This window comes from Blennius ocellaris (assembly GCF_963422515.1).
Source record: "Blennius ocellaris genome assembly, chromosome: 15".
NCBI classification, from domain to species: domain Eukaryota; kingdom Metazoa; phylum Chordata; class Actinopteri; order Blenniiformes; family Blenniidae; genus Blennius; species Blennius ocellaris.
Window position 1 is genome coordinate 26,352,012 of NC_137664.1, and position 144,179 is coordinate 26,496,190.

The 144,179-nt window shown below is 43.8% G+C and overlaps 1 protein-coding gene across 4 annotated transcripts; it reads left to right on the forward strand.

Moving 5' to 3' along the window:
- Positions 1-9,226: 9,226 nt before the first annotated feature.
- On the forward strand, positions 9,227-97,919 carry dennd1a (DENN/MADD domain containing 1A). Of its 4 annotated transcripts, none has more exons than XR_013936962.1 (24): positions 9,227-9,356; positions 29,772-29,836; positions 30,250-30,293; positions 30,574-30,623; positions 46,299-46,418; positions 46,732-46,801; positions 47,313-47,393; positions 52,188-52,241; positions 56,455-56,565; positions 58,217-58,317; positions 69,852-69,897; positions 69,990-70,091; positions 72,191-72,316; positions 72,744-72,845; positions 72,931-73,018; positions 76,056-76,096; positions 78,470-78,541; positions 78,814-78,870; positions 86,060-86,200; positions 88,970-89,028; positions 92,402-92,539; positions 93,275-93,518; positions 95,028-97,152; positions 97,225-97,919. XR_013936962.1 is itself a non-coding variant. In XM_080510602.1 (23 exons), the coding sequence occupies exons 1-23, from the start codon at positions 9,340-9,342 to the stop codon at positions 95,952-95,954; spliced, it is 2,856 nt and encodes a 951-aa protein (XP_080366728.1). In that variant the 5' UTR covers positions 9,227-9,339; the 3' UTR covers positions 95,955-97,919. The 4 variants fall into 4 exon arrangements, 2 of the variants coding, with proteins under 2 accessions (XP_080366728.1, XP_080366729.1); XR_013936963.1 differs by having other exon boundaries at positions 95,028-96,253; positions 97,801-97,919; XM_080510602.1 differs by having other exon boundaries at positions 95,028-97,919.
- The last annotated feature ends 46,260 nt before the right edge of the window (positions 97,920-144,179 follow it).

Sequence of the window (144,179 nt, forward strand, 5' to 3'; positions counted from 1 at the left end):
CAGTGAAGAGGAGTGGACCAACATCCCACATCTCACAGGCAACAATCAACAACCTGATCAACTCTATACCAAGGAGATGTGTTGCACTGCGTGAGGCAAACGGTGGCTACAACAGAGCATACCACCACTGGTGGGACTGGTGTGAATGAATAAAGGTTCTGTACGCGCTTTGAGTCAGCCTGAAAAAAGCGTTATGTTAATCCAAGCCATTATTATCATTACTACTAATTTGGTCGGAGTTTACAGATTTTATCATTTTTGGTGACTTGTAGCTTAGTTTGCATGTAAACAAAAGGCCCAAATGCATTGAAATATATTGAAATTGATCAGACCCAGCCTGGCCTAACTTGTCATGAATATCTTAAGGCAGGCCACTGGAATGTATCAGGGGTTGAGTACAGCTCTTTGTTTGTGTGGGGGTTGAATGTGAATCTGTGTTTGTGTGAAGCTCACTGGTGGGACAGTGGCCCCCCTCCCCTCAAACAGCCCCCTTCTGAGTTCATGAGAAGGAGGGGACATGGGGGAGAAAGCATATAGGAGCATGTTCGGAGCTTGGGCGTTCTCTCTCCTTCTGACTCTGCTCTCTCTGCTGAGGTGGTTCTGAAGCAGAACCCATACGGGGTGAATGGCTTCAGGACCCAGGAATATTCTTGTAAAGGCCGGTACTTTTTCTGTCTTTTGTAATAAACTCCTGTGTTAATCCATTCTCAAGGTTTGTAGGTTTATAACTCACTGTGTATCCTTTTCTCTCTTCTCGGGGAGAAAGATTGTCACTCCCTGTCTGTGCGGATTCAAAGGACCCAGACTTAGACAAATATCACCCATTTTTCTACGTGTAAACGGGCCATCAGAGTTTGCATAGCTCAAACTGGAACGATCCCGTAACGCTGTGAAAATATAATGTATATATTTGCTATCAGCTGTTTGTTTATGAATTTATTTAATTTTCTTTGCCTTGATATACAATACTGAACATGTTAGTGTAATTTAAAGATGTAATAAAGTGACAAAGACCCTGAAGTATTGCACCATAATTCACATGGGGCGTTTTTCCACCGGAAAGAACCAGGGCCAGGGGTAGCACTAGTTCTTTGTCTTTCCACCACCAAAACTTGGGATAAACAGGAGCTAACCAGGGCTACTCTGGCTCCACTTCTTTGCTGGGCCAGAGAGGGAGCAGGCTGGGGCCAGACGCATCATCAGGTGGGGGCGGAGTTACCGCTACTTACCAGGGGGAAGAGACGCCAACCAGCTTTCTGAAATCTACAGTGAACACGGAGCCCTGGAGTGGTTATAGAGGAAACAAATAGAAATAACGGGTGGGAACGATATAAGTTGCTCCCTGAAGTTAAGAATATGAAGGAAGGAGAATTTAATCCATGTTTGCAGAGCGGGGGGCTCTCAAGACTGCAGCAAGCTGCAGCGCTGCACTGTCAGCTGCGTGAGATATAATTTAGAAGCAGCTTTCCGTTGTTTTCATGCTTTTAATTGTAACAACATTCTAAATAACCACTTTCATGTCTTGTATCACGTTATGACCGCAGGCTGACGTCTGCATGACACTCAGCTACGAGACGCTCTATTAATATTTTCTGACCCCCAGAACTTTATAATAATGATGCCATACTTGGTTATCAGCAACTAAAAACCAAACTACATACTATTTTAATGAAAGCTTGGATTTTTTTAAACTATAAAACGAGCCTTTTAATGGCTTCATGAGAAAGAGAACTTTAATCAGTGTGTTTACGTAGGTTTCCATTATAAACGGCTGTAGAGCTGCGTTCTATCATTCTACACCTCCATTCCTCCTGATGTTGAAGCATTTGATTCAGACAATCCAGAAATAAAGTGAAAGGAGCAGAAATTCACTATGTAATGTCCAAATGTTGAAAAACAAGCTCCAAGCTCATTCACGCTGTTTTTTTCCCCTCTGGCCACTCCGGAGCTCCGGACTAAAACAAGACGGACGTGAAAAAACAACAATAGAGATACGAAGAGACTCAATGTTTTCTGTCTCTTAGGTCTGAATCCGAGGTTCAGGCCAGACTGGATGGAGCGACTCGGACCAAACCAATGAATACAGTACGTCTCCTCGTTCTTCTACGAGCCCGGTCAGTGCCAAATTTGTGAAATCTGTGTGTGTGTCTGTTAGAATATTGTTACATAAAGTTACCATATTTATGCTTAATTCACCTTCATGCCAAATCATTTGAAACGTTGCAATAAGCACGGCGTCTTTGCCGTTTAATCTTGTATTTTGAATACTTGCAGGAACACGCTGTCCGAGACTGATAAAACTGCCACACACATACTGAATGTTCCGACTTGTGCTTGTCTAGTGATTTTCCACTACGGTGCTTTCCTTTCACCTTTCTTCCACTCCCCACCTTCGAACCCCTAATAAAAGAGAGGAAGTGGGAGAGAGTCTTCAGAATGGGTTGGAGGTTGTGGCTGAAGCACTCCCTATCCATTCTCCTCGCGAGTAATAAGAAAGTTACCCTTGTCTTATTCTTTCTTGCAGATTTAAGAAATGTCTATAGCCTAAACCTGACAGTGTCACGTTTTGGAGTGACGCACTGACGTGGCTCTCACTTGGCTCCGTTAACTGTGGAAAAAGACCTGGTTCTTTGGTGTGTTGGGGGCCATTATGTAGCACAGACACGAGCTGCATCATTATGTAGGGATTTACTACCTCATATGGATCACTATTTATGTTTTGGTTGGCTATCGATAATGATTAATAATTATCAAAGATAGTTAATAATGTTATTGAAATGTAATCTGATCTGTATCAGAACACCACCTGTCTAAATAGGAAATGATAGCCAATTCAGTTCTATCAGTCTCATAAGATATACTAAACAGTTAATCAGGAATTTGAATTAATAGTTAAATTAATTACAATTACCAGAATTAACAGTAAAGCTTGAAGGATTTTGGAGTTCTTGACACAGAAGAGGTCGACATTTCATTCATCTTTGTGCTCATTAATAAAACAGCAAGTATGATTCCAAACATTATATTTATTAACAATGAAAACAAAACACAGATTCTAACTACCTATATACAGCTGGGTGTGTGTAGGTGCATGTGTGTGAGACGTGTGATGGAACTACAAAACAAGATGGCGGATCACAAGAAACTACATTCCAAATGGAGGTTGTCAGAGAACAGGAAGTCTGTCCTGGGTCTCCACCATGTGCTGATAGCAATGGAACAATAGAAGCTAGCCGTAGCATCTGCTTCCTGTGTGTCTCTGCTAAAGGACCATTTCTAGAATGAGTTGATGTGAAAGAGACTTGTTTTATTAAACGTCAGGAGTCATCAGATGGTGTGATGTTGTCTTTGACGTGATATGTGTAGGATTGTGAGTTAACAAGTTAGTAAAGCAGATTAGCATGCAGACCCTGTGTCTGTGGCAGAGTTAATGTTGGTTTACAAGTTGATAACTGCTCCTAATATCATTATCAAAAGAACGCAATCGACACATCTTCATGAAAGTTAAACAGTTCTATCATAGCATCAGGTTTAACTAATCTCAGGTAAAGCCCAGTTGTTGTTACGACTTCCTTGAAGGAGTTCAGTTGTTGTCCTGCTGGAGGGAAGCTGGTGTCTTCTCCTGTAGTTAGCACCTCCTGCTAACTGTGGTTGCTGGTTCTGCAGGCTGAGGAGAAGAAGATGAAGTTGATGTTTCAGGAGTCCTTCTTTGCAGCTCCTGGTTGTTCCTTTTGTCCAGACTGAGGAGCTGGTCGCTCAGGTCTGTGATAGTTTTCCTGCTTGTTCAGGAAAAACACAAAGAAGTTTTGTGAGGGTCCCTGGTCCCGTCCTGGAGAAACCGGTTGGTTTCCCTGGAGAGCAGACTCTGGGTGCTGCTCTCTGGATCAGGGGAAGGTCTGACCCTCGTGGTTGGGTCAGTCGAAGAGTTGAGGAGTGAAGGCCTCTGGTTGCAAGAGCGTCTGGTGTTAGCTGTGTGCTAACGCTGGGTGAGTTGAGCTGCTGGGAGCAGCTCGTCAGCAACCCACCTCCTTGGAGTTTGCAAGAGAGCCTGGAGGCTGGCTGAAAGCCTTTTGTTGAACGTGTGACTTCAGAGGTGTCAAAGCCTGAGAGCTTCAACCAATCAGCGACTGGCTGATTGCATGGGGGAAGAGTCTTGTGAGCAGAAAGGGGGGGAGGAAGATCCTGCAGAAGGCCCTCCACCCCCACTGGGTGTGATGGTCAATCACAGTCCTGGGTCAGAATTCATGTCATGACTGCGTCTCATGACAAATTCATATTGTCTCTAATCAAAAATTAACCAACTTTCTGTGGTCCTTTGAAATCCCAACAGGTGGTGCTCATTTAAGAACTGGCCCTGGCACCTTGAACTAGCTCCTGGTTCTTTCTGGTGGAAAAACACTAATTGTTTAAAGACGGGTAAATGTTCAAGGATCATGGCAAACCCACAAGTAGACTGACGTAACAAGAGACTCTCGTACCAGATCCACTTGCACACAGATGCCGAGTCAGTGTCAATTTCTGAGTTCTTTTTAGTTTAACCACAACAATGCATGTTTCCTTTCCAGGCTCCTCCTCCTGGAGCGTCTCCTTCTTTTAAAGCCTTCCCAGCCACTACTGTCAGGGAGGAGAGACAATTGATGGGCATCAGGTGTGTCATCTCCCCTCGAGCCACCTCCCACTCTCTGCTGCTTCACCGCTGGGCCACTCCACTGCAGACGTTTAAAGCATTTACTATAAAGTCTGGATGCACAAGTGTCCAAAAGCAAGAGATGTCGGTGGAGAATCAAAAATGGCGGTGTTGCGAGCGCCGCCATACTTATTTACCGATCGCCGCCATTTTGAAATTGGGCGTACCGGAAGTGACGTTTACAGAAGCGACATACAGGAAGTGACGTATCAGACCCCGAGGAACGTCGGGAATTACGTTTTCGGAGGCCCACCCACCGGAAGTGACGTTGGAGGACCCACTCGCCGGAAAAAAACTGTGCGCCGCGCTGTTCAAGCGCACATTTGTTCCCATTGCATTGTTTTCTTCACACGTGTACTCGAAGCTCAACAGAGTAAAGGATTGTCTTCTGCTAAGGTAAATAATTGCATTTTTTTCTATGTGTAAAATATCAGCCTGCACTAATAAGAACGAAATGGTAGGTGGCGTTCTACCAGTATTTAGAGACTATGTTTATACTCGCACTGGAAGACCGGAGCCAGATCAGCTTCACAACCTTCCATGAGGGAACAGATATGTTCATCTCTCCCCAACTGTGTCAGTCTGTCCACATATCTGCTGCTTTATTTCTCCGTCCAGACAACTCACAGTTTACTGTGTGCCTTCACTTATCACTCCTGCTAACTGCAGTTTCATCACAACATTTAGTTGCGATTACGTCCTAAATGGCTGAATTTTGTCACGTGGGTGAAAAGCCTCAAAACGGTGTGCATCAGCCTGCACTAATAAGTAGGACATGGTTGATAGGTGTCATTATATCAGTATTAGTGAGAGGAAGAGTTGTTGTATAGTTATGTTGGGAGCAATTCAGGTAAGATCAGCTCAAAGTTTATGTTGCTCTTTTTTTATCTTTGTTCCATGTGTTGGTTTATTGAGACCCCTACTGGTGTTTTTTATCATACTGCATTACTGGATTTTTGCAACCTGACTGGGATTTCTGTGTTATTATCAGAGCATCCAAATTAGAGAAAGTTTAATGGTTGTGAGGGAGATTGAATATCTTATATATAACATACTGCAATGAATCACTTGGATGCTTGTCAGTTTGCATTCATCAATGAGAGATCAGTACATTTGAACAAATACTAATGATTCTGATTTAAATATTTTTTCAGACGCAGTGTTCAATCAGAATGTCACGTCATCGTAGCAGCGAATGCGTGGGCATGGAGCATTCATATGCACACCCAACAATGCACACAGCATCTGTGCTGACCACGGATCCAGAGACCGTAAAGGAATTGAGTGTCGCATGTCTGCATGCAGAACACTCCTATGACTCATCAATCAAGTTTGAGATTTTTTATGTAACATAAGCTCAATTTGTTTATTTTTATTCGTCTGTATTGCAACAGATCTTCGAGATGCTGAAAGAGATCGAGGTGGTCACGGAAATCAAGAAGGGGGACCTGAGACTCACCGATTACATTTTTGATGTTATGCTTCCAGAATTAAGATGATCAATCAATGGAGGACATCATAGAAGTAGTGGTCAATATTTTGTGTCTTTTGAAACCTATCTGCATGCACCTTGTCCATCTTTTTCAGATCATCATCAACATCCTGATGGCTGAAGGTCACACAAGGCTTCAAGCAGAGGTCATCATAGCCAGTGGGAGAAAGTTCTAGCAAGCTCCTGTGGTCTGTGCTCTCATCCTCCCTGTCGGATGTCTAACAATATAGTGGTTTGAAGTCTCCTGTCCCAATTTTCAGAGTGTATCTTTTATCTATCTGTCTGTCCTCTCCTCTATCCTCTCACCCCAACCGGCCAGCAGAATGCCGCCACCCTGAGTCTGGTTTCTGCAAAGATTTCTTCCTGTTAGAGGGACTTTTTCCCTTTCCACAGTCGCTCACGCTTGCTCATGTGGATTTGTTGGGTTTTCTCTTTAAAAGTGCTTGTAAATATAATAAAGAACAATGACGTGATTCATGGATGGTTTTATTCTTTTAAAGTTGTCAGAGGTACTTTTTGAAGGTTTGTCATGGACATTTACTCTGAAGTAACTACAGTTACTCTCCATTTTTGTAGTTAGTTTTGCTTAATGCACCACACATTGTCACTGCATGAATGAAGAAGGCAGATCAGTTTAGTAGCTGAACTCTACAGATGTGGTTCCAGCTGCAGTGTCTTGCTGAAATAGGTTCAGAGAGATATTGAATATGGAATATGATGGGGGGGGATTCTCCCTCTTCAATCCACTTAGCTCTGGACCTTATAAACACTCTGAGCTCTATTCACATAATATCTACTGGATGTTTCTCCAGTGTTCTTGTGCTTCTTCAAACTGAACATGATCCATGAAACCGTGACGTAACTGAAGCAGTGACATCAGTTGTCCTTTTAAATATGGCGGCGACCACAAACACGCATGGCGGCGGCCAAAAACAAGTATGTCGGTGCCCATAAGCCACCATTGTGATACCGCACTGGCGAGGTTTGCGTTTTGAGAGTAGTATGGCGCTGACCGTGAGCAATAATGGCGGCCTCCACAAACACGTATGGTGGCGTCCACAAACAAGCATGTCAGCGGCCGTACACCGCCATTTTTATACCGCACTGGCGAGGTTTCAAGTCTGGAGGAGCGCGGTTGCATTGCGGATCATGTTCTCTTGCCTCCCACCGACAGTGACGCTGTAATTGTGCGTCGGAACAAAACATTGCATGTAGTACTGCCTCCCACCAACAGTGGCGCTGGGGTGGTGATTCGGATCAAAATGGCCGAACAAGATGGCGGCGGTGGATTCCCCACCGACGGCTTCTCTCCAAAAGGGGTCTCGTGAAAGAGAATCCTAAAAACAGGCAAAACCCAGGAAGAGGTCAGAACACAAGGACACAGGAAGAGTAGTGGGGCGAACTGGTGCAGACAAACAAGGGAAAGAAGTTTATGTATACAGGGGAGGGGAAGACAAGTGAAACGCACTGACAATCAGACGCACAAAGGCAAAGGCGACAGAAAAAACACGTGTGCAGTGATACAGACAAGACAGGCGAGTACCAGTGATATCAGGGTAGGCAGTTTCTACCCTTGGCCAAACTGAAATGAATGAAAAATTTAATCTGTTCATTTTAATTATAATATAATGCATATTTGCCTTAATGCGTGCCTATAGGTTTGAAAGTGTCAGCATTTTATGCACTCCTGTGCTGTTACCGTGATGACCACACCCCCGAGTCACCGTGATGACCACACCCCCCCCCCATGCTCAGTCAGTTTCCCCTTATCAAATCATTTACACAAAAAGGCAGATCCTTACGCTGCCTTTGGCCATAACTGACATTAACACTGTACATACGTTCACAGTGCATTAGTACAGAGCTGCTATGCTCTTTCGCAAGTTGGCGGGATAACAGCACTCAAGTCGATAAGTTTTTTCTCAAGTTTCTTTTGAGGGAAAACACCAGATTTTAAAAGATGGGAGACCAACACCTGAGCTACCATACCTACCAAGTAGTCTGAGGTAGAGAAAGATCAGAAAATTGAGCATACTTTCCAGTGTGAATGGTGCCAGGGTCCGAGGACAACCCAGAAGCTTGAAGTTCGCAGGGTTTTTTTTTTCCACAGAGGAGGAGGCAAACGGGTTACAATCGGCATTCACAAAGAGAGTCCAGGTCCAGGCAGAAGTCAATATGCAGGTGAAATCGAAAACACAGGGAGAGGGCTGGGGGTCATGAAGACAGGCAACAATGACAATCGAGCACTGGGATATGAAGGAGTGGAGTTTAAATACATGAGGAGAGGGAAGTCACAGGTGAGACAAATCAAGCTGATTGCACAAGCACTCAGAGGAGGAGGACACAGGAAGGGTGAGTGACACAGACGCAGCGAGGCGGAGGATTACGCAACAAAACAGGAAGTAAACACAGAGTAGAAACGCTGACTTGACGCACACACACAAGTAACAGACAGACCCTTACTGAATGGTACACAAGGAAGGATCGGCTTCATTGAACCGGCTTTTCTGCTTTCCATGTCTGCTGAATGGCATTTGTGTTCATATTTGGCAATGTACTATATTTTTGCCCTGTCTTTTGTTTTAATCCAAAGTAAAATACAAAAGAACTGGAGTGCAATAACAACAACTCATCCATGTCGAGTCATTTTTGTGCTTTGCAATGTATTAATATATGTGGACATGGTTGCACCCACGTAAATCATATCTACTACAGGAAGAAACTTTTCCATTCCTGACATATTGCCTAACCTAGAATGATAAAGCGGTTATCACAAAATTGACAGGACTAATTCAATATTCCCATGTACAAAAGTGCTCCCATAGGCAGCAGCAGTCCACCAGACGTCTCCGTGTATTCTGACTAGACACTGTACAGCGAGAGCCAGGTTTTCATCTGGGCCTCGACTCGCGCGCATCATCACGAGACGGAACCGTCCTCACCACGTGGGTTGTGGGGGACGTAGTTTTTAGCAGGACTCCGCTCCGAGACGCAGACCTGAGCAACAACTACAATACCCAGAGTTCAGTGCGGCGCTGAGCGTGACCCGGCCGTAGCGTGGCGTATGAAGGATCCGTGAAACATCAGGCTAGCATCGGAACGACCGAACCGCACCGCAGCGCCGGCGCGCTCCTCTCCTGCCGTCAACCACACGTCAACGATGGGGTCTAGAATCAGGTAGGACCTTCTTGGGCTCTAGTGACCTCCGCTGCGGCCGAGCCCCCAGCTCCGGGGCTCCGCTTCCTGTCCGTTACTCGGTCAGGCCCGGACTTGTTGCGATGCGGCTATGAGCGGTGGAAGTGTGCGGAAAACACCGTGTTCTGAGGGGAAGTCTGGTCCGAGAAGTCCCCGGAGACCTGCTCCTGCTGACGGGTCCGGGTCCACCGACACGTCCTCCTGCTGCTGACGGGTCCGGGTCCAGTGCTGCTTCTGGACCAGGAGGAAAGTTGGTACTCAGCTGAGACGTTTGTTCAGGCTGCTTGAGAGAGTTTGAGTTATTATGGTGTGTGGACGCTTGTCATCACAACAAAGCAGCTGGATAGAGTCGTTCTCATCGGGAAACCGCTATCACTTTAGCTTTTTCCCATCAGAAGAACATTTTGTTCACTCGAGTAGTCAGAGCAGAACAGCTGTGACATGAAGATCAGGAACCAGAGGTTTGTTTTCAGTAGGTTACTGTTGGTGGGCCACTCATTACAATACTTGAATACACTCGGGCCGTTTACACCACAAGGTTGACATGTGACAACAGCTACAGCAGTGGACACACAATGTAGTTAGTCTGCCAGGCCACGGGTGGCACTGTTGCTTGTTTTTGTATTGAAACCTCACAGACTTGTGTGCAGAGAACAGTACGCTATAAACGTGAACAAAATCAAGAGAATCGGACTGATGACGAATTGGATGCTACCAGAAGTGAGTCTGGACTATAAAACTCCTGCTATGGACTCAAAGTAAAATACCGACGCATGAGCAGAGGAAACTCTTTTCATTGGACAGGGATGTGGAGATATGCAAATGTGCAGTTGGAGCACTCTGTGGCTTCTGGCAATGTTTACAGGAGGGAATCATAACCGTGAAAGACTCTTTCCACCTTACAGCCATTGTAAAAACTTTGCGGATACAGTGGATCCACACACCAGTGTCTTGTAAACAGACCCCTTAATAGTGAAGAAAGTTTTGCAGATACACTCGCATTTGTTGTCGTGTAATCTGCGCTTAGAACTCTTCCATGTGCTTGACTTCTGACATCTTCTCAAATTCGAATTGTGACATGTTCCTGAATTACACAGTCACTTTATATCTAGAACTCGGACTCTGACAGTTTAGACACGTCATCGAGCTGACGATTGTTGATCCCAGGAACTCGGCCTCTGTCACGTTCTTAAACTCGCCCTGACGCAGCCTCCGTTGAGCTGGAAGATTTGGTGTACACTGTACGCAGTGGGCCTGTTGGAGGAGTGATGCACAGATGTGAACGGGGAGCATCTGCAGAGGTTCCTGATGATGGTTCTTATCACAGTTCCTGACCATGGTACCTGATGACCGTTCTTTATCACAGTTCCTGACCATGGTACCTGATGACCGTTCTTTATCACAGTTCCTGACCATGGTACCTGATGACCGTTCTTTATCACAGTTCCTGACCATGGTACCATATGACCGGTCTTTATCACAGTTCCTGACCATGGTACCTGATGACCGGTCTTTATCACAGTTCCTGACCATGGTACCTGATGACCGGTCTTTATCACAGTTCCTGACCATGGTACCTGATGACCGGTCTTTATCACAGTTTCTGACCATGGTACCTGATGATGGTTCTTATCACAGTTCCTGACCATGGTACCTGATGATGGTTCTTGATGGCTTCCCGAGGCTTTGGCAGCAGAATCAAAGAGGAAATCTTTAGAATGTCAATTCCAAGCTCCTGCATCAGCTGTCTTGTTTCTTTTTAAAGGTGCCATATTTAGGGCTGCGACAACAAATCGATTAAATTTGATTATTCAAAGTGTTAACAACAAATTTCATTATCAATTCGCTGTGTTGCGCAATTTATGTGCCACTTGCCATGTTGCAGAGCCATTTACTTCACCTTCAGAGCTTTGTCAATGCTAGCTGACTGAAATACAGTTTAAATAAACAAAGCAGAGTGAGCGGGCGGAGGCGGTACAATAAACCTGGTAAGAGTGACACCCTGTACTGGGCAACACGTTGCTATGCACAGACACATTTTTAACTGTTCAGACACTGTGATGTGCTTCAACATACCTGACGAGGACAACAGGTTTTCCTGGCAAATTTCAAGCTGAGTGAAATATTCAGACATTGTGGTGTCAGGAGATGAGTTTTGAGATGTGAATTGTTGCCGCCTCCCTGTAGCACAATGCTGCTCTGTGAAGCTCCTCTCCTTTAGTTTGACTTTCACTCAACAGCAGAGAACATCAAGCCCGGGGGCCAAAACTGACCATAAGAGTCTCCAATCTGGTCCCACCAAGCAAGGATGTTCGAGGATTTATACAAGTTTGGTTGTCTTACATTTCATTGTATTTTGCACCAGAATGTTTCATTAAAAATGACTTCATTTTGAGATTGTAATAATTTTAAGTACTAACTGTTTGATCTTGCAAAAATATAGACAATTTCATTCCAGACACTGTGACCAACAAAGAAAAACATTAAAGTGTAAATTTAAAGGTTAATATTTGACCAGTCTGGTCCACTCGAGATGAAACTGGACTGTGTGGTCCCTGAAGTAGGGCTGGGCAATATGGACCAAACACAGCAGCACTTGAGCGAAGCGGCAGCTCCGATGCGGGAAGACATGACCGGGGCTTGCTGCTTACCGGCTCGCCGCCGGAGCACGCTCAGATGTGGGGAGACGAAACCAAACAACCAGTGCAAAGCAGAGGATGTAAACAACACAGAGGATTCCTAAAATTACTGGAACAACATCACATATCTGTGGAGCTGTGAAGTGTAAATGTAAAGGTTATTACAACTATATTTGACCAGTCTGGTCACTCAGGATGAAACTGGACTGTTTGTGGTCCCTGAAGTTCATTAAATCTTATTTAATAATGATCTTGTATAAATCTTATATACATGTGTATTTATATGGTATACATCTTGTATTGGTTGAGTTATGAGCTTATAAATAATCATATCGTGTTTGGGTCCTTCAATATCAACTGGTCCTACAATTTGAAAACCTTTAGTTTTTTTAAACGATTCATCGATTAATCCCCCCAAAAAATAGACTGAATAAGCGATTTTAAAAATAATCATTGGTTGCAGCCCTAAAATAATGTAAATGAAAACAGAGCAGACACAGAACAAAAATAACTCCTTGCTCTTAAAAATACATTTTCCACATACATTTTCTTAACTTGTGTGCAGCCCTGTACAAACGTTTGTGTTTTGTGTAACTAACATGTAAACAGAACAGAAACAAAAACAGCACATGTGCATCTGTAACTGTTTTGGTGCAAATTTCAAGTAACAACAGAAAGCAGAAATGTAAACACAACAAACTGACAGCAGGTCAGGCCTAATACTTTAGATATTAGAGGTTCTGTGCCAGGAAAACTATCCTGTCAACACATTCTGGCTTCAGTGATGCTCTGTTGCAGGTTACGATGTTGCCAGTGCAACTGGATATCCTTTCAGAAGGGGAGCTGGTTGCTGACACAAATATTTCTTTGCCAGGCGACTCCATGCTGGAAAGGCAACTTTATGCCCCTTCCACCGTTTCAGATGGTCCATCTCACTTTCTACACAAACAAACCTGTAACTAGAAAGTTCTTTCTCTATTGCCTATTGGCAGTAAACCATAAAGTATGGATGGCAGAACAAATATATAACACAGTGATCAACACAGTGATCAACATTGCTGATATCTGAGAACATATAACCACATTAATCATGCAACAGTACTAGTACTTTATGGTCAATTAAAGTAATGTGGTTGAATTAATTGGTTATCGTGTAAAGTGAGAGAGCATTGCTCCTGAATAATTATTTAAATCATGATGTGGGAATCAAAGAATTTTAAAATCGACTGTTTTTCTGACAGTGGCAATAAAATATTTCAATTCAAATCAATTTACTTTTACTACCTTTTTTCCGGGGGACAATATTTTCTGGTGGAACCAAATGATGGACGAAAGAGGACAAACACAATGTTATGACAATTTCAACACAGTGATCAACATTGCTGATATCTGAAAACACATAATTAATTGTGCAACAGTACTTTACTTACGTCTCATTAAACTCCTTAATGTAAGAAACTGTTATCTCTCCGGTCCCAAGTCCGTCAGAAAATATGGTCCCCCGGAAACAGCGACTGTGCTCCAACCGCTGCACCCTTACATTGTGGCGTTTTGTTGTGGTGTTGTGGTTTTGTTGTTGTGTTGTGGCTCTTTGTTGTTGTGTTGCGGCTTTTGCTGGTGTGTTGTGTTGTGGTCTTTGTTGTTGTGTTGTGGCTTTTGTTGTTGTGTTGTTGGCCCTTCTTGGCCACCGTAGGAATGTCCATACTGTGCACTGCACACTGTTTTGTTTTGCAGTACAACTTTTTAAAACTAGTTATTGGTACTGTAAAAGAGTAAACACTGAGGCCTTCCATTTTGTATAACACTGCTTTTATTTTGTGTTAAGCAGATGTTTGGCCTTTGAAAACCATTGTATAATAAAATCAATTTATTTAAAAAAAATTTTTTTATTATTTGAGATTATATGATTTTTATTAATCGTGCAACAGAAAAATAATCGTGAGATTAATCGTCTAATTAGTCTTTAGAATAGTCAACTATTTGATAGAATAATCGCCCGTATAATAATTTTAAAAGTACCGTATTTTCCGCCCTATAAGGCGCACCAAAATACCTCAAATTTTCTCAAAAGCTGCCAGTGCGCCTTATAGCCCGGTGCGCCTTATATATGGTCGATTGTTCTACTCAAGACTGCTATTTGACAGCTGAACAACCAGAAGCTTTTATTTTGTAGTAGTTATAGAAGAACATTTTGTTCACTCGAGTAGTCAGAGCAGAACAGCTGTGACATGAAGATCAGGAACCAGAGGTTTGTTTTCAGTAGGTTACTGTTGGTGGGCCACTCATTACAATACTTGAATACACTCGGGCCGTTTACACCACAAGGTTGACATGTGACAACAGCTACAGCAGTGGACACACAATGTAGTTAGTCTGCCAGGCCACGGGTGGCACTGTTGCTTGTTTTTGTATTGAAACCTCACAGACTTGTGTGCAGAGAACAGTACGCTATAAACGTGAACAAAATCAAGAGAATCGGACTGATGACGAATTGGATGCTACCAGAAGTGAGTCTGGACTATAAAACTCCTGCTATGGACTCAAAGTAAAATACCGACGCATGAGCAGAGGAAACTCTTTTCATTGGACAGGGATGTGGAGATATGCAAATGTGCAGTTGGAGCACTCTGTGGCTTCTGGCAATGTTTACAGGAGGGAATCATAACCGTGAAAGACTCTTTCCACCTTACAGCCATTGTAAAAACTTTGCGGATACAGTGGATCCACACACCAGTGTCTTGTAAACAGACCCCTTAATAGTGAAGAAAGTTTTGCAGATACACTCGCATTTGTTGTCGTGTAATCTGCGCTTAGAACTCTTCCATGTGCTTGACTTCTGACATCTTCTCAAATTCGAATTGTGACATGTTCCTGAATTACACAGTCACTTTATATCTAGAACTCGGACTCTGACAGTTTAGACACGTCATCGAGCTGACGATTGTTGATCCCAGGAACTCGGCCTCTGTCACGTTCTTAAACTCGCCCTGACGCAGCCTCCGTTGAGCTGGAAGATTTGGTGTACACTGTACGCAGTGGGCCTGTTGGAGGAGTGATGCACAGATGTGAACGGGGAGCATCTGCAGAGGTTCCTGATGATGGTTCTTATCACAGTTCCTGACCATGGTACCTGATGACCGTTCTTTATCACAGTTCCTGACCATGGTACCTGATGACCGTTCTTTATCACAGTTCCTGACCATGGTACCTGATGACCGTTCTTTATCACAGTTCCTGACCATGGTACCATATGACCGGTCTTTATCACAGTTCCTGACCATGGTACCTGATGACCGGTCTTTATCACAGTTCCTGACCATGGTACCTGATGACCGGTCTTTATCACAGTTTCTGACCATGGTACCTGATGATGGTTCTTATCACAGTTCCTGACCATGGTACCTGATGATGGTTCTTGATGGCTTCCCGAGGCTTTGGCAGCAGAATCAAAGAGGAAATCTTTAGAATGTCAATTCCAAGCTCCTGCATCAGCTGTCTTGTTTCTTTTTAAAGGTGCCATATTTAGGGCTGCGACAACAAATCGATTAAATTTGATTATTCAAAGTGTTAACAACAAATTTCATTATCAATTCGCTGTGTTGCGCAATTTATGTGCCACTTGCCATGTTGCAGAGCCATTTACTTCACCTTCAGAGCTTTGTCAATGCTAGCTGACTGAAATACAGTTTAAATAAACAAAGCAGAGTGAGCGGGCGGAGGCGGTACAATAAACCTGGTAAGAGTGACACCCTGTACTGGGCAACACGTTGCTATGCACAGACACATTTTTAACTTATAGCCCGGTGCGCCTTATATATGGTCGATTGTTCTACTCAAGACTGCTATTTGACAGCTGAACAACCAGAAGCTTTTATTTTGACAACTCTAACTTCGCAACCGGATCTCCAGAGCGGACGACACTCCACACAACACCTTAATCACTCATGGTTGCACACCAACATTCTAACAAACCAAAATAAACTAGATGAAATAATGACTCCCTAAACTGGGGAACAAAAACACAGCATAAACACAATCAACACAACACCAAGCCCAACAACAACCCACAATAACCTCCAACAACACAAAACATGAATTTGTCGCTGCAAGGCATGATGGGACATCATGCCTTGCAGCGACAAATTCAACCTGAGCTCCTCAGTGCAGCCGATAGAAACTCCCATAATTCATTGCAGCTGTTTGTGGTGTTTTAAATGCAATTATTGGGGGTTATATTTGGTTTGTGGTGTCGGTAATAATTGTGTTGTGTTGTGTTTTTGTTGCTTAGTTCATGTAGTTTAGTTTATTATTATTATTATTATTACCGGTAGTTGTAAGTTGTCAACCAGTAGTGAAGAAGGTTTTGTGTGTAGTGTCGTCCTGGCATAGGCTGCAGGTAGGACTATCAAAATAAAGCGTGTGCACCACTCTGGGTGTTAGAATCAGTGGAAAATGTAACCTAATGGCTTTGAGCTATAATTGTTGCTGACCACTGGTCTATTCCATGCGCCTTATAGGGCGGTGCGCCTTATATATGAATGAAGTTGTATATTATGTCAATCAATGTAGGTGCGCCTTATAACCCGGTGCGCCTTATAGGGCAGAAAATACGGTAATCGTTTACCCCAACCCTAGTATCACCTTGTCAGTTACGAGGAGACTTGAGTTTAGCAAGTGTAGCACGGGTCTGACGTATGAGAGGGTGACGTAGTCCTCACCTGAAAGAGCGTCAGTGAAGTCTTGAAGGGGCTTTGGAGCTTTCTGAACTGCCTCTGGAACCGTCTACGTCCTGTCTGAACTGCCTCTGGAACCTCTATGTCCTGTCTGAACTGCCTCTGGAACCTCTACGTCCTGTCTGAACTGCCTCTGGAACCTCTATGTCCTGTCTGAACTGCCTCTGGAACCTCTATGTCCTGTCTGAACTGCCTCTGGAACCGTCTACGTCCTGTCTGAACTGCCTCTGGAACCTCTACGTCCTGTCTGAACTGCCTCTGGAACCTCTACGTCCTGTCTGAACTGCCTCTGGAACCTCTATGTCCTGTCTGAACTGCCTCTGGAACCGTCTACGTCCTGTCTGAACTGCCTCTGGAACCTCTATGTCCTGTCTGAACTGCCTCTGGAACCTCTATGTCCTGTCTGAACTGCCTCTGGAACCTCTATGTCCTGTCTGAACTGCCTCTGGAACCTCTATGTCCTGTCTGAACTGCCTCTGGAACCTCTATGTCCTGTCTGAACTGCCTCTGGAACCTCTATGTCCTGTCTGAACTGCCTCTGGAACCTCTATGTCCTGTCTGAACTGCCTCTGGAACCTCTATGTCCTGTCTGAACTGCCTCTGGAACCTCTATGTCCTGTCTGAACTGCCTCTGGAACCTCTATGTCCTGTCTGAACTGCCTCTGGAACCTCTACGTCCTGTCTGAACTGCCTCTGGAACCTCTACGTCCTGTCTGAACTGCCTCTGGAACCTCTACGTCCTGTCTGAACTGCCTCTGGAACCTCTACGTCCTGTCTGAACTGCCTCTGGAACCTCTACGTCCTGTCTGAACTGCCTCTGGAACCTCTACGTCCTGTCTGAACTGCCTCTGGAACCTCTACGTCCTGTCTGAACTGCCTCTGGAACCTCTACGTCCTGTCTGAACTGCCTCTGGAACCTCTATGTCCTGCCAGGTGGGGACAACAGTTCTGCTTTCCTTGTCAGCAGACAGGACTTTAGCGATTGTTCTTTCCTGCGCCAGAACCCTCTCAACCATTTGTACCCTTCATCCCCATCGTGTGGCTGCTTCTATGATGAGTTGGTGACCAGGAACATTTAGCTGCTTCTGTGATGAGTTGGTGACCAGGAACATTTAGCTGCTTCTGTGATGAGTTGGTGACCAGGAACATTTAGCTGCTTCTGTGATGAGTTGGTGACCAGGAACATTTAGCTGCTTCTGTGCTTCAGCCAGCGGTCTCCTCTTCCTCCAACTGTAGAGAAGCTGCTGACCACTCTTGTACAGAGAAATTGCCCAGGTGATGCGGGAGTCATCCATACTATGTCCTGTAATACACAAATTGGTCAAATATATTTTAAAACCACTTTAATTGTTTTATATGAAGATGCAAATCATATAAAAGCAAATACACTTTAATCTGTGTTTAAGAATGTAGCCTATGGGTCATTCCATGTGATCTCACAGATGGGGGTTGCATGACCATCTTCAATTTGCTTGAGCAAATTTGTGGTGGAAGATAGTAACAAAATCACATTGCACACAAAATTTCAGAGCTTTAGCTCAAATAGTTTTTGAGTATTAGTATTTTAGAGAAATCATATTTTGCCCCTAAAATGGTCAAGAAAATCCTCGGAGGTATTTTTTGAGTTTTTAAATGCATCTGAATCAGCCTACAGACCCCACAGCGGCACCAAACTTGCTCCAGAGAGAGGACTCATGTTTGTGATGTTATAGCACAACTCCCAGCTTTATATCTTCTCTCAAAACTTAATGACAGCGTGTCAAAAATGCCTAAAATGAAGAAAATCCTACTCGCGAGTAGGGTTTGAGGCCTTAATTTGACTAGAAATGAAACAATTTAAGGTTTAGGAACACTTGGCCCCTATTCTAAACAACCTTGTGCACATATGGGATGAACAGGAACTTTTTGGAGACAATAACTGAGGAGATATTCAATGTGGAATTTTGAACCCCACAAAAAGTGATCGATTTTCAAGAAGCCAGAATGAAATGATGCACAGGTTGTAGAGGCCTGTGGCTTTGCATAGGAACTCATCTATCCTTTATCTAAAAGCACACAATCAACCATCTTCCTTCCATGAGGGGATCATGCTTAGTTTTGGATGCAAAATAAGGGCTCGGTCACTATTTGCAAATTTGAAGATTACACATAATTATTGCACAAAAAGTAAGGTTGATCCATCATAAAAGAACATTAAAATATTCCTCCAGTTTTCAGTTGCTCAGCAGCAACAACTCATGTATTCTGGTCTTTGAACTGTGTGAATGCATTTATAATTTTGGCTTTGATTTTAGCATCCAGTTTGTACTGCCTTCCTCTCCTGCCTGTGATTGGAGCTGGGATTACACACAAGATGTGCTGGAGAGGCACCCAGCATCTGTCTTCTTTACTGGGCCACCTGAAGGAAGCTGCTGGTCCACTTGGATGCATGAATATGACAAACACATCCTCATGTTCTTCAGACTTTTCTTCAATCATTCCTACCCACCATTTGCCATCATAGACACATGCAACATACTGGCCCACTTTCAGGTCATTTGGCTGGACAGCGGCCTGACTTCCTTGCCTTGCCACAAAGTACTGCTCATCCCCAGAGACTCTGCTCACTTTCACTTCCTGCTTTGACAAAGGGATGAAACAGTGGTTATCACGAGTACCAGGTATTGTGCTGGCTGATGCAAATCGCTGTTGCAGAGGTTGCTGGTTAGCGTCGACATCTTCTTGTGATACAAAGAAGAACTTTATATTGTGAATGTTCTGTTCACACCAGTCAAACAACTGCTGAGCTGTCAGAATCTGTCCATCAACTGGCGCTTGTAGACTTGCCCTGGCTGCAAGCCTCTTTACTGTGCCTCCAATGCCATCACAAGTGTTCTTACCATGACTCGTGGCAAAGAAGTGCCACTCAGCTGCCAGACCAAAGTCATCTTTGTGGTGACAGATGTTCGAGAAATTCTTGTAGTTCTTATACTGGGCAGCTGAGCCATCACTGAAGTAGATAATCTTGTGAACCTGTGGCAGTTTCTTCTTGATGTAGTTATAGATCACTGCCTTCTGGAAGGCATAGACTGCAACTGTGTTATGCTGTAGACAGTCACTTATACAACTCATTTTCGCCCCCTTATTTACAAATTACAGGGTGAAAGTAAGTTCCAGCAAAATGTGTTACCACTACAAATATGTAGTGCCATCTTAGTAGAAAATTAGTTCCAGGAAAAATTTGAACACACTAAAAATGTGCTAAAGGGTGAGAATTAGATCCAGGCAAAAATATTTTTTTTCACGGTAAGCTAGTGACACGTATATTCATGATACATTGTACAGTGATGTCACTAGCTTTTATAATAGGGGGTTATCTCGGGGAAAGTAGGAGGCTATTTTGAGATTTCATTAAATATAATGCTGTATTATTTGCTGTGAAAGTTATAGGCAGCAATTAGGCCTTGAGTAGGAGGTCAAAAATAGCTTCCAGCTGCCCTCCAGCAATGAACCTGTAATATAGTAAAACATGATTGCGCACATGTATACAAATTAGCAAGTTGCTAATACATGTATCTGTATTTTTCCTCAAATATACATGATATACAAATGTTATAATTAAAGAATGTAAATATCATTTTAATGCACCTTAATGCACACAGATTAACAGTACTACATACTAAATGTATCTAAGCACTAGAATCGCGAATGTACTATAATTGGTCACTTTGGCTCTAAAACTAAGCATGATCCCCTCATGGAAGGAAGATGGCTGATTGTGTGCTTTTAGATAAAGCATAGATGAGTTCCTATGCAAAGCCACAGTCCTCTACAACCTGTGCATCAGTTCATTCTGGCTTCTTGAAAATCGGTCACTTTTTGTGGGGTTCAAAATTCCACCTTGGATATCTCCTTTTCAGGAATACTGACCCCTATATAATTAAACTATTGCTAAGATTGCTACACCTGTAGTTCCATTAGAGCCAGGACTGGGATTGTAAGATGGTTGCAAGATGGCGGATGGAGTGGACGCAGCAACAGCAGCAGCAGCAGTGTGCGCTGCTCCTACTTTGTGTTGCCCAAGGCTTAGACCTGTAATCGACAAGACCGTGGATGGTAAAATGATTGTGGAGGATGAGCTCCTAAACCTTCTTGCTGTGAAACTGAAAACCTGAACCCAGGATGAGATTGTGTTACTGGCAGTAAATACCTTTAACTCTGAATTGATTGAGGTTTCCAAGTATTGGTGTCCAAAAGTATTGTTTTACTTGGAGGATTTGCCACCGGTGACATTCTCTAGCATGGATGTCTGTGCCCTGCTCAAAAAATGGAACAGCTCACTGTGACATTGGTGCCATGTGGCGTGTGCTTCAACTCGAGGGGGAAGTGTGTGTGGATCTACGTGTGATCACCGCGGATGTGAACTCCCGGGTGTGTAGCCTGGAGTGTGCAGGAGACGAAGCCCGGAAAAGTGAAGGCTTGTTTGGCCGGGAGCCCCGGGTTAGGGTTAGGCTAGGCGTGCGTCATAGAAGTGGGACAAGGGATTGGATTTGGAGGCTGGTCCAGTGACCATGGTGGTGACGGAGGCTACCAGCAGCGTTGCTCTCCGTGAAGAGGGCAGGAGCTGTGCACACAGCAGTGGTGAGGTGACTGCAGACGGAGGAACAATACAAGTGCCTGGATCCCCAAAGTGGACCACAGTTTTAAAAAGGGGAAAGCCCCATCCTGGTGGCAAAACGAGAACCCGACCTTCCTCGGCACCTGGATTGAGGAAGCCAGGTAAAAGCATCGCTCTTGTGGGTACAGGAGCAGTTGGCCGCCACATAAAGACCGTGACGACGAAGCTGGTGAGTGTGTTCGCCTCCAAATGCTCGCCTGACCTGGATGTAAAGACATCGTCTGACTATCTTCAGGAACAGCTTGGCCGTGAAGTGATGGGTCAGGAAATAGCTACAGCTAACAGTAGATCTTCTGCTGAGTGCAGTGATGTGGTGGAGATGTATAAACCCCAAATCTGGCCTGTTGGTGCCTATGTAAGGCGCTTTTATGAGCCACGCAGCAGCAGGGCTGGTGTTTCTGGCTCATATGATGCTGGTATGGGTGGACAACATAGTGTGTCTGTCGGCCCAGGGCACTGACTGATTAAAACAGGCTCTGGGTGTGAAGGTCCCATCATACAACTGTCGCGGTCTACGCTTGGGCCAGAGCATAGAAGATAGGGCTCGTTTAATTGTTGTTGACTACCTGTTGGAGCGGTGCGATGCGCTTTGCTTCCAGGAGACATTTCTCACCAAGCCGGACTTGGAAGGCTTAAATGCCTTAATCGATAACTTTAACGGGCTGGAGAGTCCACCGTTGGTATCAGTGGTGGAATCATACGTGGCTCTGGCCTGGAGGAGGAGCGAGCCTTTGGAGCAGGGGTGTCAAACGTACGGCCCGTGGGCCAGATCCGGCCCGCAAGTGGGTTTGATCTGGCCCGCGAGATGTTTATGTGAAGTATAAAAATGAGCTGCAATTTTTCAATAAACTGCTGTTCTAATTGCGTCCATTGGGTGGCGCACTGGCAATTGTATTAAGGAAACACCCCTGGTTTATTCCGGGGCAGAGCAAGCAAGCAAGGTCAAGCAAGGTCAAGCAAGTGCAGCCAATCAGGATGAGCTACGTTGTGTTTTGCCCGCCCTAATTTTTACGGCTTCTACTTTAGCTTTATATGCTTTGTCACCCCCCTTGCCCCAATAAGTCACTGTCAAAAAAGATTAAAGTGGACAGAGTGCAGAGCGTTCCTAGAAAAATGGTCATCCTCCTATTTTTTCCCAGAAGTGAAGGGAAAGCAGTATGTTGTGTGTGTCCACATGTTGCAGTGCTGAAAGAATACAACCTTCGTCGCCACTACGTGAGTCTTCATGCCGACAAATATGACAACTTCCCAGGACAGCGGAGAAAAGAGAAGGTGGATGAACTGTTGTCAGGTCTGAAGAAACAGCAGTGTGTTTTTACTCACAGCCGAGACGTCAGTGACGCTGCGGTGGAAGCTAGCTACATCATTGCTAACGAAATGGCAGTTGCTTCAAAACCATTGAGTGAGGGTGAATTCATTAAAAATGCATGGTGAAGGCAGCGGAGGTCTTGAGCCCTGAAAAGTGACAGACTTTTGCAAATATCAGCCTGAAAAGAAACACCATTGCAGACAGGATTTCCCATCTTTCCGTGGATTTGGACAGCCAGTTAACCCTCTGGGGCCGACGGACGCACTGGTGCGTCCTCGTCACATGACCGTTTGAAAAGGCAGTAGCGTCACAGCACAGCGTCATCTGGTCCAGTGTTTCAATCCGTGTCGAAAGTGCAGATATAAAACTACAAGCTCGTTTTTAAATGATGTTGATAGCCCAAATAAAAGCGGAGATATGAGGAAACCTGTGTCCGTGTTTTTCCGCGACATTTTAGTGCGTCAGGTGCAGAAGAGCGGTCAGGAGTGAAAGTGAAAGTAACTGAGCAGCAAAAAAAAACATGTGCCAGTATACTTTTCATTCATTGGTTGAGAAGAAGAGCCCATGTCCAATCAAAAGTTTCCATAGTGGGAGGTGTCATTCTGTTGAGTTCACCCGTGAAAAAGTAAACAGAGAGATGGAGACAGCGAGAGTGAGTTGAGATTTATATCAGAGAAAAAGCGATTCTTATCATGATTTGACCATGTAGTTAGTCAGATCAGAGTGTTTTTTAGTTTCAAGTGAACTCTTTTTCTTTTTCTATCAAAACAATGGTGCCTGATTGACCTTATGAACGTCAATCAGGCGCGCCAACTTTTTTTTAAAAATGTTTTTGAAGGAGAAGGGCATCGAGTCTGACATTGAGTTTGAGAGTGATTCAGATGATAATATTGAAGACCTCAGCTTATTTTTGTTAGAGGGGAGACAGGTGTCCCCCAGACCAGGACAGGTGTCCCCCAGACCAGGACAGCTGTCCCCCACCCCTGTCCCCATCATTCCAGCTCCACCACAACAGCCAAAGGCTCAAATGTAAACATTGCCTGCAGGAACAAAAGAAAAGGAAAAACACTCCATGGAAATGCCATGTGTGATGTGTCCCTCTGTGTTGTGTTGTACAGAGTCTGTTGTTTTGAGTGGCACAAATAATTTGTCTTCACCTGATATTATATGTGTGACCTTTTGTAAATGGTTTTATAAAAACGCCTGAGGCAGTGCTTCTATTTCACTGTAAATATCTGTATAGAACTGTTTTTTTCAGTCCTGTTTTGATACATTTTAGTTAATTATAGTTTAGATTTACTTTACAAGTAAACAAAATGATTCGTTAACCATGTCTGTGAATTTTATAGTCAATAAATCTATGTTTTTACCACCCGAATTTGTAATTTTATGGTGTTTTTAGATCCACTGTTTTAATACAGTATGCCAAAGTGATGAAAATACTTCAGAAATGCATTTATGAGGTTGTCCTGAACAAAATGACACCAAAAAAGGCAAGGTTTAAGAATTTTATATCTGAGATATAAAGGAAAAATCAATTGTAGTGAAAAACGGCACAAAATGCTTCAGGCCCCAGAGGGTTAAAGAACAAAGTAAATGCCTTTATTGCCTTTTCAGTTGCAATCGATGAAAGCACGAACATTACAGATGTTGCACAACTGGCCGTTTTCATCCGCGGAGTAGATGATACATTGATCGTCACCGAAGAGTTGTGGAGATGGTACCAATGTCACAACGACAGCCGCTGATATTTTCAGCGTCGGCGCCCTGGACCGGGTCGGAGTGGACTCTGGCCAGGTTCCCCAACTTGACAGCCTCGCTGCAAAGCTGTGGTCCATGTTTGGAACCACATATCTTTGTGAGCAGGTTTTCTCTGTAATGAGCATTAATAAAACAAAGCTGCGCTCAAGTCTCACACAGTCACTGAATCACATTCTGAAGTTGTCTGTCACTCAGAATGTGACGCCTGATATTGATGGTAAAAGCTAAAAGAAGCAGGTATCGGGAGTCAAATAATCAATGTAATCCCACTCAAAGTGCTGCATGAGACACCTTCATATAGTGTTGTGATCTATGAAACCGTTCTGTGAATCACTGTGTTTGTGTTCTTTGTCGTCAGAATTTTCAAAAAACTTGAAGGGATTTATGATCAATAGTATTGTTGTTTGCACTATTTTGGACACACTGTCCTCAGGCTCCAGCTTTGTGTTTATATGTATTTCTGTTGATGTGTATTGTTTTTAATTTAATTTATTTTGTTTTATTTGTATATTTAACCTATTCTTGATTTGTGACTGGTTCTTGCACTTGTTGGATGCAACAGGACTTTATTATTTTTATCTACATTGCTGCCTGAGGAATGACCCCCTGATGTAGTTCTGTGATACTGTTCTGGTTCTGTGAACCACTGAGGCATTGTGTGATCTTTGTCCTCAGAATTCTGTTAACAGTGTTTTATGATTTATAGTGATGATGTGTTTGCACTATTTTGGACAGTATTAAAACAAAGAAAGCCATCTGAAGTTGTTGTTTTTAAGTTATATACCATGATTTTACTGGTCCGGCCCGCTTGGGAACAGATTGTCCTCCATGTGGCCCCTGAGCTCAAATGAGTTTGACACCCCTGCTTTGGAGTAAAAGACTGGACTCATGCGTCACTGTTATTTGGTTTGAAATGGACTGGTGTATCGCAATACGCTTAACACACAACTGCAAGGAATGTGTTATTTTGAATGTGTACATTCCATATAAATGCCATCTTAATGAAACCGAATATCTTAATAGACTTGCTTTTATCAACTCCTTTATTCAGGATAACACGTTTTCTAATGTGTTGGTTATTGGAGATTTTAATGCACATATTACTGATGGGAAGTCTATTTTTGCTAATCACTTAACCAGTTTTGTGGGGATAATGGGGTAATTCTGTCTTCCAAAGTCCATTTGCCTGCTGACAGTTGTACATATGCAGGTGAGGCTCACAACCTCTTGGTTGGATCACTGTCTTGCTACAGCAGATGCACATGTCTCACTGACAGACATGAACATTTTTTATGAGCTATCTGCAAACCTTTTGGGATGGAAATTACTTTTCAGGCTTTGCCTTTGACAGTAAATAATGACAATCAAAGTAGTTATTACTTGGACTGCAGCTCCCTCACACCAGAGGAAATCGTATCCTATTGTGTGCATACAGAGTCTATTGGTAACATCTTCATGCCTGGAGAAGCAGCCATGTGTAGAGATAGTATGTGCCAGAACTCTGAACATATTTCAGGTATTTGTTCTATGTATGATGACATCATGAAAGCACTAATTGATTCCAGTAAAGCTATTCCCAAATTCAAAGTTAAAAAGAAAGTAAAACCTGTATTGAATGCTCATGTTGCTGAATTTCATACAGAGGCACGTGAGGCATCCGTTGAGTGGTTATTGGCAGGTAGACCAAGATTTGGGCCGGTTTTTGAGCACCAATATCAATATGCTCTTTGTTACATCAAAAAAGTCAGGGCCATGAAAACTAAGGTCTCTTTGCCGTGTGTGGTTGATAGCATCTCTGGCATTGATAATACGTTGGAACTGCATTGGCAACATTACACTATGTTATTTAGTTGTGTTCAGAGTGACACTTATAGTGTTGATGAAGTTGATAGCTCAGATTCTATCCTGTGTCATGAAGTAATCAAAGCGATCTCTAATTTATCAAACAATAAAGTCACTGAGTCAGATGGTATCTCAGCTGAGCACTTCAAGTTTGTGAGTGCAAGGTTAGCTCCTTTGCTCTCCATCTGCTTTACAGCTTTTTTCTTCCATGGGTTTTTGTCTGATTCTATGCTGGCTGTTTTGTTAGTCCCGTTTTAAAAGATAAATCTGGAAAGGTTGGCTGTTTAGACAGTTATAGACCAATAGCATTGGCCAGTATTGTGTCTAAAATTGTTGAAACAATACTGCTGGATAAATAGTTTATTTTGTCTTCAGATAGTCAGTTTGGTTTTAAAGCTAAGCTGGACACAGACGTGTATATATACTCTCAAAGAAATTATTGCTAAATACAAGTATCAAAACTCCTCAGTTTGTCTGTGTTTTTTAGATGCCTCTAAGGCCTTTGACAGAGTGAATCACAGGAAATGATTGATTAAACTAACTCAGAAAGGTGTTCCCGAATCCATTGTGTGGATCTTGGCCTGCTCATGAAAAGATGCAGGTTAAGTGGGGGAACAGTGTGTCCGCTCCATTTAAGGGTGGGATACTACCCCCCATTCTTTTTCATTTGTATCTGGATGAACTGTCAACAACACTTGAGGCTTGTAATAGTGGATGTGCAGCTGGTAGCATTGTGTTCAATCATTTGATGTCTGCAGACGATCTAGTGGTCTTCAGTCCGAGCACTGCTGGGCTGCAACAGCTGCTTAACATTTGTTCTCACTGGGGGCTTTTCATCATAACATCGTTGTAACTCACTTCACTTCCATGTCTTGTTTGGCGTTCTGACTGCAGGCTGAGGTCCTGAGGTCCTGAGGCCCTGAGGTCCTGAGGCCCTGAGGCCCTGAGGCCCTGCAGCCGATGCGCAATGACACGCTCTACTATTATTTTGTAACCCACGGAAATGTATAATGAAGTGACACTTTTGGTTCATCAGCAACTAAAAAACAAACTACGTACTACTGTAAATGAAAGCTTGGATTTTTTTAACCATAAATGTAACCTTTTAATGGCTTCATGTGAAAGAGAACTTTAATCAGTGTGTTTCCATAGGTTTCCATGATAAACTGCTTTAGAGCTGCGTTCTATCATTCTACACCTCCATTCCTCCTGATGTTGAAGCATTTGATTCAGACAATCCAGAAATAAAGTGAAAGGAGCAGAAATTCACTATGTAATGTCCAAATGTTGAAAAATAAGACCCAAGCTCATTCACAAGTCTGTCTCTCGCTCGCTCTTGCTCGCTCTCGCTCGCTCTTGCTCGCTCTCGCTCTCTCTCTCTCGCTCTCTCTCTCGCTCTCTCGTGCTCTCGCTCTCTCTCGCTGCTCCATTAACGGTGGGAAAAGAGCCAGTTCTTTGGTGGTTCTCATTTAAGAACTGGCCCTGAACTACAACCTAGTTCTTTCTGGTGGAAAAGCCCTAACTATGACATCAAATATAATGCAGTGAAAAGTTTGGTTCTGATCTGTAGAACCAAGGAGGATAAAAGTACAGCATTTCCTGATTTTTATTGGTTTAATACAATGCTTAACATTACAAACAAAACCAAATATCTTGGGCATATGTTCACAGAGGACTTGTCTGATGATGCTGACATGAACAGACAATGTAGATTGTATGCTCAGGCAGGCCAACACACTGGTATGTAAATTTGGATTTTGTACAGACAAAGTGAAAATAATGTTGTTCAAATCATGCACACCTCTGTGCACAGCATAAAAAAGTAAGAGGAAGGGGCATACTGACTTTTTATGTTGTGTGAATTATATCGATATTACACTATAGTTCTAGGCTATATCGCCTAAAAAAATCTATCAACATTTATTAAAAAACTCGATATATCGCCCAGTATTATATTAAATCTTATTTAGTAATTATTTAGTATAAATCTGGTATACATGTGTATTAAAGGTGTAACAATGTACATACTGGTACTTGTACTGTTGGGTCCAGGCAGGTTTGGTCTCAACATTAAGGCTTTCCTGAACGTCCGGGGCTAGTAAAAGCTTTGCTCGGGCAACTGAATCTCCCACCCAATTTGCCCGAATGGGCTCGTGGTTTTTTGGTTATATTTTGAAAAAATTGTCAGCACAAATCACTTGGAATCGCCATGGAATCATGTGATTGTCGCGTGACTGCGACCGATCGTGGCCGCTATTTTCTTCCCAATTTATGTTCCCTATTCTGGTCAGTGACTCGCTGCCTTTTACCTGGAAAACATGCATTCTGATTGGATAGAGTCGCGTAATTGCTCGGGAATCTGTCGAATTACGTAGTCTGGGAAACTCCTCGACTTCCACCATTTTGAATTTTTTACTTCCGTCAACATTCAGATCGTCACTGGAACATATTAAAAACTCACTCAAATTCATCACATAAAAACAACTTCAATTAAAACTGCATATTTTTGATTATTTTGACTTTTTAATACCAAAGTCTCATCACTTTTTATGGTTCCAAAAAAAAGTTGACTGAGCAGGAAGAGGAGGAGGAACAGAGACAGAGTTTGATTTGTTAATATAATAAAAATGCATGACACACATTTAACATGTTTAAAGTATAGATATAGTAGATGTTGTATACATCTTTGTATTTGGTTCAGTTATGTGTTTTTATTTTCAACTGGTGCTACAATCTGAAATCTTTTTTTGTTTTTCTTTTTTTAACCGATTCATTGAAAAAATAATCAACTGATTAATCGATTATTAAAATAATCGTTAGTTGCAGCCCGAGCCATATTATACAGCTTTTCAACAATTTCACATGGGTTGTTGGTCCAGAAACTTGTATTCAAGGTTTATTGCCCCAAATCCAGCTTTCCCCTGTTTTTCATTCATTTGAATATTTGATCATCAGTGGTGCCATGTGCCAGAGCAGAGCTGCCTAATTGTGTAAGTCCAAAGGGAGGGTCTACCTGATTGGGACTGGCTAAACCTCCAATGACACTATATGGGCTTGGTTTCTGATTAGCTCCTTGGAGCACACACTTTTTAATCATTTAACAAGCCAGTGAGAGAGAGGACAGACTTTCTTCACTTCTGCTCCATCATTCCCAGGTTTTGGGGACACGCATTACTGCTGGAAAACCATTAGAAGGGGAATTTTGCCTAATTTGCTTTTAAATGAGAGACTTTAAAAGTAATTCTTGCTGGTCTAGTTCCAAATCAGCCACGTGTTTCAGGGTCTTTTACTTTCCTGGTTAAGTAAAGGTTAATGAAAAGGGTCGTACGGTCTTCTGTTCATCAAATAGCTCTAGAGATCTTCATTAGAGTCTCAGCTGTGGAATCTTTCTCCATATTTTGCCAACAGCAGCCATTGCCCTGAAAACAGCTGGTGTCTTGTGTGTTCTTGTTCCAGGGAGAACCCGGAGTCGACTTTCGAAGTGTTTGTGGAAGTGTACCATTCAGGCCAACACAGCTCAGGTAAGTGGAGCAGACTGCAGCTCCTGGTTCCATGAGGGACATGGTGTCAGGGAGAACATGGTCTTTACTCCTTTCACTGCACACTGGAAATGTTCACAAATACACAACTGTGCCTTGGAAATGGTGTTTTGGTTATTTTTTCAACTTCAAAGAATTTCCCTTTGGGATGAATAAATTCTATTCTATTCTGCACGGTGGAGCCGTGTTTGGCCCTCTCGCCTTACAGCGGTAATATCATGACTTTGGATTAAACATTAAAGGCTGTGTATCTGTACGTGATGGCTTTTATCACTGACTCTTCTCACTGCAGATTTGCTCAATCTCACCCAAAGTCCATTTTTTCACTTTATAGGAGCTACTTTGTGTTGAGTCATTGTCTGATCAGTGTATTTTCCTGTGTGTGTTTGTCACAGGGCCGGAAGTACTCAGGAAGTACCCTATGGATTACACCGAGCAGGTCCGGAGCACACTACCTTTTCTTTATTTATCTATTTCTTCTCATATTCAGTGTTTTTTCATATATTTACAGTTTTTTTTCCTTTAATGTTGTTGTTCCATTTAGATTTTTGCACAGACTTCAACTTTAGTGGACAATATTTTATTGACATCACTTTGATAAATCGGATCAAACAACAGTAATTAGAATTTTGTCACTGGCTCGTCCGTCCTCTCTTGTAAGATGAATTCAGTGTCACATGACCTAACTGAACTTCATATTCTCTCATCTGTTTCCTCAGGAGACCATTCAGACTGTGCCCAAGTTCTGCTTCCCATTTAGCATGGACAGGTACACACACACACACACACACACACACACACACCGAAAGGTGTTGTCATGGTTTTCAGCTTGTGTTTGGGTCTGACTAAACAAGACTCAAACTGTATAAATACAAATCCATCCATCCATCATCCATGTATGTTGTTGAGTGTTGCCATGACTGTATGTATGTGTATAAATCAACTAATGCATAAAGTGTGCTCGGTAATTAATTTGCCATAAAAGACAACAGTGAAAGGCACATTTGTCTTCATTAGACGTGCTTCAATTTTGACATTCACCCTGTTTGACAATTAAGGCTTGCCCGAACATCCGGGGCGAGTAAAAAAGCTTTGCTCAGGCAAGTGAATAATCTACCCCGAACAATCTTGGGTATTTTTCAAGGTTCAAGGTATTTTTGTGATATTTTGACGTTTATTTGGCAAAAATGACTTGGTATCGGGTATTTACATGCACAGAGCTGTGTGGTGACACAGCTCTGTGCATGGGCAGAAGTGATGAAGGGCGGGGATCTTGCTGGCTTGCTGATCTTGCTGCCCACTGTATGCTTTTTGGGACTGGGAGGAAACCGGAGGATCCAGAGGAAAACCACAAAGACTACCAAAGTAATTCCAAACAACGCAGTGCTGTCTCTTTTAGCCGGGAGTTCTTCTTCACCTGCACATTTCCTCCTCCAGCCCTCCCCTCTCACCTCTGTCCCTTCAGTCACCACAAAGATAATGGAGCTCTGTGTCCACATGCTGAGCACCCTCAACCACACATGGGGGAGCATAGAGCAGCATGACTCCGTCTCATTGGCTAGATATAGTTTGACATGCAGGCTGCCATACATTTGCGATGCATTGTGCAGCCTACAGCCAATAGCAGCTCACTATGGGCGAGGGCAGCATACTCCTGAGGCCTGTACGACACACTGTCATCAACATATCCAGGATCTCTCTGTTTCCTGGCTTGACTGATCGAGATGCGCCATCCTGATGGCCGTTATTACGAAGCAAGTTATCAACTCCCTCGTTCAACGCAGACCTACGTGTGTGTTCACATGTAAAGGGCGGAGTTTGCAGCATCTGACCAATCACACACTGAGAACCCTGCAGATTAGTTTACGGATTACTGAAGTAGAAATGATTCTCTGAGAAAATGAAGAAACATCCAGCAGCTAAAAGCAACACTGGTACTGCATCCAAAGCCAGAACGTTCCTACTTGATAATGCGCAATTTCGTGTTGTTATATGATATTAATTCATGGACGAGCTAAATAGACTGCACTGCATGCTGATCACTCAGTTTCACTTTCTAACAGGAGAAATGTGTTGGGCTGAACTTCCTCACTGCTCCTCTTTTAGTTTATATTTTCCATGCACTTGTTTTGAGGTTGAGTTTCTCTTGTGTGACTTTTTTTTTTTTTTTACTTTCTTTTTATTTAATTTTTGAACAATTGCAGAACACAAGAACAAACATATCAAAGCAAATACAACAACAACAAAAAAAATATATAATTAAATTAAATTACAGGGGAAAATATTTCAAAACTCACAGGGTCACAAGTGTCTTTGTCAACATGTCTCTTCTCACTCAGTTGCATTTACATTGTCGCTGTTCTTATATATTGTCCATTTCTCCCATTTCTCCTCAAACTGGGATCTTTGTAATCTCAGCATGTGAGTCAAATTTTCCATTAACTGGATCTGCTCAACAGTCTGGGTCCATTGCTCCATCGTTGGAGGATCAGCTTGGTACCACTTCCTTGTTATAGTTTTTTTACAAGCCACTGTTAAAATTTTCAACAGGTACTTATCTTTACAGTGTACAGACTCAACTGAAAAATTGCACAGGTACAGTATATTGACATCCAACGGTATCTTATAGCCCAACATTTTTATTATTTCTGTGTTTATTATTTTCCAATACTCAGTTATTTTGAACACTTCCAGAATATATGGCTATGATTAACATTTACTGATCCACAGTTTCTCCAACATGGAAGAGGCTGCTTTAGATATTTACTTTTAACCCTAGGGGTAATAAAAAAACGGATGAGGTTTCTCCATGAGAACTCCCTCCATTTCTGAGAACAAGTGGTTGTTTGGTGGTTCTTCCACATATGGTGCCAATCATTACTTGATATTTCAGTAGTCAGTTCTGTTTCCCATTTAGTTTTTATATGTTCTGTTGAGTTTTTAGTATTCTCTAGAAGTGAATGGTAGAATTTGGATATGAGTCTCATCAACTTTCCTTTGTATGCTTCGTTTATCATTTTGATCATTGTGCTCTCATCCATGGAAGGAGTTTCCCTGATTTCTTTATTGTAATCTTCTCGCGCTTGTAAATATCGAAAAAAGTCACATCTGTCAAGACAAAATTCGTCCTTCATCTCTTCAAAACTCTTAAACGTCCCCTCCTTTTCTAAAACTTTCCATGTTGTGATTCCTTTTGATAGCCATTGTTTAAATCCCAGCTCCTGTTGAGCAGGTTTGAAACTGGTGTCATATGCGATCCATTTAAAAGTATTAATACCTTTTTGTAGTTTGAATTTTTTAATAACTTTGTACCATATGTCCAGTGTGAAGCTTGTTGTCGGGTCCATTTCATTTTTCAGCTTATTGTATTGTTCTCTATCTCCAATCAGAGTTTGTATTGGAATATTATTTATGGTTTTTTCTGTGTCTTTCCACTTTGCTGCATATATGGGATTACACCAGCAGTAAATATACCTCAGTTGAGCTGATATGTAATAATACTCTAGATTTGGGAGGGCCAATCCCCCCCTATCTTTCGGAAGTTGGAGGATTGTGTATTTAACTCTGGGCCTTTTCCCTCCCCATATAAATCTAGATATTTTCCTGTCCCATGTTAAAAATTGTATTCGGGGTATCTTCACTGGTAATGATTGGAATAAATAAAGTAACCTTGGCAAGACGTTCATTCTTACAATCTCTATTTTTGAACTAAAATCTAAAGGCAGTGTGTTCCATCTTTCAAGGTCTTTTTGGATTTCTATAGTGACGTCACAATAGTTTTTTACACATAATGTGTTTAAATTTTCTGTAACCATCACTCCTAAGTACTTTATTGCCTTCAGATTCCAATTAAATTTGTATCTATTCTGCATAGTCTTTGTTGGTAAATAGTTAAGTGCCAGTATTTGTGTTTTTTTGACATTTATTTTATATCCTGAGAAATTTCCATAAAGCTCCATAAGTTCCATTAGTGCAGGAATTGATTGGTTCGGCCGTTGAAGAAAACAGATAATGTCGTCTGCAAACAGTCCTATTTTATGATTTGTGTTTTTAATTTCTATTCCCTTGATTTCTTGTTTTTGTCGAATTGCCTGTGCTAAAGGTTCTATATATAGGGCAAACAATGTGGGGGACAAACAACAGCCTTGTCTAGTTGATCTCTCTAACAGGAATTTATCTGACAGATTACCATTTATTTAGATTCTTGCACTGGGGTTTTGGTACAATGTCTTTATACAATCCACTGACTTTGGATTAAAACCAAACCGTTTTAAAACTTGATATAAAAACTTCCAGTTAACGCAGTCAAACGCTTTCTCTGCATCGACACTTATTAATACTGGACTCATTTTTTGTTGTTTTGCTTCTTCTATCACATGTAGAGTTCTCCTAATATTATCCTGCGTCTGTCGCCCCTTTATAAACCCAGTTTCATCCTCGTCAACTAGATCGGCTATCAAATTATTAAGTCTCTTTGAAATAATAGATGTGTATAGTTTATAATCTATATTCAATATTGATATAGGATGGTAATTTTCACACAAGCTCCCATCTTTTCCTGGTTTCAATATGACTGATATGATAGCCTCTGCCCATGATAGTGGCATTTTATTATTTTTTAGTGTCCAATTAAATGAGGACTGGATGAGAGGTACCAATTCTTCCTTGAATGTCTTGTAAAACTCAGCAGGGTATCCGTCACTTCCTGGGCACTTATTGTTCTTCAATGATTTTTGGCCTCATTTATTTCTTCTCTAGTTATGATTGCAGTAAAAATATCATTTTGGGTTGTGCCAATTGAAGGCAAGTCCAGATCTTTTAGGAAAGTTTCTGTTTCATCTTCATTATCTAATGTGGGTTGAGTGTATAGCTCTTTATAATATTTTTTGAATACTCTTTCTATTTCCTCTGGTTTGTGTAGAATCTCTTTTGTTTGTGGGTCCCTCATCTTAAATATTGTTTGTTCCGTTTGCTGTTTTCGTATTCTTCTTGCTAGACATTTTGTTGCCCTCGGTCCTATTTCGTAGTATTTCTGTTTTAAAAATTTATTTTTCTTCTCAATCTCTTCCAATAGTAGTTCATTTATTCGTTTTCGTATATTTATTATATCCACTAATATATTTGGGTCATTTGTAGCCAGATGTTTCCTCTCCAGTTCTTTCAGATAATCAATTTGTGTTTTAAATTCCTTGGTTTTCCTTTTTTTTTATTGCTGAAGTGTAAGATATCAATTTACCTCTCAAAACTGTTTTCATTGCATCCCATAGAATAGCTGGGTTCACTTCTCCATTGTCGTTTTCTTCTAGATAGTTCTGTATTTCATGTTTTATCCAATCAGTTGTTTTTATATTGTTTAATATTCCTACATTTAGTCTCCACACCGTATTCCTTTTATTGTTTCCTATCTGTATTGTCAAATGTAAAGAGTTATGGTCAGATACGTCCGCTGTGCCAATTCTGCACTCCCTTATTTTGTGTATATCTTGTATGTTAACAAAGAAATAGTCAATCCTTGAATATATTTTGTGGCGTGCTGAGTAGAATGTGAATTCCTTTTCTTTTGGGTGTAGGTATCTCCAAATATCTATCATTCCCATTTCTTTTAGAACAACTTTAGTAAATCTTGATAGATGTGTGTTACTCCTCTTTTGGCTCGTTGTATCCAATTTTTGTTTAAGAATTATATTCAAATCTCCACCACAGATTAAGGTTCCTTCTGTTTCTACTGCTATTTTATTTAAAATAGCTTGCATAAAATCTGTTTTGCTATTGGGGGGTGAGTCTATGTTGACCAGTGTAACAATCTGGTCTTCAAGTTTTCCTTTAATTAACACATATCGACCTTTATTATCTCTTATCTCGTTAATCAGTTCAAATTTAACAGTATTCGATATCAGTATAATAACACCTCTTATTTTTTTATTAGCATAGGAACTATAATAAGCATTTTTGTAACCAAATGTCTTTAGCTTTTCATGTTCACTTCTGTCCAGATGGGTTTCTTGTAGGAATACTACATGGGCTTTTTCTTTCTTTATTCTTCTCATGACCTTTTCCCTTTTAACTGGTGTGTTTAGACCGTTCACATTCAGCGACATTAATGTGACATTATTGTATGCCAACTAGAAAAAAACATTTCCCCTGATATAAAACAACTTCAAAACATTTAACAAATAATAACAATGAACTTAGAACTTGCTTCCAATGGGGGAGAGTAAACCTTACCCTCCCATGGTCCCTGTTGGTGGGTGAAGAGTAAAACCCCACACGGGGTGGGGGCCCTTCCCTAGACTTGTAGGTACAGTGAGCTACACTAAGTCTGGATATGTCCAACATTAAAGAACGTGCTCTCATAGCCGGAGCAAAACACTTTAAACCACAAACATAATTTTTATCAGTATTTTTCTCCGTGATCATTTTAGATTTGTGGTCTTTATAACTCACTCATTGATCCTAGAAGGTGTGTGGAGTCTGTTTGGCCTTCAGCAGGAGTCAGTTAACCAGCTGGTAGTCCTGTAGTATTTCCCTCGCTCTCAGTGCGGTGCTCTGGCTGGAACGCTGCCGCGCCGCGCGGCTCCATCCCGGGGTCGTCCTCACATCAGTGCCGGTGGACTCGCTTCGGACGTCGACTTCGTATCCGCGTTCCTTCATGTCCACCGCTGCCTCTCTGGCTGACTCGTACGTACGAACTCCGCTGCTCCAGTGGATCCTCATCTTTGTTAGCGGTGTTTGGAAGCGGATGCCGTTTTCCTTTAACTTCTTTTTGATGTCGATGTATGATTTTCTCTTCAGGACAGTTTCAGTGGGGTAATCATGGTCAAACCACATACGTTTTTCACTGACTGTCACCTTCTTTTGCCAGGCTTTTTTAATAATAATTTCCTTTGTTTCATATTGTAAGAAGTTTATAACTACGGATCTCGGAGCATTACCTGGAGGAGGTTTCCTGCCGAGGGCTCGGTGAGCTCTTTGTACCTGTAGGGGCGTCCCCTCCGGCAGCTGGAGCTCAGTTGTCAACAGGTGGATGATGTATTTCGTCATGTCACTGCCTTCAACATCCTCAGGCAGGTTGAAGATTCTCATGTTATTTCTACGTGACCTTGTTTCTAGGTCAGTGACTTTCTCTCCCAACCTGCGGGAGAGCTTCTCCAGCTCCGTTAGCTTGTCCCCAGCCTCAGCGCTCCACTCCTCCAGCTCCGTCAGCTTGTCCCCAGCCTCAGCGCTCCACTCCTCCAGCTCCGTCAGCTTGTCCCCAGCCTCAGCGCTCCACTCCTCCAGCTCCGTCAGCTTGTCCCCAGCCTCAGCGCTCCACTCCTCCAGCTCCGTCAGCTTGTCCCCAGCCTCAGCGCTCCACTCCTCCAGCCCCTGATTGGCTCGTCTTTTGTGACTGCATCTCCGTTTTACTTTCATCCAGTTTTTTGTCCATTTCTTGTCAAAGCAGCCATCTCTTGCTTCAGCTCTTGCTTGAACGTGTTGAAGTTCTCCTGAAAGTCGTTTTTGAGGCTTTGTATGTCGCTGCGTATATTAGCCAGTCCTGCTAGCAGCGCTTCCTCGCCGTGTAAGGCCGCAGGTGTGGTTTTCTCCGGTCCGTCATTGTCGTTTTCTTCCATCGTGTCCGGTCTGATAGCTGATTCTTTCCCCTTCTGTTTGTGTTTGCCACCTTTCATGGCAAAGTTGTGTCGTCCAAATGTTGAGTTATAAAGGTAATAGTTTAGTTTCCCGACCGAGAGAGCTCTTAATTATGCGCCTGGTTGCATCAGCGTCTTACCGGAAGTCCTCTTGTGTGACTTTTTTGTGTTGGAAGATTCATTCATCGCTGTGATGGCATGAGTAGTTCTGCGTTCCATAAATTCATATTTGTGCAGTTCTGTCATTAACCTCATTATTACAGATCAACCCTCCTAGAGATAGACAGACTAGGAACAAGTCAAGTATAAAAACATTCTTGAAAGTCTCAGTGACCAGGATTTATTTTATCACGTCCAAAAGTTTGCTGTACATTTATTTCTCATCTCTCCGCTGCAGCTCCGTGCTGAACCTGCTCACCAATCACCATCAGTTAAGAATGGGCAGGTCATTTTCCAAGAGATCTGATTGGTCTGGAGGCGGAGCTCTGACTGTTTATCAAGAACATGTCCTGGTGTGTAGCAGGGTCGACAGTCAAGTTACCGGGGTGAGAAGTCAGTGAGCGTCATAGTACGGAAAACCCAGCGTTAATCCTTCAAGTTATCTCAGTAAGGCAAGTTTATTTACAGAGCACCATTCAAACACAGGGCAATTCACTGCTTTACAAAGAAATGAATTAAAGCTTTAGAAGAAATGAAAGAATTGAATTAAAACAAATTCCGAAGAAAAGTATAGCAAATAAGGTAAGAGTGTAAGATACATTTAATAAAGTAAGTAGAATAATTTTTTTTATTCAAAAGCCTGTGAAAATCGGAATGATTTAAGTCGTGATGTAAAAGAAGTGAGAGTGTCGGCAGTCTTCAGGTGTTCAGGACGTTTGTTCTCCAGGTGAGGAGGGAGGAACTAAAAACTGCTTCACCTTGTTTCTTCTGACGAGGAACACTGAGGGAACCTCTTCCTGAGGACCTCAGAGGTCTGGAGGGTCTACATTCTACAAGTCAATCTGAGGTTATTTAGGCCCAAGATTAACCCTTTCAAAGCTTTATAGACCAGAAGGAAGATTTTGACGTCAATCCATTGACACACAGGCAGCCAGTGGAGCGGGTGGAGCACAGAGGTAATGTGCTCCACCCGCTGTATGGTGGTGTAATGTGCTCCACCCTCAGTGTGTTGGTGTAATGTGCCCCACCCTCAGTGTGTTGGTGTAATGTGCTCCACCCTCAGTGTGTTGGTGTAATGTGCCCCACCCTCAGTGTGTTGGTGTAATGTGCCCCACCCTCAGTGTGTTGGTGTAATGTGCTCCACCCTCAGTGTGTTGGTGTAATGTGCTCCACCCTCAGTGTGTTGGTGTAATGTGCCCCACCCTCAGTGTGTTGGTGTAATGTGCCCCACCCTCAGTGTGTTGGTGTAATGTGCCCCACCCTCAGCGTGTTGGTGTAATGTGCTCCATCCTCAGTGTGTTGGTGTAATGTGCTCCACCCTCAGTGTGTTGGTGTAATGTGCCCCACCCTCAGCGTGTTGGTGTAATGTGCTCCACCCTCAGTGTGTTGGTGTAATGTGCTCCACCCTCAGTGTGTTGGTGTAATGTGCCCCACCCTCAGTGTGTTGGTGTAATGTGCTCCACCCTCAGTGTGTTGGTGTAATGTGCTCCACCCTCAGTGTGTTGGTGTAATGTGCTCCATCCTCAGTGTGTTGGTGTCGTGTGCTCCACCCTCAGTGTGTTGGTGTAATGTGCCCCACCCTCAGTGTGTTGGTGTAATGTGCCCCACCCTCAGTGTGTTGGTGTAATGTGCTCCATCCTCAGTGTGTTGGTGTAATGTGCTCCACCCTCAGTGTGTTGGTGTAATGTGCCCCACCCTCAGTGTGTTGGTAAGGACTGAGCATTCTGGAAGAGCTGCAGCTGTCTGACAGATTTTTTTACTGTGACCTGTAAACACAGGTTACAATAATTCAACCCAAAAAGGGGGCGTGGTCATTCACTGACACTAACATATAGAGCTGTGTGTCGTCTGCGTAATTATGATAAGAGATGTTGTAAGGTTCCTGATCTGAGCCAGTGCGAGCATGTAGATGATAAATAAAAGGGTCCAAGGATTGAACCTGGAGGCACCCCACCAATGATTTAATCTGCTCAGATTCAGAATTAGCTATTGACAGAACAGTCGCCATCTTGCAGTAGGATTTAAACCAACTTAATGCAGTGGCAGAAATTCCCAGCCATTGTTCCAGTGGGTCCAGCAGGATGTTGTGGTCAACCGTGTCCAAAGCAGCACTAAGTAACAGTAAAAAGAGCTGTTTCACTGGTTTGACCTCAATTCAGATGGAAAACATTGATCTCATTGTTTCGTGCCATCCAAGCATTCAGTTGGCTGGTCCGTGTTCTCACCATTTCACTCACATGTCATGATGAGCATGGACCTTCGATTTTCTTCACCTGTGCCTTAACCAGTCTATTATTTCTCCATGGGGCTTTTCTCCTAGGACATACTACATACAGGGATTTCTTACATAAATAAGGATTACTAGGTACCATTTATGCTGTGGTTGGCAGCTTGGCTATCAATAATGATGAATAATTCTCGAAGATAGTTATCAATTATGTTATTGAAATCTGATCTGTATCAGATTACCTCGGAGCACCACCTGTCTTAACAGAAAATTATATCATGGCTTATGACCAATCAAGATGATTACAAAAATGACACAAAGTAGCTTTATATAGCACATTCAATGACAATATTAACTGTTTTTCAGATTCTAAATAAAAAGAAAATTGGGATTGGGTGATATGGCCTCAAATCAATATAAGTGTTGGGATTTTCATACCTCATAAGGATGACTCGGTAGCATTTATGTTGTGCGGTTCACCCATGGGGTACCATCTATGTTGCATTTGGCTATCAATAATGATTAAGAATTCTCAAAGATAGTTATTAATTATGTTGTTGAAATGTAACCTGATCTGTATCAGATACCTCGGAGCTCCACCTGTCTTAACAGGAAATGATAGCCAATTCAGTTTTATCAGTCATAAGATTTACTAAACAGTTCATCAGGAATTTGAATTAATAGTTAAATTAATTACAATTACCCGAGAAATGAACAAACTTTGTGTGGTCTTGTGAGATCCCCACAGTAGCAATGATGTTTATAACTTTAGAGCTAAAGCTTTACAAGGTGGTTGATAGAAGCTGCAGGCAGAGCTGCATGCTCGTGAATGTCTGGGTGAAGACTTGCCGTGTGTTTTCATCAATGTGACATTTTATGTTTAAAAACTCAGAATCGCTTCATTGATTCCTGGAGAAATTCTTTATCAATGCAGCACCGACGGAATGTTTCCAGTTCTATCACAACACAAATGATTGGGACTATTTTCAGGGAGTTTAGCGTGGAGTAGGAAGCAGCTTCACAGAGGTGTGAATCTCCGTGACCGTGGAGGACCAAGCTGTTTTGATGCCGCAGTCTCAGGACGACTGCTCTCCTCAGCGAGCTGACTTTTTAAAATGGTGACGTCTGGCGGCAGAGCGTCCGCCTCGCTATACAACGGCGTTGCAAACATCCACGTTGATGTGTTGCTTTGTGGTGTTTTGAGCGTAAAATACGTTCAAACAGCGACGTGTTGTCATGAAAATTTGGTTAGCTGCAATGCTACTTCGCTAGTAGATCAGCCTGCAGAGAAACACTGGTGTCGTCATTGCAGTAACGGTGAAGCACAGAAGAGGCTTCATGGATCAGAAATCTGCGCAGGTTGAATTGGAAAGTCTGGCCACGGACTGGCCATCGGAAATATGTACTGGTCTGTAGAAATATGTACTGGTCTGTAGAAATATGTACTTGTCTCGGACTGGCGTTAAGATTGACCCCTGTATACATACAGCAGACAGCAGTTTGCTAACGTCATGAAAAACGTTTGCATTGTATTTGTGTGGTCTGTAGATGGTTCCTAATATTACCCCACAGGGTCTGGAGATGGTTCCTAATATTACCCCACAGGGTCTGTAGGTTCCTAATTACCCCGGTTCCACCGCACACAAGTGCCGGGACGGAGCGGTACGGAGCGGTACGGAATAGAGACCCCGACCGAAATTTTGGGTCGCGTTTCCACTGCAGAGAGGGGCTTAAAAAGTGGGCGGGGCTTAAGAGCTCCACAAAAATGTGACATTATAACGGAAAATAAAGTCGTCAGAACTAGATCTTGTGAATCCTCTGTTTTTGTTTAAATTCTCCACTTTGCACTGTTATTTTTTGCAGCGGAAAAAAAAAAGTTACTTTTTGCAGCAGTCATTTTTTGCAGCGGAGAGCTGCAGCGCAACTTCCGTGTTTGTTGTGAGAGAGCGAGCGCTCGGCCACTTGCCGGCGACTTGGAGCGACGTGCCCCGCACTCCAGTGCTCGGGTGCGGGGCAAGTGACCGGAGCGTTCCTCCCGGTTGTCTGAGGCACAGACACCGGAGTCTGAGCTTTCTGCTCAAACGCAGGAGCAGCCGCTCCACTCCGGCAGCTCAGTGTTGGAACACGGCGGCTCCGAGCTCCGAGCTCCTTTTCATCGCTGCCGCGGTGCGTCCCCGCGATATAGCGCCATTGACCGCGATAAAGCGCCACTGACCGCAGCTGAACAGAACGCTGACCGCCTCTGGGAAGCGGAGCTGCCGAAGCGCGGTCAGCGCCGGAGACGAAAGCTCCAGACTCCCGTGTCTCGGACGTACATCCACGCCACGGCGAGCGCTATGCTGCAAACAGGAAACTCCAACGTGATACAAAGTCCCTCCCCCCGGTCTCCCCCTGCCTCAAGTCGCTGTTTCACCACAAACACTAAAGTTGAGCAGCAAAGAAAAGAAAAGGAAAATAAAAACAACCAGAGCAAAGTGACCACACTGACAGAGGCTTCGTCCAGCCGACACATTAAAATATTGAGGGCGTGTCGTAAATCACTGACCACTCAGCAGACAGCAGCTCAAACTCGGACCCGTTCCATGGTCCTGGTACCCCAACGGAAGGGGAGCGGAAAAGCGGTCGCCTTTGGAGCGGTCTGGAGCGGTTTAGACCGCATTCCTGTCGTGACACGCGAACCGGAGTGGTTTAGACCGGTCTAGGCCGGCACTTTTTGTGCGGTGGAAACGGGGCTAAAATTGGCCCACAGGGTCTGGAGATGGTTCCTAATATTGCCCCACAGGAAGAGTCACCTGACGCTCAACATGTTCAAAAGAGTCAAACTTTCCATTCGACAGCTATACAGCAGTATTGGTACGTATCATTATACAAAGAAGCTCCTCCACCTCCTTTCTTCAACGCTCTGACCTCACTGATAAACCTGAAGGGTGGAGGAGCTGATTGAATGACACTGTTGTTTTCATTTAACCAAGTTTCTATTAAAAACATGAAATCTATTTTTTCCTCAGTAATAAGATCATTAACCTCCAAGGACCTTGCGTCCACATATGTGGACTTCACATTTTCACTTGTCTAGACCACAATACTACATTTTGCCTACAAGGTCCTGGTGTCCACTTCTCTGGACATCACACTGCCACTTGATGGTGGAATAAGAGTAGAACACATTATAGGTTAGATTCAAGATGGTTGACAACACACCTAGAAGTTTAGCCGGCCACTCCCGATACAAAAGTTGACCAGGTAAAAAATTTAAAGAAATGTCATGGCTGATTCTTGTTCAGATGTATTTGTAAGTGTTCAATGTCCGTTATTGAAGTGAAATTTGACAAAAGTTTGTAACTATAACAACTCACCATGCTGTTAAACTTGATGTACACGTATGTGGACAGGAGGACTTAGTTCTGATAGTTTGGTTGAACATGTCCACAAATGTGGACAAAGGGATTGAGTTTTGAAATCGTATTTTGGGATGATTTGGGTAGAAATAAATAGTTTACTACAGTACAAGCAGATATGGTATGCTTTATTAATACATTTACATTGATTTTTATTAGATTTTTGATTGCTCCAATGCTATATCACTGGCCAGAAGTTGAGACTCAATCAACACGTCAACTAATGAAATCTAGAATTTTTTTGGTGCTTCTATTTTGATGTCTTGTGTCCAGTGTCCTGCAGTCAGGATGTATTGGTCCAGTGCTTTGAGAATTCCTGCCATCACAGAAAAGTTCACACATGACAGATTTTTCAGACTGAGGAAATCACTAAAAGTGGTCATTGATGATGATGTTCCAGATGTTCTGAAAGGGTGTGATAAATTCTGGAAAGTGAGGCCTTTTCTGAACTGCATCCTGAAAGGTTGCAGTTCAGGCTCCCCACCATGTGTTTCTATTGACGAGCAGATGATTCCATTCACAGGAGCTTGTCCATGGTGACAATATCTGCCAATGATGGGACAAGAAACTGAAAAGATATGTGACCATCTCGTGACCAAGAATTATCCATGAATACAACTCCAGATGGGTGGAGTTGACCTTGTCGATAGAATGATGAGCGATGATGAAGAGCACCGCCACCAAGTCAGCCTGGGGCGAGGGAGGGGGAGGGAGAGGGAGAGAGGGGGAGAGAGGGAGAGAGAGAGACGCGAAGCATCACCATCTGACCAGTCAGCGGTCAGATGGGCCGGCAGGCAGTTGTTTACAGGTAGAGAGTAGAGAGAGAGAGATGGCATTTAAACGCCAATACAATAATAATAGTAATAATTATTATTATTATTATGCTATTGGAAGGGGGCCCCCAAAATAGAATCCTGCTTAGGGCCCCCACTTGTCCAGGGTGTTATGAATCCCACTGGGTTCACACTGAGGCTGACACACAACTGTGGTCATGTTAGAGAGTGGAACCGTATGTCTGTTCTTACTGATATGGCTTTGGACCACGCCGCCCGCTACTTGAGATCACTGGTCTGTTAAAAAAAGCAGCAGGGGGTCTCTCTCATACAGATGTGATTGGGGAAAGCAAGGGGGGTTGGTGGGTCCTGGACTGTGGCAGAGAGGCAGGTTGATCTGGGTCACAGAAACAGTGGATCCTGAGTCACTGTTGGCGCCAGTGTCCTTGATGGTTCTGGTCATGCCCCCGTTTGAAGGTGTTATCCCAAGGGCCTGACGTATGTTGGCGCCCAGCAGGCTGGATCCAGTGATACTGGGATGAACCCATCCGGTTTGAAGTGGTCCTTACAGTTCCAGAACAGGTTGAAGTTGTCGATGAACATCATCCCACTGCATGTTGTACTCATGTTGAAGTCAGCCATGTATTCAGGGCTGAAAGGTGAGAGAAAGATTCAATTCCTGTTCCCAGGGTTGGAATGGGGCCTGAAACGGCAACATGTTTGGGCTCGAACTCCTTCAGAGTCTCCATTAGCAGTGAAAAGTCATGTTTCAGGACCTGAGAACCAGTCTTGCTCTGCAGTATGTGGAAGGAGCGAGCATGGATGAGGATGTTCATGTGGCTGGGATGTGCAGACCAAACAGTGGCTCAAATCGCTGTCAGCTCCTGCATTGTTGTGGGCCACACTGACATTTTCAGTCTTTTCCATTATGACTTGCCTGGTGACGGAGTCTCCAATCAATAGAGTGTCCAGCTGGTCCAGACTTGACAGGTTTCTTTAGGTTTCTCGCCCTTGGTTTAGCTGTGGTTTTGGGGTTATTTCTGCGAACCTGTTTGTGTTTCCTGCTTGTTGTGTGATGATCCTGGCTGGTCCGTGTTATCACACATTTCACTCAGAGCCAGGGGACCATACCTGTTCTGCAGAGCAATTTTAGCTGGAGGGATGAGTGTCGGAGGCCTCTTGGTTGTTTTCTTACTGGGCTTGCCTCTGTACAACATCAAGCACAACATCAGACCAGGTCTGGGCTGGGCTTGGCTGGAGCCTTAGGTCTAACTCCGATGCGGGTCCAGTAAGAAATGTTGAAATTGTTCGACTTTGGAGCCTCAGCAGCTGTTTCGGTCACATTAGGACAAATCAGCATCAGATGTATTCCCATGCAGAACAATGTGTGACTGTTCAGAGACATTTCCTCCAGGTACAATAGCTACGAGCAGTTATAACAGAGTTTGAACCGATTTAATAAAGTACTCACTTTCACATATTTCACGCAGCAATTCAATCTTCTGTTCAAGCCTCTTCACCTTATCAGCAGGTTTCTCACAGGCCTTCAGCTGGATGACATTGTTTTGCTGGACTGTTTGTAGGATTCCTCTGGATGCTGGTTGAGAGAAAAAAGTTTTGTTTCTCTTATCAGCTTTTGGAACAAGTAAACACAAAAGTATTTCTTTAAAATTCTGTCGTGTGTAAAAGAAGGGAGAAAGAAAAGAAGAAGAAAAAAGATTAGGGGGAAAAAAGGACAACAGCAAAGCGTGTCTGGGAAAGCCAAGAGGACACGTCTGCACAGTAGTGAGGCCGGAAGAAAATCAGAGAAAACCCAGCGTCAGTCATCACAGCCCATTGATTATATTGAAGATAAACACAGGTTTTATCTCTATATATGATAAGTATTTTCAGTACCAGAGACCTGTTTTTTGTTTTGTGATGTCTAAAAAAAATAAAATCCATAATTGTTAAACATTTAGAAGTTTGCAGAATTTATAGCAAAGTATTGTGAACATTGTTCTTGAAATAAAATGCTTGTATTCAGATCCATTTGAAGACTTTAACGGCTATATTGGTTTTTAAAGGCTGCTGAAGTCGAGTCTTTTTGTACAAGAATAAAACAAGTGAATGTCAGGTGGCAAACATTGAACTCTCCAACTCGTCTCTAATGCTAACCCACTTTGATTAGATTTCTGAACTAAATATCATTTGTTTTGTTGCTTCCATTATGCGCTTTCTGTGAATGTGTTATAGAGCTGAACTTCTCTTACCCTGCAGCCTCACAGTCAACCAGGTTGGGCAGAATTTCACGTTTGTGTTGACTGACATTCAAAGTAAACAGCGATTTGGCTTCTGCCGCCTCTCGTCAGGGGCTCACACCTGTTACTGCATCCTCAGGTGAGTCTCATTCATTTCCTCTGCAATTCTTACATGTAGAGCAGGGGTGTCCAACCTTGGTCCTCCAGAGTCCTGCATGTTTTTGCTCTCTCCCATTTGGAACACACCCGATTGCAATGAGGGGCTCGTTTGCGTTATTGGGCTTTTCCACAGCCTTCGTGATGACATCATTAGATTCAGGTATGCTGAAGCAGAGACGGAGCTAAAACATGCAGGACAGGGGCCCTCGAGGGACAAAAGTGAATATCTGGGTCTGCAAATATACACAATGGATGTTAAATATGTAATACATGGAAGTTGTTAATTGTTTCAGCTACCTGCCCTGGTTTGAAGTCTTCTACAAGCTGCTGAATATCCTGGCAGATTACAGAGTTAAAGGCCAGGTAAACCCTCATCCTACCTTCACATTTTCTGCTTCTCGAGTTTTTTTCAACGCTTTGTGTCTCATCTACATGAGCCAAGACAATCTTTTTTCTCCCCAGGGTTGTCAAAACAAATTGTGTCCACACGTCACTATGAACACGGCTCAGCATGAGCCTTCAGGGCCTGTAGTACACCTGCCAGGCCTTTAGGGTTCATCATCACGGACTGCCGTGGGGGGTGATGGCATAATTTTTCCACAGATGATCGTCTTTGTCGTGTGCACCTCACAGCCGAGCCAGACTGTTAGAATTTCCCCGCTCTGGGAGCCGTGTTCAAAAACCCCAGTTTTCAGGCTTCAAAGACATCGCCTTGTGTGGATGATGGGTCAAAAACGGCTCTTTTACATGAACCGCCATTGGCATGTGGAGTTGTATCACCACAGTTTCACATGTGGAGATTGTAGAGATTTTTCCCACACAGCAGCAGCCTCCTTACAATAAACCTGGGTTTGGATGTTGTGGTTGTTTTCAGGAGAGCCAGTGGGAGGAGCTCCTGGTGTCCCTGCATACTCTCCCCATCCCTGATCCTGGACTCCCGGTTCACCTCGGTGTGGTCAGTTTCCAGTCTTCATATCATATTTGACACACTACATGTATATTATTTTGATTTGTCTTGAGACAGAATTTATAATATATGGCACATACCATCTGTGACCACTGGATGTCACTGTATGACACCAGAAAGCTGCTACTGTACCACAGAAAAGCCATCATCATTACAAAGCAAGAAAACTTTCCAAAAATAAAAATCTACGCAGTAGAATTAAAAACAAGAGTTTGAAAAAATGCAGGGGGAAAAATCAAGAATTTACTGGATTCAATTAATTGAGCTGCTGTTCTTGAGGCATAATTTTAGCATTTCCAGATGACACAATAAAGAGAAAATGTGGCTACTGTTTGGGTACAAAAATAAACAACCTTATCTTCATTTTGTTTTAAAAGATAAAAGCATCAAAGGACAACCCGTGTATAGGCCTGTCACGACAGCTGGACGATAAATTGTTCCTGAAATGATTGCGATAAATGATAATATTGCCATTTTTATACCATTTTTCCACTAATATAATAATAATCATGGTATAATAATGCAAGTTCACCTTTTTAAAGATAAATAAACTTTTATTTCTTAAGAATATTTAAAATTGGAATTCTATCATGAAAAAAGACATTGTAAATATCCCAAATAAATAATCAAAACAACCAAAAACCATCAATATAATGAACGGTCAGTCTCTGTAACAAAAATTGCACTTGAATAAAAACCACACCCAACTGAAACAATTAATAAAGGATAAAGTCTCTGTCAACAAAATTGCACTTCAATATATATTAAACATTAGGCTTATGCATTAAGATATTTTAACAAGTAAAACTCTCAATCCAGTGAGGACATTTGTAAACGGAAAGTGCACTTGAATCAAAACTGTTCTATCTTTAAAACCTCAGAATCACTTAATTAATTCCTGGGGAAATTATTTAGCAACGCAGCACAAACAGCAAATTTTCCAGCTCGAGTGCTTGACAAATGGTGGAGCCTATTTTCAGTGAGTTTAGAGTGGAGCAGCTTCACAGAGGAGTGAATCTCCTGCTTCAGCGCGGAGGAGCTGCAATTCATTGTTTTGACGTCGGAGCCGTTCTCCTTGGCGAGCTGGAGTTTTAAAACGGTGGCGTCGAGTGGCAGAGCGCCTCGCTGTACAACGGCTTTGTGAATATCCACATCGATACGTTGCCGTGTTTTGAGTGTAAAATACGTCCAAACAGCGACATGTTGTCATGAAAAGTCAGATGGCTGCAGTGCTAGCTTCCCTCGCATCCTTGCTGCGAACTGTGGAACGGATTTCCTGACTCATTGCTCCACGAAATAAATGAAAAATGTGTACATGAGACCAGTTGTAAGAGGATATTAACCGGACCAAGGGCATTGGCATCGGTAATGACCAAGTGTGTTTGGCGATCACTGCTCTCCTCACGGGACTCTCATGCTGCACTCCAGGTGTGCCAGGTGCCTCACCTCCCCACACCAGAGTGAGTGACAGAGGGTTCCCTCCTCATGACGCCAAGGAACTGACAGGAGTCAGTGGAGACGGATGCAGTGACGTTCACTCATGACCTTTGGTCCATGAAAAAGTCTTGAGCCTGGCAAACTTATCTAGCCCATTTTTATTTCTCGTACAATTCATTGATTTATTGATTTTCACGACAGGCCTCCTCGTGTATGTTTCTTCTCCACTACATGATGTATATATTGGTGAGCCACAACATTATGACCAACTGCTGTATATGGTGCAGTTCTGTCAATTGGCTGCTTATCCTGAAACCTCACGAGTTCTATGGCACCTTAAAAGGTCTGCTGTTGTGTCTGGACCAGACATTGAGAGACGTTGGCAGCAGATTCTCTAAGTCTCAGCATGAAGGTGATCTCTACGGATCACCACAGGAATGTGGAAGTGTGGCTCGATGTTTTCCAACCTTCTTTGAGCCACGGCACAGTTTTCAGATTTTAAATATCATGGCTTATGACCAATCAAGATGATTACAAAAATGACACAAAGTAGCTTTATATAGCACATTCAATGACAATATTAACTGTTTTTCAGATTCTAAATAAAAAGAAAATTGGGATTGGGTGATATGGCCTCAAATCAATATAAGTGTTGGGATTTTCATACCTCATAAGGATGACTCGGTAGCATTGATGTTGTGCGGTTCACCCATGGGGTACCATCTATGTTGCATTTGGCTATCAATAATGATTAAGAATTCTCAAAGATAGTTATTAATTATGTTGTTGAAATGTAACCTGATCTGTATCAGATACCTCGGAGCTCCACCTGTCTTAACAGGAAATGATAGCCAATTCAGTTCTATCAGTCATAAGATTTACTAAACAGTTAATTAGGAATTCAAATTATTATTTTAATAAATTAGAATGACCACATTTAACAGTAAAGCTTGAAGCATTTTGAAGGACATGTCATACACCTTTGTGCACCAGCAAGGATGATTCCAAATATTATATTAATTTACAATGAAAGCAGATAATACAGATTCTAACTGTGTGTGTGTGTGTGTGTGTGTGTGTGTGTGTGTGTGTGTGTGTGTGTGTGTGTGTGTGTGTGTGTGTGTGTGTGTGTGTGTGTGTGTGAGTGTGAGTGTGAGTGTGAGTGTGATTGTGTGTGATTGTGAGTTACCAAGTTAGTAAAGCAAAGATTAGCATGCAGACCCTGTGTCTGTGGCAGAGCTAACGTTGGTTTACAGGTTAACTGCTCCTAATATCATTCTCTATAGAACTCAATCAGTGTAACAGAATCAACACATCTTCATAAAGTTAAACAGTTCTATCATAGCATCAGGTTTAACTAATCTCAGGTAAAGCCCAGTTGTTCCCACTTCCTTGAAGGAGTTCAGTTGTTGTCCTGCTGGAGGGAAGCTGGTGTCTTCTCCTGTAGTTAGCACCTCCTGCTAACTGTGGTTGCTGGTTCTGCAGGCTGAGGAGAAGAAGATGAAGTTGATGTTTCAGGAGTCCTTCTTTGCAGCTCCTGGTTGTTCCTTTTGTCCAGACTGAGGAGCTGGTCGCTCAGGTCTGTGATGGTTTTCCTGGTTGATGGGAGATCAGACTCTGGGTGCTGGTCTCTGGATCAGGGGAAGGTCTGAACCTCGTGGTGGGTCAGCAGAGGAGTTAAGGAGTTGAGGCCTTTGGTTGCAGGTCTCTGGTGTTAGCTGGATGCTAACGCTGGGTGAGTTGCTGCCGGGCAGGAGCAAAGCTTTTTGAGAGAATCTCTCCAAATGCCTTTGATGAAGGTTAGGGGATTGGAAGGTGTGGAGCCCGGGGGCCTCACCCAGTTGGTGACTGGCTGAGTGCATGAAGGAAGGAGGGTTTCCATAGGACTGCAGTGTCTGCAGGACCCCCTACGGTGAGATGCTTAGGGACAAATGAAGATTGTTTTTCATTAGGAATGAACCAACTTACTGGCTTGTGAGAGCCCAACAACTTTTGTTAGCTTGTGGGTTTAATATTAGCATGAATGTATCATGTGACCGAGACAAGCGTGAGTCATAGATGGATGTAATGCAGAGATTTGTGTAATTTTTCAAAATAATTTGGATAATAAATACAATGGAAATAACCTAAGTTAGTTGTTCTTTCTGTGCTAAATGACCTGGGGATTGGGGGGGCTGCTCTATACAGCACACTGCAACAATCATGAGAACCCTGGCAATCAGTGTCGACTGGTCAAGAGGGAGCAAGAGGAATTGTAGCTGTATTTGCTTCATTTTATACAGACAATCCTCAATAAAAGAGAGGATTTCTTGATTCCTCTCTCTCTAGTTGTGTGTGTGTGTGTGTGTGTGTGTGTGTGTGTGTGTGTGTGTGTGTGTGTGTGTGTGTGTGTGTGTGTGTGTGTGTGTGTGTGTGTGTGTGTGTGTGTGTGTGTGTGTGTGTGTGTGTGTGAGCAGCTTGGGGCGATGAGGAAAGTCGCCCTCTGGAGGCGGGGCTTAGTCGTGACCTCACCAATTACTGATCAACTCCAAAGCGAGTGACAGAAAATGAAAGTGACCAGCATCATTTCCTGTGTGAGACCTGGGGCCTGTCCAGACCTGTCCAGGCTTAAAGTCTGTTCCTGTCTGTTCTTGCGTGTTTCTATGAGATGTTGCAGACAACAGGCGGTGAGTGTCTCATCATTGACTCTGCCACATCTCTTCTTATTTACCGGTTTGAAAGAAGAAATTTGGCTGAAAACTTTCTCCACCATAGTTATTTTTTTTGTTGAGGTCTTTTTCAAGAGAGAGAAATTGATGTGTTGTTTGAAAATATACCCGATATACCTTTTGATTTTCCTAAACTTAGACGAACTGCCATTTCCAGTAAACCAACCCCAAAACACTTATTTTCTAACAGGGATTAATGACACTTCTGTTTCTAATTGTTTACAAGTATGTTAATAAAGAGTTTTAATAAGTGCTCTGGTCAATATCCATTTCAATATTTCATTGGGGGGATAATGAAGAGCCCCACCTAAGGAATGTATCACCAGCGTCGATATCTTGGTCGTGGCTCTGAATCAGTGATCCCAGGTTGCACTGTGGGACGGTTCACTGACGGTTGTTGTTCCGGTCTTGCAGCCAAAGACGACCGGCAACAGGATTATTCTGGGTGATGGTGACTGTTGCTGTGACCTACGTCATCTAACTACCCAATAGAACTACAGTATGAAAGGATGTACTGAAAAAAAGATTTTTCGTAAGAATGTATTGTAGTTCACTTCTGTGGGTTCATTATTTTAATCAACAGGAATTGAGTTGATTCCGTAGTTTCGATCTTTTTCTTGTTTTTTTGTTTCTCCAGCATTCCTTCTTCACTGTGCCCGACCCAAGAGAACTGCCCAGCATCCCTGAAAATGTGAGTCCTCTTGTCTCCTCCAGATGAAAGGCATCCAAGTTATTTTCCCAATAAGGAGTTCAAGCTTTGTTAAACTCATTTTGTCTCCAATAGTGGTTGTTAATGACAGACTATAGATTAAGCAACTCCATGCTCCTACTTCGTTACTTAAAGTTCAAACTTAAAAATCCAAAGGCGGAATTTCTAAAGTAAGCTTTCTTTTCTTTTTAAACTTCCTAACAGTTCCTGAAAACTTCACTTTGTCTGAACAGGAAACAAAAAAGAACATTTAAACTGGATGTATGTAAAATCAGGTTGCTTTGGTGAGTCACCAATGTGCCACAGTACTCGGTGAGTTACTATCAGTGATGGTGTTTCCACCATGTTCAGATCCATGGATATTATGACAGAAGATGGAGTTGGGCAGGAAGCTTCCCTAAAAACTGATCATCTTCCAAATAACACATCACATGTTGGAAAAGGATGATATCTCACTTCATTATTGCAACATACACTATTGCCAAAATCATTTGCTCAGCGATCCAAATGATTAGATGAAGGTGTTCCAATCACTTCCATGACCATAGGGTGTATAAAATCAAGCACCTCTGCATGCAAACTATTTGTGCGAACATTAGTGGACCAATTTGTAACTATGGAGCTCAGTGACCTCCAGCGTGCTACTGCCCTCTGTCATCAGTCAGTCCAGCCGGGAAACCTCCTTGTGCCGTCATGTTCCTCAACCCACTGTTAGTAGAACCATAATAAGTGATCTTGAACGTCAGTTACTCATCCATCACAGAAATACGGTCAGCAGATGCTGAGCTGTGTAATGAACAAGAGGCCCTCTGTTTTCTGCAAAGTCATCAGACCCCCAAACCGTCATGTGACCTCCAGGTTAGCTCCAGAACTTAGCGTAGAGTCTTCATGGAGGGTTTCAATGTTCCAGCTGCGTCCAAACTTCAACATCACCACTGGACTCTAGAACACTGTGGTGTATGGACACCGCCACTGGACTCTAGAACACCACTGGACTCTAGAACACTGTGGTGTAAGGACACCGCCACTGGACTCTAGAACACCACTGGACTCTAGAACACTGTGGTGTAAGGACACCGCCACTGGACTCTAGAACACCACTGGACTCTAGAACACTGTGGTGTAAGGACACTGCCACTGGACTCTAGAACACTGTGGTGTAAGGACACCGCCACTGGACTCTAGAACACTGTGGTGTATGGACACCGCCACTGGACTCTAGAACACCACTGGACTCTAGAATACTGTGGTGTAAGGACACTGCCACTGGACTCTAGAACACTGTGGTGTAAGGACACCGCCACTGGACTCTAGAACACCACTGGACTCTAGAACACTGTGGTGTAAGGACACTGCCACTGGACTCTAGAACACTGTGGTGTAAGGACACCGCCACTGGACTCTAGAACACCACTGGACTCTAGAACACTGTGGTGTAAGGACACTGCCACTGGACTCTAGAACACTGTGGTGTAAGGACACTGCCACTGGACTCTAGAACACTGTGGTGTAAGGACACTGCCACTGGACTCTAGAACACTGTGGTGTAAGGACACCGCCACTGGACTCTAGAATACTGTGGTGTAGGGCACTGCCACTGGACTCTAGAACACCACTGGACTCTAGAACACTGTGGTGTAAGGACACCGCCACTGGACTCTAGAACACCACTGGACTCTAGAACACTGTGGTGTAAGGACACCGCCACTGGACTCTAGACCACCACTGGACTCTAGAACACCACTGGACTCTAGAACACTGTGGTGTAAGGACACTGCCACTGGACTCTAGAGCTGCACTGGACTCTAGAACACCACTGGACTCTAGAACACTGTGGTGTAAGGACACCGCCACTGGACTCTAGACCACCACTGGACTCTAGAACACCACTGGACTCTAGAACACTGTGGTGTAAGGACACTGCCACTGGACTCTAGAGCTGCACTGGACTCTAGAACACCACTGGACTCTAGAACACTGGTGTAAGGACACTGCCACTGGACTCTAGAACTGCACTGGACTCCAGAACACCACTGGACTCTAGAACACCACCGGACTCTAGAACACTGTGGTGTAAGGACACCACCACTGGACTCTAGAACACTGTGGTGTCTATCATGCTTCTCTGTCTGCCAATCTGATGGACAGCCTAGGTTTGGCAGCTGTCAGGTGAACAGTACTTGTCTGACTGAACTGTACCAAGCAAAGTTTAGTGGAGGGGGGTTATGGTGTTTCTCGGGTGTTGGGCTTAACTTCCACTGAGAGGAACTTGGAAAGCTTTCACATGCCAAGACTTTTTAGACTATTTAATCCCCCTAACTTTGTGGAAGCAGTGTGTAGACAGCCCCTTCCTGTTCCAAAGTGACTGCGCACCGGTGTACAAGGCAAAGTCAATAAATATATGGATATCCTGACCTCAACACCTTTGGGATGAATTAGAGCATACATCTCCATTGGTCGGGCCAAGTCAAGAACGCAGGTGTTCCCCAAGGATCTGTCCTCTTTCCTCTTCATTCTATACATGCTTCCTCCTGGTCAAATGATAACCTACTACAAAATGTGCTTCCACTAATGCACCCACAACACTCAACTTTACATAAAAACGGACCGCCCCTCATCCTCATCTGCTTCAGCATCGGCCTCACACCCACCGTCAGCCTCCACACTCACCCCTCTGCCTGGAGGAGATAAAGGCATGGATAAAACACAATTTCCTCCAACTGAATAGCTCCAAAGCCACGGCCATACTAGTTGGTACATCCCATCAGCTTCAGTCATTCACAGTCACATCAATAAACGTTCTGGTCAGGACGTTCCTCTCTCCTCCACTCCTCCTTGGTGTGCTGTTTGACTTCCACCTCTGTTTTGACATGCACATCCAACATCGATGTAAAAATATCATTTTACCATCAAAGAAATATTGCAACCCTCTGCCCATTACTCGCCCTGCCTGACGTTGAGAAGCTCGTCCATATCTTTGTCACCTCCAGGTTAGGGTTACTGTATCTCACTCCTCTATGGCCTCACCAACAAAATCCTGCAGAAACTCCAATACTTTCCAAAGAGCCAGGTTCCTCACCAAAACCCCAAAACATGACTCCATCACACCAGTACTGAAATCCCTCCATTGGCTCCCCGTCTCCCCCAGAATACACTTCAAGATCTGCATTCATGGCAACACACCCCCTACTTCAAGGAACTGCTCAGCCCTCCAATCAAAGCGCGCTCCCTCCGCTTCAGTAACTCCTCACATTCCTTTTCCCAAGGACCAAACTGAACCAGGGGTGACCCTGCTCCGCCGTGGAATTCAATTCCTGACCATCTGAGGGCTCCACAGATTGCATTTAGAAAAACCCAAAAGAACTAAAAACACCCCTGCACAGCTGTTATTGACTGTAATTGCTGTTTTGACAGTGTTTTATATTTGCTTCTATTGATTTGTATTGCTGGGATTTGAAGTGTTCTATATTGTTGCCTGAGCTCGCATTGTTTTGAACACTTTGAGATTTCCTAATGTAAAGTGCCATAGAAATAAATTGCATTATTAGTATTATTATTAGAGCGGAGACTGTAAGCCAGGCCTTCTGGTCCCATATCAGTGTCGAACCTCACAGATGCCCTTCTGGAAGAAACACACTCCTAGGCCTTGTGGAAAGACTTCCTCGGAGAGTTGAAGTTTTTGTAGCTGCAAAGCATGGACCCACGTTTTGTTCTAAATGATGGGATAAGAATAGGATGTCATTCATGTTCTTATGTATGTGAATACAAAATGGTGTACCTGGTGGCCAGCGGGCGGAAATCAAAATCATAACAATCAAGGAAAATGACCTAAAATTGAAACAAACTGTTCTGCTTCTGAAACGCATGTTACAACAGTCACATGACCATCGGTGTGTGCAGTGTATGAAGATATTGTTTTTTATTGCACCAAATAAATTGCTGAGATTCTCATATATTCATTGTTTTGAAACATTTTCGTTTGACGTGACTAAATGAAATTGTTGCATCTGTTCAATCACTTAACACACAAGTATTTTGTCATTCAGTAAATGATGCCATTTGAACCAAACACTGTGTACCAAGTGATGCTTTAAATAGTGGATTTTTCTATGGAAAAGTAAACATTTTTGATTTTGATTTTGATCTTTGCTGTCACAAATAAATGTTTTTGTTTTCTTCTGTGTGACTCTTTCAGAGAAACCTAACGGAGTACTTTGTAGCAGTAGATGTCAATAACATGCTTCATCTCTATGCTAGTATGCTTTATGAACGTCGAATCCTCATCTGCTGTAGCAAACTAAGCACTGTAAGTAAACTCTACCGCCTCTCTGCATGTGGAAACACTAATCTTCAAGCAGGATAGAAGTTAAGCCTTTTTCAAAATAAAGCTCAATGCAGACTAATAGAAATCTAAATGTAGCATTTGAAAATAAAACTTTAATTCTCTTTGTGGCCTGCTACCAAATGATCCACCGGCTGGTACCGACGGGTCTGTAGACTGATGTTGGGGATCTTGTCTTCCAGGATAACTGCAGTGATTTACTGCCTTGTTTTCTATAATAACTACAATTGTTGAGTTTTGTAATTAACTAACCAACCAACCTGTCTCGATCTTGTGTGGAAGCAGTACATCATTTTTCTTCTTTTATTCATTTAGTTTGATTAAACGGACCAAAGACCTGCTCTTTTCACTGTGTATATTGTTGACTACATTATATGACAAGTGATTTCTTTTCCAGTATTTCCTCTCAGAAAACTGCAGTTCTGGATTTTGTGCACTCACTTATTGTTGCTGGAATGTGCATAGGCATTATGGAAGAATGTAAGGAAAATATCACCAATATGATTTTGTAGTCTAGTCTCAGTGCCTCCTTTTCCCGGACTCATGCAGCCTTTATCCACATCAGAAGCAAACTAAGAGAAAACACAAGACAAGACTGTAGGTTGTGATGGTCAGATGTTTCACCGTGACAGCCAAACCTTGTGTTCCAGTGCTCTGTTCACTGGGGCAGTTAAAACCACCCAGGGTGTTCCCCTGGGCACATCTCTGGGCCCAGTCACAGTCTCCCATTGGTGTTTTTCCCATGAAGAAAAACTTCTCTGGAGTTTGGAACATTTTGTGAAATTTCTAGAATTGCATTTCTGATAAACTCTTGTTAGCTTCAGATTACAGAAGTGCTCGTCAGTAAAATGAAGAAAATACGACTGACTTTTAAATCTCGGTTTAAACCGGGGGTCTGCAATCTTTATGATCAAAAGTACAGTTTTCACAATATTCTACCGCAAAAAATGTGTGTAGCTACAAAACATGTCAATTCTCTCATTTTAAAACAAAATAAACATCTTTAAATGGTGATACAAATAAACATTTAAGTGTCATGGGTACAATTTTGCTATATCTTTTTAAATTTTTAGAGCTTTTTCCTCTTTCTTGTCATGGATTTTCCTGCTTTAGCGATTGAACTGTTTGTAGTTGCAGTGTGTTTCCTCATGGTTACAGTTTTAGCTCTACAACACACCATTTCCCTCCTTTTCCCCTTCATTTGTCCTTTTCTCCTTTGCTTTCCTTTTTTCCTTCACCAATTTGCCTTTATTCATTTTTTTTCTTTTCCTAAATGAAATGTATGAGGATTTTACATTTTTTTATTTGCTTTTTTAACCATTTTTACTATATATCTTTTATTAGTATCGGTATTAGTATTATTAGAGTACTTTTAGCCTTTTTATCCATTTGTTAGCTGTTATATCCTGGAGATTAGACCATTTTCAAAAATCAGTGTGTTATGCAAATAAAAATATAAGCAAAATGTTTCTTGACAAGATATTTTGTGAACACGTCAGGGAGCCACATGTGGCTCCACAGCTGCAGGTTGCAGACCTCTGGTTTAAACAGATGTTACAATAAAGGCACAGACCCAGTAATGATGAGATGGTGTTTTTCTGTGGTTTGTCTCCAGTTAACCGCTTGTGTCCATGGGTCTGCAGCTATGTTGTATCCAATGCACTGGCAACATGTTTACATTCCTGTTCTGCCTCAGCATCTGTTGGACTACTGCTGGTGAGTGGAGACTCATGATCACGCTACACACACACACACACACACACACACATACACACACACACACACACACCAATCCATCCATATCCACTTAAAATGTCATATTCACCCAATTAAATCATGCACTGGCTGCATAAATGTGTTAACATGTTCCATTTGGGTGTCCATCCATATATCTATATACTCTCTGCATCACTTTCTCCAGGTCAGATCACAGCATGCTGGAATTGTTTCTTGAAGAGGTTGAATTTCTATTCAGGAAAGCTGCAGGTTGTTAAAGTCTGCACAAGAACTGGCACAATTCCCAGAAAGTGATCTGTAACAAGTAAAGTTTAGCAAATAAAAGGCTTTACAATACATTATGTATATACAGTACATGTACAGTAACATTTACAAAGAACTACATTGCATGGGTTCCAATTTTTTATTGGAACTAATCACACAATTCCATGATCAGAAAAGTGCTGTGATATGAACTGAGTCAGGTTTGAACTGTGATGGTGGTCGTATCGAGGAGATGCACTTTGTTTGAATTCATTTGTGTATCCTGCTGGCAGTCAAATGCGTGAATAGTAGTGCTGTCAATTGATTCAAAAAACTAATTAATGGCACAATTTTCTGGAATGAACATTTTCTCACATTTCTCTCTTGTGTAAACACTTCCAAAGTTCAAACCTTGGTAGATTTTAAAACATGAACATACCACTGCCTCTTGGCAGGCAGGACTTTGTCTGTGCACAAGGGTTTGTTGACACTGTGGGGTTTGTCGGGAACACAAATTGCAAACATGCAGCACTTCAGAGTCTCACTGCTATCGATCAGACAGGGATGTATGTTTGGCAAGTCGAAAGCATTTGCGTACATAAGACACGGCACAGAGATTGATTGACAAAGGTCTAAGTCCCTTAGCCAATCAGGACGCAGAATACAATGTGCAGGTTCTCCCTTAGCCAATCATGATTGAACACGTCACGTTCATACGCTGTAAAAAGAAAAAGCATGTAAAATCCGCGAAAGGTGAACTGCGTTATAGTGAAGGACAACTGTAATAGATCTTTATGTATTCAGGGAAAACCACAGTATTAATGTCGGCTCAACACAGACTATTTAAATTAAGACTATTTTTATAACGTGCTTTTAGCTTTTGGTGAAACTGTTTCCCTCCAAGATCAGCAAAATAATAAAAACATGAATAAATTAATTAATAAACGTCTAACATAAGTCTGGGTTTTGTTAGTGCAGGATCACCACTTTGACCATTTGAATATTTCTAGAAACAAAGTTGTATTCAAGTTATTACATGAACAAAGTGTCTGGGGGGAGCTGTTAAAGACCCGAAAACATTTCAAATCAATTAATTAAATCTACGTGTTATTTTTGACTGTACTAGTTTGTACATCAAATGAATTCATATTTTATTTAATTAATGAAACATTTAATGACATTTATATATTTAGTTCTAATTTTCATTAATCAATGATTATTTAATGGTGTATTTATTTATTTAATTTTGGCACATTTAAGTAATGAAATAATCAATTAAGTAGTGAAATAATTCTATGTGTGTGACACCGCAGCCTAAGAGCTACTGGAGCGCAACATAGAATTGCCACAAACTACTTCTCAGTGCAATAGTGAATTTATTTACCATGTGCTCTTCTGTACAACAAGCAAATCAGGAATCCTTAACAAAGTAATCCAAGAGTGAGCTCTACTATAAAAAAAACAACAAACCAAAAATCACCTCATTCTGTCAGGGGTCAAACTTACCTAACAAACAAAAGAAACAAGAAAAAGTTACAGCTCACTGAGGCCCCGTTTACACGACAACGATTACAAGTGTATTTGCTAAATAGAGAGCGAGAGAGTCAGTCGTCGGGCAACTAGGTATTGTGCCACTCTGTAGTTACGGTGCTGCACATACTGCTGTAAGAGAGTAAAAAAAACGGAAGTAAACAAGACTACGTTAATAAATTTATGAATTAAGTGTTTAAAATCAATTAACTAAATTAACGTGTCATTTTTGAAAGCACATGTGAATAGTTGTTTTATTACAGGTTTTTTAATTGTATATCTTAGACTGATCAAAATGATATTCCTAATTTGAGCCTTTTAGAAGGGGTCTTTATTGTATATAAATCAGGGGGACGGCGACTGTGTGCCTTAGGAACTGGCATTTATTAACACGACTACATTACCCAGGATTCCCTGGTAGCGTGGGCTTTCGTCTACGGACAACAGTAACACTTTACATTGATATTAAGGATTTTCGGGCAAGTGCTTGCCACTTTTTACTTGCCCAAAGTTCAATAGAAATGTATAAGTTTGTGCAATATATGAATTCGACCAACATAACCTTTTTATGTAAAAAAAACTTGTAGTCTCTTTAATAATCAAGATATCGCAGTGAAACTCAGGGAAGGCGTATCTCTTTGTACTCTTAAATCTGAAAGAATAATAATCTATATTTTAAGTTTGTTCTTCACAGCAAAAAGCCCAGAGTTGATTTAACGCCCACTGTGTTTAGTTTAGGTCAACCGGCCTCAGACGTATAATATGTATAGTATAATAATAATAAATTTGATAGTTTTAAGATTAGAGCGGTCACACCCTACTACCATACTACTACATACTGTCACACCTTATTTATTGTATTAGTCACTTTTTATCCATATGCATTGTTTTAATAACGTGGTAAATGTGTCATGTATTTTTATTATAAATGTTAATAACCAATCAAATCCTGTCCCTGTTCCTCCTCCTCTTCCTGTTCAGTCAACTTTGTTTCTGAACCATAAAAAATTATGAAACTTCGGGATTAGAAAGTGAAAATAATCAAAAATATGTTGTTTTCATTGAAGTTGTATTTGCGTGGAATTCGAGTGAATTTGTAATAAGCTTTGGTGACTATCTAAATGTTGATGGAACTGAAAAGTTCAAAATAGCGGACGACGAGGAGTTTCCCCGACTGCGTAATTTGACGGATTCCAATCAAAACGCATGTTTTCCAGGGTAGACTGTCCAGAATGCGGAATAGGAATCGGGAAGAAAATGGCGGTCGCGATCATTTTCCAACGCTATCATCTCGTTTGCACAAGAATCACGTGATCGTGGTCTCAGGGTGAGAAATGGCCGCGCCCTGCAGTGGTGTGATCAGTTGTGATCAAATCCATCCATCCATCCATTGGCTACCGCTTTATCCAGGCCGGGTCGCGGAGGCAGCAGTCCAAGCAGAGTTGCCCAGACTTCCCTCACCCCAGACTCTTCCTCCAGCTCCTCCGGTGGCACCCCAAGGCGTTCCCAGGCCAGCCGAGAGACATAGTCTCTCCAGCGTGTCCTGGGTCTGCCCCGAGGCCTCCTACCGGAGGGACATGCCCGGAACACCTCCCTCGGGAGGCGTCCGGGGGGCATCCGAAATAGATGCCCGAGCCACCTCAGCTGGCTCCTCTCGATGTGGAGGAGCAGCGGCTCTACTCCGAGCTCCTCCCTGGTGACTGAGCTCCTCACCCTATCTCTAAGGGTACGCCCAGCCACCCTACGGAGGAAGCTCATTTCAGCCGCTTGTATCCGGGATCTCGTTCTTTCGGTCATGACCCATAGTTCATGACCATAGGTGAGGGTAGGAACGAAGATCGACCGGTAAATCGAGAGCTTCACTTTTTGGCTCAGCTCCTTCTTCACCACGACGGACCGATACAACGTCCGCATAACTGCAGACGCTGCACCGATCCGCCTGTCGATCTCACGCTCCATCTTTCCCCCACTCGTGAACAAGACCCCAAGATACTTGAACTCCTCCACTTGGGACAAGGGCACTCCACCGACCTGGAGGGGGCAAGACACCTTTTTCCGGTCGAGAACCATGGCCTCGGATTTAGAGGTGCTGATCCTCATCCCAGCTGCTTCACACTCGGCTGAGAACCGTGTCAGTGCACGCTGGAGATCCAGGCTTGATGGGGCCAACAGAACCACATCATCCGCAAATAGCAGAGATGAGATTCTGTGGTCCCCAAGCCGGACCCCCTCCGGCCCCCGGCTGTGCCTAGAAATTCTGTCCATATATATGATGAACAGAACCGGTGATAAAGGACACCCCTGCCGGAGGCCAACGTGCACAGGGAACAGGTCCGACTTACTGCCGGCAATGCGAACCAGACTCCTGCTCCGGGAATACAAAGACCGAACAGCCCTCAACAAGGGACCCCGGACTCCGTACTCCCGGAGCACCCCCCACAGGACATCTCGGGGGACGTGGTCGAACGCCTTCTCCAGATCCACAAAACACATGTGGACTGGTTGGGCGAACTCCCACGAACCCTCAAGCACCTGGTGGAGGGTATAGAGCTGGTCCAGTGTTCCACGACCAGGACGAAAACCGCATTGTTCCTCTTGAATCCGAGAGGAACGGCCGGACCCTCCTCTCCAGTACCCTGGAATAGACTTTCCCGGGGAGGCTGAGGAGTGTGATCCCTCTGTAGTTGGAACACACCCTCCGATCCCCCTTCTTAAAGAGAGGGACCACCACCCCGGTCTGCCAGTCCAGAGGTACTGTCCCCGCCCGCCACGCGATGTTGCAGAGACGAGTCAGCCACGACAGTCCCTGCACATCCAGAGACTTAAGGAACTCTGGGTGAATCTCATCCACTCCCGGTGCCTTGCCACCGAGGAGCTTCACAACAACCTCGGTGACTTCAGCTTGGGAAATGGATGAGTCCACCTCTGAGAACCCAGTCTCTGCTTCCTCAATGGAAGACGTGGTGGTGGGATTGAGGAGGTCCTCGAAGTATTCCTTCCACCGCCCAACGATATCCCCAGTTGAGGTCAACAGCTCCCCACTTCCACTGTAAACAGTGTTGGTGGAGAACTGCTTCCCCCGCCTGAGGCGCCGGACGGTTTGCCAGAATTTCCTCGAGGCCGACCGAAAGTCCTCCTCCATGGCCTCTCCGAACTCCTCCCAGACCCGAGTTTTTGCCTCCACCACAGCCCGGGCTGCGGCTCGCTTGGCCTGCCGGTACCTGTCGATTGCCTCGGGAGTCCTATGAGCTAACAGTGCCCGGTAGGACTCCTTCTTCAGCTTGAGGGCATCCCTTACTTCCGGTGTCCACCACCGGGTTCGGGGATTGCCGCCACGACAGGCGCCAGAGACCCTGCGGCCACAGCTCCGAGCAGCAGCTTCGACAATGGAAGTGGAGAACATGGTCCACTCGGACTCAATGTCTCCAACCTCCCTCGGGATCTGTGAGAAGCTCTCCCGGAGGTGGGAGTTGAAGGCTGCGCGGACGGAGGGCTCGGCCAGATGTTCCCAGCAGACCCTCACAACACGTTTGGGCCTGCCGAGTCTATCCGGCCTCCTCCCAGTCCAGCGCATCCAACTCACCACCAGGTGGTGATCAGTTGACAGCTCTGCCCCTCTCTTTACCCGAGTGTCCAAGACACGCGGCCAGAGATCAGATGACACGACCACAAAGTCTATCATTGACCTCCGGCCTAGGGTGTCCTGGTGCCATGTGCACTTATGGACACCTCTGTGCTCGAACATGGTGTTCGTTATCGTCAAACTGTGACTAGCACAGAAGTCCAATAACAGAACACCACTCGGGTTCAGATCGGGGAGGCCGTTCCTCCCAATCACCCCCTTCCAAGTCTCGCTGTCATTGCCCACGTGGGCGTTGAAGTCCCCCAGGAGAACAATGGAGTCCCCAGTTGGGGCACTATCCAGCACCCCTCCCAGGGACTCCAAGAAGGTTGGGTCCTCTGAACTGCTCTTTGGTGCATAGGCCGAGACAACAGTCAGAGACCTGTCCCCTACTTGTAGGCGTAGGGACGCAACCCTCTCGTTCACCGGGGTGAACTCCAACACATGGCGGCTGAGCTGTGGGGCAATAAGCAAGCCCACTCCAGCCCGCCGCCTTACACCGCGGGCAACTCCAGAGAAGTGGAGTATCCAGCCCCTGTCGAGGAGCTGGGTTCCAGAGTCCAAGCTGTGAGTGGAGGTGAGCCCGACTATATCTAGACGGTATCTCCCAGCCTCCCTCACAAGCTCGGGCTCCTTCCCCCCCAGCGAGGTCACATTCCATGTCCCAAAAGCCAGAGTCCGTGTCCGGGGATCGGGTCGTCGAGGCCCCTGCCGTCGACTGCCACCCAATCCACAGTGCACCCGACCCCTACGGCAGCCTCTGTGGGTGGTGGGTCCACAGGAGGATGAGGAGGAGGGGCCCGCGTCGTCCCTTTGGGCTGAGCCCGGCCGAGTCCCGCGGGCAAGAACGCGGCCACCAGGCGCTCGCGTGCAAGCCTCCACCCCGGGCCTGGCTCCAGGGTGTGGCCCCGGCTGCGCCAAACCGGGCGACGTCACCTTGTTCCTCGTGAGTGTGTCCATGGGGTCTTGTGAACTGCTTTTAGTCTGACCCGTCGCCTCAGACCTGTTTGCCTTGGGAGACCCTACTGGTGGGGCAAGCCCCCCGGCAACATAGCTCCGAGGGTCATTCGGGTGCTCAAACTCCCCCACCACGATAAGGTTGCAGTTCAAGGGGGAGAATACCAAATGATTTTTGAAAAAAAAAAAATAAAAAAAAAATAAATACCAAATGATTTTTGCCGAAAAAACGTCAAAATATCGCCCAAAAACGTCAAAATGTCGCCCAAAAATGTCAATATATCGCCAAAAAACCACTTGCCCATTCGGGCAAGCTGGGTAGATGATTCACTTGCCTGAGCAAAGCTTTTGCTAGCCCCGGACGGTTGGGCAAGCCTTAATGTCGAGCCCTGACATGGTAGTGAAGCACACACACGTACACAAGTCACTGTGATATGAAACATTTACCTTCCCTTTAATACCTGAACAATGGTCATAAGCCAAGAACTCCCAAGTGTACGAAAATAACATTGAAGCCCGAACAGCCAACCAGCGAGATCAACCTGGTAGATTGCAGTTTTACCCACATGGCCTTGTGGAGTATTCTGGGCTTTATGCCCGTCACATGGCATCTGGTCCAGGGGGACGTCGAGCCGTGGTCTCCACCCCTATGTCTGTCCCATTGTGTGACCTGGATCAGCTGCGGTTTCGTGGGGTGACGCAAGAGGTGGCCTCACCCGTCGGAGGCGGCTGACATGCCAGCGTGAGCCATCGGTCACACGGAAGGCGGCCGGCCCCAGTTGTGCAGTGATCTGCGTTGGTGCCGACCAGAAAGAGAGCAGCTTGTGAGAAGGAGTGGTTCGCCAGATTCAGACCCAGTGAGAATACAGTGAGTTCAGGCAGTTTCACACAGTGTTTCCTGTCAGACTGCTGCTTCATGTTATGTTGTTGCTGTGCCTCTCTGTAGCTTGGGCAGGGCGTTGCTGCTTGAGTGCCTCTCATTGGGGGGCATAGACCAGGAGTGGGAAATCCTGGATGTTTCCCTGCTCAAACACACCTGAGTTCTCATGATGAGGCTCTGCAGAAAGCTTGCTAATGAGCCAATAATTGCTGTCAGCTGTGTTAATGTGAGGACACATTGAAAACAGGCAGGGCTGTGGCCCTCGAGGACCAGGATTTCCCACCCCTGGCATAGACAGTCCAAGGGGAGTTGCAGCTCGTGCCCTAGCATCAGTAGGGCTGGAGAGCTGCCAGTGGCAGTGTGGGGTGTGGCTCTGTGGTGCAGTAAGGTGCTCTGCAGTGATGTGGAGAACGCTGAGCCCATCCTTAAGGGTGTGATTAAACCTCTCCATGCCTCTGTTAACATGTGGGAAACGGCAGTCTTAATGTGTTTTATCCCCCTCTCCTCTGTAAAAGCCACAAAGTCAGATGAACTGGGGCCCGTTATCAGTGGTAGTGGTGGCAGGCACCCCCAGCAAGTGAACAAGGAGGAGAGGAAGTGTATGACCACCGCAGTGGTGACAGGCCTGGCAGGAAGCACCTCCGGCCATTTGGAGTGGAGCTCATCAGCCACCAGGAGGAATTATTATTTTGGACGAAACGAGAACCCCGCCACATTCCCTGATAGACGTAAACTGAGAGGAGAAGTTGTACCCCTACAGCCTCTCAGACCCCCGATAAAGATGCAGTGGTTTGTGACCCAATCCAGTTGTGACCAGGGGTGCTGTGAGGGCCTGGTGGTTGTTCCGCAGTGTAAAGTGTCAACTGTAGCGGTCCAGGCATCACAGGTCACAAATGTGAGGCTCTCCAGGTCAAAGTGAGTAAGTACAGGAGGGGTGGTTGGTTGAGATTTGAGCTGGCGAACTGCAGGAGACCAAGCCCAGGGTGCATCTTGCTTCAGGAGGTCACACAGTGGTGCAGTATTGTCATAGTAAAGGGGAAGGACGCACAGGTAATGCACGGTCATGTAGCTGCGCTGGGCAGGAGGGTGCAGGCAGGCGCAGGATTGCATCAACATTAGAGTACAGTGGGCACACGTTCAGCAGTCAGACGTAACCCCACAAATTCATTAACAGGAGCTTCTCAGATGCACTTCTATTCAGCATGAGGTGGTGACCGGCGAACACAACCAGCACCCTGGAGAGGCGGTCGTCATGCAGGGGGGACATTGTTCCATGTACCACAATGTCATTCAGGTACACAACTACCCCAGGAATGCCCACAATGATAGTGGCCATAATTTTCTGGAAGCAGCTTGTAGCAGAGTAACGGTTATGTTTTTGACTGCTTAAACCAAACAGCTAAAGATAGATGTATTGGTTCTTGGTCATTTCACTTCATATTATTGACTGTGTTGTTAACATTGTATGACACTAATAAAATTATCTACTATCTACGGAGGTGAGTCCAAAGGGAATGTGTGTGTAGTGAAAGACACCCATGTGGATCACAACGGCGGAGAGGTTGTGGCTGTCAGGTTGTGGGGGAACCTGCTGGTAGCCCTGGTGAAGGCCAAGCTTTGAGAAGACCATTGAGCCTCCACTGTGGGGAGTGGGTTTCTGTCTGCAACCACCGTCTTCTTCTTTGCCACCAACAGCTTGGAGATGCAGGGCGGGGCATCGACTCACTCAATGATGCCACCATCCAGCAGTTTCTGCAGCTCTGCTGTGACATCATCATGCATGATGAGGGGTAGCCTACACAGAGGTTGGATGACTGTTTTCAAAGCTGGGTCAATAAGTGGCTGGTGGTTGCAGACAGTGAGGCAGCCCAGCCCAGTGAAAACCGTTGGCCAGTGCTGCTGCCATGTCAGGATGGTGACACCCAGGTTATTGGTAATGGAGAAGCCCAGGGCACAGAACAGGTCCAATCCTTGGAGGTTGGCGTCATGGTGAGACACCTGCAACGTGAATGCTGGGAAACTCTCAAGTCGTCACAAACAGAAAGGTAGCAGTGCCGATCAATGTTAATTTTAGTGTGTCCATAGCGGTACAGCTCCTCTGCTCCTGCTTTGACTGACTGTCTGGGAAAGAGCCACCGGACCGTGGCTTCTGAGTGAGTACTCAGAAGAGACCTGTCAGCGGCCATGTCCAGTAGCAGTGGTAAACGCACATCATCTATCAGTACCGTGCAGCAGTTAGAAGGTTTGCTGTTGGCGCCCACAGAGTGAATGGTGGTCAGGCTTAATGGGCGGGATGAGCGACGTTGGGTTCTTGTGGAAGCGGGCGCTGAGTGGCACAATTTTGAAAAGTGATTGAGCTTATCACAGTGCTGGTACAGTACATCTGTCCTGTGGCTGGGCAGACCGGTGGATGTGTGGTGTTTAAGAGCGAGCCACAGTTCCCGCAGAGTCGGCGTGCTGAGGCATCCTGGTGTCCCGTAGCGTTAACCTTGAGCTCGTTGTGAGGATAAGTGGAGCTGGGAGCCTGAGCTGCTGGGGCCACTGTCTGTGCCAGCTGAGCAGAGTATGAAGGAGCTGCGTCTTTCGCCGCCAGCCGCGATGCTAACTGTTCAGCCGACTCGAGCTAAAGAGCCACGGCCACTGCCTAAGACAGTTGTACCACCCATAAGCAGTCTCTCACATAGTTTGTGATCAACTGTGTGCTCCGCTAGCTGATCTCAAATGAACTCATCTTCGAAGTATCCAAATTTGCAGACTCTAGCCAAGCATCAGTGGTCCATGATGTATTGTGGATGGGTTCACCGGGTCTCCGTCGGTGCTGTCTGAAGATGATCCGCCAAACCATAATGTCCAGCCAGTAAGGCAACAGAGTCCCAAAACTTATTTGTGGTTTTCAGCATGCGGAAAATAAATTTTCCCTCGTTTCCCAGGTTGTGAATGAGCAGAGCCTTTCCCCTAGCAGAGCCTTTAGCCTAGTGTCGCTCACGTCAGCTAACCCGACGGTGGCGATAAACATATCAGAAGAGTCAAACCAGCGGGGCCATGGGAAGGGCCACTCGCTCCGCAAAGCAAAGAATGAAGACGGGGATGAAAGCAGAAAAAACTCCATCCTCGTCGCCAATTATGTGTATAAATCAGGGGGACGGCGACTCTGTGCCTTTGGAACCAGCTTTTATTAAGATGTCTACATTAGCCAGGATTCCCTGGTAGCGCAGGCTTTTGCCTACGAACAACAGGAACATTTTATGAGAGTTAAACATCACACTGTTGTGACACACATACACAGATCACTGTGGTATGCAACAGTCTTACTGTATTAAACTGTTCTCAACTCTTTTCTGGTTCAGCTGAACTCTGCAGAAGTCTGACACTCCTGTACTGGTTAACACCCACTGCAGTCAGAAAGTGTTTTCAGACTGGATGGGTGTTGCGCAGTCTCTCTAAAGCCCAGTTTCCACCGCATAAAAAGTGCCGGGCTAGACTGGTTTAAACCGTTCCGGTTTGCGTTGCCACCGAGGAATGCGGAAACAACCGCTCCAAAGGTGGTCACTTTTCCGCTCCCCCTCCATCACGGTACCAGGACCACGGAACGGGTGCGGGTCCCACAGAGCGGGTCTGTGTTTTCTGTTCAAACGCGAGGCAGAGGCGGTCAGTGTTCTATTCAACCGCGTTCAGTGCTGCTGCATCGCAGGGACGCACCGCGGACGCGATGCAGAGAAGCTCGGAGCCTCCGTGTTCCGACGCTGAGCTGCCGGAGCGTGGTCAGCGCCGGAGTGGAGTGGCTGCTCCTGCGTTTGAGCAGAAAGCTAAAGGCTCCCGTGTCCCAGAGGCGCACACCACTGCAGCTCTGTGCCGCAGCCAGCCTGGACGCTCGGGTGCGGGGCAAATCGCTGGAGCGTTCGCTCTCTCAGGACCTTTGCCGTACCGCTCCGTACCGCCTCCGCACTTTTGTGCGGTGGGAACGTGACTTTTGGGTGCCTATAAGTAATTTCCTTCAGATTTAATGTCATAGAGGAACTGAACCACTTAATTTAAGTCTGTAGGGTTGCCCAACAGTCGTTCAAAGCTAACAGTGGTTTTAGTTAAATCATCTGTTACTTATCTTGTTTTGTATTTTGATTCTGGTTGTGTTGTACAACATCAGAAGCCCAAACAACAACATATTCCTGCCCAAAACATTTCCACATGACTAATAGAAGTGAAGCACACAGCAGTGAAGTGTGTCTACAGTCTAGAACCCCGTAGTGTTTCACCTGGTAAGAGTGATTGTGTTGTTTGCAGCGCCCCGATGCCCTACCTCATTGGAGTACATTCCAGCCTGATGGAGGTAGATATTCACAGCTGGCAATCACAATGATTTTAACAATGAAATGCCTCTCCTGCTGATTATTTGCTGTGTTTTCTCGCCGTTGCTTGAAGAAAGTCCGTGGGATGGCTCTGGATGATGTAGTGATCCTCAACGTGGACACCAACATGTTAGAAAGCCCCTACGACGACCTCCAAAGTTTGCCCAACGATGTGGTGAGTGACTGTTGCACGGCTGCTGGAATAGAAACAGGAAATCCTTTTTGTAAAAGGAAAAACTATACAAATGAATCATTATGGGTTGGGAATGCAATAGTGGACATAAGATATTACTCATATTACCCCTTTTCTTCCCCTTAACAGTAAAAATTAACCCAGGGCCCTCATAAGGGTGCCAAACAGCAAGAACAATAGAACATTTTCTCTTTCAGCGTTAGTAATAAAATACTATGAAACTTTAAATAAACAAACGTAATAACAGAATAAGAATAAAAGCCAACCAAAAAAATGATGATATAACGAGCATAAACAGAAGTATATACCGAAACAGACTGATACAAGTATGAAACAAATATAAGTAAATAGAATAAACCTGAAATAAGTTTAAGTACAGACGATTAGCGGTGAAATACGGTACAAGTAATCTGCCTTTTACGAATATTAGCTTGTCTATTTTAACAAAAGATGAGTTGTCAGCAGGCAATCAATGGATTTTTGGGGATTTCCACAGAAACAAAATACACTTTTGCTAACAGAGATGATAAGGCCATAGATGATAAGTGACTGTAGAGGGTTTATGCTATGAGTGGAATCAACAAAGAGCCCAACTGTTGCCCAAAAACAACTCGTGTTCATGTTCTTGCCTGAAACCTTTGATATGATAGTAGAATTGTCACTCGAAAAATTTCTAAAATGAAAAAGAACATATGGCTTGAATTACAAGTGGAAGCTTTGCATTTATCACATTGATCTCCAACAGTAACATATATTTGGGATAGTTGAGATTTTGATAAATGGAGTCAATGCAACAGTTTGAATTGCATTTGTCGTAGCAGAACACAAGGTTTGCTTGAATGTATACTGTTGCGGCCTGGTCTCACAACCAATCGGTAAACTTCAAACCCAAGAACTGTGAGGTTTCGTAATCAAGCGACCATCAAAGAAAATATATACTTACGTTTTCTGTGACAAAAAATGAGGTTAACAAGACAAACACAAAATATCTAATAAACGGGTGTTAACACAAAAAACTGGCCGAAGAAAATGAGCCACGAGGGAGTATATATAGTAACTGGGTAAAAGCAACTAAGATACAAATGATAATGCGCAAACTAATGATGGGGAAAACTACCTAAACTCAAAGAAAAGCCCTCTGCCATGGCAATAGATAGTAGGGCTTCGGCACAAGACTTTCTGGTCTGGTGCCCGCCTTCTGCCACTGCAAGATGACTCCGCCCACCAGCATGGTCAGTCAAGATAAAACAACACTTTATATAACAGAGATGTGGCAACGATTGCCTTTCACTGTGAAAATGTGCACTTCATTTAAACAGTGTAAGACAAGAAGAAAGCAATTCTAAATCAAGGGAATAACTCAAATGTGTGGCGTGGATACAACATTTTTGGGGTGTGGCTGCCTGCAAAACGAGGAGGTGAGATGAGTGAATGCATGGCCTTCAGCCTTTACTTTGTGGACTTGTCCAGCACAAGGTGAGTGTGTTGAATCATGTAAAGTGCTTTGAGGCTGCTCACAGTGACAAGGTGCTATACAGTGAAGTCAATTTCCAATCCGCTCCTGAGCATAAAGTTGGATAAGCATTTTGCCATATGGGATTGAGTCATGGTGTACAGATTTGAGTGGTCCAAGGAATGATTAACAACCCAATTTAAATCACCACCCAACACCAAAAGTTATTTGTTTAAGAAACGGATAATGTGTAAACATTTGGGTCATCAAAATTCTGAGAATGTTCCCGAACAATGATGGATTATGGTATCGAGGTCCTGCAGTAATTGTCACCTATTTTTATTATTTATAGTCTTTGAAGTGAGAAAGTTTGCAACAGGCCGTTGATTCGGCTCAGAGTTGTTTTCCGCTCTATTGACCTTTGGTTGTATTTTCATAGTAGAACATTACACATACAAGTCAGAAAAGGGTGTGTGTCAGATATAAGCTTTGAAAAAATGTGAAACATGCCCATCTACAACTGAAATAATTTCACGCTGCAGGACCTCCCCTACGAGTGTCGCAGACCACCTTTCTTAAGCTGGAACCAGGAATTCATTCTCTGACAGACTGCAACTCTGTCCTCTAGGTTTCGTCTTTGAAGAGTCGCTTGAAGAAGGTTTCAACAACAACAGGCGACGGCGTGGCTCAAGCCTTCCTCAAAAGTCAGGCGACGTTGTTCGGCAGCTACAGGAACGCTCTGCACATTGAGTCGGTCAGTCAAGATGGAAACAGGAAGTTCTCACACCCGATAAGGCGATGTGTGGTCCCACCAAAGTCCTACTCTGTTCATTTCACAGTTTTACACAGTGTCATTGAGCTTTCTACAATTTCTACTGCAACATATAAAACAAGCTGAGCTGAGGAAGAAACCATCAATCGTGGGTCAGAAGGCAGAAAGACAACCCAATGCACCACATGTGGAATGAAGTCATTTTAATGACATTTGTTGGAATAAATTGTCCTGTGCAGAAATGGAAGGAAATGATTACAATTAGAGAGTGAACCAAGATGATAGATCCAGGATCAAAAGTTTATATGATCGAGATCCTTTAGGGTATGTCATAATACCATGAGGAGGAGCAGTTTGAAGGGAGAAAAAGATTTTACCTCTATCTTCTTCTTGTTTCTTTCCATTTCAGGGAGAACCGATCACATTTAGTGAGGAAACCTTCATAAATCATCGCTCTAGTGCAATGAGGCACTTCCTTCGGAATGCCATTCAGCTTCAGCTCTTCAAACAGGTGAACACACTTCTGTCCTCATCGTGGTCCATTTAAGCTTTCAGAGTGCCTTCAGTCCAAAGCTTACACACTATTTTCCCTGCAGTTCATCGATGGTCGGTTGGACCTGCTCAACTCAGGAGAAGGTTTCAGTGACATCTTTGAGGAGGAGATCAACCTGGGGGAATACGCAGGTGAGCGCATGTTTCTGTCTCAGCAGTCACTCACATCATAACCGCTGCAAACTGCGATTATGACAACCTTATAAGTAGAGATGGGAATCCAAAACTGGTTCTTATTGAGAAACGGTTCTCAGTGTTTCAATTCCTTGCAATCATTTGCCAAATTTGCAAATATTTCCCTTATCGATTCCAGTGAGCACAAGCTACACAACATGCGTGGTGATGTCTTTCACCAGTGCAGTCACCAGGAAACATGGCATCCAACGGTTTGGTTCCATTTCAGGAGACAAAATAACAGCGCAATGCAGGAACATTTGTGCACACAGCAGCGATAACTGAATGAATGTTTTGTTTTTGATCCGCTCCGGAGTGAATCTCTACTCAGCAGCACCGGCAACGTTGGCACGTACTCTGCTGTTCATACTGCAGGTTTCATTTCCAATGAGAATCAATAAAGAATTGAATCGTTAAACAGACTCAAAAATGCAGTCTGCGTCGTAAAAATCTTATCAATTCCTATCCGTAGTGCACAGCTAGCCACACTGTAAAACATGAATCCAAAGGAAATTTGGGCAGAAAGTTTGCTGTGTGCAGATTGCATGATAAAACACTGATGCTGAATTACAGCCAACGATATACAGACCCTTTCCAAAAAATTAGAATACGATGGAAAAGTTTATTTATTTCCATAATTCCATTCAAAAAGTTAAACTTTCATAGATTATAGATTCAGGGCCCACAATTCAAATGATTTCAAGTATTTATTTGTTCATTTTTACATAATTTGGGCTTCCAGCTCATAAAACCCATGAAAACAAACTTATCCATCGTATTCTAATTTTGTGGAAAGGGTCTGTATGTGCGTCAACATGATTGCACAAGAATGAAATGTCATAAGCACATGCCTTCCATTCAAGATAAAGAAACCAAGAAAACATGAACGGAGCCCTTGCTGTTGGGACATTTATGTGTTTGGAGAGAAAGCCCCCAGAAGTTTTGGTTTTCATCCCACGTACTCTTTTCACTTGTTGTCATCATCGCCGCAAAGCATCTATTTAAGCCCCGTTTCCACCGCACAAAAGTGCAGGGACGGAACAGCGGTACGTCAAAGCGTAACCGGGGCCAAATCCGGTTCTCGTTTTCACTGCAGACAGGAGGTTAAAAAGTGGGCGGGGCTTAGAGCTCCTCAGATATGTGACGTTATAACAGGCGTCTCAGCATGGAGGCAGATCTGGATCTTATGAATCCTTGGTTGTTGTTTACATCCTCCACTTTGCACTAGTTGTTTTGTTTACTATATTTTTTGCAGCAGCAGAGCTGCAGCTACAACTTCCGTGTTGGTCCTGAGAGAGCGAATGCTCTAGTGACTTGCCCTGCACCCAGCTCCCCGGCTGGCTGCGGCACAGAGCTGCGCCGGTGCGCTGTTCAGGGACATGGGAGCGTTTTGCTTTCTGCTCAAATGCAGGAGCAGCCACTCTGGCGCTGATCGCGCTCCTGCAGCCCCGCGTCTCGTTGCATCGCATCTGCAGTCCGTCCCCGCGGCGACGCAGCGGCGACGCAGCGGCGCTGACCGCGATTGAACAGAACGCTGACCACCGCTGCATCGCGTTAGAACAGAAACCACAGACGCGATGCAAAGACAGACCCGGCGCCCTGCAAACAGAAAGCTCCAACGCGATGCAAAGTCCAGAACCCCGGTCTCCCCCTGCCTCACATCTGCTCTTTCACGACCAGCATGAAAGTTGAGCAGCAAAGAAAAGAAAAGGAAAGAAAAAAAAACCAACCAGATCAAAGCTGACCACGCTAACAGCAGAGGATTCATCCAGCTGACATAAAAAAAATTGAGGGCGTGTAGTGAATCACAGACCAATCAGGTCCTCAAGTAGTTCCGTGGTCCTGGTCCCCTGACAGAAGGGTAGTGGAAAAGCAACCACCTTTGGAGCGGTTGTTTCCGGAAACTCATAAATTCCTGCGGTGGAAACACAAACTGTAACGGACTATACCGCTCCATTCCTGCACTTTTTGTGCGGTGGAAACGGGGCTTTAGGTTTGGCACCAGTGTCGCAGTGATCAGTAGGTCATTTCACACTGTATTTCTATTGGTTAGTTCACTGACGTAGGTAAAGCTTGTCTTTGGTCAAAGACCATGACTACAGCCGTCCTTCAACCGACCTCACAGTGTGACATAGGAACACTGATTTAGAGCCAAGATCAAAGATATCTACACGATTCTTATCTTTTCTGGGATGACCGAAACTCACATGGTGTGTAAAGGGAAGAAGCAGACTAAACTAAAATCACCTTCATAAGACAATAGAATCGAAGCTCGTTAACCCTCAAATGTCCACTGCTGGAGAAAAATTTCTGTTCAGATTTAGTTAAAGTTTTATAGACATCATTGCAATGCTTTTTCAATCAAATGTTTTTTTTACAAGATGTCTTTGCTTTGTATGCAGCTTCACCTGTTTTGATGTCTTTATTTATTGTTTCATTTAGGAACACAATATCTCATGTGTAATTGTGTTCTGTGTCCCAAGCATAAAGAAAACTAGATTTTGTTTATTGGTTATTATAACAGGCCCTTTTAAACGCATTAAATTAATTGTTTTTAAAATGTTTCTTTTGGTGTTTCTTAAATGAGTTTAAAAAAATTTATTTCACAGTTGTGGTTCAGTGCTGGTGTAAATTAAGAGAAAGACCATAGTTATTGGAACTGCAAATTTCAAAGCAGAAAGACATTGCAGTAATAACGCAATAAGTGATCAATACAAACACTGAAGAAGACATTCATCACTTATTGCGTTATTACTGCAACGGTCAGCAACATTGCCACATGTTGACCTGATTCTGTGCAGCTCTAAAAGTAAATGAACCTGCTCAGACTCAGTATTTGATGACCACCCAGCTTCCGCTGCTGTGTTAACATGACAAGAGTTTTAAAGTGACTGGACCTTGCTGTTAAGGTTATCTTGTTGAAATAATGGCCCTGGGTTTGCTCTCAGTGTGTCCTCAAGGTAATGCACATCTTTTCTTTTTACTCTCATTACAGGCAGTGACAAGACCTACCACCAGTGGTTGTTCACTGTTAAGGTGAGGTTATGTTGATCCATCCATCCAAACATTATCTGCACACAGAGAAATGAGCCGACGATGCTCATTTCTCCTCCTCGGTTTATAATTCAGAAGAATTTCTCAGCGGCAAACAGACCAAACAGCAGCAGAGATGAAATGAGACTACAAAGGCAGGAGAGCGTGAACGTGAAGGCATTTCTTGCTCAGGCAGGCCACAGTGAAGCCACATGCCCCATCTGTGCTGACTCTTGAGGGTGGACACAAAGACCATGTCTGTCCTGGCATGGGCTTGACTGTATGCCTACTGTTCTTTTTGAGGGGTCTGGCTGGAGGCCATACGTTCCATCTCCCAGCAATACATCAGAGAATTCCTCTGGGGATAAGACATGATACAACATGTCATCATTGTCAAAACGTCAGGAATAGTGTGACATTCCTGACCGAGTCGTGATGTTAGAAGTTATGATTAACACAGCTTGTGATCGGCGCTGATACATTGCAGAGGTCTGAAGGACTTGGGAGTCCTGAACCAAGCCAACCAGTTTGTCACAACAATGTTGTTTCAAAGTGGCCTGGTCCACCTGAGGGGGGGGTTACATTTTGATGTGGGTGCTGTCCAGTTCATCACTGGCATGTGAGAAACCTATAACACAAAGCAAGGACTATCCTAAGACTGTTGACACTTTCCTGTAATTTGTAATTTCCTGCAGTCTTATGAAAATGCGCTTTAATGTCAAGAGTCTTAAAACATTCTGAAAGCACTTCAAAATCCACAGAAAACATGACAAAATGTGTTGGTAAAAACACTGTGCTTCTGTCCAGTTAGCAATGAGCGTGTCATTGGAACTGCATCAAATCAGTGACAGCCCTGCTGTCAACAGGTACCTACTTTTTCTATTGTGTCAGAATTTTGTAGTGCTTTCTGGATTTTGTACCATTTCTGAATTTTGTTTTAGTGTTTTGCACTTCCAAGCCACTGTAGTTTCAGTTCATAGTGGCCTCACTAATGGCGCGTTTCCACCGCACAAAAAGTGCAGGGATGGAGCTTTATGGGGCTTTATGACAAAGTGTAACTGGAGCCACATCTGGTGCCTGTTTCTACTGCAGAAAGGAGGTTAAAAAGTAGGCGGATCTGCAGATATGTGACGTTATAACAGGCGTCTCAGCATGGAGGCAGATCTGGACCTGAATCCTCTGTTGTTGTTTACATCCTCTACTTTGCACTAGTTGTTTAGTTAACTGTTATTTTTTGCAGCCACAGAGCTGCGGCTGTAACGTCTGTGTTGGTCCCAAGAGAGCGAATGCTCTGGCGACTTGCCCCGCACCTGAGCACCCCGGCTGGCTGCGGCACAGAGCCCGGGGACACGGGAGCCTTTAGCTTTCTGCTCAAATGCCGGAGCAGCCACTCCGGCGTTGACCACGTTGCCGGTCGCACTGTGGCAACTCCGCACCGGAACACGGGGGCTGCTCCGAGCATCTGTCTTTGCATCGTGTCCATCCGTCCCCCCACCGCACATTCTGCCCGACCACTGGAGTGGCAGAGACCCACCCCAACCTCTGCGCCTGAGCAGAAAGCTCAGCGCACTGGAGCACGACCGGCAGCGCGGACACTATGCTGCCAACAGAAAGCTTGGATGCGATGCAACGTCCTGAGCCCCGGTCTCCCCTGCATCACATCTGCTCTTTCACGACCAACATGAAAGTCGAGCAGCAAAGGAAAAAAAACAAAACAAACAACCAGATCAAAGCTGACCACGCTAACAGCAGAGGATTCATCCAGCTGACATTAAAATATTGAAGGTGTAGTGAATCACTGACCAATCAGCTCCTCAAGCTCAGACCTGTTCCATGGTCCTGGTACCCTGACGGAGGAGGGGGTGGAAAAACAACCACCTTTGGAGCGGTTGTTTCTGGAAAATCACAAATTCTTGCAGTGGAAACCTGAACCATAATGGACTACACCGGTCCATTCCCGCACTTTTTGTGCGGTGGAAACGGGGCGTGATGGTCTGACATGTACAGTGTACCACAATGCTTCTCACATTCCGGTAGGTGATGATGGTCGTCAAAACACTGCATTTATAAGTTTTCCTAAATAAACAAGGAGAAACAGGTCATCATGTAAACAGAAATTAAAGTAACAAGGATGTGCTATGTGAGTGACATTGAATTATTATTATTCAACTTAGTTTTGCAGGTGAGTCTGAGATTATTTTGTTTGAGCCACACACAAGCCTCTTATTACAGATCCGGAAAAACTTTTGATGGCTTGTGAAGGTTCTGTTGGGATGAAGAGCTCTAAGGCTCCATGACATTACTTCACAGATTCAAGCTGTGTTTCCCATCTTTTAAGTGGATGATAAAGATGTGTCTGTGTCTGTTTTCTGACAGAAAGGGGGTGGTGCTATCTTCAACACAGTCAAAACCAAGGCAAATCCTGCCATGAAGACGGTTTACAAATTTGTAAGCATTTCTTTCTGTTGGTCTTCTACATATGAAATTGTACCGATAATTCTCCTACAGGTAAATCGTAAGGAGTATTGCAGTTACTGCAGTTTACATTGTTGGTAGGGTTAGCCCTTCTTCTAGTAAATGAGTTGCAGGCAGCAGTATTGCTGCCACTTCTGTCTTTATCATGATAATAAATATGTTCATCTCACCATAGAGCATAGAGCATGAGTCCTCCAACATGAAGGCAATCAGATAATCTTACTGTCCTTGTGTTGTTTCGTCAGGCCAAAGACCATGCAAGAATGCGAATCAAGGAAGTGAAGAGCCGGCTGAAGCAGAAGGTGTGTAAATGATCTCACGGACTCTACAGTGTTTAAGATAAATAATTATGCATTTTATTTTATACACTATAAATAGGCAGGACAAGATAAATACCATAAAAACAGCCAGTATAAAATCAGGGACAGTAAATTCTCAATATATGGTGATATGAGGGGAAATAATTCAGATTTAATATATAGGACTGTCTCAGAAAATTTGAATATTGTGATAAAGTCCTTTATTTTCTGTAATGCAACTAAAAACATGAAAATGTCATACATTCTGGATTCATTACACATCAACTGAAATATTGCAAGCCTTTTATCATTTTAATATTTCTGATTATGGCATACAGCTTAAGAAAACTCAAATATCCTATCTCAAAATATTAGAATATCATGAAAAAGTATAGTAGCAGGCCATTTAACTAATCACTTGAATCGTCTAATTAACTGGAAACACCTGCAAGGGTTTCCCTGAGCCTTTAAAAACACTCAGCTTGGTTCAGTAAACTAAATCACAAGTATGGGGAAGACTGCTGACCTGACTGCTGTCCAGAGGACCATCAGTGACACCCTCCATCAGGAGGGTAAGACACAAAAAGACATTTCTAAAACAGCAGGCTGTTCACAGAGGGCAGTTTCAAAGCACATTCACAAAAAGTGTGTTGGAAGGAGGAAATGTGGCAGGAAGCCAAGAGAGAGGACCGCAGCCTTAACAGCATTGTGAAGAAGAGCCGCTTCCAGAATGTGGGGGAGCTTCAGAGACAGTGGACTGAAGCTGGAGTCCAGGTATCAAAAGCCACCGTTCACAGGCGTGTCCGGGAAATGGGCTACAATAGCCATATTCCCATGTTCATGTCACTCCTGAACGCAGGACAACGGAAGAATCGTCTGACTTGGGCTATGGAAAAGAAGCACTGGACAGTTGCAGAGTGGTGCAGAGTCCTGCTTTCAGACCAAAGCAAGTTTTGTATTTCATGTGGAAGTCAAGGTGCTAGAGTCTGGAGGAAGGCTGGAGAGGAGCTTGAAATCCAGTGTGACGTTCCCACAGTCAGCAATGTTTGGGAGCCATGTCAGTGCTGGTGTTGGTCCACTGGGTTTCATCAAGTCCAGAGTCAATGCAGCTGTGTACCAAGAGATTTTAGAGCACTACATGCTTCCATCTGTTGAAAAGCTCTATGGAGATGATGATTTCATTTTCAGCATGATCTGGCACCTGCCCACAGTGCCTGGTGTACTGACCATGGCATTACTGTCCTCCATTGGCCTGCCAACTCCCCTGACCTGAACCCCAGAGAGAATGTGTGGGGTATTGTGAAGAAGAAGCTGAAAGACACCAGACCCAATAATGCAAATGAGCTAAAGGCCGCTATTGAAGCATCCTGGGCATCAGAGCACCTCAGCAAGGCCACAGGCTGATTGCTTCCATGCCACGCCGCATTGATGCAGTCATCCGTGCAAAAGGATTCCCAACCAAGTACTGAGTGCATTAATTGACATTTTCAAATGTTTGATTTTGTTTTGCTGTTATATATCTTTTCTTTTTTACTTCTTCTGAACCAGAAGAAGAAGGCTTTCAAAGATGGTGACACACAGGAGCTCAAGCGGATACAGAAGGAACTCAGGGTCCAGCTCAGGGAAGCGAAGGAGCAATACAGAAGGAAAATAGAACAAAGGATGCAGAACAACAGCATGAGGGAGGTGTGGGAGGGGATGAAGACCATGACCGGCTGCAACACAAAGAGAAGGGCCCCCCCTGAGGGGGGTGTGGGAAGGGCAAACCAGCTGAACCAGTTCTTCAACAGGTTTGACCACTCCAGCCCATTCACACCTCCAAGCACAGCAACCCCCACCCACCCACCCCCACAAGCCACCACCAGTACAGAGGAAGACACCCTCCCTTCCCCCTTCGCACCACTCACGATCACCACAGCTCAGGTATGCGGAGAGCTGAGGAGGCTGCGCCCCAGTAAAGCTGCAGGTCCAGATGGAGTATCCCTAAGACTACTGAAGGCCTGTGCGCAGGAGCTGGGACACTCACTACAGCGCATCTTCAACCTGAGCTTGGGACTGGGGAGGGTTCCCCAGCTGTGGAAAACATCCTGCATCATTCCAGTCCCAAAGAAACCACATCCTGGTGAGCTGAACGACTTCAGGCCGGTCGCCCTGACGTCCCACGTGATGAAGACTATGGAGCGGCTGCTGCTCCATCACCTAAGGCCACAGACCCACCACGCTCTCGACCCCCTGCAGTTTGCCTACGGGGAAAAGGTGGGTGTGGAGGATGCCATCATCTTCCTGCTCAACCGATCTCTCGCCCATCTGGACAGTGGCAGTGCTGCTGTGAGGATTACATTTTTGGACTTCTCCAGCGCATTCTACACCATCCAGCCTCTGCTCCTCAGGGACAAACTGACAGAGATGGGAGTGACGTGGATTACAGACTACCTGACTGGCAGACCTCAGTACGTTCCACTGGGGGACTGCAGGTCCGACACTGTGATCAGCAACACCGGAGCACCACAGGGAACTGTACTCTCTCCGGTCCTTTTCACCCTGTACACCACGGACTTCCAATACAACTCTGACCTCTGCCATGTGCAGAAGTTGGCGGACGACACGGCCATAGTGGGTTGTATCAAGGGGGGACAGGAGGATGAGTACAGAGAGCTGATCCAGGACTCTCTATAATCCACAGCTTCCACTGCACAACACCATCTCTATAATCCACAGCTTCCACTGCACAACACCATCTCTATAATCCACAGCTTCCACTGCACAACACCATCTCTATAATCCACAGCTTCCACTGCACAACACCATCTCTATAATCCACAGCAGCCACTGCACAACACCATCTCTATAATCCACAGCTTCCACTGCACAACACCATCTCTAGAATCCACAGCTTCAAATGCACAACACCATCTCTATAATCCACAGCATCCACTGCACAACACCATCTCTATAATCCACAGCATCCACTGCACAACACCATCTCTATAATCCACAGCATCCACTGCACAACACCATCTCTATAATCCACAGCTTCCACAGCACAACACCATCTCTATAATCCACAGCATCCACTGCACAACACCATCTCTATAATCCACAGCTTCCACTCCACAACACCATCTCTATAATCCACAGTTTCCACTGCACAACACCATCTCTATAATCCACAGCTTCCACTCCACAACACCATCTCTATAATCCACAGTTTCCACTGCACAACACCATCTCTATAATCCACAGCACAACACCATCTCTATAATCCACAGCTTCCACTGCACAACACCATCTCTATAATCCACAGCATCCACTCCACAACACCATCTCTATAATCTACAGCGTCCACTGCACAGCACCATCTCTATAATCCACTGCATCCACTGCACAACACCATCTCTATAATCCACTGCATCCACTGCACAACACCATCTCTATAATCCACAGCATCCACTGCACAACACCATCTCTATAATCCACAGAATCCACTGCACAACACCATCTCTATAATCCACAGCATCCACTGCACAACACCATCTCTATAATCCACAGAATCCACTGCACAACACCATCTCTATAATCCACAGCTTCCACTCCGCAACACCATCTCTATAATCCACAGCTTCCACTGCACAACACCATCTCTATAATCCACAGCTTCCACTGCACAACACCATCTCTATAATCCAGAGCTTCCACTGCACAACACCATCTCTATAATCCACAGCATCCAGTGCACAACACCATCTCTATAATCCACAGCATCCACTGCACAACACCATCTCTATAATCCACAGAATCCACTGCACAACACCATCTCTATAATCCACAGCATCCACTGCACAACACCATCTCTATAATCCACAGAATCCACTGCACAACACCATCTCTATAATCCACAGCATCCAGTGCACAACACCATCTCTATAATCCACAGCATCCACTCCACAACACCATCTCTATAATCCACAGCATCCACTCCACAACACCATCTCTATAATCCACAGCATCCAGTGCACAACACCATCTCTATAATCCACAGCATCCACTGCACAACACCATCTCTATAATCCACAGAATCCACTGCACAACACCATCTCTATAATCCACAGCATCCACTGCACAACACCATCTCTATAATCCACAGAATCCACTGCACAACACCATCTCTATAATCCACAGCTTCCACTCCGCAACACCATCTCTATAATCCAGAGCTTCCACTGCACAACACCATCTCTATAATCCACAGCATCCAGTGCACAACACCATCTCTATAATCCACAGCATCCAGTGCACAACACCATCTCTATAATCCACAGCATCCACTCCACAACACCATCTCCAGGCAGAGGAGCAGCTCCACTGACAGACTGAGGAGATCCTTCCTCCCCCACGCCATCAGACTCTTCAACACCTCTCGGGGGAGGCCTTAGGCCTTAGCGGACACAAAGCCCTGGACTTACTACACACACACCACGCACCTTGAGAGACACACACACACACACACACACACACACACACACACACACACACACACACACACACACACACACACACACACACTACTTATCTGAATTATTTGTTTATTGCTTAATTATTTACTTAATTATTTGTTTATTTGCTTAATTATTGTTTATACTGAAGTTATATTTCTTCTATTTTACCTATTGCTTGTTTTTTGTAACCCTGCATGCCCCTGTGTTTCCATATTGCTGCTGCTGGAACTGTGAATTTCTCTTGGAGATCATTAAAGTATCTATCTATCGATCTATCGATCTGGTCTGAGGAAATATTCTAATATTTTGAGATAGGATATTTGAGTTTTCTTAAGCTGTATGCCATAATCAGCAATATTAAAATAACAAAAGGCTTGCAATATTTCAGTTGATGTGTAATGAATCCAGAATGTATGACATTTTTGTTTATTTAATTGCATTACAGAAAATAAAGGACTTTATCACAATATTCTAATTTTCTGAGACAGTCCTGTACTTTGTAGAGTTGGATTCCAGCATTTCAAAAACACATGACTAAGCACTTCTGGATCTTTCTCTTTTTCACAACATACTGTATGGGAATGATTCCAAAGTGTGGGCCCACCCCCTGGTGCTCCACAAGGTCCACTTAGAACATACAAAGGTTTCAGTTTGATTTTGGTATTATGACAAAATATATACAGACACAAATTCTTCATAAAAAAATATGAAAACTGATCATTCAGGGGAATTTTCCAATTATCTGAGCACTGGTCACCAGTTTGGTGTTGAAATTGATTTACCTTAGCAAGATGTGTCTCTGAGTGTGACGTTGACCGAGCAGCAACTCTACATGAGGCCCTCTGACTGCATTCAGTTAAAGGAATAGTTACAGAAACATGGAGCTTTTTCATTCAAGTCTTGGGTGAAAACTGAAATTGATGACCATGCGAAATGATTTCTAATCAGAATTGAACTGTTTGGACATGATTTCTTACATGTTGTTTAAATAGGTTTTGTATAAATGTAGAAGAGATTATGTGGCCAATTATGGGCTCTTTCTGAATTACTGAACTCACAAATGAAGCCGTGAATGCATCCTGGACAGCGGGATGAGAGGCAGGAGGCAAGGGTGAGTGTGGAGGAAAGGGTGAGTGTGGAGGAAAGGGTGAGTGTGGAGGGAAGGGTGAGTGTGGAGGGAAGGGTGAGTGTGGAGGGAAGGGTGAGTGTGGAGGGAAGGGCGAGTGTGGAGGGAAGGGTGAGTGTGGAGGGAAGGGCGAGTGTGGAGGGAAGGGCGAGTGTGGAGGGCAGGGCGAGTGTGGCGGGAAGGGCGAGTGTGGAGGGAAGGGCGAGTGTGGAGGGAAGGGCGAGTGTGGAGGCAAGGGTGAGTGTGGTGGGAAGGGCGAGTGTGGAGGGAAGGGCGAGTGTGGAGGGAAGGGCGAGTGTGGAGGGAAGGGCGAGTGTGGAGGCAAGGGTGAGTGTGGTGGGAAGGGCGAGTGTGGAGGGAAGGGCGAGTGTGGAGGCAAGGGCGAGTGTGGTGGGAAGGGCGAGTGTGGAGGGAAGGGCGAGTGTGGTGGGAAGGGCGAGTGTGGAGGCAAGGGTGAGTGTGGAGGGAAGGGTGAGTGTGGAGGGAAGGGTGAGTGTGGTGGGAAGGGTGAGTGTGGTGGGAAGGGTGAGTGTGGTGGGAAGGGTGAGTGTGGTGGGAAGGGTGAGTGTGGAGGGAAGGGCGAGTGTGGAGGCAAGGGCGAGTGTGGAGGCAAGGGCGAGTGTGGTGGGAAGGGCGAGTGTGGAGGGAAGGGCGAGTGTGGTGGGAAGGGCGAGTGTGGAGGCAAGGGTGAGTGTGGAGGGAAGGGTGAGTGTGGAGGGAAGGGTGAGTGTGGTGGGAAGGGTGAGTGTGGAGGCAAGGGTGAGTGTGGTGGGAAGGGCGAGTGTGGAGGGAAGGGCGAGTGTGGAGGCAAGGGCGAGTGTGGTGGGAAGGGCGAGTGTGGAGGGAAGGGCGAGTGTGGTGGGAAGGGCGAGTGTGGAGGCAAGGGTGAGTGTGGAGGGAAGGGTGAGTGTGGAGGGAAGGGTGAGTGTGGTGGGAAGGGTGAGTGTGGTGGGAAGGGTGAGTGTGGTGGGAAGGGTGAGTGTGGTGGGAAGGGTGAGTGTGGTGGGAAGGGTGAGTGTGGTGGGAAGGGCGAGTGTGGAGGGAAGGGTGAGTGTGGTGGGAAGGGCGAGTGTGGAGGCAAGGGTGAGTGTGGAGGGAAGGGTGAGTGTGGAGGGAAGGGTGAGTGTGGTGGGAAGGGTGAGTGTGGTGGGAAGGGTGAGTGTGGTGGGAAGGGTGAGTGTGGTGGGAAGGGTGAGTGTGGAGGGAAGGGCGAGTCTGGAGGCAAGGGCGAGTGTGGCGGGGAGCTGGCGGGGGAGCGAGTTAGCGGAGAGCAGGGACCTGCTAAAATCCACCGTTCTCCCTGTATGGTTTGTGGCGTGGTCACGCCCCACGTTCAAATAAAAAACACTGGGAGGTGATTCTTGGCTTTTTCAGAGTGATAAATGAAGAAGTCGGACATGAGAGCAGTTCTAAGAGGATGTTAACTGAACCAAGGACATTTTGATGGGTCATGACCGACTGTCACACGTATTTCACGACCACTGCTCTTCACAAGCTTAGTATGGTTTCCTCAGCAGCTTGTCTTGCCCTCGGGATGAAGCTCATTTCCATGCGTTTCCTATCTTTGCAGGAGCAAGCGGAGAATGGCTTCTCCTCTGAGAACACATTAGGATTTCAGTCCTCCAGTACGGCCATGAGAGACGAGACGCCGGGCCCTCCTGGCGACCCCCGGCCTTTCACTGTGCACTTCGGACATCCAAGTACTAATGAGGTGGGACAAGAAGCCAAAGAAGTTATTTGCCGTTCAATAGGACTACAGCCTGTTGATTGATCTAATGGTGGGAAAAATAGGAGAATATGTCAGCTCCTGTCAGTCATACACTTCAGAACAATCATTAAGGCTACGTTCACACTGCAGGTCTTGATGGTCAATGACGATTGTTTTCTAGAATCTGATTTCTTTGCGTGATTACTCGCATTACATTTTAAACATGACCTCTATCAGACAGCCGTGTGGACGTGATCAAACCCGACGGTTTCCAGCAACAGAGTGCATGCAGAAGACGCTTTTTACATTAAAGTAAAATGTACAGTACGCCAGTCGGCACCAGGGTTGCCAGATGTGACTCACGGTTTCCATTCCAATCGACGCAAAAACCACACACCTCGAGAAAAATCAGCCCAAATCTCAGCCTGTATGTAAATCTCATTAAAACTGTTTGCGTGTAATAATCAACACGCCATAAACACACAAATGCACAAAATTAACCAAGTTTAAGAGAATTTGGCTCCCCATTTTCCAAATGGTTGTTAAATAGTAGCCAACAAAATGACGAGGGGAAAGAAGATTGAAGAAAAAAGAGAACAGATGTTTCAACATTTTATCCATGACGTCAGTCACACGTCAATGACGAAGCAGTTGCATGTTAAACAACATCCTAATTGGGACCACATTAGAATTAGAATCAGAATTCCTTTTATTGTCATTGTTCTCAGCACAACAACATTTAAATATGATCAAAATAATGATATTAATAATGAATGAATAATGTTAAAACTACCATCTGGTCGAGGCCTGGGTCTGCTGTGAAAATATTTGAATTGGAGCGTTCACACAGCTACAAAGCAGGTCAGCTATGGGTCACTTGTGAGTAAATAATCAGAATTGGGTTGTTTTTCCCTGCAGGGTGAACGGGGCTATAGGCTACCATCACACTGTGTGTTTTGAGCTTCACTTCTGATTTCTTTGCTTGTTTGCTGTATCATTTCAATGCGGCTGCCATAAAACTCTTGTGTGAGATGTATACGGTCCTGCAGAAGTGACATCACATGCAGTGCGCTGTGTTTAGTCAAGAAACCAGCGAGTAGTGTGTCTCTGTGTTTGTCCTGTGCTGACTGGAGACGAGTCCACATCCACCCTAACCTGGCCCACCATTGGCTCAGATCGGCTCCAGGCTAATATAGATGGATGGATGGAAACGTTTGTGTATTTTGGGTCACTTCTCTTTAAGTTGGATTTCAGGGTGAAATAATTTGATTTGGATTACTTTTATTCCCATAAAATGCACATTTTCACCCAGACTATGATTGAATTTAACTGTGATCATGTCTCAAATTCCCTGTTGAATTAACTTCAACACTGAAATGAGACGTAGTTATTATTCAGTTTGAGTTTGCATTAAAAAACATCTCTTTTTTTTACTGAATATTGACCGCATGTGAACACAGCCTGTGCCAGACTTGGAAAAATTGTATATGTGCTGTTTTGATTGTCAAAAATTGTTGTCCGGGTGCCCCGTTGTGGCAGGGCCCCTTCACCCTAGCGGTAACCATAGCAGAAGGCATGGTCCCAGTTAGTGTCGTTCAAAAGTCCACATTCAGAAAACACACTTGACTCGAGACATAATCTGCCTGGTCACAACTATTTTACAGAGAAAGCTCCACCTGCATTGTATACTCAAGTGGGAGGAGAAAAAAAAGCTAATTTCATGATGATGCTTTGTAATAACTACTGCTTTTGTGATATTCACTTTGTTCTGATTCCCTCTTTCTGCAAACTGTGGGATGGATTTCCTGAATGGAGGCGGGACTCAATGAGAGACGGAGTAATAAGTCAGGAATCCGTTCCACAGCTTGCAGCCAGCTTGCAGGCTAGCGTAGCAGCACTGTGCTATCTGACTTTTCATGACAACACGTTGCTGTTTGGATGGATTTCACACTCAAAACACCACAAAGCATCACATCGACGTGGATTTTAGCAAAGCCGTTGTACAGCGAGGCGTCACTCTGCTGCCAAACCTCACCATTGTAAAACGTCAGCTTGCCGAGGAGAACGACATCAAAACAATGAACAGCAGCTCCTCTGCTGTAGCAGGCAATTCACGCTAAACTCCCTGAAAATAGTCCCAATACTTTGTGTTGCATTAGAGCTGGAAACTCTGCAGTTTGTGCTGTGTTGCTAAAGAATTCCTCCAGGAATTAATACAGTGATTGTGAGGTTTTAAAGATGGAACTGGTTTATTATGAGATGATGACGTCACTCAGACCCCCACATTGTCCAAAGTGAACAAATAGTTTGGACTGTTCCTTTTCTCACCTTCTACTAACCTCAAGTTGTCTTTTCAAAGAATACATGCATACATTTGTAAATGTTTTGCTTAGAGAGGAGTTTATCACCTCATGTAACACCTACAATAATGATAATATTAAAGCAAGCAGCTATGGTATCGGAATAGCATTGGCAGATATCCAAAATTGGGTATTGGGATATGGGTTGGAAGTGAAAAAATGTGGGTTGTGCATCCCTAGTATTAGCATTTATTAATGTAGTGTGAACAAGAATCCTTCAATGTAGACATAGATTCGTCATACTAATGTGATTGCATGCATCTGAAGTGTTGATTTCAGGCTAAGGCAACATATCAAGATATATTACCGTGTATCATGATTTGGCCTAAGAATATCAAGATATTAAAAAGGTCAGCCCAGCCCTAACATCAAGCTTGTTTGTTTTGTTTCATATTTGTTTTTGCTTCCTCAGGCTCGGCCTCCCATGAAGAGACCAATCAGTAACATGAGTCTGGAGAACAGCATTGACCAGTAAGACAACAATTTCATTTCAGTGATTATTTTTGTCCTTGTGTTCAAGAAGTGATTGTCACCTTTTTTTACCATCACTACTTCATATTTCATTGTCCAATGGGGCTGCAACTAATGATTACTTTGCTAGTCAATTTATCTGTCAATTATTTTTGACAATTATTCGATTACTTTATTAAAAAAAAAAAAAAAGTTGTGTCTGTTATTTACCCAGGTAAATTAATAAGAGCATATTTTCATGAAGACAAGGAAAATGGTACATTATATTTCAATAAATTCAGTAAAACAACTCAAAACAAACACAGTGAGCCTAATTAATGCTTAATGAGCAATAATTGGTCACAGATATAAACTGCTGTCTCAGTTTACAGGTCACATGTGTTTTTTGTAGATTTTGTGAAGCACTCCCACACGGCGTTTTGTATGGAGCTTTCTCTCCTGGTGCATCTCTTTTCTCCCATTTCTTGGCCCTTTGGCCAGTCCTGTCCTGCCAGGCGGCTTGATACGGCCACACTGTGGCTGCTGCTACAACAGATTGCTTCAAAATTAGAAAAAAAGTAACTCGGCAATGGCTAAATGAGTTGACAACTATTTTAAGAATTGATTTCAGTTGATGAAATAGTTGTTTCAGTACAAACGTCTCTAAAAACACTGGAGGAAATCATCAATGGGTTAAATATCAGCAGTCTTTAAAACACGTCTGTGGAGATCTTTTATATTTAGCATAATAGAGTACTGAGACACAAGTCCTCTCTGCTCGTTTTTTTTCATCATCAAACTGCCAGAGTATTTGTTAAAATGGTTTAGTCCAGGGGTCTGCAAACTGCAGCTCTTTGCTCCCCCTGTTGTGACTCCTTGAGCCTTGGTCCCACTGCAGTTCATCCCGGTGCAGGGCGGTACGGTAAGGCAAGGAGCACCCAGAACCAACTGTGTTGCACGGTTCCAATACAGAGAGTGGTCAAATGTAGGGTTGTGAAGGACGCAGCAGTGTCAACGTCATTACACAACAATGATGGATGAAGAACGTAGAATTGCGGCTGCAGGTCATGACAGTGGCTCAACTGGTGTCTGAAGCTGGGAGCTTCCTGTACCTTTCACAGTAAAAGCCGACAGTTCCAGGAGGTTCATTCCAGACTTGTTGAGAGTGACGGAACATTCTAGTGAATTACACAACAACTACAGGACATTAAAGACACACCATCACACTCATGGTTCTAACAATCCAAATCTCCCACATTTATCTTCCATTTTAATAATGTGTAACAATAAAGGAGCCGATAGCTGCAATGCATTATGGGAGTTTCTGTTTGTCCTGTTTTAAATGTAATTATTGTGGGTTATGTTAGGTTTGTAGTGTTGCTAATAATTGTGTTGTGTTGTGTTTTTGTTGCTTAGTTCATGTAGTTTAGTTTATTAGTTGTAAGTTGTCAACCAGCAGTGAAGAAGGTTTTGTGTGTCGTGTCCTCCTGGCATGGTCTGCCTGTGGGAGTGTCAAAATAAAAGACTGGTGTGTAGTGTCCTCCTGGCATGGTTCCTGTCAGTAACGATTTCAAAGTAGAAGACTGTAGCACATATGTGATGTAAAGTGCAAGCGTAGACATCATGGTTATGGGGTAGTGTGTGAGTGAGCTGGGTTGTACAGCTCCTGAGGTGTTCAGTGGGAAATGGACCTAATGGCTCTTTGAGCAGGAAAGTTTGGCGGCCCCTGGTTCAGACAATGGAAGTCGGTTAAAATGCTTTTCTGAAATATTTACTTTTGTCTGACTTATCTCTCCATGTTCGTTTAATATTTGTACAAGTTCCTGGGACTTTAGAGTTTTGCTATTCTCACTTAAAAAACGTTTGCTTTGAATTATTTTGTGCCCTATCGAGAATCTGAGTCCAGATGTGAAAACCGCCGTTCACAAACTTTCTCCATCTATTGAGCTGTTTTGCAAAGAAGAATGGGCAGAAATCTCAGTCTCCAGATGTGCAGAGCTGGTAGAGACAGACCTCAAAAGACTTGCATCTGGAATTGCAGCAGAAGGTTCTATAAAGTATTGACTCAGGGGGATGAATACTTTTGCACGCTGCACTTTTCAGTGTTTTATTTGTGAAAACAATTTAAAGTCATGTATAATTTTCTTTGTAATTCACAATTGTGTGACACTTTGTGTTGGTCTTTCACATAAAATTCCAATCACCTATATTTATGTGTGTGGCGTGTAATGTGAGAAAATGTGGAAAAGTTCAAGGGGTATGAAGACTTTTGCAAGCTGCATGTTGTGATTTGTTGATCCACTGCTTCATCGTAGTGGTACGGGGTACAATGATCAAATGTTTCAGTTGTTGACTAGAGTACTTTGCCATAACAACCCAGAAATAATGTGTGTGCATTTGTAGAAGGTTGGAAACAATAGCAACACATTAAAACAGTAGAATAAAATAAATACAGACATTATAAGTTTACATATATTTTCAGTCATTTCATCATTCACTTGCCATTGCACGTTCAAGTCACCAGGTGGCGCCTTGCACTTGTGGTAGGAGAGGACTTGCATTGTAAGCAAGCCAGAGGACTGGCAGCATCCCTGGTTATCCAGTTAGGGAGGGAACACATTAACAAGAGAATTCCAGTTTTAAAACATTTTGTTCATTTCCCTAGTGTCTAGTTCCTGACTGAGTTACTTTTGAAAGACTAATGAGTAACTGTAACTGAGAGACTAATTTAAAGTAACTTGCCCAACACTGATGGCCATGCTCTTGTCCAGTCTTCCCTCCAAAACCTTCCTTAGTTTCATGGGCACATCCGTTAGCTGCTAATGTTAGCTTGGCTCCTCTCCACACTGCCTCAGTACAGCAGTGCTGCAGTGAAGCAGTGACAGCAGTGCTGCAGTGCTGCAGTGACAGCAGAGCAGGAATGGTCTTCAAGGAAACCAAGCTTTGTGTTGCTGTCGCCACCCTGGAACAAGACATCAACCCCTTGTGGAGTGAATGTGTTGATTCTGAAGAAACACTTCACTTGTCATTTTGAGTTTGACTGTTTCCCACACGTTGTTGAAGCTCAAATGTTCGTTCACCGACAAAAACCTGTACTCAGAACTTTTACTGCGAAATTGTTCAGCTATTAACTTTGAAGTTTGAGCTAAAATCTTGAATGAATTGATGGAAGTGTGGAGCTTTAGTTTGATAAGTGATGAAGAAGCAGACAGCTGATTAAACTCTACCATGCATCAGTCTCATGTTGTAAATGTGTTTTTCACCTGTTTACTATTTCTGAATGTTTTCTGCTTAACATGATTAACCCTTCCCTGTCACTGATTCTTGCTGTCCCTGCTAACAGACTGATTAGCTTGTCATGAGCAGACCTTGCTGTGTGTCTTCCTCGCTGCAGCTCTGTCCGTCCTACTCGTCACTACACAGTCTTTCTGTCTGAGGATTCGTCCGGAGACGAGCTCCAGTGCGACCATGACTCCATCTCTGGCTTTCCAGACAGCTTTCTCTTCTCCGTCCCTTTCGAGTGGTCTCCTCTGTATGCATCACTCTGATCCACTTTGTACCCTTGCTTTGGTGATAAGTCTGTGCTTCATACAAATCTGTGCATGTGTGCTTGTTGGATCAGTCAATCTTTGTTTATGGAGCACTTTTTGTATCACAAGTACGAGACTAGTGAGGAGGGATACTTTATATCTGCAGCGAACAAACACTGGAGCAATTTAGAAACAGATAGAAGCAAAGGCAAGACAATTAAACATAAAGGTAATATTAAAAAGAAAGGATGAAGCAAATTGAGCACAATCGGAATTACAGAAGTGAGGCGTTTTAATGATTTCACAGTAAAAAATGACAAATATTGATGAAGGTGATTGAGATAAATATCAGGTTGATTAGAGGGGAGCAGGAGGAATGAGGCTCTGCTGTGTTGATCACATTAATCCATTCAGTTGTTTCAACCTGCATCATCTCTGGCAAACAAATATATACAACATAGACAAGGTATATAAATGAAAATGGGAATTGAATCTATTTCCTCAAGGGGATTGTTCAAATAGGATTGCATTTAAATTTTTTGTGGGGGGGGGGGAGCATACTTTCGTCACAGCAGAACACTGACAGACACTATAATAAAGTAGTGATTGTTTGACACAGACGGATACATTTTCAGGTCACTACAAAGCTTTAATGGGTAATGTGGGTTGTGTCTCACGTGTTCATCATGGTGACCAGGTCACCAGTGTTTCAGAGGGTAACTGCGGTTCCTCCACAGACCACAGCCCTACCGCTCCTTGAAGGATGCTCACATGATTGAGGGGGACGATCTTGGATTGGGGGCAGAAAGCCACACAGCCCCTCCCAGCCCAGTTAAGGAGAAGCTGTCCAACATCAGCCTGCTGGGGGACATTTTTGGCTGCCAGGACGAGCCTGACGGTCAACCTGTGGCCCTGGCTAAAAGTCTGGAGGACCTGAGGGGGGCCCAGGACTCTGAGCTGCAGGCCAAGTTCTCATACCAGGTTTGACAGGAGATTCTGGAAGATGCGAATCAATTCAGTACCTAAAGATTGCATTTTACTTGTCCCACGAACTGTCAGTGAGTATTTAGTGGGTTTTCAGCAAGAGAGCCCGAATCTCCTTCCACCCCAGGGAATACACACATCCAGGATGTTCTTCCATTTGTCACATGAGAGAACCTCCTGGAATGGTTTCAAGTGTGCTGTGGCCACATGTTCTCCTATAGAAGTTGCACATTTGCTTGTTTGGTCATGTGACTTATATTAAGAAGTGACTTGAGAAAATATGGCATTACAAAACATCTGGGACAAGGGGAGGTTAGGTCATGCTGCTATAGTGGCAGAAAAATCTTCTTTTAAACTAAAACCTTCACTTGGTTTGGTTTGTTTTCACACGTTAGGGAGCAGATCAGACCACCTTGACAACATCATGCAATTACACCAGCTGCTGGTTGGAGGCGCTATCACCTGAAACCAACACTGACCAGAGAGGAAGAAATCCTGCCCTTTTAGCCGGCTGCTCGCTAATGGTCAGCCAGTCATACCTGCCCGCTTCATTTTCTCAGTCTGTAATGGCGTGTTTCCACCGCACAAACAGTGCAGGACAGAACGGAACCTTACGGAGCGGCATGCAAGGCGTAGCCGGAGCCAAATCCAGTGCCCATTTCCACTGCAGAAAGCAGGTTACAAAGTAGGCGGGGCTTAGAGCTCAGATATGTGACGTTACAACAGTCGTCTCAGCCAGGAGGCAGATCTGGACCTTATGAATCCTCTGTTGTTGTTTACATCCTCCACTTTGCACTAGTTGTTTAGTTAGCTTGTATTTTTTGCAGCAGCAGAGCTGCGGCTGTTAGCCCTCAGGGTTCAGGCTGCGCCAGAACACAGGCTGCTCCGAGGGTCTGTCTTTGTGTCGCGTCGGCAGTCTGTCCTCGCATCGCCTTCTGCTGACCACCGGAGTGGCGAAGAGCCACCCCAACCTCCGCGCCTCAGCAGAAAGTGTGGACACGATGCAAAGACGGACCGAGCGAATCCAAAGAATCAGACAGAAAGAAAACGTTGGAATATATCTTGTGGGCAAACATGGAGGAGTGAGATCTGGTCTGAAGACCATATATTGTGTTATTTGTGGCTAGCCATTAGCTACGAGCCGCTAAAGGGCAGGATTTCCGCTTTCGGTCAATGCCAATCAATGAACCAGGTTTCTACTTTGTTTTTCTGTCTTGCTGGTCAGTGTTTGTTTTGGGCGATAGCGCCCCCAAACGACTAGCTGTTGTCATTGCATGATGTTGTCCAGATGTTTTGTCAGCTCTCAAACGTGAAGTGTGAAAGCAAACCACACCAGGTGTGAACATTTTCAGTGATGGGGGTCAAGGGTTTGGTCAGGGACCCACAGTGGTGACACATCAGCTGCAAAATGCCACGTCACGTAGGATGTTGTATGTTGACAAGACAAGAGAAAAGACTTTTCACTGATCTGAAGGAATGAAGAATGTGAAATGTTTGTGTTTGCAGCGAATGGAGCTGAGTGTTGGAGACAACTGTCGGACCCTTCCAGGCCTGAAGCTGTCCACTCCGTACCACAAGCTGTGGACTTCACATCTGGACGGAGCCAAACCCCCCACAAACGCTGAAGCCCACTCCCCAACCCATGAAAGCACCGGCACTGGCCTGGACCCATTGGACCCCTCCATCCCCGGAAACATCACCATCCCCCGTCCCCACGGGAGGAAGACTCCTGAGCTGGGTTCGGTCCTCGCACCTCCCGTGGCTCAGTCCCGGTGTAGACCAGCAGAGGCCGCTGAGGGCGGGACGACATCAGGGGGACAAGAGTTCAGACAGGCTCTGTCCAAGACTACAGAGGGAGACCTGATGAGGCCGAGCCAGGCTGTTGATGACAGTCTGGACCTGCTAAGTCTTCTGGACCCTCTAAACACCTCAGCACAGGCCAACTGTGTTCCATTGATGGACCCTGTGGAGACCAGTGGAGCTGCACTCCCAGCCAGGTCCTACCAACAAGACCTGCCTCCCTTCAGTCTGCACCCTCACATGTCCCTCAACCCTTTCTCCCAGACTGTGCAGCACCACTCGCCCACTGTGGGAGGGAATCCCTTCACCAAGGTCTACAGACTGCCCCCCGGCTCCTATCTGCCCAGTCCAGCCCGCCCACAGTCCTTCTCCACGCTACCGGGACTGTACAGGCAGCCGTCCCCGGGAAGTTGTCCCCTGCCGCCACACTATGGCCTGCCCCAGTCAGCCTTCCCCTCCCTCCCCCACTCCTCCAGCCTGACAGACACTTCCTGTGTTCTCAGTCCAGCTGCTCAGCCGCAGTGTGGCGAGGCTGCCGACCCGTTCGGAGACCTCCTGACTCTGGCCCGGCCCGCCACACACAACAAGAAGAAGGTGGAGGATCTTCGAAGGAAGTGGGAGACATTTGACTAAAAGCCGTCTCCACACCCTGCTCAGTCATCACCTTCTGTTGCTTTTAGCGTCAGCTCTGTCTCTTCTGCTTCTCGCGCCGTAGAAGAACGACCAGCTGACGCAAACATTGCACTCACAATCATGCACTGGAGGTTTTTGTTGTTGTTCTTTTCACACTGAATATATGTGAGTGCTACCAATGTTCTGAACAGACTTCATCTTGAAGGCAGGAGATTGAGTTGGACCATGGCCAGGATGTGGTGTAACGTCAAGAAACAGTTGAATTGTTGCAGGAGAAGCTAGCTCGGCCACGGCAAAGTGTAAGCATTGGGAGCTGACTGAACCTGGAGGAGAACAGCTCTGACAGTCAGTAAGGACAATTCCTTTCCACATCTACAAATCTTAATTAGTAACTGTTGTGCAGAATCAAATCATTTCTTTAATCTACGCAGGCTGCAGCGTTTGAATGTTTCGAGGTTCAGAATCTTGATTTGCAGGAGACTTGAAAGTCTTATCGGTACAGTTTGACTGTAACGTTCACGTGATCCAAGGAACTTTTAAGACTGTTTAAAAACAGGTTGTGCTGCAAATTTAAAAAGCATTACAATCACAAATCCACCAGACACCATGAGTCATTCATTCCCAAGCATTGAATTGTATCTTTGCACATTATCAGTCTTATGAAGAGGATTTTGTTGGGGCAGTAGAGTTCAGGAGTGAAAACACGTCTTTAAAATGAATGTGATTGAGCGTGTGTGTGTGTGTGTGTGTGTGTGTGTGTGTGTGTGTGTGTGTGTGTGTGTGTGTGTGTGTGTGTGTGTGTGTGTGTGTGTGTGTGTGTGTGTGTGTGTGTGTGTGTGTGTGTGTGTGTGTGTGTGTGTGTGTGTGTGTGTGTGTGTGTGTGTTCACTCACCTCGATGGATTGCCTCACTTAAAAAAGGAATCAATCACTCAGGAGGAAGCAGAGATTTGTCTAAACTAGCGTCATGCTGCTGCTCATGTCCACTTGTCCTCGTCCCCCATTAGACTGATGCTCATGTCCACTTGTCCTCGTCCCCATTAGACTGATGCTCAGACACTTGTCCTCGTCCCCCATTAGACTGATGCTCATGTCCACTTGTCCTCGTCCCCATTAGACTGATGCTCAGACACTTGTCCTCGTCCCCATTAGACTGATGCTCAGACACTTGTCCTCGTCCCCCATTAGACTGATGCTCATGTCCACTTGTCCTCGTCCCCATTAGACTGATGCTCAGACACTTGTCCTCGTCCCCATTAGACTGATGCTCAGACACTTGTCCTCGTCCCCCATTAGACTGATGCTCAGACACTTGTCCTCGTCCCCCATTAGACTGATGCTCAGACACTTGTCCTCGTCCCCCATTAGACTGATGCTCAGACACTTGTCCTCGTCCCCCATTAGACTGATGCTCAGACACTTGTCCTCGTCCCCCATTAGACTGATGCTCATTTCCACTTGTCCTCGTCCCCCATTAGACTGATGCCCAGACACTTGTCCTCGTCCCCCATTAGACTGATGCCCAGACACTTGTCCTCGTCCCCCATTAGACTGATGCCCAGACACTTGTCCTCGTCCCCCATTAGACTGATGCTCAGACACTTGTCCTCGTCCCCCATTAGACTGATGCTCAGACACTTGTCCTCATCCCCCATTAGACTGATGCTCAGTGTAGATCAGCACCAACTGCATATGTTGAATATCAACGTGTAGGTTTAGCTTGTATTATATCCAATGGCTAGTAAACTTCTCAGTGACATTAAAGTACTTTAGCTAGAAAAGGTGGCGCCTCAAGTTCTGTAGTGTTCCTGCTTCTGCTGGCTTCATTCCTTTTCTTTCTGCTTTCAGTATGGATGCTGATCTCAATGGTCTGTGTGTCTGCTGTCAATCCACATTTGTTCAGAGGGATGTAAATGTCTTGACTACTGGATTAAAATACAGCACATCTTCTTCAAGTAATTAAAAATGACTGCGTTTGTACTGTGGAGTTACTTTGCACTGTGTTCTTTTGCTGACTTCCTGGGACCGAACCTTTAATCAGTATTTGTACGTGGTTAACGATAGCACTGATGCTTCCTTTAGAACCTCCTTTAGCATAGGAAACACTGATGCTTCCTTTAGATCCTCCTTTAGCATAGGAAACACTGATGCTTCCTTTAGAACCTCCTTTAGCATAGTATAGCACTGATGCTTCCTTTAGATCCTCCTTTAGCATAGGATAGCACTGATGCTTCCTTTAGAACCTCCTTTAGCATAGGATAGCACTGATGCTTCCTTTAGAACCTCCTTTAGCATAGGATAGCACTGATGCTTCCTTTAGAACCTCCTTTAGCATAGGATAGCACTGATGCTTCCTTTAGAGCCTCCTTTAGCATAGTATAGCACTGATGCTTCCTTTAGAACCTCCTTTAGCATAGGAAACACTGATGCTTCCTTTAGATCCTCCTTTAGCATAGTATAGCACTGATGCTTCCTTTAGAACCTCCTTTAGCATAGGAAACACTGATGCTTCCTTTAGATCCTCCTTTAGCATAGTATAGCACTGATGCTTCCTTTAGAACCTCCTTTAGCATAGGAAACACTGATGCTTCCTTTAGATCCTCCTTTAGCATAGGATAGCACTGATGCTTCCTTTAGACCCTCCTTTAGCATAGGAAACACTGATGCTTCCTTTAGAGCCTCCTTTAGCATAGGAAACACTGATGCTTCCTTTAGAACCTCCTTTAGCATAGGAAACACTGATGCTTCCTTTAGATCCTCCTTTAGCATAGTATAGCACTGATGCTTCCTTTAGATCCTCCTTTAGCATAGGATAGCACTGATGCTTCCTTTAGAACCTCCTTTAGCATAGGAAACACTGATGCTTCCTTTAGAGCCTCCTTTAGCATAGGAAACACTGATGCTTCCTTTAGAACCTCCTTTAGCATAGGAAACACTGATGCTTCCTTTAGATCCTCCTTTAGCATAGGATAGCACTGATGCTTCCTTTAGAACCTCCTTTAGCATAGGAAACACTGATGCTTCCTTTAGAACCTCCTTTAGCATAGGAAACACTGATGCTTCCTTTAGAACCTCCTTTAGCATAGGATAGCACTGATGCTTCCTTTAGAACCTCCTTTAGCATAGGAAACACTGATGCTTCCTTTAGATCCTCCTTTAGCATAGTATAGCACTGATGCTTCCTTTAGAACCTCCTTTAGCATAGGAAACACTGATGCTTCCTTTAGATCCTCCTTTAGCACAGGATAGCACTGATGCTTCCTTTAGATCCTCCTTTAGCATAGGATAGCACTGATGCTTCCTTTAGAACCTCCTTTAGCATAGGATAGCACTGATGCTTCCTTTAGAACCTCCTTTAGCATAGTATAGCACTGATGCTTCCTTTAGAACCTCCTTTAGCATAGTATAGCACTGATGCTTCCTTTAGAACCTCCTTTAGCATAGGAAACACTGATGCTTCCTTTAGAACCTCCTTTAGCATAGGAAACACTGATGCTTCCTTTAGATCCTCCTTTAGCATAGGATAGCACTGATGCTTCCTTTAGAACCTCCTTTAGCATAGGAAACACTGATGCTTCCTTTAGATCCTCCTTTAGCATAGTATAGCACTGATGCTTCCTTTAGATCCTCCTTTAGCATAGGATAGCACTGATGCTTCCTTTAGAACCTCCTTTAGCGTAGGAAACACTGATGCTTCCTTTAGAACCTCCTTTAGCATAGTATAGCACTGATGCTTCCTTTAGAACCTCCTTTAGCATAGGAAACACTGATGCTTCCTTTAGATCCTCCTTTAGCATAGTATAGCACTGATGCTTCCTTTAGACCCGCCTTTAGCATAGGAAACACTGATGCTTCCTTTAGATCCTCCTTTAGCATAGTATAGCACTGATGCTTCCTTTAGAACCTCCTTTAGCATAGGAAACACTGATGCTTCCTTTAGAACCTCCTTTAGCATAGGATAGCACTGATGCTTCCTTTAGAACCTCCTTTAGCATAGGAAACACTGATGCTTCCTTTAGATCCTCCTTTAGCATAGTATAGCACTGATGCTTCCTTTAGAACCTCCTTTAGCATAGGAAACACTGATGCTTCCTTTAGATCCTCCTTTAGCACAGGATAGCACTGATGCTTCCTTTAGATCCTCCTTTAGCATAGGATAGCACTGATGCTTCCTTTAGAACCTCCTTTAGCATAGGATAGCACTGATGCTTCCTTTAGAACCTCCTTTAGCATAGGATAGCACTGATGCTTCCTTTAGAGCCTCCTTTAGCATAGTATAGCACTGATGCTTCCTTTAGAACCTCCTTTAGCATAGGAAACACTGATGCTTCCTTTAGATCCTCCTTTAGCATAGTATAGCACTGATGCTTCCTTTAGAACCTCCTTTAGCATAGGAAACACTGATGCTTCCTTTAGATCCTCCTTTAGCATAGGACAGCACTGATGCTTCCTTTAGACCCTCCTTTAGCATAGGAAACACTGATGCTTCCTTTAGAGCCTCCTTTAGCATAGGAAACACTGATGCTTCCTTTAGAACCTCCTTTAGCATAGGAAACACTGATGCTTCCTTTAGAACCTCCTTTAGCATAGGAAACACTGATGCTTCCTTTAGATCCTCCTTTAGCATAGGATAGCACTGATGCTTCCTTTAGAACCTCCTTTAGCATAGGATAGCACTGATGCTTCCTTTAGAGCCTCCTTTAGCATAGTATAGCACTGATGCTTCCTTTAGAACCTCCTTTAGCATAGGAAACACTGATGCTTCCTTTAGAGCCTCCTTTAGCATAGTATAGCACTGATGCTTCCTTTAGAACCTCCTTTAGCATAGGAAACACTGATGCTTCCTTTAGATCCTCCTTTAGCATAGTATAGCACTGATGCTTCCTTTAGAACCTCCTTTAGCATAGGAAACACTGATGCTTCCTTTAGATCCTCCTTTAGCATAGGATAGCACTGATGCTTCCTTTAGACCCTCCTTTAGCATAGGAAACACTGATGCTTCCTTTAGAGCCTCCTTTAGCATAGGAAACACTGATGCTTCCTTTAGAACCTCCTTTAGCATAGGAAACACTGATGCTTCCTTTAGATCCTCCTTTAGCATAGGATAGCACTGATGCTTCCTTTAGAACCTCCTTTAGCATAGGAAACACTGATGCTTCCTTTAGAACCTCCTTTAGCATAGGAAACACTGATGCTTCCTTTAGAACCTCCTTTAGCATAGGATAGCACTGATGCTTCCTTTAGAACCTCCTTTAGCATAGGAAACACTGATGCTTCCTTTAGATCCTCATTTAGCATAGTATAGCACTGATGCTTCCTTTAGAACCTCCTTTAGCATAGGAAACACTGATGCTTCCTTTAGATCCTCCTTTAGCACAGGATAGCACTGATGCTTCCTTTAGATCCTCCTTTAGCATAGGATAGCACTGATGCTTCCTTTAGAACCTCCTTTAGCATAGGATAGCACTGATGCTTCCTTTAGAACCTCCTTTAGCATAGGATAGCACTGATGCTTCCTTTAGAACCTCCTTTAGCATAGGAAACACTGATGCTTCCTTTAGATCCTCCTTTAGCATAGTATAGCACTGATGCTTCCTTTAGAACCTCCTTTAGCATAGGAAACACTGATGCTTCCTTTAGATCCTCCTTTAGCATAGGATAGCACTGATGCTTCCTTTAGATCCTCCTTTAGCATAGGATAGCACTGATCCTTCCTTTAGAACCTCCTTTGGCATATGAAACACTGATGCTTCCTTTAGATCCTCCTTTAGCATAGTATAGCACTGATGCTTCCTTTAGATCCTCCTTTAGCATAGGATAGCACTGATGCTTCCTTTAGAACCTCCTTTGGCATAGGAAACACTGATGCTTCCTTTAGAACCTCCTTTAGCATAGGAAACACTGATGCTTCCTTTAGAACCTCCTTTAGCATAGGATAGCACTGATGCTTCCTTTAGAACCTCCTTTAGCATAGGAAACACTGATGCTTCCTTTAGATCCTCCTTTAGCATAGTATAGCACTGATGCTTCCTTTAGAACCTCCTTTAGCATAGGAAACACTGATGCTTCCTTTAGATCCTCCTTTAGCATAGGATAGCACTGATGCTTCCTTTAGATCCTCCTTTATCATAGGATAGCACTGATGCTTCCTTTAGAACCTCCTTTAGCATAGGATAGCACTGATGCTTCCTTTAGAACCTCCTTTAGCATAGGATAGCACTGATGCTTCCTTTAGAACCTCCTTTAGCATAGGATAGCACTGATGCTTCCTTTAGAACCTCCTTTAGCATAGGAAACACTGATGCTTCCTTTAGAGCCTCCTTTAGCATAGGAAACACTGATGCTTCCTTTAGAACCTCCTTTAGCATAGGAAACACTGATGCTTCCTTTAGATCCTCCTTTAGCATAGTATAGCACTGATGCTTCCTTTAGATCCTCCTTTAGCATAGGATAGCACTGATGCTTCCTTTAGAACCTCCTTTGGCATAGGAAACACTGATGCTTCCTTTAGAACCTCCTTTAGCATAGGAAACACTGATGCTTCCTTTAGAACCTCCTTTAGCATAGGATAGCACTGATGCTTCCTTTAGAACCTCCTTTAGCATAGGAAACACTGATGCTTCCTTTAGATCCTCCTTTAGCATAGTATAGCACTGATGCTTCCTTTAGAACCTCCTTTAGCATAGGAAACACTGATGCTTCCTTTAGATCCTCCTTTAGCATAGGATAGCACTGATGCTTCCTTTAGATCCTCCTTTAGCATAGGATAGCACTGATGCTTCCTTTAGAACCTCCTTTAGCATAGGATAGCACTGATGCTTCCTTTAGAACCTCCTTTAGCATAGGATAGCACTGATGCTTCCTTTAGAACCTCCTTTAGCATAGTATAGCACTGATGCTTCCTTTAGAGCCTCCTTTAGCATAGTATAGCACTGATGCTTCCTTTAGAACCTCCTTTAGCATAGGAAACACTGATGCTTCCTTTAGATCCTCCTTTAGCATAGTATAGCACTGATGCTTCCTTTAGATCCTCCTTTAGCATAGGATAGCACTGATGCTTCCTTTAGATCCTCCTTTAGCATAGGATAGCACTGATGCTTCCTTTAGAACCTCCTTTAGCATAGGATAGCACTGATGCTTCCTTTAGAACCTCCTTTAGCATAGGAAACACTGATGCTTCCTTTAGAACCTCCTTTAGCATAGTATAGCACTGATGCTTCCTTTAGAACCTCCTTTAGCATAGGAAACACTGATGCTTCCTTTAGATCCTCCTTTAGCATAGTATAGCACTGATGCTTCCTTTAGAACCTCCTTTAGCATAGGAAACACTGATGCTTCCTTTAGATCCTCCTTTAGCATAGGATAGCACTGATGCTTCCTTTAGAACCTCCTTTAGCATAGGAAACACTGATGCTTCCTTTAGATCCTCCTTTAGCATAGGATAGCACTGATGCTTCCTTTAGAACCTCCTTTAGCATAGGAAACACTGATGCTTCCTTTAGAACCTCCTTTAGCATAGGAAACACTGATGCTTCCTTTAGATCCTCCTTTAGCATAGGATAGCACTGATGCTTCCTTTAGAACCTCCTTTAGCATAGGAAACACTGATGCTTCCTTTAGATCCTCCTTTAGCATAGTATAGCACTGATGCTTCCTTTAGAACCTCATTTAGCATAGGAAATACTGATGCTTCCTTTAGAGCCTCCTTTAGCATAGGGAACACTGATGCTTCCTTTAGATCCTCCTTTAGCATAGTATAGCACTGATGCTTCCTTTAGATCCTCCTTTAGCATAGTATAGCACTGATGCTTCCTTTAGATCCTCCTTTAGCATAGGATAACACTGATGCTTCCTTTAGAACCTCCTTTAGCATAGGAAACACTGATGCTTCCTTTAGATCCTCCTTTAGCATAGTATAGCACTGATGCTTCCTTTAGAACCTCCTTTAGCATAGGGAACACTGATGCTTCCTTTAGAACCTCCTTTAGCATAGGAAACACTGATGCTTCCTTTAGATCCTCCTTTAGCATAGTATAGCACTGATGCTTCCTTTAGATCCTCCTTTAGCATAGGATAGCACTGATGCTTCCTTTAGAACCTCCTTTAGCATAGAAAACACTGATGCTTCCTTTAGATCCTCCTTTAGCATAGTATAGCACTGATGCTTCCTTTAGATCCTCCTTTAGCATAGGATAGCACTGATGCTTCCTTTAGAACCTCCTTTAGCATAGGAAACACTGATGCTTCCTTTAGAACCTCCTTTAGCATAGTATAGCACTGATGCTTCCTTTAGAACCTCCTTTAGCATAGGAAACACTGATGCTTCCTTTAGATCCTCCTTTAGCATAGTATAGCACTGATGCTTCCTTTAGAACCTCCTTTAGCATAGGATAGCACTGATGCTTCCTTTAGAACCTCCTTTAGCATAGGAAACACTGATGCTTCCTTTAGATCCTCCTTTAGCATAGTATAGCACTGATGCTTCCTTTAGATCCTCCTTTAGCATAGGATAGCACTGATGCTTCCTTTAGAACCTCCTTTAGCATAGGAAACACTGATGCTTCCTTTAGAACCTCCTTTAGCATAGTATAGCACTGATGCTTCCTTTAGAACCTCCTTTAGCATATGAAACACTGATGCTTCCTTTAGATCCTCCTTTAGCATAGTATAGCACTGATGCTTCCTTTAGAACCTCCTTTAGCATAGGAAACACTGATGCTTCCTTTAGATCCTCCTTTAGCATAGGATAGCACTGATGCTTCCTTTAGAACCTCCTTTAGCATAGGAAACACTGATGCTTCCTTTAGATCCTCCTTTAGCATAGTATAGCACTGATGCTTCCTTTAGATCCTCCTTTAGCATAGGATAGCACTGATGCTTCCTTTAGAACCTCCTTTAGCATAGGAAACACTGATGCTTCCTTTAGAACCTCCTTTAGCATAGTATAGCACTGATGCTTCCTTTAGAACCTCCTTTAGCATAGTATAGCACTGATGCTTCCTTTAGAACCTCCTTTAGCATAGGAAACACTGATGCTTCCTTTAGAACCTCCTTTAGCATAGGAAACACTGATGCTTCCTTTAGATCCTCCTTTAGCATAGGATAGCACTGATGCTTCCTTTAGAACCTCCTTTAGCATAGGAAACACTGATGCTTCCTTTAGATCCTCCTTTAGCATAGTATAGCACTGATGCTTCCTTTAGATCCTCCTTTAGCATAGGATAGCACTGATGCTTCCTTTAGAACCTCCTTTAGCGTAGGAAACACTGATGCTTCCTTTAGAACCTCCTTTAGCATAGTATAGCACTGATGCTTCCTTTAGAACCTCCTTTAGCATAGGAAACACTGATGCTTCCTTTAGATCCTCCTTTAGCATAGTATAGCACTGATGCTTCCTTTAGACCCGCCTTTAGCATAGGAAACACTGATGCTTCCTTTAGAGCCTCCTTTAGCATAGGAAACACTGATGCTTCCTTTAGATCCTCCTTTAGCATAGTATAGCACTGGTGCTTCCTTTAGATCCTCCTTTAGCATAGTATAGCACTGATGCTTCCTTTAGATCCTCCTTTAGCATAGGATAGCACTGATGCTTCCTTTAGAACCTCCTTTAGCATAGGAAACACTGATGCTTCCTTTAGATCCTCCTTTAGCATAGTATAGCACTGATGCTTCCTTTAGAACCTCCTTTAGCATAGGAAACACTGATGTTTCCTTTAGATCCTCCTTTAGCATAGTATAGCACTGATGCTTCCTTTAGAACCTCCTTTAGCATAGGAAACACTGATGCTTCCTTTAGAACCTCCTTTAGCATAGGAAACACTGATGCTTCCTTTAGATCCTCCTTTAGCATAGTATAGCACTGATGCTTCCTTGAGACCCTCCTTTAGCATAGGAAACACTGATGCTTCCTTTAGAGCCTCCTTTAGCATAGGAAACACTGATGCTTCCTTTAGATCCTCCTTTAGCATAGTATAGCACTGGTGCTTCCTTTAGATCCTCCTTTAGCATAGGATAGCACTGATCCTTCCTTTAGAACCTCCTTTGGCATATGAAACACTGATGCTTCCTTTAGATCCTCCTTTAGCATAGTATAGCACTGATGCTTCCTTTAGATCCTCCTTTAGCATAGGATAGCACTGATGCTTCCTTTAGAACCTCCTTTGGCATAGGAAACACTGATGCTTCCTTTAGAACCTCCTTTAGCATAGGAAACACTGATGCTTCCTTTAGAACCTCCTTTAGCATAGGATAGCACTGATGCTTCCTTTAGAACCTCCTTTAGCATAGGAAACACTGATGCTTCCTTTAGATCCTCCTTTAGCATAGTATAGCACTGATGCTTCCTTTAGAACCTCCTTTAGCATAGGAAACACTGATGCTTCCTTTAGATCCTCCTTTAGCATAGGATAGCACTGATGCTTCCTTTAGATCCTCCTTTAGCATAGGATAGCACTGATGCTTCCTTTAGAACCTCCTTTAGCATAGGATAGCACTGATGCTTCCTTTAGAACCTCCTTTAGCATAGGATAGCACTGATGCTTCCTTTAGAACCTCCTTTAGCATAGGATAGCACTGATGCTTCCTTTAGAACCTCCTTTAGCATAGGAAACACTGATGCTTCCTTTAGAGCCTCCTTTAGCATAGGAAACACTGATGCTTCCTTTAGAACCTCCTTTAGCATAGGAAACACTGATGCTTCCTTTAGATCCTCCTTTAGCATAGTATAGCACTGATGCTTCCTTTAGATCCTCCTTTAGCATAGGATAGCACTGATGCTTCCTTTAGAACCTCCTTTGGCATAGGAAACACTGATGCTTCCTTTAGAACCTCCTTTAGCATAGGAAACACTGATGCTTCCTTTAGAACCTCCTTTAGCATAGGATAGCACTGATGCTTCCTTTAGAACCTCCTTTAGCATAGGAAACACTGATGCTTCCTTTAGATCCTCCTTTAGCATAGTATAGCACTGATGCTTCCTTTAGAACCTCCTTTAGCATAGGAAACACTGATGCTTCCTTTAGATCCTCCTTTAGCATAGGATAGCACTGATGCTTCCTTTAGATCCTCCTTTAGCATAGGATAGCACTGATGCTTCCTTTAGAACCTCCTTTAGCATAGGATAGCACTGATGCTTCCTTTAGAACCTCCTTTAGCATAGGATAGCACTGATGCTTCCTTTAGAACCTCCTTTAGCATAGTATAGCACTGATGCTTCCTTTAGAGCCTCCTTTAGCATAGTATAGCACTGATGCTTCCTTTAGAACCTCCTTTAGCATAGGAAACACTGATGCTTCCTTTAGATCCTCCTTTAGCATAGTATAGCACTGATGCTTCCTTTAGATCCTCCTTTAGCATAGGATAGCACTGATGCTTCCTTTAGATCCTCCTTTAGCATAGGATAGCACTGATGCTTCCTTTAGAACCTCCTTTAGCATAGGATAGCACTGATGCTTCCTTTAGAACCTCCTTTAGCATAGGAAACACTGATGCTTCCTTTAGAACCTCCTTTAGCATAGTATAGCACTGATGCTTCCTTTAGAACCTCCTTTAGCATAGGAAACACTGATGCTTCCTTTAGATCCTCCTTTAGCATAGTATAGCACTGATGCTTCCTTTAGAACCTCCTTTAGCATAGGAAACACTGATGCTTCCTTTAGATCCTCCTTTAGCATAGGATAGCACTGATGCTTCCTTTAGAACCTCCTTTAGCATAGGAAACACTGATGCTTCCTTTAGATCCTCCTTTAGCATAGTATAGCACTGATGCTTCCTTTAGATCCTCCTTTAGCATAGGATAGCACTGATGCTTCCTTTAGAACCTCCTTTAGCATAGGAAACACTGATGCTTCCTTTAGAACCTCCTTTAGCATAGTATAGCACTGATGCTTCCTTTAGAACCTCCTTTAGCATAGTATAGCACTGATGCTTCCTTTAGAACCTCCTTTAGCATAGGAAACACTGATGCTTCCTTTAGAACCTCCTTTAGCATAGGAAACACTGATGCTTCCTTTAGATCCTCCTTTAGCATAGGATAGCACTGATGCTTCCTTTAGAACCTCCTTTAGCATAGGAAACACTGATGCTTCCTTTAGATCCTCCTTTAGCATAGTATAGCACTGATGCTTCCTTTAGATCCTCCTTTAGCATAGGATAGCACTGATGCTTCCTTTAGAACCTCCTTTAGCGTAGGAAACACTGATGCTTCCTTTAGAACCTCCTTTAGCATAGTATAGCACTGATGCTTCCTTTAGAACCTCCTTTAGCATAGGAAACACTGATGCTTCCTTTAGATCCTCCTTTAGCATAGTATAGCACTGATGCTTCCTTTAGACCCGCCTTTAGCATAGGAAACACTGATGCTTCCTTTAGAGCCTCCTTTAGCATAGGAAACACTGATGCTTCCTTTAGATCCTCCTTTAGCATAGTATAGCACTGGTGCTTCCTTTAGATCCTCCTTTAGCATAGTATAGCACTGATGCTTCCTTTAGATCCTCCTTTAGCATAGGATAGCACTGATGCTTCCTTTAGAACCTCCTTTAGCATAGGAAACACTGATGCTTCCTTTAGATCCTCCTTTAGCATAGTATAGCACTGATGCTTCCTTTAGAACCTCCTTTAGCATAGGAAACACTGATGTTTCCTTTAGATCCTCCTTTAGCATAGTATAGCACTGATGCTTCCTTTAGAACCTCCTTTAGCATAGGAAACACTGATGCTTCCTTTAGAACCTCCTTTAGCATAGGAAACACTGATGCTTCCTTTAGATCCTCCTTTAGCATAGTATAGCACTGATGCTTCCTTGAGACCCTCCTTTAGCATAGGAAACACTGATGCTTCCTTTAGAGCCTCCTTTAGCATAGGAAACACTGATGCTTCCTTTAGATCCTCCTTTAGCATAGTATAGCACTGGTGCTTCCTTTAGATCCTCCTTTAGCATAGGATAGCACTGATCCTTCCTTTAGAACCTCCTTTGGCATATGAAACACTGATGCTTCCTTTAGATCCTCCTTTAGCATAGTATAGCACTGATGCTTCCTTTAGATCCTCCTTTAGCATAGGATAGCACTGATGCTTCCTTTAGAACCTCCTTTGGCATAGGAAACACTGATGCTTCCTTTAGAACCTCCTTTAGCATAGGAAACACTGATGCTTCCTTTAGAACCTCCTTTAGCATAGGATAGCACTGATGCTTCCTTTAGAACCTCCTTTAGCATAGGAAACACTGATGCTTCCTTTAGATCCTCCTTTAGCATAGTATAGCACTGATGCTTCCTTTAGAACCTCCTTTAGCATAGGAAACACTGATGCTTCCTTTAGATCCTCCTTTAGCATAGGATAGCACTGATGCTTCCTTTAGATCCTCCTTTAGCATAGGATAGCACTGATGCTTCCTTTAGAACCTCCTTTAGCATAGGATAGCACTGATGCTTCCTTTAGAACCTCCTTTAGCATAGGATAGCACTGATGCTTCCTTTAGAACCTCCTTTAGCATAGGATAGCACTGATGCTTCCTTTAGAACCTCCTTTAGCATAGGAAACACTGATGCTTCCTTTAGAGCCTCCTTTAGCATAGGAAACACTGATGCTTCCTTTAGAACCTCCTTTAGCATAGGAAACACTGATGCTTCCTTTAGATCCTCCTTTAGCATAGTATAGCACTGATGCTTCCTTTAGATCCTCCTTTAGCATAGGATAGCACTGATGCTTCCTTTAGAACCTCCTTTGGCATAGGAAACACTGATGCTTCCTTTAGAACCTCCTTTAGCATAGGAAACACTGATGCTTCCTTTAGAACCTCCTTTAGCATAGGATAGCACTGATGCTTCCTTTAGAACCTCCTTTAGCATAGGAAACACTGATGCTTCCTTTAGATCCTCCTTTAGCATAGTATAGCACTGATGCTTCCTTTAGAACCTCCTTTAGCATAGGAAACACTGATGCTTCCTTTAGATCCTCCTTTAGCATAGGATAGCACTGATGCTTCCTTTAGATCCTCCTTTAGCATAGGATAGCACTGATGCTTCCTTTAGAACCTCCTTTAGCATAGGATAGCACTGATGCTTCCTTTAGAACCTCCTTTAGCATAGGATAGCACTGATGCTTCCTTTAGAACCTCCTTTAGCATAGTATAGCACTGATGCTTCCTTTAGAGCCTCCTTTAGCATAGTATAGCACTGATGCTTCCTTTAGAACCTCCTTTAGCATAGGAAACACTGATGCTTCCTTTAGATCCTCCTTTAGCATAGTATAGCACTGATGCTTCCTTTAGATCCTCCTTTAGCATAGGATAGCACTGATGCTTCCTTTAGATCCTCCTTTAGCATAGGATAGCACTGATGCTTCCTTTAGAACCTCCTTTAGCATAGGATAGCACTGATGCTTCCTTTAGAACCTCCTTTAGCATAGGAAACACTGATGCTTCCTTTAGAACCTCCTTTAGCATAGTATAGCACTGATGCTTCCTTTAGAACCTCCTTTAGCATAGGAAACACTGATGCTTCCTTTAGATCCTCCTTTAGCATAGTATAGCACTGATGCTTCCTTTAGAACCTCCTTTAGCATAGGAAACACTGATGCTTCCTTTAGATCCTCCTTTAGCATAGGATAGCACTGATGCTTCCTTTAGAACCTCCTTTAGCATAGGAAACACTGATGCTTCCTTTAGATCCTCCTTTAGCATAGGATAGCACTGATGCTTCCTTTAGAACCTCCTTTAGCATAGGAAACACTGATGCTTCCTTTAGAACCTCCTTTAGCATAGGAAACACTGATGCTTCCTTTAGATCCTCCTTTAGCATAGGATAGCACTGATGCTTCCTTTAGAACCTCCTTTAGCATAGGAAACACTGATGCTTCCTTTAGATCCTCCTTTAGCATAGTATAGCACTGATGCTTCCTTTAGAACCTCCTTTAGCATAGGAAACACTGATGCTTCCTTTAGATCCTCCTTTAGCATAGTATAGCACTGATGCTTCCTTTAGAACCTCATTTAGCATAGGAAATACTGATGCTTCCTTTAGAGCCTCCTTTAGCATAGGGAACACTGATGCTTCCTTTAGATCCTCCTTTAGCATAGTATAGCACTGATGCTTCCTTTAGATCCTCCTTTAGCATAGTATAGCACTGATGCTTCCTTTAGATCCTCCTTTAGCATAGGATAACACTGATGCTTCCTTTAGAACCTCCTTTAGCATAGGAAACACTGATGCTTCCTTTAGATCCTCCTTTAGCATAGTATAGCACTGATGCTTCCTTTAGAACCTCCTTTAGCATAGGGAACACTGATGCTTCCTTTAGAACCTCCTTTAGCATAGTATAGCACTGATGCTTCCTTTAGAACCTCCTTTAGCATAGGAAACACTGATGCTTCCTTTAGATCCTCCTTTAGCATAGTATAGCACTGATGCTTCCTTTAGAACCTCCTTTAGCATAGGAAACACTGATGCTTCCTTTAGATCCACCTTTAGCATAGGATAGCACTGATGCTTCCTTTAGAACCTCCTTTAGCATAGAAAACACTGATGCTTCCTTTAGATCCTCCTTTAGCATAGTATAGCACTGATGCTTCCTTTAGAACCTCCTTTAGCATAGGAAACACTGATGCTTCCTTTAGAACCTCCTTTAGCATAGTATAGCACTGATGCTTCCTTTAGAACCTCCTTTAGCATAGGAAACACTGATGCTTCCTTTAGATCCTCCTTTAGCATAGTATAGCACTGATGCTTCCTTTAGAACCTCCTTTAGCATAGGATAGCACTGATGCTTCCCTTAGAACCTCCTTTAGCATAGGAAACACTGATGCTTCCTTTAGATCCTCCTTTAGCATAGTATAGCACTGATGCTTCCTTTAGATCCTCCTTTAGCATAGGATAGCACTGATGCTTCCTTTAGAACCCCCTTTAGCATAGGAAACACTGATGCTTCCTTTAGAACCTCCTTTAGCATAGTATAGCACTGATGCTTCCTTTAGAACCTCCTTTAGCATATGAAACACTGATGCTTCCTTTAGATCCTCCTTTAGCATAGTATAGCACTGATGCTTCCTTTAGAACCTCCTTTAGCATAGGAAACACTGATGCTTCCTTTAGATCCTCCTTTAGCATAGGATAGCACTGATGCTTCCTTTAGAACCTCCTTTAGCATAGGAAACACTGATGCTTCCTTTAGATCCTCCTTTAGCATAGTATAGCACTGATGCTTCCTTTAGATCCTCCTTTAGCATAGGATAGCACTGATGCTTCCTTTAGAACCTCCTTTAGCATAGGAAACACTGATGCTTCCTTTAGAACCTCCTTTAGCATAGTATAGCACTGATGCTTCCTTTAGAACCTCCTTTAGCATAGGAAACACTGATGCTTCCTTTAGATCCTCCTTTAGCATAGTATAGCACTGATGCTTCCTTTAGAACCTCCTTTAGCATAGGAAACACTGATGCTTCCTTTAGATCCTCCTTTAGCATAGGATAGCACTGATGCTTCCTTTAGAACCTCCTTTAGCATAGGAAACACTGATGCTTCCTTTAGATCCTCCTTTAGCATAGTATAGCACTGATGCTTCCTTTAGATCCTCCTTTAGCATAGGATAGCACTGATGCTTCCTTTAGAACCTCCTTTAGCGTAGGAAACACTGATGCTTCCTTTAGAACCTCCTTTAGCATAGTATAGCACTGATGCTTCCTTTAGAACCTCCTTTAGCATTGGAAACACTGATGCTTCCTTTAGATCCTCCTTTAGCATAGTATAGCACTGATGCTTCCTTTAGACCCTCCTTTAGCATAGGAAACACTGATGCTTCCTTTAGAGCCTCCTTTAGCATAGGAAACACTGATGCTTCCTTTAGATCCTCCTTTAGCATAGTATAGCACTGGTGCTTCCTTTAGATCCTCCTTTAGCATAGTATAGCACTGATGCTTCCTTTAGATCCTCCTTTAGCATAGGATAGCACTGATGCTTCCTTTAGAACCTCCTTTAGCATAGGAAACACTGATGCTTCCTTTAGATCCTCCTTTAGCATAGTATAGCACTGATGCTTCCTTTAGAACCTCCTTTAGCATAGGAAACACTGATGTTTCCTTTAGATCCTCCTTTAGCATAGTATAGCACTGATGCTTCCTTTAGAACCTCCTTTAGCATAGGAAACACTGATGCTTCCTTTAGAACCTCCTTTAGCATAGGAAACACTGATGCTTCCTTTAGATCCTCCTTTAGCATAGTATAGCACTGATGCTTCCTTTAGACCCTCCTTTAGCATAGGAAACACTGATGCTTCCTTTAGAGCCTCCTTTAGCATAGGAAACACTGATGCTTCCTTTAGATCCTCCTTTAGCGTAGTATAGCACTGGTGCTTCCTTTAGATCCTCCTTTAGCATAGTATAGCACTGATGCTTCCTTTAGATCCTCCTTTAGCATAGGATAGCACTGATGCTTCCTTTAGAACCTCCTTTAGCATAGGAAACACTGATGCTTCCTTTAGATCCTCCTTTAGCATAGTATAGCACTGATGCTTCCTTTAGAACCTCCTTTAGCATAGGAAACACTGATGCTTCCTTTATATCCTCCTTTAGCATAGTATAGCACTGATGCTTCCTTTAGAACCTCCTTTAGCATAGGAAACACTGATGCTTCCTTTAGAACCTCCTTTAGCATAGGAAACACTGATGCTTCCTTTAGAACCTCCTTTAGCATAGGATAGCACTGATGCTTCCTTTAGAACCTCCTTTAGCATAGGAAACACTGATGCTTCCTTTAGATCCTCCTTTAGCATAGTATAGCACTGATGCTTCCTTTAGAACCTCCTTTAGCATAGGAAACACTGATGCTTCCTTTAGATCCTCCTTTAGCATAGTATAGTACTGATGCTTCCTTTAGAACCTCCTTTAGCATAGGAAACACTGATGCTTCCTTTAGAACCTCCTTTAGCATAGGAAACACTGATGCTTACTTTAGAACCTCCTTTAGCCTAGGATAGCACTGATGCTTCCTTTAGAACCTCCTTTAGCATAGGAAACACTGATGCTTCCTTTAGAACCTCCTTTAGCCTAGGATAGCACTGATGCTTCCTTTAGAACCTCCTTTAGCATAGGAAACACTGATGCTTCCTTTAGAACCTCCTTTAGCCTAGGATAGCACTGATGCTTCCTTTAGAACCTCCTTTAGCATAGGAAACACTGATGCTTCCTTTAGACCCTCCTTTAGCATAGGAAACACTGATGCTTCCTTTAGAACCTCCTTTAGCATAGGAAACACTGATGCTTCCTTTAGAACCTCCTTTAGCATAGGAAACACTGATGCTTCCTTTAGAACCTCCTTTAGTATAGGAAACACATATGCTTCCTTTAGAACCTCCTTTAGCATAGGAAACACTGATGCTTCCTTTAGAACCTCCTTTAGCATAGGAAACACTGATGCTTCCTTTAGAACCTCCTTTAGCATAGGAAACACTGATGCTTCCTTTAGAGCCTCCTTTAGCATAGGAAACACTGATGCTTCCTTTAGATCCTCCTTTAGCATAGTATAGCACTGGTGCTTCCTTTAGATCCTCCTTTAGCATAGTATAGCACTGATGCTTCCTTTAGATCCTCCTTTAGCATAGGATAGCACTGATGCTTCCTTTAGAACCTCCTTTAGCATAGGAAACACTGATGCTTCCTTTATATCCTCCTTTAGCATAGTATAGCACTGATGCTTCCTTTAGAACCTCCTTTAGCATAGGAAACACTGATGTTTCCTTTAGATCCTCCTTTAGCATAGTATAGCACTGATGCTTCCTTTAGAACCTCCTTTAGCATAGGAAACACTGATGCTTCCTTTAGAACCTCCTATAGCATAGGAAACACTGATGCTTCCTTTAGATCCTCCTTTAGCATAGTATAGCACTGATGCTTCCTTTAGACCCTCCTTTAGCATAGGAAACACTGATGCTTCCTTTAGAGCCTCCTTTAGCATAGGAAACACTGATGCTTCCTTTAGATCCTCCTTTAGCGTAGTATAGCACTGGTGCTTCCTTTAGAACCTCCTTTAGCATAGGAAACACTGATGCTTCCTTTAGATCCTCCTTTAGCATAGGATAGCACTGATGCTTCCTTTAGAACCTCCTTTAGCATAGGAAACACTGATGCTTCCTTTAGATCCTCCTTTAGCATAGTATAGCACTGATGCTTCCTTTAGATCCTCCTTTAGCATAGGATAGCACTGATGCTTCCTTTAGAACCTCCTTTAGCATAGGAAACACTGATGCTTCCTTTAGAACCTCCTTTAGCATAGTATAGCACTGATGCTTCCTTTAGAACCTCCTTTAGCATAGGAAACACTGATGCTTCCTTTAGATCCTCCTTTAGCATAGTATAGCACTGATGCTTCCTTTAGAACCTCCTTTAGCATAGGAAACACTGATGCTTCCTTTAGATCCTCCTTTAGCATAGGATAGCACTGATGCTTCCTTTAGAACCTCCTTTAGCATAGGAAACACTGATGCTTCCTTTAGATCCTCCTTTAGCATAGTATAGCACTGATGCTTCCTTTAGATCCTCCTTTAGCATAGGATAGCACTGATGCTTCCTTTAGAACCTCCTTTAGCGTAGGAAACACTGATGCTTCCTTTAGAACCTCCTTTAGCATAGTATAGCACTGATGCTTCCTTTAGAACCTCCTTTAGCATTGGAAACACTGATGCTTCCTTTAGATCCTCCTTTAGCATAGTATAGCACTGATGCTTCCTTTAGACCCTCCTTTAGCATAGGAAACACTGATGCTTCCTTTAGAGCCTCCTTTAGCATAGGAAACACTGATGCTTCCTTTAGATCCTCCTTTAGCATAGTATAGCACTGGTGCTTCCTTTAGATCCTCCTTTAGCATAGTATAGCACTGATGCTTCCTTTAGATCCTCCTTTAGCATAGGATAGCACTGATGCTTCCTTTAGAACCTCCTTTAGCATAGGAAACACTGATGCTTCCTTTAGATCCTCCTTTAGCATAGTATAGCACTGATGCTTCCTTTAGAACCTCCTTTAGCATAGGAAACACTGATGTTTCCTTTAGATCCTCCTTTAGCATAGTATAGCACTGATGCTTCCTTTAGAACCTCCTTTAGCATAGGAAACACTGATGCTTCCTTTAGAACCTCCTTTAGCATAGGAAACACTGATGCTTCCTTTAGATCCTCCTTTAGCATAGTATAGCACTGATGCTTCCTTTAGACCCTCCTTTAGCATAGGAAACACTGATGCTTCCTTTAGAGCCTCCTTTAGCATAGGAAACACTGATGCTTCCTTTAGATCCTCCTTTAGCGTAGTATAGCACTGGTGCTTCCTTTAGATCCTCCTTTAGCATAGTATAGCACTGATGCTTCCTTTAGATCCTCCTTTAGCATAGGATAGCACTGATGCTTCCTTTAGAACCTCCTTTAGCATAGGAAACACTGATGCTTCCTTTAGATCCTCCTTTAGCATAGTATAGCACTGATGCTTCCTTTAGAACCTCCTTTAGCATAGGAAACACTGATGCTTCCTTTATATCCTCCTTTAGCATAGTATAGCACTGATGCTTCCTTTAGAACCTCCTTTAGCATAGGAAACACTGATGCTTCCTTTAGAACCTCCTTTAGCATAGGAAACACTGATGCTTCCTTTAGAACCTCCTTTAGCATAGGATAGCACTGATGCTTCCTTTAGAACCTCCTTTAGCATAGGAAACACTGATGCTTCCTTTAGATCCTCCTTTAGCATAGTATAGCACTGATGCTTCCTTTAGAACCTCCTTTAGCATAGGAAACACTGATGCTTCCTTTAGATCCTCCTTTAGCATAGTATAGTACTGATGCTTCCTTTAGAACCTCCTTTAGCATAGGAAACACTGATGCTTCCTTTAGAACCTCCTTTAGCATAGGAAACACTGATGCTTACTTTAGAACCTCCTTTAGCCTAGGATAGCACTGATGCTTCCTTTAGAACCTCCTTTAGCATAGGAAACACTGATGCTTCCTTTAGAACCTCCTTTAGCCTAGGATAGCACTGATGCTTCCTTTAGAACCTCCTTTAGCATAGGAAACACTGATGCTTCCTTTAGAACCTCCTTTAGCCTAGGATAGCACTGATGCTTCCTTTAGAACCTCCTTTAGCATAGGAAACACTGATGCTTCCTTTAGACCCTCCTTTAGCATAGGAAACACTGATGCTTCCTTTAGAACCTCCTTTAGCATAGGAAACACTGATGCTTCCTTTAGAACCTCCTTTAGCATAGGAAACACTGATGCTTCCTTTAGAACCTCCTTTAGTATAGGAAACACATATGCTTCCTTTAGAACCTCCTTTAGCATAGGAAACACTGATGCTTCCTTTAGAACCTCCTTTAGCATAGGAAACACTGATGCTTCCTTTAGAACCTCCTTTAGCATAGGAAACACTGATGCTTCCTTTAGAGCCTCCTTTAGCATAGGAAACACTGATGCTTCCTTTAGATCCTCCTTTAGCATAGTATAGCACTGGTGCTTCCTTTAGATCCTCCTTTAGCATAGTATAGCACTGATGCTTCCTTTAGATCCTCCTTTAGCATAGGATAGCACTGATGCTTCCTTTAGAACCTCCTTTAGCATAGGAAACACTGATGCTTCCTTTAGATCCTCCTTTAGCATAGTATAGCACTGATGCTTCCTTTAGAACCTCCTTTAGCATAGGAAACACTGATGTTTCCTTTAGATCCTCCTTTAGCATAGTATAGCACTGATGCTTCCTTTAGAACCTCCTTTAGCATAGGAAACACTGATGCTTCCTTTAGAACCTCCTTTAGCATAGGAAACACTGATGCTTCCTTTAGATCCTCCTTTAGCATAGTATAGCACTGATGCTTCCTTTAGACCCTCCTTTAGCATAGGAAACACTGATGCTTCCTTTAGAGCCTCCTTTAGCATAGGAAACACTGATGCTTCCTTTAGATCCTCCTTTAGCGTAGTATAGCACTGGTGCTTCCTTTAGATCCTCCTTTAGCATAGTATAGCACTGATGCTTCCTTTAGATCCTCCTTTAGCATAGGATAGCACTGATGCTTCCTTTAGAACCTCCTTTAGCATAGGAAACACTGATGCTTCCTTTAGATCCTCCTTTAGCATAGTATAGCACTGATGCTTCCTTTAGAACCTCCTTTAGCATAGGAAACACTGATGCTTCCTTTATATCCTCCTTTAGCATAGTATAGCACTGATGCTTCCTTTAGAACCTCCTTTAGCATAGGAAACACTGATGCTTCCTTTAGAACCTCCTTTAGCATAGGAAACACTGATGCTTCCTTTAGAACCTCCTTTAGCATAGGATAGCACTGATGCTTCCTTTAGAACCTCCTTTAGCATAGGAAACACTGATGCTTCCTTTAGATCCTCCTTTAGCATAGTATAGCACTGATGCTTCCTTTAGAACCTCCTTTAGCATAGGAAACACTGATGCTTCCTTTAGATCCTCCTTTAGCATAGTATAGTACTGATGCTTCCTTTAGAACCTCCTTTAGCATAGGAAACACTGATGCTTCCTTTAGAACCTCCTTTAGCATAGGAAACACTGATGCTTACTTTAGAACCTCCTTTAGCCTAGGATAGCACTGATGCTTCCTTTAGAACCTCCTTTAGCATAGGAAACACTGATGCTTCCTTTAGAACCTCCTTTAGCCTAGGATAGCACTGATGCTTCCTTTAGAACCTCCTTTAGCATAGGAAACACTGATGCTTCCTTTAGAACCTCCTTTAGCCTAGGATAGCACTGATGCTTCCTTTAGAACCTCCTTTAGCATAGGAAACACTGATGCTTCCTTTAGACCCTCCTTTAGCATAGGAAACACTGATGCTTCCTTTAGAACCTCCTTTAGCATAGGAAACACTGATGCTTCCTTTAGAACCTCCTTTAGCATAGGAAACACTGATGCTTCCTTTAGAACCTCCTTTAGTATAGGAAACACATATGCTTCCTTTAGAACCTCCTTTAGCATAGGAAACACTGATGCTTCCTTTAGAACCTCCTTTAGCATAGGAAACACTGATGCTTCCTTTAGAACCTCCTTTAGCATAGGAAACACTGATGCTTCCTTTAGACCAGTGGTCTCCAACCTTCTCCAGCCCAGATCCCAGACCTCCAGCTTGGTCACAGGCAATATCTACCCAACCAAGTGTAGAAAAAGAAAAAGGGTTTTACTTCCACTTTGACGCTTTTTATTCAACTGTATTTGAATGACATGAAATGTTTTGGTCCAACATTCATATTAATAAACCCAAGACGAGCATATTAAACTGGCCATAACTTTTGCTTTGAAAATTATTCAACATATTAACTTCACCTTTAACACTGAATCCTCTGATGTTAGCTTCCTCAGCTTTGCACTGGTTGTTTTCTTTTCTTTTCTTTGGTGTTGGTCCTGAAAGAGCGGCGAGGGGAGTTAGCGCTACGAGGAGCACCGGGGTCGGTCTTTACCTCGTGTCTACGTTTTCTACTCAGGAGCAGCCTGCCTTCACTTCTGCATTTGGAGGGAAAGTGTGGAGGCGATGCAGTGGCGATGCTGGAGTGTCAGAGAGCCACTCTAACACTGAACATTAATCAGCTATAATGTATTGTTGTTGTTTTGGGGGTTTTTGCGTTTTGTTTTTTTTCGCAATCTACCAGGATTGACACCTTCGAATCCCCCAACCTTCAACCAAAACTTCTCCTGTGAACACCAAGGAGGAGCTGCATTCCAGCAGCTCAGCTCACCCAGCGTTAGCATCCAGCTAACACCAGAGGCCTGCAACTAGAGGCCTTCACTCCTCAACTCCTCTGCTGACCCACCACGAGGGTCAGACCTTCCCCTGACCCAGAGACCAGCACCCAGAGTCTGATCTCCCATCAACCAGGAAAACCATCACAGACCTGAGCGACCAGCTCCTCAGTCTGGACAAAAGGAACAACCAGGAGCTGCAAAGAAGGACTCCTGAAACATCAACTTCATCTTCTTCTCCTCAGCCTGCAGAACCAGCAACCACAGTTAGCAGGAGGTGCTAACTACAGGAGAAGACACCAGCTTCCCTCCAGCAGGACAACAACTGAACTCCTTCAAGGAAGTGGGAACAACTGGGCTTTACCTGAGATTAGTTAAACCTGATGCTATGATAGAACTGTTTAACTTTATGAAGATGTGTTGATTCTGTTACACTGATTGAGTTCTATAGATAATGATATTAGGAGCCGTTATCAACCTGTAAACCAACGTTAGCTCTGCCACAGACACAGGGTCTGCATGCTAATCTTTGCTTTACTAGCTAGTTAACTCACAATCCTACACATATCCTACACACACACCTACACACACCCAGCTGTATATAGGTAGTTAGAATCTGTGTTTTATTTGTTTTCATTGTTAATAAATATAATGTTTGGAATCATACTTGCTGTTTTATTAATGAGCACAAAGGTGAATGAAATGTCGACCTCTTCTGTGTCAAGAACTCCAAAATCCTTCAAGCTTTACTGTTAATTCTGGTAATTGTAATTAATTTAACTATTAATTAAAATTCCTGATTAAGTGTTTAGTATATCTTATGAGACTGATAGAACTGAATTGTCTATCATTTCCTGTTAAGACAGGTGGAGCTCCGAGGTTCTGATACAGATCAGATTAAATTTCAACATTATTAATAACTATCTTTGATAATTATTAAACATTATCGATAGCCAACCAAACATAAATAGTGATCCATATGAGGTAGTAAATCCCTACAGTGGCTTAGAACTTCCAAACTTTTATAGTTATTATCTTGCCAATAAATTACTTTATGTTGTTAAATGGGTTAATCAGAAACCCTTAGATGAAGGCTGGCTGGACATTGAAAATCCTTTCCCACCTCCAAATGGGAAGAAGATCTAAACATTAACATAGAACCAACGCTTTGCTCACTAATCTGTACAAACACATTCACAATGAGCAGAAACACCAATATACAGCTCAGACAATACAAGATCCTTCACTAGTTCATTACAGGACAAAGACGTTCAAGATGCTCTCACTTCCTCTAACATATGTTCAAACTGCACAGCTGATCTCCTTGATTCCTGTCTACACTGTGATCTCCCTGATACCTGTCTACACTGTGATCTCCCTGATACCTGTCTACACTGTGATCTCCCTGATGCCTGTCTACACTGTGATCTCCCTGATACCTGTCTACACACTGTGATCTCCTTGATACCTGTCTACACTGTGATCTCCCTGATACCTGTCTACACTGTGATCTCCTTGATACCTGTCTACACTGTGATCTCCCTGATACCTGTCTACACTGTGATCTCCCTGATGCCTGTCTACACTGTGATCTCCCTGATACCTGTCTACACTGTGATCTCCTTGATACCTGTCTACACTGTGATCTCCCTGATACCTGTCTACACTGTGATCTCCTTGATACCTGTCTACACTGTGATCTCCCTGATACCTGTCTACACTGTGATCTCCCTGATACCTGTCTACACTGTGATCTCCCTGATACCTGTGTACACTGTGATCTCCCTGATGCCTGTCTACACTGTGATCTCCCTGATACCTGTCTACACTGTGATCTCCCTGATACCTGTCTACACTGTGATCTCCTTGATACCAGTCTACACTGTGATCTCCCTGATACCTGTCTACACACTGTGATCTCCTTGATACCTGTCTACACTGTGATCTCCCTGATACCTGTCTACACTGTGATCTCCTTGATACCTGTCTAAACTGTGATCTCCCTGATACCTGTCTACACTGTGATCTCCTTGATACCTGTCTACACTGTGGTCTCCCTGATACCTGTCTACACACTGTGATCTCCTTGATACCTGTCTACACTGTGATCTACTTGACACCTGTCTACACTGTGATCTCCCTGATACCTGTCTACACTGTGATCTCCTTGATACCTGTCTACACTGTGATCTCCTTGATACCTATCTACACACACTCTGGCTGTGTGCACCAGTCCAAACATTCTGACATAAGATCTGTGAAGATTATCATTATGCCTGGACCCCCCCATTCCAGTTTCACCTGCACTTTGCCTGTTAGGTGATCTCACACAAATTAAAGGAGAGAAAAACGAGTCCTTCACACTCCTGGTCTCCCGTCGTAAAAAAAGGCGATGGTCATGAACTAGAAAACCAAGAGTAATCTGAATATAAAGTTGTTTAAAAACTTACCCCTAGACCACATCACATTGGAGAGAATGTCTGCTTGGAGGAAAAATACTTTGGCACAATTAGAGTTGACGTGGTCCCCAATAATTAAATACACTATGTAGCCCTGTGGCTGGGGCGTTGTGGCTTGGGGGGTTGGCGGCCCTGCGATCTGGGGGGGTGCTGGCATCTATCCTGGGGAGTGGCGGCCTGGCCTGGGGGGTACTGGGGAGGTTGTGTGGGGGAGGGTCTGCTCTGGGTTGGGGGTGGTTCTGCTGGGGTGGGGTGGGGGTGCTGGGCGTCGGGCCCTGGCCATCTGGCCAGGGCGGGTGGGTTTGGGGCTTTGGGGCCTTGGGGGCTGGGTGCCCTCCCCTTTCTGGTGGGGGTGCCCGCTGCAGCGCCAGGGGTGGGTCCTCCCTCGGCCTTCCTCCCTCCACTGGGGCAGGGTTGCTCCTGCTGCCTCACTCCCGGATCTGGGGGGGGGGGGGGCGGGGGACAGTGTGGCTCCACCACCTCCCACTGTGGTCCCACCGTGTTCCGGGGTGAGTGCGGCTGGAGTACGGGGGGCACGCTTGCTCAGGTGTGGCACTCCTGGGGGGGCTGGGTGGTATCTGTGTGTCTGTGTATGTGTGTGTGTGTGTGTATGTGTATGTGTATGTGTATGTGTATGCGTATGCGTATGCGTATGCGTATGCGTATGCTTAGGTGTGTGTGTGTGTGTGTGTGTGTGTGTGTTGGGATTAGGGGATGGGGTGGTGGAAGGGGGTGTGGCTGGTCCAGAGCTTGGTCGGTGGGGCCTTCTCTGTCCCGCCGGGTTGGGGGAGTGGTGGTGGGGGGGCTCTGCACCCTTTATCCTTCTCTAGTGGGCCCCTCTGGCCTGGGGGGGGTCCTCTCTGCACTCTCTGTCTGATGCCTTCCAGGTTGGGGCGTGGCTCTCCGGGGGGGTTTGTCGGGACCTTCCTGGGTCCGGTGGGCTGCTGGGTGCCGGAGTGGCGGCATCCGGCCCTGGTGGCCTCAGGCCCCGGGGGGGTACTGCGGGCCCCCCCACAACAGTTCCAAGCACACCCAGTGGACAAACCACACACACACACACACACACACACACACACACACACACACACACACACACACACACACACACACACACACACACACACACACACACACACTTCTACTCCTCATTGATGAGATTTGCTGCTGATTTTTCTTGTTTTCTGCTTTTGTTCTTTCAGTTATCAAAATCACGTTTTTGTTCTTTGTTTTGTGTCATTACATTTTTACTTTTGTTATCATTGTTGTTGTTGTTTTTGCTTCTTTTTTTTTTTTTTGCCTACCTACTAATTTATACTCTTGCTAGAAAACATTGTTACTGTCATAATAGAACTGCTCAGGCTTGTTTAATGTAAAAAATCATATTAAATCTAGATAGAACAGTAACATAATTTTCTAGATTAAACCAGCCTGAGCAGTTCTATCTAGACTCTAGATAGAACTGCTCAGGCTGGTAAAGCAAGTGCAGCCAATCAGGATGAGCTACGTTGTGTTTTGCCCGCCCTAATTATTGCGGCTTCTACTTTAGCATTATATGCTTTGTCACCCCCCTTGCCCCAATAAGTCACTGTCAAAAAAGATTAAAGTGGACACAGAGTGCAGCGTTCCTAGAAAAATGGTCATCCTCCTATTTTTTCCCAGAAGTGAAGGGAAAGCAGTATGTTGTGTGTGTCCACATGTTGCAGTGCTGAAAGAATACAACCTTCGTCGCCACTACGTGAGTCTTCATGCCGGCAAATATGACAACTTCCCAGGACAGCGGAGAAAAGAGAAGGTGGATGAACTGTTGTCAGGTCTGAAGAAACAGCAGTGTGTTTTTACTCACAGCCGAGACGTCAGTGGTGGAAGCTAGCTACATCATTGCTAATGAAATGGCAGTTGCTTCAAAACCATTGAGTGAGGGTGAATTCATTAAAAATGCATGGTGAAGGCAGCGGAGGTCTTGAGCCCTGAAAAGTGACAGACTTTTGCAAATATCAGCCTGAAAAGAAACACCATTGCAGACAGGATTTCCCATCTTTCCGTGGATTTGGACAGCCAGTTAAAGAACAAAGTAAACGCCTTTATTGCCTTTTCAGTTGCAATCGATGAAAGCACGGACATTACAGATGTTGCGCAACTGGCCATTTTCATCCGCGGAGTAGATGATACATTGATCGTCACCGAAGAGTTGTGGAGATGGTACCAATGTCACAGCGACAGCCGCTGATATTTTCGGCACCCTAGACAGGGTTGGACTGGACTCTTGCCAGGTTCCCCAACTTGACAGCCTCGCTGCAAAGCTGTGGTCCATGTTTGGAACCACATATCTTTGTGAGCAGGTTTTCTCTGTAATGAGCATTAATAAAACAAAGCTGCGCTCAAGTCTCACACAGTCACTGAATCACATTCTGAAGTTGTCTGTCACTCAGAATGTGACGCCTGATATTGATGGTAAAAGCTAAAAGAAGCAGGTATCGGGAGTCAAATAATCAATGTAATCCCACTCAAAGTGCTGCATGAGACACCTTCATATAGTGTTGTGATCTATGAAACCGTTCTGTGAATCACTGTGTTTGTGTTCTTTGTCGTCAGAATTTTCAAAAAACTTGAAGGGATTTATGATTAATAGTATTGTTGTTTGCACTATTTTGGACACACTGTCCTCAGGCTCCAGCTTTGTGTTTATATGTATTTCTGTTGATGTGTATTGTTTTTAATTTAATTTATTTTGTTTTATTTGTATATTTAATCTATTCTTGATTTGTGACTGGTTCTTGCACTTGTTGGATGCAACATTATTTTATTATTAATTGTGCCTGCCTCTTTAAGAGGCGTCGCACAATTATTACAATCCTGGGAAAGCGCCGTTTTTTTTTATTTAATATTATTCTTCCTCTGCCGCACAAAGTTTGCAAGCCTACTAGTCCCACACCGTTTGGAGTACGTAGACAAAACGCATATCGCTAATTAGGGAATTATCGGGAATCCTGTGCATCCATTTGGATTATGGATATCGCAAACGGCTTCCGAACAACACGTAAAAAACGGCGATGATTTTTACATCCGCTTAACATGGGAGCCAAGAAAAACAAGAAAAAAAAATCACACTTTTTCCACGCCACATCACGTCGCCAAATATTCAGCTACAGACTCAAACTTACTCTTAAAACGTTGCCGCACTTGTTCTGTATTCAGATATGTCCTCGGATTTTTCAAAAGTTTCACCAGTTTTAAACTGTGAGCCTTCAAATGTCATCAACTTTTCCCTCCTTTTTCCAGTTTTGTATGGGTGTGTATGTGGAAAAGCTAGAGGGTGAGATGTCAGTTAGAGGGTGAGAAACTGCCGTTTTACAAACAAAAAAAAGTTTTTATCTCGTCACTACAGACACATTTCTTCGTCTTTCTCAACATATTATACATCAAATTGTAGCTACAGGCCTTGTGCTTCTCACGAGGGGACACTTTTGTCTCAGAGAGACACGGTTCTCCCTCCAGGGGACTTAATTGATAGGGAGCGCAGGATTCTGTCTCATCCGCGCCAATACATTTTGACGAGTCATTTTCTCCCCAAATCCCCAAAGTTCAGCCATTTGTTTCAAGTCCTCACGGGGAGACGGAACCTCGTGATGACACGAAAACCACACCGCACGTCCTTCAACTTCTCCCGACGCCCACGGTGAAGGAATTTTTCACCCAAGTGTCACGGTTCTCCAACTATAAGCAGTTGTTCGGGACCTGCGTTTGTGCTTAAACACCTTCTTCCCTCACATCAGGTCTCATACTCTCTGCACCTGCAGCAGCTTGTCAATCAGGAGCCGGCTCCATGACATCACACAAGCTGCTCCAAATCTGCCTGGCAACACACACGGCTCCTCTGATTGGCTGGACCAGTAACATGACGGCTGACCACACAGTGCTCACACACACACAGTAGCTTAGGCACCATACTTTTCAATGCATTTTAATGCTGATGGCAATGACTCAGCATCAACACGTGTTAGCATGCCAATTAGCATGCTACAAAGTTTGTTCAATTGAGCTGAAATTTGGAGGGTGGCCTCATGGGGGTGCTGCGATCACGGCGCACTAGCTAGTTAGCCGCCGCGCTAAGCTAATTGGCCTACCATCTCAGAATGTCATAAAACTCCAGATTCCAGGTCAGCCACACCTGGGAGGTAACTTCTGCGCTTTTCAGGCAAATCGCAGGTGTTAGCATCTCATGCTAACAAGTTTGTTCAAATGAGCTGAAATTTAGAGTGTAGCCTCGTGCTGGCGCTGCGATCGAGAATCACTAGCTAATGACATGGTTTCCACGTACTTATATCGCAGGTGTTAGCATCGCATGCTAACAAGTTTGTTCAAATGAGCTGAAATTTGGAGGGTGGCCTCATGGTGGCGCTGCGATCAAGAATTACTAGCTGACCACATGGTTTCCACGCACTTCAATCGGTGTTAGCTGTTAGCATCGCATGCTAAAAAGTTTGTTCAAATGAGCTAAAATTTAGAGTGTAGCCTCGTGCTGGCGCTGCGATCGAGAATCACTAGCTAATGACATGATTTCCACATATTTTTCACACTACCTCGCTCGGCAGCAGGGGGCGGCAGGTGGCAGGCACAATAAAATTTCCGCGGGAATTTTCTAGTTTTTATCTACATTGCTGCCTGAGGAATGACACCCTGATGTAGTTCTGTGGTCTGTGATACTGTTCTGGTTCTACGAAATACCGAGGCATTCTGTGATCTTTGTCCTCAGAATTTTGTAAACAGTGTTTTATGATTTATAGTGATGATGTGTTTGCACTATTTTGGACAGTATTAAAACAAAGAAAGCCATCTGAAGTTGTTGTTTTTAAGTTATATACCATGATTTTACTGGTCCAGCCCACTTGGGAACAGATTTTCCTCCATGTGGCCCCTGAGCTCAAATGAGTTTGACACCCCTGGTCTAGATAGAACTGCTCAGGCTGGTCTAATCTAGAAAATCATGTTACTGTCTAGATAGTACTGCTCAGGCTGGTCTAATCTAGAAAATAATGTTACTGTCTAGATAGAACTGCTCAGGCTGGTTTAATCTAGAAAATCATGTTGCTGTCTAGATATAACTGCTCAGGCTGGTTTAATCTAGAAAATCATGTTACTGTCTAGATAGAGCTGCTCAGGCTGGTTTAATCTAGAAAATCATGTTACTGTCTACATAGAGCTGCTCAGGCTGGTTTAATCTAGAAAATCATGTTACTGTCTAGATAGAACTGCTTATCTTGATTTAATCAAGAAAATCATGTTACTGTCTAGATAGAGCTGCTCAGGCTGGTTTAATCTAGAAAATCATGTTACTGTCTAGATAGAGCTGCTCAGGCTGGTTTTATCTAGAAAATCATGTTACTGTCTAGATAGAGCTACTCAGGCTGATTTAATCTAGAAAATCATGTTACTGTCTAGATAGAGCTGCTCAGGCTGGTTTAATCTAGAAAATCATGTTACTGTCTAGATAGAACTGCTCAGGCTGGTTTAATCTCATAACAGTTGGAAAATATCTGGATCAGTGTGATTACTGTAAATAATATATGTAGTACTAACAAGGGTATTGTATGTATCTCCTCACCCAGTCTCTCTCTGTCTTCCCTATCCTCTCTTCTCCTCTATCCTCTCTTCTCCTCTATCCTCTCCTCTCCTCTCCTCTCCTCTCCTCTATCCTCTCAGTCTATCTCTCTGTGTTCCCTATCCTCTCTTCTCCTCTATCCTCTCAATCTATCTCTCTGTCTTTCCTCTCCTCTCCTCTCCCCTCCCCTCCTCTCCTCTCCTCTCCTCTCCTCTCCTCCATCCTCCACCTCTGACTCTGGTTTCTACAAAGGTTTCTTCTTGTTAGAGGAGTTTTTCTTTCCACGGTCGCAAATAAACCTGCTTTCTCATGTGGATATGTTGGGTTTTTCTATTTTCTCTGTTAAAAGCACCAAGGAATGACTGTGCTGTATTTGGTGCTATATAAATAAAGTTGAATTGAATTGGGGGGGAAAAACGCACCGCAGTAGAGCTGTGCTCCACTCACACACACACACAGTGTCTGATCTGTCTGTGCTTGGCTGGACTCTAGCTCATGTTGCTCTCTTCAGTACTTCTCAGGTTTTCTTCAACTCGCCTCCAGTTCAGTTCGTATGATGTTTAAAGTTACTTGGTGAGCTTGTTTCCTAACGTACACGGTACATTTGACCAGCCAAGAGCTCAAAACAGCTCATGTCGCGTCGGTCACTGCCTCCACTCTGGTCGAGTTTTTTTTGTTTTTACCGTCTGCTTGCTCTTAGTGTGGCTGGTGGTGTGAAGTCAGTTGGAAACTTTGCTGGTACTGAACGAGGTGCTTTTGAGAAGAATACAGTGAACAAGGCTGACATATTGTTTCCTGTTTGTCTCCACTGGATGTTTACATGAATCACCAGCTTCACACACATCATTAAAAATAAACAGTCTTACAGACCACTGACACACATACACACATACAGGTACTTCTCAAAAAATTAGCATATTGTGATAAAGTTCATTATTTTCCATAATGTAATGATAAAAATTAGACTTTCATATATTTTAGATTCATTACACACAACTGAAGTAGTTCAAGCCTTTTATTGATTTAATATAGATGATTTCGGCAAAAAAGTAAAGAAGAACCAAAAATCCCCATCTCAAAAAATTAGCATATTTCATCTGACCAATAAAAGAAAAGTGTTTTTAATACAAAAAAAAGTCAACCTTCAAATAATTATGTTCAGTTGTGCATTCAATACTTGGTGGGGAATCCTTTTGCAGAAATGACTGCTTCACTGCGGCGTGGCATGGAGCCAATCAGCCGGTGGCACTGCTCAGGTGTTCTGGAGGCCCAGGATGCTTTGATAGCGGCCTTAAGCTCCTCCACAGTGTTGGGTCTGGTGTCTCTCAACTTCCTCTTCACAATATCCCACATATTCTCAATGGGGTTCAGGTCAGGAGAGTTGGCGGGCCAATCGAGCACAGTAATACCATGGTCAGTAAACCATTTGCCAGTGGTTTTGGCACTGGATTATTAGGTTAATATCTCATTTAGAGTACCTTTTCATGATATGCTAATTGTTTGAGATGGGGATTTTTGGTTTTTCTTTACTTTTTTGCCGAAATCATCTATATTAAATCAATAAAAGGCTTGAATTACTTCAGTTGTGCGTAATGAATCTAAAATATATGAAAGTCTAATTTTTATCATTACATTATGGAAAATAATGAACTTTATCACTATATACTAATTTTTTGAGAAGTACCTGTATAGCTGAACACACAGCTGAGGAGGCTGAGGATCTCCCTTTAAAGCCCCGTTTCCACCGCACAAAAAGTGCCGGTCTAAACCGCTGCAGTTCGCGTGTCACGACAGGAATGCAGTCTGAACCGCTCCAAAGGCGACTGCTTTTCCGCTCCCCTTCCGTCGGGGTACCAGGACCATGGAACGGGTCTGAGGTTGAGGAGCTGTCTACTGATTGGTCAGTGATTTACGACACGCCCTCAATATTTTAATGTGTCGGCTGGATGAAGCCTCTGTCAGTGTGGTCACTTTGCTCTGGTGGTTTTATTTTCCTTTTCTTTTCTTTGCTGCTCAACTTTAGTGTTTGGTGAAACAGCGACTTGAGGCAGGGGGAGACTGGAGCTCAGGACTTTGCATCGCGTTGGAGCTTCCTGTTAGCAGCATGGATGTGCGTCCGGGACACGGGAGTCTGGAGCTTTGGGCTCCGGCGCTGACTGCGCTCCGACAGCTCCGCTTCCCAGAGGCGGTCAGCGTTCTGTTCAACCGCGGTCAGTGGCGCTATATCATGGTCGGTGGCGCTATATCGCGGTCGGTGGCGCTATATCGCGGGGACGGACCGCGGCAGCGATGAAAAGGAGCTCAGCCTCAGACTCCTGTGTCTGTGCCTCAGCCAACCGGGGGGAACGCTCCGGCCACTTGCCACGCACCCGAGCGCTCGAGCGCAGGGCAAGTGGCCCCAAGTTGCCGGCAAGTGGCCAGAGGTTTTGCTCTCTCGGAACAAGGAAGTTGCGCTGCAGCTCTCCGCTGCAAAAAATAACCGCTGCAAAAAGTAACCGTTTTTTTTTTCCGCTGCAAAAAATAACAGCGCAAAGTGGAGGATGTAAACAACAACCGAGGATTCACAAGATCTAGATCTGACGACTTTCTTTTCTGTTGTAATGTCACATTTCTGCGGAGCTCATAAGCCCCGCCCACTTTTAAAGCTCCTCTCTGCAGTGGAAACGCGACCCAATATTTCGGTCGGGGTCTCTATTCCGTACCGCTCCGCTCCGTCCCGGCACTTGTGTGCGGTGGAAACGGGGCTTTAGTGTGGGCGGGTCACATGTCCTGGGCGGTCCTGTTCCACACCTGTAGCCAGTCTGCAGTCATCACCATGCCAGCTATATATGTCCTGTCTGTGTGTGTGTCTCTGTTGGTCTGTTAGTCATCCATGTCTGGTCCGTCCTGTTTCACTGTCTGGAGTCCAGGTCACCGTGCGCCACAGGTTGAGGAGCAACCGACATCTCTCGTCGGTCTGTACTGTCCTTGTAAATAAAGACTTGATTGAACTCTTTAATAGTGTAAGTGCATCATTCCTCAATAGATGTAATCCACTTCCACCGGTCCAAGATGGCTGCCCTGTAAACGCACTGCTCTAGTTATTTAATAAAAAAAAAAAAATAAAAAAAAAAATTAGAAGAAATCATTTTAGAGGTGTTTTGAGGTTAATAGTTGAATAAAAGATACAAATAATAAACAATTTTAAAGAAAAGAACGAAGTGAGAAGGTAGACCATAACAAAAATGATGAGAGAAGAAATAAAAAGGACATTCTCCTGTGATATTCCCGGAATGCCACAGGAGCTCGGGGTTGTCCAGGAGTTACACATGTTCTGCCCGGTTGAGGAGTTTCACAGTGTTAGAATTATGATGTTTTCTATGACCTCCGAACTGTGACGTTTCCTGCATAGACTTACTTAAACTGTCAAAATGGCGGCGGACTGCTTGTTATTGAGCTGTAGATTGTGGAAGAATACTGAAATGCATTATGGGTAGCGTAGTTTGTTCAGTCTGTGTGAAGGCCCGCCAATAGGAGATTACGTTGCTTACGCCTCCTTCTAGCGGTGGCCAATGGAAAGAGGGGATTGAGCGAAGCGCTGTTTTGAACTCCTGGCTGCGCCAGAGTCTCCCTCTCTCTTGTTTCCTCTCTGCTACTGATCTGACACGTGTTTATCCTCAGCTCTTTTTCTCCGTGCTAAATGGCTAAGTATAAGGTGTCCGTCCTTTGTCTCTGTATCCCACGTCTCTGTATCCCGCGTCTCTGTATCCCACCGCACGGAGGAGAGGACAGATATCCTCCTGCTGAAGGGAAGCAGCGGCGAACAGTAAGTCATAGTTCTACAAACCTTGAGATTGGATTAACACAGTAATTTATTACAAAAGACAGAAACACTGGCCTTCCAGAGAATCGCCTTATACTTAGCCATTAACCGCGGAGTAAAACAGCTGAGGATAAACGCGCGTCAGGTCAGTCGAAGAGCGGAAAACAAGAGAACGAGCCAGCCAGAGCTTCCGCTAGATAAAACACGCGCTCCGCTAAATGCCCTCTTCCCATTGGCCACCGCTAGAAAGAGGCGTAAGCAACGTAATCTCCTATTGGCGGACCTTCACACAGACTGAACAAACTACGCTACCCATGATGCATTTCAGTATTTGTCCACCATCTACAGCTCAATAACAAAACAGTCCGACGCCATTTTAACAGTTTGAATAAGTCCATGCGGGAAGCGTCACAGTTCGGAGGTCAAAGAAAACGTCATAACTTCTAACAATAGCTCTCTTGATGTGATTCTATCACATCACAAATAAACATCAAAAGAGAACAGATTAGTTTCATCTTCTGGATCAAAATGACCTGGTTCACCTGTGGAAGTTAACGATGCCATGTTTACTACATCCCGTTTGTCAGGGGAGATGGCAGTGTTAATCAAACGAGTAAGAAGCTCTCTATTACATGGAATGCAACAACAACCACAAACAGTCAGAATAGCTGTGAACACTGCAATAGAAATCAACACAGACATTACCAAAGCTTTGTAATTACCAAACATGTCAGCCAAACCGTCCCACATGGATGTATCAACTCCTGAATGAGCCTTCATTTTTTTATTGAGTGTACGCAAACCTTCTAGAGCCCTAGTTAAGGTGCCATCTGCTGTTGTGTTATTAGGGATGAAAATACATTTATCACCAAACATAGCACATACTCCTCCTTCAGCCAGGAGCATATCAACGGCCATGCGGGTCGGATAAGCCATAGTTGAGGTTTCTTGAAGCTGTTCGTGGACGGCTGCAAAACCCATTTCTGTCCAATTGCCTAAACGTTGAACATTATAATGAATATAATTAATCCTGTCTACATTTTTATTAGGTGTCACCGGGAAAAACGCTGAGATAATTGGTAGGTTTTCAAAACCTGCTGCTATTTGATCAACTAATTTGTATTCATCTTTGTCAGCATTTACTTTAATACAGGTGAAGTTTTGTTTAGCCACTGTGCTATGAAATAGGGGTTTAAGTTTAGACATTGTAGTTATGGGAAAAGTTTCATCCCATTTCTTACAGGTGTTACTAGGTATAGTTTGATTCATTAAGTTGACTATACAATTTGAGTTTACTGGAGTCGGCACTATCTTAAGTAGAGGTCGAGCATGCATACACACCAAACATGAACCTTTAATTGTGTCCTGGGAGATTTTAGCAGCTTGCTCTGCCATTAGCAACTAATTATTTACATCACCTAAAATTCCTGTTATTTTGAAATAGTCATCTATTTCTTTAACTTGATTAATGGTCCTAATTCCTACACGTTTTGCTGCTGGAGAGATCCAAGCTTTAACTCCTATTTTATTTTGGCAGAGGTAATCACACAATTTTATTGGGAAAGCTACATCTCCCTTATCTCTCAATTCCCATAGGAGGAAATCCCAACACACTCCAAAATTACCTTTAGGGAAACCAGGGGGAAAAATAGTGCGGTTGTTAGTTAGATCTACCTTAATTTCTATTGATTCACTATTTGAAATTGGTGATTTTAGCGTGTGGCTGATGCAAGTGTTTACTTGGTTCACATTCGTTAAAGAACTAATACCTTTACCAGCAGGATGAGTGGGCATGTACAAAAACCAGGGTGATAAAACAATTAGTAATGTAAGTATCAATCTACTAAACATTTCCATGATTCACACAACAGTTTTTTCAGCCACTTCATCCTCTGTGCTTCTGTGAAGATGAATTCTTGATTAATTCTTTCCGTCTTTCTATATCAGTGCTTCTCCTCGGATTCTTTGTGTTATGCGATGTTTTGCGATCTCCTGACCGGCTTGAACCTAACAATGTTTTCTCTTGAGATTGGATTAACACAGTAATTTATTACAAAAGACAGAAACACTGGCCATCCAGAGAATCGCCTTATACTTAGCCATTAACCGCGGAGTAAAACAGCTGTCAGGTCAGTCGAAGAGCGGAAAACAAGAGAACGAGCCAGCCAGAGCTTCCGCTAGATAAAACACGCGCTCCGCTAAATCCCCTCTTCCCATTGGCCACCGCTAGAAGGAGGCGTAAGCAACGTAATCTCCTATTGGCGGACCTTCACACAGACTGAACAAACTACGCTACCCATGATGCATTTCAGTATTTGTCCACCATCTACAGCTCAATAACAAAACAGTCCGACGCCATTTTAACAGTTTGAATAAGTCCATGCGGGAAGCGTCACAGTTCGGAGGTCAAAGAAAACGTCATAACTCTAACAAAGGCGATTCTCTGGAAGGCCAGTATTTCTGTCTTTTGTAATAAATTACTGTGTTAATCCAATCTCAAGGTTTGTAGAATTATGACTCACTGTTCACCTCTCCTTTCTTCCGGGGAGGTATTTGTCCCCTCCTCCGTGCTCAGGGGATACAGAGACACGATCGGACAACAGCAATCTGTCTCTTCCTGTGTCTCAGTGTTGAAAAGAATGATCACAGTTCTTTGTGCAACCAGTAAAATCGGTTTACATTTTACAAATCCATTTTTGTGTACAAAAAGTTTTGTTAAAATTACAATGGTATTGATGGACATGTCATGCAAATAATTCTTAATTATAAAACCATATAAAATATTTTCACATTTGAAATCAGGAGCACGTTTAGTGGTGTAAATCATCCCAAAATGCATTCGGGTACATACATTCATAAAATATATGGCCTGTAGATTCATTATGTCTATTATCCAATCCAATCCAATCCAATCCAATCCAATCCACTTTATTTATATAGCACATTTTAAAAATGAAGCGTTTACAAAGTGCTTCATATACTGCACATAAAACTAAAAAGTCCAACACTAAATAAGTATATAAAACCATAAAATAAATAAAAAAATAGATCAAAAACTACAAACACATCAAGAAACTACAAATAAGAATAAAACAATTCAAAAGAATAAATAGAAATATAAAGACGCTTAAAAAGCAATAAAATAAAGGAGAACAATAAATAAAACAATAAATAAAAGACACAGGGGACCACACGACTCACGCGGCGTTGTTAAAAGTGACCAAACCCAGCTAAAGATAAGCCTCGGGGGGTGGAAGGCCGGTGACATGCAATGGGGGTTGAATGCGACTCTTTGTTTGTGTGGGGCTCACTGGTGGGACAGCGCCCCCCCCCCCCATCAAGCAGCCACAGGAAGGCGGAGACTAGGAGGAGAAAGAATATAGGCAGCATTTCCGGCGCGAGCACGCTCTCTCTCTCAGACTCTCTCTCACGCTCACACTCTCACTCTCTCTTTCTCTCTCTCTCTCTTTCTCTCTCTGTCGCTCTCTGGACGTGGTTCTGAGCAAAATCCACTCGTGGTGCCATGCTCCAGAACCCGGGAATATTCTTGTAAAGGCCGGTACTTTTTCTATCTTATGTAATAAACTCCTGTGTTAATCCATTCTCAAGGTTTGTAGGTTTCTAACTCACTGTGTATCCTTTTCTCTCTTCCCGGGGAGAAGATTGTTGCTCCCTGTCTGTGCGGATTCGAAGGAAACAAACAGGACAGTGTTAAAAGCCTGAGAGTAAAAGTGGGTTTTAAGACGTGATTTAAAACAGTCCAAAGTGGGGGCTGTTCGGACGTGGAGGGGCAGAGCGTTCCACAGCTTAGTGCCGACAACGGAGAATGCTCTGTCCCCTCTTGTTTTGCACTTGGTCTTAGGACCCACGAGCTGGAGCTGGCCCTCAGACCTCAGACCCTGGGGGTTGGTAAATTTGAATGAGGTCTGTAATATACTGAGGGGCCAGTCCATTCAAAGCTTTAAAGACAAACAACAACATTTTAAAATCAATTCTAAAATTAACAGGGAGCCAGTGCAAAGATGCAAGGATAGGGGTTATGTGTTCTCGTTTTTTGGTCCCTGTTAAGTCGTGACGCAGCGTTCTGGACTAACTGCAAGCGGGAAAGTGCTTTGTGGCTAATGCCAGAATAAAGTGCTTTGTGGCTAATGCCAGAATAAAGTGCATTGCAGTAGTCCAGACGAGAAGAAATAAAAGCGTGCACAACTTGCTCAAAAAGATTAAAAGATAAAAACGGCTTAACCTTAGATAAATGTCGAAGATGATAAAAGCCCGATTTTAAAACGCCATTGATCTGTTTATCAAATCTAAAATCACTGTCTATGGTGACGCCAAGGCTGGTGACTTTGGGATGCAAATAATTTCCGAGTGATCCCAAGTCCGTGAGGGCTGATCCAAATATCATAATTTCAGTTTTTCCCTCATTCAGTTTAAAAAAAATTCTGGGCTAACCAAGCCTTAATGTCACCTAGACAGTCGAGCAGGGGTGTCAGGGGGCTGTGGTCATTCCTGGCAATGGGCATGTAAATTTGGCAGTCATCTGCATAAAAATGGTAAGACATGCCATGCTTTTTAAAAATCTCTCCAAGTGGGAGGAGATACAAGGCGAAAAGAATGGGTCCCAGGATAGATCCCTGGGGGACTCCACAGTGAAGCGGGGCAGAAGAAGAGGTGGAGTCCCCCAGCCTGACGGAGAAGGACCTCCCCGACAGGTAGGACTTAAACCACTCCAACGCGGTCCCCCTGACACCCACGCAATCTCTTTGGCGGTTTAAAAGAATTGTGTGGTCGACTGTGTCAAAGGCAGCCGTGAGGTCTAGAAGCACTAAAATGGCAGAGCCTCAAGAATCAGTCATTAAAAACAGGTCATTAAAAACCTTTAAAAGTGCAGATTCAGTACTGTGCAAAGCTTTGTAACCTGACTGAAACGGGTCTAAGGTGCCATTTGCATCTAAAAAAGGTTGCAACTGTGCAAAAACGCATTTCTCTAAAATTTTAGACACTAAAGGTAATTTAGAGATTGGACGGTAGTGTGCTAAAACTGCAGGGTCAAGGCCAGGTTTTTTAATCAAAGGCTCTACAACTGCTTTTTTACAAAAGGAGGGCACTATGCCAGAAGCCAGGCTGCTGTTGATGATCTCCTTAACAGAAGAGCCAATGGTGCCCCAAACCTCTTTAAAAAAGCGAGGTGGGACTGGGTCTGTGAGACAGGAGGAAGGTTTTAGTTTAGAAACTATACCTGTGAGCACAGACAATGGCACAGACTCAAACTGACAGAAAACAGCTGAGCACTGAGTGGATACACAACACCACAATGAAGAGGGAGATATGTTGGCCCTAATGGCAGCAACCTTCTCATTAAAAAAGGAGAGGAATTTTTCACACGTTTTCTTTGACATCTCCAATGAAGTGGAAGGACTCGGACTAAAAACAGAACCAATAGTTTTAAAAAGAACTTGAGGCTTACTGATATTATTCAAAATCAAGTCTGAGAAATATTTCGTTTTTTCAGTTTTAACATCACTCTGATAATTTCTCCAGCACTCTCTAAGAATCTGGTGCGAAACCTCCAAACGATCCTTCTTACACCTACGCTCCGCCCTCCGACACTCACGCCCGAACTGCTTGTGTAGTGCCATTGAGCCACGGTTCCTGTTTTGGCTTGGGACAAATGGCTTTAAGTGGAGCAACACTGTCCAGGACTTCAGAGCAGGTGGAAATAAAAGAGTTCATCAATTGCTCCGTGTCCATAAATGCAGCGGAGTTTAGAAGATCCAGTGCCGATGCAGTGAAAAGAGGAGAAAAAGCAACGGCCGTGTCCGGCTTGATAACACGACCATGACGCACGGGAGACAGCTTCACCTCCAAGTCCAAAATAAAATAAAACGTGACAGGGCTATGGTCAGAGAACACGGCATCTCCGACAACGACATGGTCAACAGTAAAACCACAAGACAACACAAGGTCCAACGTGTGCCCGTGCTCTTGTGTTGGGTCAGTGACGTGCTGTGTCAAATTAAAAGCTTCCACCAAGTCCAAAAACTGGCTGGCCATTGGCTTAGAGGGACAGCATACGTGCACATTAAAATCTCCGACAATTAATTTATATAAATTATACCCTGTCATAACGCGTGAGCACACAAGCAATGAATTCATAAAAGTCTCTCATAAAATCCTTGTTGTGCTTCGGTGGTCTGTAGACGACAGCGCACAGTACTGGGTCAGTCTGGCGGAGCTCAGTTCAAATTAAGAAAAGGACCACTCAGATACCACTTTGTGGTAAAAGCAGTTCTTTAAAATAGTAGCTATACCTCCGCCACGACCGGTGGTTCTCGGTGCGTTGATCAAAGTACAGTCTGGAGGTAGTAGCTCTGAGAAAGCAGTGGACTCACCGGTGTTGATCCAAGTCTCTGTTAAAAACAGTGCATCCAAAGTGCGCGATGTGAAGAAGTCCTGCAGGATGAAAGTCTTATTCACCACAGACCTCGCGTTCACGAGTGCGCACCTCGTTGAAGCTGTGGTAGCCGCGTGAGCTGCCCGGCTCAGCGGCCTGAGGTTAGCCGGGGACACACCGCCAGAGCCCCGGAAAGAAGAGCGGCGAGGGCGCAGCGCGCAGAAATCCTCCCGGTGTCCGAGAATGGGCACCAACCAAGTGCCAACTGGAGCGAGTGTCCGTCGCGAGACATAACGGCGAAAGCAGTCTCTGTAGTCTCGTGGAAGATCCGAGGACCACACCGCGCCGGGAGAAAGAGCCAGCCAGGCTTTCAGCTTCACCAGCCGACCAGATCGCACTCCCCGGCGTTTGCGTTTCTTGGGAAGCGGTGCATTGACCCGGAGGAGGTGCTCAGGCAGGTCGGCCAGGTAGAAAGCATTTGACTTGTTGTTTGCGTCACGAATTGTACACGATTGCACCGTTTGTTTTATTTTTAGTAGTTCTTGACGATTATACACCAGCAGTGAGTCGATGGTCCTTGTGACAGAAGTTAAAAGCAGCATAAAACAAATAAGACTGAGCAGAGCCAAGCGGCGTACCAGACACACCGGCGCCATCTTGGAAAACTCTGTCAGAATATGGTTCTGACAGCTGATGAGGACAGACAAAAGGAGCAGTTATTGTTCACAAATCCAAAACATTTATTTAGGAAATCAGCAGAGGGATATATTACATTAAGAACCATAAAATGATTTTCTTTTACTTTGGGTGGAACCAGAAATGTGAAAAAATGTTACCTTAATATTTGATCTTCTTTTTCTGAGAAAAATCTTTAACTGAAGTTCTAGAGAATGAAGTTGGGAAGATTTCTTTGTTGAATAAATTTCAGAGAACAAAATTACTTACTTTTGAGTCACCTAAGCTGAGACCATTCGCCACGAGCGATGGGAGGTTTGTTGGGACTTGATTCTTGTATAACTGTGACACCATTAACAGGACTGCATGAGGTACTGCATTAACCACCTGATTATACTGACATTCATCGGATATGTTAAATTTAGCACTGAAATGTTCAAATGTTCAAATATTTCTTGCACGGAGGTCACGTGATGGCGGTGGTGTGAGCGGACGCTTTCTTGTAGCTCTCCGCCACTCGGTGGCAATCTATGACTTATCCTGATTATGCCCTGACGACATAGGCTTTCCAAAGAGTGTATGTTGTAGGCTATGTCACTGGAAAACTTCTGGCCAGAGTCGTTTGACAGTCTGGGAAGAACAAGAGGAAATAAAGACAAAAAGGACACGCAGTCCGGTGATGGAGGGGATGCACAAGATGGCGACCAGCCGCCACCGAACACCTGGGAAGGCCTTGATCCAGCTCTTGCCAAGGCATTTAATATAATGACTGCAAATATCGTTAAGGTGATTGCTGAAAAACTCAGTCCCTTAACCGAGGCTGTCAACAAGGTCGCCGCGGGACTTCAATCCACGGTGAGCCGCCTGGAAGACGCCGAGGCTAGGCTGTTAGCCACGGAGAGCGCCGCTGCCGCATAGAGCAAAAGATTGTGTCCCTGGAAAAGCAGGTTAGCGCTCTGACGGAAAGTCTGGACATGGCCGAGAACTACAACATGTGGCTTAACATTGGGCTCGTCGGTCTGGTGGAAGGCACAGAGACGGGTGATCCGGTGGAGTACTTTGAGACTTGGCTGCCCCGTGTCCTTAAAATGGAAACTAAAGCCGGCCGGATCAGGCTGGAAAGAGCGCACCGGACCCTCGCGCCGACTCCGGACCCCAATAGGAGACCCAGACCTGTGTTACTACATTTCCACGCGTTCAGAGACAAGCAGAGTGTGATGGAAGCTGCCCGACGACTCGGCCAGAATGGAGGTTTACAACATAACGGAGCCAGGATCTCACTCTTCAGTGATTTCTCCGCGGCGGTGACGAAAAGGCGCAGGGCATACGACACAGTGAAACAGCAGCTGCGGGAGCGGGGAATACCTTACGTCATGCTGTATACCTTACGCCACTCTGCAGGTAACCCACGGAGGCTCCAAGAAAAAGTTTTCTGTCCCCGAGCAGGCTCGGGCTTTCACTGACTCCCTGCCTAAATGACTGCTGCTACACCGACTCATCACTGGGGGTGACTGATGCTCCTTTAATTCTAGCCTACAAATGATTATTTCAATTGTCTAGAGATTATTGTTTGCCTGTCACTGGGTGGCGAAGTGACTCTTTTTTGTTATTTTTCTCTATTGCATAACCAGTCTGCTTTCTGGTATGTGGTTGAAAAGTGTTGGTAGTGTGTGTAGCCCCTGTTTCATTGGGGATTGGCCCTTAAGGTTTCTGTTTTACTGGCTGCTGTGGCGCCTGTTTTGTGTGTTGTTTTTGTTTGGCTCAAAGTATGGCATTACATATAGAAAAAAATGACTCAATTTGGTGTCGGCTCAACTGTTCTCATCCTTTTATGTAAAATGATTCCTAAATATGGGTATTTTTGGTAACATTCATTATTTTGACTGGTGTAGACTGAGAGTTGTGGACTGTATTTTCCCCCTCGCTTTAATTTACTCAGCATTTATAGATCATGTCTAATCTTAATTATCTTAAAATGTGCTCCTGGAATGTTCGTGGACTTCAAATACCTGCTAAGAGGACAGCTATGTTATGCCTTTTAAAAAAGGAAGACATATCTATTGCTCTCCTACAAGAAACACACTTGGAGGACAAGGATATCAAGAAATTGCAGAGAGATTGGGTGGGGCAGGTATTTTCTGCATCATATTCCTCTTTCAGTAGGGGTGTTGCCATTCTGGTTAATAGGAAGCGAGCATTTAGAGGTCTCAATTGTGTTAGGGATAGTCATGGTCGTTACATAATTATTAAAGGAGTGCTTCATGGTAAAGAGGTGATACTTATGAATGTATATTTTCCCCCAAGCCACTCCCCTGATTTCTTATCCAAATGTTTCACAGAATTCACAGAACTGATGTCTCATGACTCCATTATAGGAGTTGATTTTAACTGTCACCTTAATCCCTCCCTGGACAAACGTCCACCAGGCTCTCACCCTCCCTCAAGACAGGCAAGGTTCTCACCTCTGTTTGTCATGATGTTGGCTTCTTGGATGTGTGGAGGTCACTTCATCCCTCAGACCTGGGCTTTACTTTTTTTTTCTGCTCCCCATAAAAGTTACACAAGAATAGACTATTTTTTTATTCCCTCATTGAATATGTCTAATGTTAAATCATGCACGATAGGCAATATAATTCTATCAGACCACGCACCTATCTATCTTACTTACTCACTCTCGGAAGATCAAGTTTGTTTAAAGTATTGGAAATTTCAATCCCTTCTCCTTAAAGATAACAAATTTCTCTCTGAATTTTAAATATTCTATTCTATTAATTCAGCTTCTACAGAAAATCCCTCTGTTCTGTGTGAGACTTGCAAGTTGTATTCCCGCGGACTGGTCATGTCATTTGCTGCATCAAAAAAACATCGTAAAAATGAACAGTACAAGCTCTTGGAGTGCAAATTGGCAGATTTGGAGAAAACACACGTTTCACGCCCAGATCCAGAGGTACTTCAAGAGACTCTTAATACTCGAACTGCACTTAACACCCTCCTCATTCAGGACTCTGAACGTTCTCTTAAATTTGCAAGACAGAAACTTTATGAGTGGGAAGACAAACCTGGAAAATACCTTGCCAATCTTGTAAAGAAAAGAGCCGACTCGCAAAATATTGTTTCTGTTTTAGACCCCAATGGTGCTAGATCATTTGATACTAAATCTATTAATAACCAGTTTGTGCTATTTTATTCTGATTTATATAAATCGGATCAACCTGATAATGCTCACGTCCTTATGCAGCACTTTTTTGCAGATCTTAATCTTCCTAAAGCCACAAGGGAACAACGTTTGCAGCTTGATGCCCCTATCACCAGAGAAGAAGCATTGTATGCTCTGAAAAACATGCCAACAGGAAAGGCTCTTGGGCCTGATGGATTCGGGTGTGAATTTTACAAAGAATTCAGTAATATTCTATTACACCCATTATTATCTATGCTCAACCACTCTTATGAAAATGGGATACTTCCCTAATCACTTAGAGAAGCAAACATCTCTCTCATTCTCAAAAAAGGAAAATCTCCAGACTTGTGTTCATCCTATCGCCCCGATCGCATTGCTCAATTCCGACCGGAAATTGCTTTCTAGGAACTCAGTAGATAATATGAGAAGCCTCCTTAACATCATCCAACTAACCCAGAGCAGCAGGGACCCAGCCATTGTACTTTCTCATGATGCTGAGAAAGCATTTGATCGTGTTGAGTGGCAGTACCTGTTCCATGCTCTTGGGGAATTTGGATTAGGGGATAACTTTGTCAGGTGGGTCAGGATCCTTTACAACTCACCAAGGGCAGCGATCCTGACTAATGGGCTGAGATCTAACAACTTCCCCCTCCACCGTGGCAATAGACAGGGTGACCCACTTAGTCCCCTGCTTTTCCATATTGCTATTGAGCCACTAGCACACGCAATAAGGCAGAATGTATTAATATCTGGTGTCTTTGTTGGTGATAGGGAGCATAAAATGTCATTATATGCAGATGATGTACTAATTCACATGTCCAACCCCCAAATATATATATATATATATATATATATATATATATATATATATATATATATATATATATATATATATATATATATATATATATATATATATATATATTTGTTTTTTTCTTACTATAGTATGTCTATTGTACTTATTCTACACTTTGCCGCCCCCCATCATAGTTTTTTCTCCTTGTGTCTCATCCTATTGTATATTTTACTTTAGAACTTATTATACTTTATTATAGGTTGTGATTTTTATCTTATTTTTTAGTCCTATTGATAGTCTCTGTATATAAGATGCCTCTATTCTACTAACTGTTTGCACATTCCTTGTCTTTCCTTTCCTTAAGAGCTGAATGTACGAGTACATTTCTCCACTGTGAGATTAATAAAGGCGTATCTTATCTTATCTTATCTAATCTTATCTATTCCCTGCTTGATCGGGGTGATTTCATCTTTTGGAGTTTTTTCAGGATATAAAATTAACCTTGAAAAATCTGAAGCCATGCCCCTGGGCTCTTTAACATGTGCTTCCAGTATAATGACGTCCTTTCCATTTCGCTGGTCTCCTGCAGGTTTTGTCAATCTGGGAATTAGGATAACATCTGTACTGGATGATTTGTTTAAGTCCAATTTCCCTCCTCTATTGAATAATATAAAGGCGGATCTAGACCGTTGGGCCCCTCTTCCCCTCTCTTGGTTAGGTAGGGTTGCCCTTATTAAAATGAACATTCTACCCAGACTATTATACCCTTTGCAAATGATTCTGATTTTACTCTCAAATAAGGTTGTTAAGGTACTTGAAGGCTGGCTGAGCTCCTTTATTTGGAGCAAAAGGAAGCCCCATCTTAAGTTGGCAAAACTTCAAATGGCAGGTGCGGATGGTGGCCTTGATCTGCCAAATCTGAGACTCTATCAGCTGGCCTCACACCTTCGAACAATCTCAAACTGGTTTAGGAGTGATTCCAACTCTATATGGCTCGATATCGAGTCCTCCCTCTGTAAGTGCCCCCTTCTGAATTAGTTGTTTCTGAAGACCCCTGTCTCTATTAACAACTTTTGCACCAATCCTATTACTTTAAGTACAATTAAAGCGTGGAGGCTTGTTTGTGCTCTTGAAGGCCATGCTCAGCTAACGTCCCCTCTCACTCCAATAACAAATAATCCAGACTTCCTGCCTGGTTGTAACGACCAGGGCTTTGTAGTCTGGAGAAAGCATGGGCTGATAAAACTAGGTGATTTGTTCAGAGGGGAAACACTGTCCTGCTTTCAACAACTGGAACAATGATTCAATCTGTTCTGTAAGGGCCATTTTTTCAGATTCTTACAGATTCGGGACTTTATAATTAAAAACACCACATTAAAAACCAATAACACCACTTCACATGTTGAAAAAGCGCTTTCTCTCTCCATAGATAGGAAGCATATCACAATCTTTTACAGAGCCCTCAACTTAAATTCACCTCTATCATCACAGCCCACAAGGCAAGCCTGGGAGAGGGATTTAAACATCACCATCGGCGAATTCCAGTGGCAAAAGGTTTGGTCCAATGCTATGAATATTTCTGTGTGCAATCGGACCAG

Excerpts from the sequence above, each read along its gene's own strand:
- dennd1a (XM_080510602.1), top strand. Across the intron at positions 56,566-58,216 it reads GCTGTAGCAAACTAAGCACT|TTAACCGCTTGTGTCCATGG; the intron begins GTAAGTAAACTC and ends GTTTGTCTCCAG. Across the intron at positions 78,542-78,813 it reads TGAAGACGGTTTACAAATTT|GCCAAAGACCATGCAAGAAT; the intron begins GTAAGCATTTCT and ends TTGTTTCGTCAG.